The 144179-nt window shown below is 38.2% G+C and overlaps 7 protein-coding genes and 1 long non-coding RNA gene across 8 annotated transcripts; 2 read left to right on the forward strand and 6 right to left on the reverse strand.

Annotated features, from left to right (window-relative positions):
* Window positions 1–16080: 16080 nt before the first annotated feature.
* LOC311296201 (5-hydroxytryptamine receptor 3A-like) lies at window positions 16081–18663 on the reverse strand. The gene is made up of 6 exons (XM_084417879.1): window positions 18539–18663; window positions 17868–17934; window positions 17130–17302; window positions 17012–17056; window positions 16811–16917; window positions 16081–16552 (listed from the first exon to the last, which is right to left on the reverse strand). Exons 1-6 carry the CDS (start codon window positions 18566–18568, stop codon window positions 16369–16371), a joined length of 606 nt encoding a protein of 201 aa, XP_084274005.1. The 5' UTR covers window positions 18569–18663; the 3' UTR covers window positions 16081–16368.
* An 8359-nt stretch (window positions 18664–27022) lies between these two features.
* LOC311295658 (5-hydroxytryptamine receptor 3C) lies at window positions 27023–35004 on the reverse strand (the record flags this gene model as incomplete). The annotated part of the gene is made up of 9 exons (XM_084417123.1): window positions 27023–27983; window positions 30209–30400; window positions 30672–30882; window positions 31271–31437; window positions 31535–31704; window positions 31947–32053; window positions 32272–32316; window positions 34427–34599; window positions 34914–35004. 9 exons carry the CDS (start codon window positions 35002–35004, stop codon window positions 27685–27687), a joined length of 1455 nt encoding a protein of 484 aa, XP_084273249.1. The 3' UTR covers window positions 27023–27684.
* Window positions 35005–39586: 4582 nt separating this feature from the next.
* On the reverse strand, window positions 39587–41821 carry LOC311296071 (receptor-transporting protein 3-like). The gene is made up of 2 exons (XM_084417726.1): window positions 41349–41821; window positions 39587–40590 (listed from the first exon to the last, which is right to left on the reverse strand). The coding sequence occupies exons 1-2, from the start codon at window positions 41492–41494 to the stop codon at window positions 40248–40250; spliced, it is 489 nt and encodes a 162-aa protein (XP_084273852.1). The 5' UTR covers window positions 41495–41821; the 3' UTR covers window positions 39587–40247.
* Window positions 41822–60001: 18180 nt separating this feature from the next.
* Window positions 60002–67153, reverse strand: LOC311294880 (uncharacterized protein). Its single transcript, XM_084415945.1, has 5 exons — window positions 66959–67153; window positions 64536–64856; window positions 64202–64372; window positions 62932–62975; window positions 60002–62816 (listed from the first exon to the last, which is right to left on the reverse strand). The coding sequence occupies exons 1-5, from the start codon at window positions 67020–67022 to the stop codon at window positions 62601–62603; spliced, it is 816 nt and encodes a 271-aa protein (XP_084272071.1). The 5' UTR covers window positions 67023–67153; the 3' UTR covers window positions 60002–62600.
* A 2733-nt stretch (window positions 67154–69886) lies between these two features.
* Window positions 69887–75167, forward strand: dynlt2b (dynein light chain Tctex-type 2B; the record flags this gene model as incomplete). The annotated part of the gene is given in 6 exon segments (XM_084417900.1): window positions 69887–69962; window positions 69965–70037; window positions 70218–70351; window positions 74226–74295; window positions 74798–74861; window positions 74943–75167. Coding segments are annotated over 6 exon segments (465 nt in total). The 3' UTR covers window positions 74991–75167.
* An 8346-nt stretch (window positions 75168–83513) lies between these two features.
* nmur1a (neuromedin U receptor 1a) lies at window positions 83514–86450 on the reverse strand (the record flags this gene model as incomplete). Its single annotated transcript, XM_084417124.1, has 2 exons — window positions 83514–83893; window positions 85553–86450. 2 exons carry the CDS (start codon window positions 86448–86450, stop codon window positions 83514–83516), a joined length of 1278 nt encoding a protein of 425 aa, XP_084273250.1.
* A 19898-nt stretch (window positions 86451–106348) lies between these two features.
* Window positions 106349–107666, reverse strand: LOC311294581. The gene is made up of 3 exons (XR_014628080.1): window positions 107264–107666; window positions 106753–106912; window positions 106349–106568 (listed from the first exon to the last, which is right to left on the reverse strand). It is a non-coding gene; the product is annotated as an uncharacterized lncRNA (long non-coding RNA).
* A 9730-nt stretch (window positions 107667–117396) lies between these two features.
* hykk.2 (hydroxylysine kinase, tandem duplicate 2) lies at window positions 117397–122898 on the forward strand. Its single transcript, XM_084415681.1, has 5 exons — window positions 117397–117626; window positions 118176–118481; window positions 119452–119594; window positions 121990–122170; window positions 122248–122898. Exons 2-5 carry the CDS (start codon window positions 118178–118180, stop codon window positions 122685–122687), a joined length of 1068 nt encoding a protein of 355 aa, XP_084271807.1. The 5' UTR covers window positions 117397–117626; window positions 118176–118177; the 3' UTR covers window positions 122688–122898.
* Window positions 122899–144179: the final 21281 nt, after the last annotated feature.

Consider the following 144179-nt stretch of genomic DNA (forward strand, 5'->3'; position numbering starts at 1 on the left):
GCTCACTGGCATATATGTTCAAAGCCCTTTTTTGCTCTTGCATCCTGACCAGTGTGCAGGGTGGAATTCCATTGGGTTGGCACAGCCTGAATGCAGGTAGTTCAAGCTCCTGACGAATCACTGCTAAACGCTGTTTGGCTAGTAATGAATGATTAAAATGGGTAGCACAGCTTCTCAGCATTGACAGAATATTTTGGACAGCTCTTTGTGAGTTGAGGCCGTCTTTGACAACAAGCTGTAATATGTAGGCACTGCAGCTCATGTCAGGCAGTTCAGAAATTCTCATACCTTTAACAATGTTAGCACCACTGTCCCTGGGTTAGGGATTCAGTTGTACCAGACCAGCAGTCTGTGGTAAAAGCCAAGTTATAACCTATTATCAGGCTTTAGCCGTGCTTTAACCTTCTGCTTTAATACTGTTGTGAATACTGGGAAACACCTCTGTAGAACTTCTCACTCTTTAGTGTGTATCTTGGTTTGGCAGTTGCTTTGAGTCTCTGGAAGCCTTTATTTTCAACCATGGTGAAAGGTTGATTGTCTGTAGTTATCATTTCTGTAATCATCCTGTCCTGTGTTTTTGAGCGGATATCGGACGTCTTCCACTTTGTCTGCTTTTTAAACATCATAGGAAGTGAAGCTTGAATTTGGCTTGATGTCTTCTCCTCTTCAGCATCTCTTTTTTTTTTTTTTTTTGCCTCTTCAAAGATAGTTGAGTGATGTATCTTTAGCTGGGTCCACAGGTTGGGTTAGGTTAGGGTTAGGGTTAGTATTTTTTGTTGTTTTAGATTTTGACCCCATGCTCACATTCATTTGGTATTCTTTGCAAACTGGCCACCCCTGCCATTGACTGAGTGAAATAAGTCCATTCTTCACATAGGTTTTTCCTCCTTTCAGTCATCTTAAAAACAAAATAAAGTGTTGAAAGTTAGCAGTCTTTCATGTTAAATTTAATCTTCATATTACAACAATAAAAAACATTTTTAGATATAAAAAGCATCAGCAGCAACATTTATTTTTAACAATAGGCAAAAAAAAAATTCATATGGAGAAAATTAATAAACGACAGGGGAGTCATATCAACTTTGCAGAAATGCAATTATTAATTTAAAAAAGTTTTAGAAAGTTTATGTGCTGTTTAATAGGCTAAAGAATAAGGAATAATTTGCTAGGTAATATTAATTCACTAAGTAATATCGGTTGGAATAATACATAGTTGTCACATGTATGTTCAGTTTAGTTCAGTTTCTGTCTTGTCTGTATTAGTTCTCGTTAATCACTACGGTTTCTAATTAGTTTAGTCTTGTCCGCTGTAACCGTTTAGTGTCCTCTCATTTACTGTGTATTTATACTCCCTCTTCTGTTCTGTCCATTGTCGGTTATTGTTGGTGTTTGTGTGAACATGGCCGTGTACCCTCTGAGTTTGTCATTTAATTAAAAGAAGTTGTATCTCTATCACTATCTCCTTTGTCGTGCGCCTTTCTATAGCCACCAGACGCGTTACAATAGTCATGAAAGTAAACAAAACAGCATATACATCATTGCATTTCTCAACTGGTATGTTATCAGAATTATTAATAATGTTTTTGTCGGTCTAGATTATGAAATGCCAGCTGACAATGCTCTGTTTATCTATGCATTTAAACTGAACTATACTCAAACTGCGATCGCTCACGGAGATAATAAATAATTCATTTCCACAGAGCTGTATTTATTTAGATGTTTATTAGTGAAATAACGGTTATGTAGTAAATGTTAATATAATTTAGGGTGTTTTAAACAAGCGAATCTTGATCTTAATCTAAAAGTTACATGCGGTGGCCATGCTTGAGCATTCCTGATCATCAACCTGGTGAGTGAACAGCAATATGAATGCGATTTTACGAGACTAATGATGAGCAAAGACAACAGAGAGACAATTAAGTTCAGCTCTTTTATTTCCAACATGCACTCATTCATGGCGGTTTTATTTAATTAATGTAAAGGTATGTCTGTATTGGGAAAGGACATGACAGATTAGGCTACGTAACTCTGTGAGTTCGTCTCTATTTCTTAGAGCCAAGCTGCGTAAATAAATGACATATCAGGCATTTATGTAACAAATCTCATTTGTGCATTAATGTCTGTTATGTTAAATAAAGTTTATTAATTAATGCAAAGCAAGTAACTATACTTTACCTGTGCACGCGGTTGTTGTTGTTGTCTCGTCTCTCCTCAGACGCTGTGCTGCAATGGCGGTTCTGAGCACAATTCTCATGTGAATCCGATATTACAAAACCAAAACCTGATTATGGGAAAATGCTTAAATATCGGGGAAATATTGGTAAACCAATGTTAACTTCAAAGCAGATCTTCGCGCAAGTGTGCCCAGGGGACTGGTTCTTATTGGTGGATCTGAAAGACGCTTACTTTCATATTCAGATAGCCCCGCATCACAGACCGTTCTTAAGATTAGCGTTCAAGGGGGTGGCTTATCAGTATATAGTCCTGCTAGTGTTGGCCAGGTCAAAGCACAAACTTCTCACTCACATGGAGCACCTTGGGCTCGAAATCAATTTGGCCAAAAGCTCTCTGTCTCCCAGCCAGCGGGTCACTTCCTGGGGACATTTATCGACTCGGCCTAGATGCTGACTATTGCTGGTAGCATCATTCACTTTGGGGGCTTCTCTTCCCCTCAAATCATTCCAGAGGATGCTCAGCCTGATCGCCTCCTCTGTGATTCCGCTTCTAATGTTGGCTCAAGGCCCGTGTTCCATCCCAGGCTTAGCGCCTGGGATGCTTTTGTCTCAAGGTGAACCACCATTGTATCAGAGTTGTGGCCCCTTGGAAGGCCCTTCGCCTGAACCAAACAGGTGTCCAATGGGGACTGACCTCCAGAAGGAAGGTAGTCTCCAACTCAGGTTGTGGAGCTCTGTGCGAGGGCAGATCAGCGTTCGGCTCCTGGTCCAGCCTGGAGAAGCACCTGCATATCAAATGCCTCGAAATGATAGCGGTTTTTCTTGCCCTAAAAACCTTTCTGCCGGCCCTGAGGGGGCACCACATCCTCGTCCTATCGGACAACATGACGGTGGTGGCCTTCATAAATCACTAAGGTTTTAGGTCTTAGTCTTAGTCCCTCTACAGAATGGCAAGACCTGCGCTCACTTTGGGCAGTTCACGTGCCGGCAGGCTGAACCAAGGAGCGGACATGTTGTCCCAGGTGGTTCAGGTATTTTGGAGCGTCTTTGAGAGGTCAGAGGTGGACCTCTTCGCCTCAGGAGACAACTCTTCCAGCCAAACATTTTTCACCCACGACTGGCCCAGCGCTCGCCTGTATGCCTTCCCTTCGATTTCTCTGCTCCCTCAGGTCATCAGACGAGTCAGGGAAGTTGGATGCTCGGTCCTCCTGGTGGCCCCACTCTGACGGAACCAGACAATGGTTCCCTAGTTGATACAGATGCTGTCGGCAGCCCCTTGGACGATCCTGTTGAGGAAGGACCTCCTCTCGCAAGCGGGAGGGACGATTTGGCATCCCCAGCCCGACCTGTGGAGCCTTCACGTTTGGCCACTCAACAGGAGTCTTTACAGCTCTCCGCGAGGGTAACTAACTCCATTTTGGAGGCTAGAGCCCCATCTATGAGGCGCCTCTCCGCCCTTAAATGTGCTTTGTCACTTTTGTCAGACCCTCTTCATGCTCAAACAGCAAAATTATATACTAAAGAAAGTTGTGTAATGTAAAAAAAACACACATAATAGACCCTCTTTAATGTTGTATTTTGGAACTCACACTTCATTGATGACAATATCAGGCCTCCAGAGTTTTTTTCTTGGCAGTGTGATTCTGTCTGTTCCACATTCATCAGGATCCCAGCGCAAACCTTCAATATTCCAGTCCTTCAAAATGCAAATATCATTATTAATTTTTAATTTATATAATATAAACACTTTTTTAAACTATCAAAATATTATATTTAATATATTTAAGATTTTAGGAATTTAAGTCCAAGAATAAATGGCAAGGTGGCAGCTCAAAATAGATCCTTAGAGCTCTTACAAACCACAGCCAGATAAATGTATCCAAGATTTGAGCTTTTTCATCCTAAAAGGGAAACATTTGCAGATTATTAATGTAATGTGACTGCATACAATGATTGTTATATTTGGATATTTACTTACCACATCCAAAATGGCATATAAAATAAAACCCAAACTAATCTTTGTAGGTGTTTTTGGATTAATAACTGGCCGCATTTGGGTTTTGTTGAAGACACTCTCTCTGAGTGATTGTAGAAGGGACTCTGCGGTTGGCTGAGAGCAGTTTAAGGTGTCTGCAGATCTCATGAGTGCAGCTGCCAGAAGGGTTCGGCCCCAAAGAGAGAAAACAGTACAAAGATGAAGGAAACAAGCTATATGCATACTAAACCAAAAAGATGTATTACAGTCATAGAGGCCATGAACAACAGGCTCTTTTTATGAATTCCAATTGCTCAGGTTTTGGACTTCATTATTGAAAATCATTTCAATATCTTGAATATCTTACATTGAATAATGAAGCAGGTGAAGATGAAATGAGTTGTGGAAGTTTGGCAGTTCATTGTCTAGCCTGCAATGGCAAATTATAAACATTTGTTTCTGTATTCATGAAACAATCAAATATATAAAAAAAACAACAAAAAAATCAATAAGCAGGTTACTTGAGAACAGCTGGATCTCTTGGCTTTGGAAAATAGTTCAAAATTATCTAACAACAATTTTACCAGACCAGTCCTAGATAAATGTTTCTTTCACTGTAACATCTACAAAAGGCCATTCAAATTTAGACCTTGAATTTGACCAGTTTACTTATGATATGTCTGCAGAACATAAGGGTTCAATTAAAATATTAAGACAGAGGTTACTACAAAATTAGACATGAAATGCCCTTTGTGTGAAACAAATAATTTTTTTGTCACACTTTATATTAGGTGTCGTTACTACTATGGTGTTTATGTTGAATTGCAATAAACTTTTGCTACTATTGAGGTGGGATATGGGTAAGGTTAGATACAGATATGGATAGGTTTAAAGGTGGGGTAAGGGGTACTTTTTTTTTTTTTAAACATACGTACAATTTAAAAACATGTATGTACACAACAAATGCAATGTATCAAATTATTAATTTAAATGTTAGTACATAGTAGTTAAAGACACTTAATATAAAGTGGGACATCATTTTTGTTAATTTATACTAAGACTAACTTTATTGAAAGGCTACAAAGTAAAAAGTTTGTTTCCAGGTTTAAATTTGATTTTGAATCTCATATTTAGTGTTCTGAGACTTTTTGGTCTTCACTTTATATATATATATATATATATATATACACACACACACACACACACACACACACTTTATGTATAGAAGACAGCTGTAAAGTGCATTAGCTTGTAGTTTCTGGTAAATAACATAACTAGTGGAACAAGGTATGGTTTACCTCTGATACACTGATGTCTTTTTTATTAATTATGTTACATTATATTTTAACTCTTGTTTATGTAATTGTATTTTTATTTCTGACAACAAAAAATCAACATGGCTGATTAAAGTATTGAAGGACTAATCACCAAGTTTATGAAAAACATTTTTTTCAAAGTATATAGAAATTGTAAGATATTTTTTAAATTTAACATTCATGCATCGAAAAGGTTAAAAAGGACAATTTGCATTATATTGCAACCATTCCTTCTCTGCTTAAGTGTAAATTCAAAATTTTAAAACAAAACCATTAACTATCCTAATTATTGTCAGTTGAAACCCAGCCTTCTACTTAATTGCTGAATCTTACCTGAATCTTGACAAAAGTTATATATCCATTAAGTTCTTGATCAGTGATGAGACTATCAGTGACCCATAGATTTTAATTTCAGAATCATTTATCAGTTTGACAGGTAATGTGTTAGACTGGTGGATATGTACCCTAAATACAAATAACTGATTTGCTTAGGCAAATATGTATTAGTCATCCAGCTTGTAATGGCTTAACTCAACATTTTATTTCTTAACCTTCTGGAAATACAGTATTAGACATTGTAGACATAAGCCCAACATGCAAAATATCTAGCGTGTGTCTAAAATAAATGTGGTAACTGGGGTCTCTGTGGCGGAATGTACTTTTGCATACTGAGGGTAAGAAACGTGCCATTGTCTAAAACTGTCGTGTGAATATGATATCAATATTGCATATTGTGACACCAATGTGAAAGTCTCACTTTCTCATGTCACATTTCTATTTGATGTTTAACAATAAACACCAGTTACCGTACACTATCAATATATAACGAATATAGAAACAATTGCATATTAACATATATCAAATAGTCTTCAAACATTTTTTTCAAAAACTCTTCTACAATAATATGTGGGCAGCATGTGTGTAAAAGTTTGGACCTTTGAGAAAATGACATTTATGCCTGGTTAGTGATTTAAATAAATAAATAAAAGAAATCACTGAAATAAGGCCATAAACCCATACTGAATATTTGTTCAAAAGACCTGAGAACTGGATCTTGTATCCTAATGTTTTTGCTTGAAAATGAAGTGAAAATTATCCTGCCCACTCATTCACATAAAACAATATATTGATTTAAAGTTGTTAAGACATGTTTTGTTTTAGAAAGGCTGTATGTGAGGAGGCAATGATGATTGAATGATCAATTATGTGTTTTACACCTGGGAATACAATGATCCCTCCCCTAATAGGCCTAGAAGTAGAATGGGACTGTGAAGGAACTAGAAGAAAGAATGTGAGAAAATGAAAAGAATGGCTTTTTTGATTGATTGTATTTTATTTACAACACAACATAATCCAAATATACACAATGAATGTCAAAGGCACATTATTGAGCATACTGATCTAAACACAGAGGGCCCTATTTTAACGATCTGAAATGCAAGTATCCAACGCAAAACGCAAGTAACTTTGTGGGCGGATCTCGAGTGCTGTTGCTATTATAAATGCGGGATAAATGACTCTTGCACCCAACGCAAATCTAAAATGGGTTGGTCTGAAATAGCTATATTACACATAGGTGTGGTTTGGGCGTAACGTGCAACAAACCAAACAGAGCTTCATCTCACATTCCCTTTAAAAGCAGGCGCGCTTGTTCCATGGCGGATTGCTATTATAACGGCGGATTTGCCAAGCGCACGCCAGGAGCGGTTCACAGCCGAGGAGACCGACGTTCTCGTCAGGGCCGAAAAAAACAGAGAAGTGACATTGTATGGGGATGGGAGAAACCCACCCAAATTAGCTTCGGTTAAACAGGCGTGGGAGGAAATTGCCACAATTGTTTCCTCGGCTGGCATCCCCAGGACATCACACCAGTGCCGCAAGCGCTACAACGATGTCAGAAGACGGGGGACGTCCAAGCTTACTGGCAACAATCGGACACGCCGTATAACTGGAGGTGGATCTGCCTCTACTCAGGACCTGACACCAGCAGAGGACATCGCTACATCCACCCTCAACGCTGAAAACGTTGAGGGATTTGGGGGCTTTGAGAAATCAGCACCCAACCCGATACACTAGCTGTCCAACCCCAAGGTACACTTACAAATCAAGTTCATACATAGAAATTTCTCATGAAAATCTTTTTAATCATTATTGACATGAAATAAATGTAACACAGCCATACAATAAATCAAAACAATGTAACGCAGCTTTGAAGGAAGAAGACCCTGGCCTCGCGATCAGTGTGCACGGGCCATCTGAGGAGGGAGCAGCGCAACCACCAAGGTGCAGAGGATCCAGACACACTACACGCCGTGGCAGCATCGTCAAACCGGAGGACCACCCGTTCCTGCAGCTCCAGCAAACCGGGTTTGACATACTGGAGCGGGAGCTGTCTGGGATGCGGCAAAGTATAAATGCTTGACCAGGTGGCGATGTTGCTTCAGCCTCTCGGGCGCATCCCCTCAAGTCTGGAGAGGATTGTTGCAGCCATGGAGCGTGGGCCTCCAAATGCACCACCTGCTCCTGTTGTGCCCCTTCCTCCTCCTGTTGTAACCGTTCCTCCTCCTGATGTGCCCCTTCCTCCTCCCACCACTCCATCTCCGTCCACCCGCTCTACCAGGAGCACATCACGCATTGCCCCTCCCAGACCCTCAAGTGTCCAATCCCGCTGTGGCGCGCATCGCATGCCTATCAGAGGGAAAAAGAATTATAGTTCTTCTGTTTAAATCTTTTCAACTTTTCATTTTCCATTTGTATTATTATTATTTTTTCAGTTACAGTTTGCTATTGATTTTTCTTTTTGACAAAATGTAAATAAAGAAATGTCACAAAGACATACTTTCCGATGTTTTGGGCTCACTCTCACTGAATCACAAGGTTATGAATGCATGGTAATATTTTTCCTTGTAATTATGTATGGTTTGCAATAATGGGAACTGCCGTGTCTTTGTAGATGAGAGAAGCAAAGTGTATGCACGTTGTGCACACGCTCAATTATGGCCAAGTATTTGTCCTTAAAATAGCATCTGAATAACGTGCCACTGACTTTAGACTAGGTTTTCCCTGGTCTGTGGCGGAAGTGTTTTCTGAAACTGCAAAATAGCACCAGGGAACGTTTGCGCTGGAACATGCCTCCTCTTTTCGCTGAACCGCCCCCGGGAGTGCAAGTTCATTACCTAATTTACCGACATGCGTCTGTGGAGGGAAAAGCCCGCTGTGCGTCGGGTGCAAAATAGGAATGATACATGTGTCGGTGTACAAAGTCAATTGCGCTTGGTGCAAGATAGGGCCCGAGACTTGAACAGTCCAGCAGGCGTGCTTAAGTAGGGTATTTTTTGAGTACATCCTCCACAGACATTCCTGCCATTATTTCTCGACGTCTCCAGGAGAATGTTCGTGCTATGCGGTCTTTCACAGTCAAGGTGTCTGGATGATTTTTTGCCAATACTCGCTTTGTAACACGTTCACCTGGGCCTCAACAGTCCTCAGCTTTCAGGTTTCAGCTTTCGCACTTTACTAACGTCTACCAGGAACAATGCGGTGTGAGACGCTGCAAAAGACGTGATACTTGTTGGCCTAATGCGTTTGCATATAAAAACGGGAAAAGAAATGCATTGAAAAAGAAAAACGTGTTCTGTGTGAAGATGCACATGCATCAATATGATGTTATAAAATACATAGTGTAAATGAGATAAATCCCTGTTAAAAGTTTTCCCTGTTAAAAGTCACCTCAAAGAAAATTTGAGAAAAAGTTTCGGCTTGTTTAGACATGCATATAAATCAATATGATCTTATAAAATACATATTGTGAATAGTTAAATAAAGTTGTTATTTTTTGCGCACAAAAAGTATTCTTGTCGCTTGATAAACTTATGGTTGAGCCACTGTAGTCACTTGAACTATTTTAAATATTGTCTTTACTAACTTTCTGTGCCGGAAATTTTCAATAACATGGAAGCCTATGGAGGAGTGAGACAGCTCTCAGATTTCATCAAACATATCCTAATTTGTGTTCCGAAGATGAACGAAAGTCTTACGGGGTTGGAACAACTTGAGGGTGAATAATTACTGACAGAATTTTCTTTTTTGTGTGAACTAACCCTTTAAGTGTTCTTTTTAAATTATTTATGTGTTAATAATAATGAACCACAAGCATTCGTTCTTAAACGCGATTCCTGCTAGCCACATACCCTTAAAAGAGGCTTCTGTTGGGAGTTCTTGCGTGGTGCCAGACAGATGAGACCTATCTGCTTTTCATGAGTGGTCCTAGGAACCTTAGCAGAAGCACCATTTGAGACCTTGGAGTCTGTCTTTGAGAAAATGCTGACTCTTAAGATAGCTTTACCATTAAGCTTCAGGCCCTGTCAATAGCCTCCTTCTGCTTGGATTTTGCTCCAGGTGATGTCAAAGCTATACTGCACCCTAGACCTGACTACATCGCTAAGGTACCCCCTGCGGCTGGTCAGCAAGTTGTCTACCGCTCAGGCCAGTAGCGTAGATCCTCTCCGATTTTGGTCTGTTTTGGTGGCCACAACAGAGGTAATGCGGTCACCAAACAGCTTTTTTCGCATTGGATCACAGACGCCATCACCCTCTCCAATGAGGCTCTCCGGAATGGCTTCACCTTTAGGGGTCAGGGCCCCCTCCACTAGGTGTGTCTCGTCTTCTAATGCTCTTGCCAGGGGTGCATCCTTACACGATGTATGTGCTGTGGCAGGATGGTCCCCAGGTTTTACTGTCTGGATGCAAATTCAACCCCAGGATTGCGAGTCCTTCAAGGTTGATCCAGGTTTAGTCTGCACTCAACAATTGTCTGGGCAGATCACACTGCCTTGTGGGGCAGACTCTTCCCATAGCGTGGTGGCATTGGTATTAAATTTCCCATAGAGTCAATGCCATGACACAGCGTTAAAGTTCCACTTTGAAGGGGAACATCTGGGGTTATGTATGTAACCCCACTGCATCAAGGCATTGAATACCAAAGCAATTAGTTTTTTAGACTGGGAGGAAATTATAATGGTAACTGAAAAGCTAAAATGAAATGACAATTTTCACTGTATGCGCAGTATGAATGTATTTTTTGTGAATAAATGTAACTAATCAAGATACAGTATAGTGACACCCTTGTAAATGCGACGCACCACACAATACAAGAACTATAATGAAAAGTTATCGACTAGACTGAATATATATACTGTGTATTAGCTACACACACATAGCTAAAATTATATATATATATATATTTACTAAAATGTTTGCTTAAATTTTCGACTCTTATTCTTGCATATGCATATAGTAAATTCAATAACCTAATACTGGTAAAAAACAACATTCCACCAGCATAATTCACATTCTATAATGGGGTGACCATATTTAACATACTAATGTTTTTGCAAAGTCTTAAATGTAAATATGTAAAGGATGTACTTGTACTGAACTGTAAAGAGAAGGTTAATATTCATGGTGTAACAATTCATGTTCTGTGTTAACCTACTTGGAATCCTTGAATCTTTGAAAAGGTCATGATCAAGTCTTGGTTGGCCTTTTTTTCTATAGTTTTTTTTTTTTTTTATGATGAAGGCAGGTCTTTCAAATATTGCACATAAAAAGTTGCACATTTCAAAAATCATACATATTTGTTGATTCATTTATTATTATTTGTTTCACTTATTTCAAACAGAAATCATACATATTTGTTGATTTTTTTATATATTTTTTTTACTGATTTCAAACAACAGTAAGAAGGATTTGTTGTTATATTTCGACCATTTACCAACCAACCAGTGATTTCTCAAAAGACCAAAAACAGAAATTATAACTGTATCTATATATAAACTCCCATTAAAATACAGTTATCTAAAACTGCATAGCCATTTGTAATATTAACACATACGAATGTTTTTCATGCTTTACTTTTCAAAACATTTTCCACTGCTATACTGACCCTCTGTCAGAAACTCATCAGAGTTTCTTGAAGCAGTCATTCTATCATAACTTACTACAATTATTACCTAGGTAGTTTTGAAAATAAACATCCTACAACATGCATTTATACTGATTAATCAGTTGGATTACAAAAACCAATAAAAACAAATACAGAACTTAACATTGGCAGAAAATCTTCATTACAGACCATTTCATTTAATAAAGGGCAACATTTTTACAGGTTCAGTGATCATATACACTTAACAGCACAAATTTTCATGTAGTTCATTTATACCACTGATGTATTTTTGCCGTACCAGGACAGCCAAATTACAAAAATGGTGATGAAACTCACTAAGAGAAAGATAATATAAATCCCAAAAAGGAAGCGGTCAATGACTTCACCCAAATGTATCCACTCCTCTGCGCTCTCATCAGTTTTGAAATGTTTATCGACCTGCTGACGGATGAATAGTAACTCGTGGCTTATCTTCCTCAGTTCCTGAAGAGTAGGAGTTGTGTTATGGACCGCTTCGCTCTGAGGGGTGTCAACTACAGGGTCACAGCATTTGGTCTCAGTTCTGTGCTCTACAGGTACAAGAGAAGTTGTTGAAATAAATACATTTTTATACATGAATGGAATACTCTTATGGCTCGTTTCCACCGAGTGGTACGGTACGGTACAGTACAGTACAGTACGATTCGGGACGGTAAACCCTGATCCGGCTTGCGTTTCCACCACCAACAGTACCCTTACTTGATAGGCGTGATGTAGCCTATGCCGGAATGAAGCGATCAACGTCATTTTCGCGGAGAAGAAGAAATCGATATAGTACACAACAGTGGATGACATACAGTAGATATGAAAGCTTTAGCATAAGTTCTGCTGGGAAGACTCAATTACTACATCACCTATTGCCTTCACTTCTATCCAATCATATTCTTATGCTCACTGTATAAAGCTCGGTACTTACACATGTTTGAGTTTGCAGATACTGAAGCGACGATTACCCCCATCCTCCCCACCACCACCAGGATGGTCCTGTCCATACCTCCCGGGGGGGTCGGCTGCACCCCTGCCTTCGTCATCAGGCAGGAATTGCAGATCCGATACCCTCGGATTATGCACTACGGACGGGGTCTACGCCAAATGACTTTGTATATTATCAGCTTGCTGAGCTGTCAATAAATGTACGATTTGTTGAAATAATTCTCCCGAGTCTTTCTCGTAGAACTTGTTCTTGCTTCTCGGCATGTGGCTGTTTGTCACAAGAAGACAAGCGCAGACATTAGGCGTTTCTCAATCCCAAGTACGCAAAGTTCGGACTTGCCAAGTCCGACTCAGGAGAATGACTCCCGAGGACGCGACTCTGGTAATTCTGCAAATGGAACAGCTTCCTGAAAGCGTCATTCAGCTCGCTCTGCTATTCCGGTTATCTATGTATGTATATTTTACGCAACAATAAAACGAAATATGTTATAAAACACAAATGTGGTTCAGGCAACACGTATTGATTATATTCACTCCATGCATAACGTTAGCCTATTTATAACAAAACAAAATATAAAACACAACCCTGCCTCTTTTCGTTTAAATTTTAAAAATATTAAACATCTTAATATGGTCCAGGCAATATGTGCATTTGTACTAAACAAAAAATGTTGCAGTAAACAACCTAACAGTAATCATCTTCACTGTCATAAAATTAAGAATGACAAAACTCAACCCTGTCTCTTTTTGTTAAATTTCATTTTTTATCAATAATAGTCATTATAAAAGTATAAGTAAAAGGTACAAGAAGCTATACAATAAGAAATAAAGCAAACAATTCAGTCAAACATACAAAGTCAGCGCTCTAGTCTAACGTTACAACAGTAAAGTTCAATAGCCTAAAAATATAAAGTTATGAAACTTCACTTAGCCCTCAGCCAAAACGATTGACCAGGGAACAAATTATAGATTCACGAGACCAAATATCGCCCGTTAGGTCTACACAAGATGAATTATATCTCATGTTTAACCACTACAGAGACTTCAGAGTCAGCGGCAAACATCAGAACGACTAGCCGAGGAAAGGCTGTCCCAGGCGGGGTACATGAGCGCCACCCTTTAGGTACCGTACCACTGTGCTAGGTACCCCAACGGAAGGGTACCGGAAAAGAAGTACGGTACGGTTCAGCATTTTGGTACCATTCACAACTTTTGACAGTGGAAACGGAAATAATTGCGTACTGCTCGGTGGAAACGAGCCATTAATGATATTTGGAAATTATTAGTTCAAAACAATTGAATAAAACTTTAGCTTGTGGTGTCACCATAGCAGATCATCCGTACATTTATCTGGCAGGTTTTAATTTGATAAACAACACTAGACAGACATTTAATTTTGCATGTAAGACTCACCTACAGGACCACAGTTTTGGTCACTGGGTTTCTTGCTTAAAAAAACAAGTTTAGCAAGGTAGTTGAGGAAAAGCACCTTGGCCCATCGAGGTAACGGTCCATAGTTACTGGAGCCACACTGAATATTTATGATAATAATTGTCTCCAGAAGACTTGCCACCATCAGTGCCAAGCAGAGAGAGAAAAACACATCTGGAAAGAGATTGAATATAAAAGAGAGGAAATGTAATGTTACAAAAATAAGCTAAAGCTGTACAATATTAATGCCGGTTGGCAGGCCCGGGGTGGGTAATCGGGAGAATCAGGAGAATTCCCAGTGGGCCGCTTCACTTTTGGGTTTTTTTTTCTTTTTTTTCCCACATTTGTCACATTAGTTACATTAAGCTATACATGTTCCGCATTCTGACACCGCAGCGCGCAACCTCTGCATGGGTTGTACCAAGTGAGGGAGCTCTCCCCTCCCCTCTCATAGAGTTGGTTGGGTCCATAGCCCGTCTTTTCCAAAACGTTTTCTCAGGTAGGCTACCGCGGTACCGCGGTACCGCCTACCGATAGCTAGCTTTTTTTTAGCTTCTGAGCAGCAGATAAGCCAGTCCCCCCTCTGAAAATGAGGAGGCCATGATGACTACAGGGACAGGTAGAGAGGATACCAGAGTAAACAATATGAATTAAAGTTATTTAACCCTCAGGTTGTGTTCAAAACCCTATAACACCGTCACCTTTTGTGTTCCCCGGTCAAAAATGAATAAATCAATTGTGGAATAGTGGAATATTTTTTGTTAACTTATCAGCTTAAGTGAATTATTATTTAACCTTTACATTATTTGTTGAACCATGGTATTAATAAAAACTACATAATAGTAAGAGCTGAACTATTGGAAAATAGTTCCTATTTTTCCACCATGGAAAAAGTGGGCCGGTCTTGGGCCTGAAACTCCCGGGCTGAAAAGTGGCCCCACTCCGGCCCTGCCGGTTGGCAAGAGAGGAAAATATGCTTTGAAACTGTCATAACCAGCAATGACTGTAACAAGTGACAAGACATTTTTGGGCCAGATTAATAAAATAGGGCAAATTTGTGTGAGACTGCGATCCCATAAAAGCACAGATGGGAGTGTAAAGTTTGGCCGGCGATCTACTGACAATGTGCAAATTAAAGATGCAGCCAGCTCGTTTCCATAATGACCATTACAATCTACCAACAGCAGCGCAAGTGTAGGGTCGCAGCGAATTTAAAATAACGTGGCTTGGTAATCGATATGCTCAATTAACGTCTTCCTCTGGCATTCCAAATAAATTAACACAAGTATAGAAAATTCTTGCAAGCAGTAATTAGGGGGCCACAATTCAAATGGATAAATCTTGCTACACACTGGATTTGATCCAACAAACTTTAAACATGAAAATGACAATGCAATTGTAACGCAGGCCAGCTAGTAGTCGCTGTGCGAGTAAACCTCACTCCTCTGATCTCAACAGGCGCTCTAGCGACAGATGCTAGGGGCTGCAGCCTGTAGCCTCCTTGCTAGAGTGCCTGACTCTCATGTTGGAGACCCGGGTTGGAGACCCGCACGGAGCGGGGTGTGAAGGACCTGGTGAGAGGGGTTACATTGGTGCCGTGACCCGGATGGGAGTGAGGTTTAGGGGGGTGAGTGTAACGGAGGCCAGCTAGTAGTCGCTGTGCGAGTAAACCTCACTCCTCTGATCTCAATAGGCGCTCTAGCGACAGATGCTAGGGGCTGCAGCCTTTAGCCTCCTTGCTAGAGTGCCTGACTCTCATGTTGGAGACCCGGGTTCGAGACCCGCACGGAGTGGGGTGTGAAGGACCCGGTGAGAGGGGTTACACAATTACAAATTAACCCCAAACTTATCTTGAGCATTTTTCTTTCAGTGCAGCCAGAATAAGCACTTGACTCTGGAAGCTTGTCACATGCCTGGTTATGAAAAAGTGTAACGCTACAATAAAAAGCTCCTATACAAACTTATGAGAGGTAAGGTGTTTCCTGTGACGGGCAGCAGGTCGTTCATTAGCAGCAGGAACACAGTGTAACCCAAGATGAGGGTCATTTTGAAGGAAGATCGATCCACATTCTGAGGTGGCAGAAGAAAGCTGAATAGATCTACAGCAATGAGGAAACAGCTGGGAATCAGGAGGTTCACCACGTACATGGTGGGTCGACGCCTGAGAACGATCTGAATCATAAAATATAAAATCTGTAATACATGTTCCAATAAAAATTAATTTGATTAAAATATGTATAAAGGAATTTTTTTTTTTTCCTAATTTATCCTTATCCAAGTTATAGAAATGTAACTTTTGTGTGTTCATACATAGTAAATGAGTGCATCAAAATGATTGTTTAGCTCTTCAGGAAGTAATACAGGTTTTTCAGCTAATATGGTGACTAGCTCCCACTCTCCTTTAGTTTTCATTGCATTTAGGGAATTTTCAAGTGTTTTCTCCACTGGTTCAGAAAAAGACAATTGAACATCCGACGCTGTAGAGAAGACCAAACAATGAGAGAGAGATGACGGGGTCACAAATGTTGTAGTTATTACTGAAAATCTACCCTCCAGTCAAGCCAACGTACCAAAGAGCTGGTATGAATTAAAAGTAAATGTACATTTCTGAGTATCGAATGGAAAGGTGTAGATGTCCATGTTGCAGGAACTGATCACATGAATTGGAAGATCATCCATTACCTCACCAGTATGTTGGACATAAAGGTAATATGTGTCTGGGACTTTATTTTCATCCATGCTTTAGAGTAAAAACAAACAAAAAACAGCAGCATTAGGAAAGGGTAGTATGCAGGGTATGTTACAGGGCAATCCTTCGATTATCCATCACATTTATTAAAGCTTTTGAGTATGCTTTTTAGTCAAATGTAACAAAGTGCAAAAAGTCTTGTAACATTTCATGATATGCAGGAGAAAGATTTCAGATTTACTTGCAATAATCAGCACTGACATACTGTACAGTAAATCAAATATAATAGCTTGATACTTCTGAACTCACAATTCATTGATGACAACATCAGGCCTCCACAGTTGTTTTCTTGGAAGTGAGATTCTGTCTGTTCCACATTCAACAGGATCCCAACTCAAACCTTCAATATTCCACATCTACAAAACAAAATATCATTATAGTAAAGGCTGCACGAAACACTGAGGGATCTCACTTCTTTAAATGCCTAAAAAAGGCTGCAGAAGGTCTTACCAAATACGTCCAAATGTACGAGTCAAATAATTGAGCTTTTTCATCCTGAAAGAAAAAACAATAAGAATGTACATAATTTCTCACACATTTGATTGCCAGTGATATTAAATAAACTTACCACATCTAAAATTCCATACAGAGTGAAGCTCACACTGATGTTTGTGGGAGTTTTCGGGTAAATAACTGGCCTCACTTCAGTTTTGCCAAAGATGCTATCCTTCAGGGCTGTTAAAAGAGCATCTGTAGTCGGTTCGGAGCAGTTAATAGTCCCTGCAGGTTTCATTAATAGTGCTGTAAGAATAAATTAATATATTAAACAAATTAACAAGAGGTAGTCATGAAAAACAAGTGTTTTCAGATCAGTGAAATAAGTAAAATATCAATTGAACATCTTTTTGTCTGAATCTGAGACGGAAACTTGGACAACAGTTTACAATACATTTTTAGAATAGCATTACACAAACATCATTTTATTTAATGTTTCATATAATGCTTGGCAGATTATCAACTGATCACTTAAATTTCTCACTTAACATTTATTATTTATTCACCCAAAATAAAAGAAAAATTCTGTCATCAAAATGAGCCGAGGGTTAGCAAATGACAGAAAAAAAAAATAAAAATTTTTTAACAAGTTTTGTTTTGTATGACCAATTCCTTTACCTTTACATATGATTCATGTATTTTCATACATATAGTATTACAATCTACACAAGCAACAACAGTGTGTAACCATCAAGCTTTACATAACTTTGTTAATTACTTTGTTGATTAAAGCTTTTTTAACTAAAGTGATGTGAAAATGATTTGGTGTGTGTGCAACTGTATTATTTTTAATGAAAATATAATTTCTTACACTGCATTAGGAGACTGTAGATAATGATGAGCCGGAATTGTGGAAGACTAGCTGTGTATTCAGCAGCCTGTAATGATGGTAAAGTTATTTGTTGGATTAGCAAGTGCTTTTTACCACATCTAAAAAAAACAAAAATGGCAACGTGTGATATATATATATATATATATATATATATATATATATATATATATATATATATATATATAAGGTTTTTATTTTTATTTTTATTTTTTACCTGAAATGTCACTGTACATTTGCCATTATAATGTTGCTTTTATAAAATGTGATGAGAATTTTCATACAGAATTTTTGAAGATTTGTGAATATTTGATGTCTAGTAATAGACATTTGAACTCAATGAGTAGCATTTTACACTACAGTGTACATATTACATGTGATGTGTAACATGTTCAAATATCATAATAAACATCTAAATGTGTAAACTGCCTCTGGAAATGATTACATATTATATACATTAAACATATTCATCACATATGTAATGGCACCACAATACAGAAGATGAACCACAGTATAGTATTAATCACTATTGAATACATTTTTTAAAATCTCATAAACCTGACATTTACACAGTTTTATGTTTTAAAAAAAACATTCAGAAAAATATCAGAAATTTTTATTAATACATTAAGATTTTTAAGACAATGTCTTACCCATGATCTCGAGAGCAAAGATACTGCCATCACCTTCTCAAGAATGTGAAAACAGTTGGCAATGAGTAGGCTATGCTATAAAATTAAATGTATTATTAAACTTACAGTTTTATGTCTGTGAGTCTGTGATTTAAATACAGTGTCAAACTATATACCAACACTGATTTGCCTAGATATTTGTGTACATCCCATGAGTCTGAGAAGCCAAAAATATGCAAAGCAAAACATATGTCGTGTAAATCCCACTTTACAAATATGGTGGTTTCTGTGGTGCTTCCATATGAAGGCAAAGGGAATAACTGATAATAAGGATGTATTTACACATTTTATTAAAACAATAAAGAACGAATCAGTAATAAGTTTTCTCCTATACAGCAACTGAGAATAGATCCATAAAATACACCAAAACACAACATAAATTCACAAAAGACACATTTTATTCATGTCGATGTACATAAAAAATTGGGAAATGTGCGCCTTCAGGTGGGAAGCAGGATTAACATTTTCATGGATTAATAACTTCAATTCTGCTCTGTACCTCATACAAAATTATTATATACCACCAGAGAGGACTGCGACTGCAACGCATCGTCATTTTTTTGACATTTTCGCAACAAATAAATTATTGATTACACTTGTCTGTCAGGGCTCAGGTTTGATCTGTCTCTTTTCTTCTGCATGTGTCTTTGTTTTTGTTTTCGGTTGCACGTGCCGGCCCCACTTAACTAATGTTGTGCACGACCTCGCAGCTGTTTGTTTTCTTTTCTTTTCTTTTCTTTTCTTTTCGTTCGAGCGTGCCAGATCACGTTTAGCAATCTGCGCGGTTGTGCTCGCATTTGCAGCTGTTTGTTGATTTCTTATCTATTCTCTCCTTATTTAAACCTTATGTTTTCACTTTTTCTTTGCCATTGTGTTTTGTCGTTCACGCTTTACACAGGTCTCTTGTTTTGTTTCATCAGTTATCGGTCTTGTTGTGTTTTTTTTCTTCTTTTTTTCTGTCCAGTCATTGCCTTTGATGCCTTTGAGGACTGTCTATGCTCCCTGACCAGTGGCTTGTTCATCAGGATTTTGGACTCTTGCTCTGGATTGTTATTTATATCCCTGGATCCTTCTAAGTTTGATTGGTTGAGCTATCATCTTTAATGACCCTCGCCTGTCTCTGACTATTGCAGCCGCTTGCCTGGTATCTGACCACTGCCTGGACTTTGACCTTTCCTTCAATTGTGCCCTTGAATTGCTGATCTAGAATTTGTCAGCTCGCCATCTATTTGTCACTGAATAAAACTTTTTGATTGTGCTTCTAACTTCATTTGGGTCCTTCATTTCAGTGAATCCTGACATAACACACTGGCCAGTATGGACCCAGCAGAAGAGGCTCAGCTCCGAGCTGCTGTTGATCTCCAGGGAGTGATGTTGAATCGTCAGGCTGAGGAACTTTCTCATGCTCGTCATACCGTGGATGCTCTGGTTGCGTGGGTCACTGAACTCTCTGACCAGTTACGCCACCTCCAGCCCGTCAATCTCAATGCCACGCCTCCAGCACCCCAACAGTCCACTGGTCACAAGCCACATATTATTAATCCACCTATTTATGCGAAGGAACCAACTAATTGTCGTTCGTTTCTTATTCAGTGTGAAGTAGTGTTTTCACTCCAATCCCAGACTCACGCGTCAGATGGAGTGGCTTACGTCATTTCTCTTCTGTCTGGATGGGCAGACTGGGGCACTGACATCTGCGACTCTTGTTCTTCGTGCGATGAGGATTTTAAATTATTCAAAGCTGAAATGATTAAAGTATTTGACAGACCTGGGTTTGGCAAGGAGGCTTCCCGGCAATTGGCTGTGCTACGTCAAGGCAACAAATCAGTTGCTGATTATGCTATCGAATTTAAGACTCTTGCAGCCACAAGTGAGTGGAACCAGCTCCGAGCATTTTTTGGATGGATTGGTGGCGGACGTTAATGATGAAATCTATGCTTGCGACCCCCTTGGAGCTGCTGGATGACATTATTGATCTCGCCATTCGTTTGGATTCCCACATGGAATTGAGGCGTAAAGTTCTTTCGGAAATGCTTTCCGAGTCCCCGAATCATCTGACCCTGAACCTATGCAATTGGGGAGAATGCATCTTACTACCAAAGAGAAGCAACGTCGACTTTTAAAGGGGCTTTTTGTGGCGGTCATAGTCACATTGCGGCTGTTTGTCCAGTAAAAGCCAATGCCCACCACAAGATAGGAGAGTTCTGGCGGGCTACACTTCAATCTCTCCATCACTGGGCTCTCGTACTCTCCTTCCTGCTTCAGTGTTACTGAATGGCTCGGTCATTAAATGCTCTGTGCTCATTGACTCGGGAGCAGAGGGGAATTTCGTTGATGTCGATTGAGCTCATCAATATGGTCTTCCTATTTATTCTCTCCCTTCATGGACAACAGCTCATGGCAGTTACTCAGATCACTGGTCCGGTGAGTTTGGGACCTCTGGTAACCACTGGGAGGAACTAGAGTTTTATTTATTTAATTCACCTTCTGTTCCCATTGTGTTGGGTCACCCTTAGCTTTCCCTTCATAATCCTCATATTAACTGGGCAGATAAAAATGTTTTCTCGTTCATTCCAAGTGCATGTCCAGCACGTCAGGCAAGTGCTTCAGCAGTTGCTGGAGAATCAGTTGTTTGTGTAGGCAGAGAAGTGTACTTTTCATGCCCAGTCGGTTTTGTTCTTGGGGTCTATTATCTCGGTGGAGGGGATTCACCCCTGGGGATGGACCCTGCGATGGATGGAGTTTCACTGTCATCAGTCTCCCTCGACCAGGGGTACGGGATCTGTCTGACTCTGGGTGCTTGCTTCATCGCTGCCGGAGTGTGAGGCTTTCTGAATGTGACTGCGTGCTCGGGAATGTCCGCCCGCTTAGTCGGGCTTCACAAAAGACTGGTCCGTGCTTGATTTGCATGGCACTGGTCAACACCAGATCAGTCACGAGTAAGACTTTTATCCTTAGTGACTTTTTTATGACTAATGCTCTTGACTTTTTTCTCCTGACAGAGACCTGGCTGAAACCAGGGGAGAGTGGTGCTTTCACGGAGCTCCTCCCCCCCGGCTGCTCTTTTTTCAATACCCCGCAAGCTTCAGGTCGAGGTGGTGGTTTGGCTTCTCTCTTTAAGGACGATTATAGATGCAGATTACTACCTGCTTACTGTTATGCTAGTTTTGAGCTTCAATTGTTTGTGGCTGACCTGAATTCACCTGTGTTATTTGCTGTCATTTATCGTCCACCAAAACCCAACAAAGATTTTATCTGTGAGTTTTCTGAGTTTTTGGCTGACGTTGTTCCGAAATTTGATAAGCTCCTGATCTGTGGGGATTTCAACATTCATGTTTGTTGCCCCTTAAATCTATTTGCTAATGATTTTAAAAATCTGTTAAACTCTTTTGGCCTTAATCAATGTGTAAATGGGCCAACACATAATCTTGGCCATACTTTGGATCTCATTATTTCTCTTGGTCTTTCAGTATCAGTCACAGAAATATTAGAATCAGGTATTTCGGATCACTTCCCCATTAAATTTGTGATCAGTGTTCCACAACCTCCTAAACCTGTACCTTCAGTCTCTAGGCGTCGCTGTTTCACACCCTCTTCAGCTGGAGAGTTTGCTTCGATGTTCTTGGGCTCTCAGTTTTATGCCAAGAATGGTATGGTTCTTCCATCTTCCCCAGATAACATTCTCTCTGCATTCTATTCTACAAGTGCTGAAATCCTAGACTCTGTTGCCCCTTATCAATTTAAGTTTATTAAACCTAAAGTGGACCCCTGGTTAAACGACAACACAAGGACCATAAGGCAACACGGCAGACAAGCTGAAAGGAGGTGGAAGAAGGACAAATTGCAGGTTTCTCTGGGAATGTTAAGGGATAGTCTTGTAGAGTATCAGAGGGCAGTAAAGGTGGTGTAGCGCTATGGCGTTGCGAGGGTAAGAGAATTGAGAAAGGTTTACCACACTTTTAACAGAAATGGCAATATATGATCGACTACGCCACCCCGGAAAACCAGGGAAATAGCCCTAAGGGCACACAGGTTCGTTTTGAGTGGATGGGTGAGAGGACATGAGACATAGAAAAATAGAAAAGTTTATTTTGCTCGTCAATGTTGAATGATAAATAGCTAGATATTTCAACGTTAAAAACTCACATTTGGCATTAATATAAATGAATACCATCAATTTGCATCTACTCATACATACACTTTAAATAAACTCAATTTGTAGAAACAATTTGTAGAGCAGAGGTATCTGGAGGTCCGGGCTGGCTGCCAAATTGGAAAACAAACCCGCCCAAATAATCCACTACAAATACCCACACACACGTGAAGGGTTAAATGCCAGAAGACACACAGCACTAGGTGTGAACACACCACACAAATGGCAGCGTCGCCTTCACCCTCCAGAAACCCCCAGCTCCTGCAACAAAGACAAAAAATGAGAAACAAAACATGAATACAATCCAAAAGAATAAAACAAGTCAAATAATTCAAAGGTCTAAACCACTTGACATAATTAGGACTCAGTACCACATAAAAACGAGTTGACATTGAAATAAACCAAATAAATCAAACAAACAACCATACATTACCCACAGTTAAACATACATACAAGATGCTTCAAACCAATGGAACTCAATAGACGGTGGCCAGAGGGGACAACCAACCAGCTCGCACAGTCAGAGGAATACACAGTACTCAATAGCAACGTGCGACAAAGTCACAGCAGTTAATAGTTGCTATTGTGATGAACGTCGAGGCAAAACAGCGACGCAGTCGCAATTATACGCGATCACAGTTCAGCATTGATACTCGATTCTCATGAATAGCCCAAGAGACCGTCAGTTACGCAGGGGGGCCTGCCGAGCAGAAAGATAATGTTAAAAACAGAAGCAAATCATTAACACACAAGACTAAAATCTTACATACCGCAGAATAATCCCGGCGCACAAACCGCTTCGCAGTCGCGCACCATATCAGCAGCTCAGTCAGGAACGCATGCTCTCAATGACATGCTATCAATGCCACCGAAAACAAAGTGTAAATAATCAGCCGCGGTCAATTTCTTCTTGTTATATAAAAACGGCTACTCATACCTGTGAGGTGTGGGCGGGCAGCCAGCACACAGCAGACAAGGAAGCCAGCTTATAGTCCAAGCCTGCGGCAACCATGGATGACGTCACAAGGCCGATACCAAGACGCATGCCATGTGGCAAACACACATCCCTTATATCAAACAAGGTGCGGGGCTTAAATTAAGCACAGGTGAATGAAATCCTCATTAGTGGATTCAGTCACCCTGCTACAGTGGCAAAGATGGACTATCTCTCATCTGTCATAGTTAACAGCTGTCATGAACCTAAGATGTTATTCAACACTATTAACTCTGTTTTGAATCCACACACTTTTGCTTTGACAGAGGCTTCAACCAGATTGTGTGAGAAGTTTTTATGTTACTTTGTCGATAAAGTAGCTTTAGTTAGGCAAAATGCCAGTGTTGATCTTAGTGTGTTTGTACCTGCTGATCATTTGTATTCAGTTGTTTTTGGGGAATTCAAACCTATCTCTCTGTCGATGCTCTCTCAGGTTGTATGCCACATGAAACCTACCAACTGTATTTTAGATATTGTCCCTGCCTGGATGCTCAAGGTTTTTTTTAGCACTCTTGGGTCGAGTTTGCTTATGTTTTTAAATGTTTGTCTTAGTTCTGGCTCTGTCCCGGATGCTTTTAAACATGCCGTGGTTAGACCCCTGCTTAAAAAACCCAATCTTGATCCTAATGTGTTCACATCTGCCCTTTCTTTCGAAGGTGTTGGAAAAAGTTGTTTTTAATTCAGTTACAAGCTTTTCTACAACAGAACTCAGTGTTTGAGAAATTTCAATCTTGTTTTAGACCACGTCATAGCACTGAGTCGGCACTGTTAAGGGTTCACAATGATATAGCCTTGTCTGTAGATTCAGGGGGATCCTACTGTATTAATGCTTCTGGATTTAACAGCAGCATTTGATACAGTGAACCATTCAACCCTTCTCGCACGCCTTGAGCATTGTGTAGGCATTCAAGGATCCGCACTTAAATGGTTTAGCTCCTATTTGACAAATAGGAGTTTCTCTGTCACAATGGGTGATTTCTCCTCATCGTCTGCTCCTCTCTATTGTGGTGTGCCCCAGGGTTCAGTTCTTGGCCCCACCCTGTTTTATGATAAACGAGCATAATCTGTCATTTCATTGTTATGCAGATGATTTGCAAATTTATCTGCCTATGAAATCAAATGACAGTATTGCATTAAACCGTTTGCAAAATTGCATTGATCATATTAAGTTGTGGCTTTCTCTGAACTTCCTTAAGTTGAACGAAGATAAAACTGAATGCATTATCTTCAATACAAAATGCATGTCAGTTAATCCAGCTTTAAGTTTGGGAGCTTTGACTTCGTGCGCCAAGCAAACTGTCAGAAAATTGGGAGTGACTTTCGATTGCGGCATGAAATTTGATAAACAGATTAGCAATGTGGTTAAAATGAGCTTTTTCCAACTTCGTCTTTTGACTAAAGTTAAGCCTTTTCTTAAAAGGCACGATTTAGAAAAGGCTTTACATGCCTTTATTAGTTCAAGGCTTGATTATTGCAATGCTCTTTATGTTGGTCTGAGTCAAATATCCCTTTCCCGTCTTCAACTTGTACAAAACGCTGCTGCTCGTTTTTTTAACAAGTACACCTAGAAGCGCACACATCACTCCAGTTCTAGGTACTCTACACTGGCTTGGTTGCGGTCTTCTGATCAACAGACTTTACAGGTCCCAAAGTCGAGGTATAAACTGTGGGGTGATAGGGCTTTGCTGTTGCTGGCCCTAAACTCTGGAACAAGCTCCCCCCTGACATTCGTACTGTAACAGTACTGTTATTTATATCCCTGGATCCTTCTTAGTTTGATTGGTTGAGCTATCATCTTTAATGACCCTGACTATTGCAGCCGCTTGCCTGGTATCTGACCACTGCCTGGACTTTGACCTTTCTTTCCATTGTGCCCTTGGATTGCTGATCAAGAATTTGTCAGCTCGCCATCTATTTGTCACTGAATAAAACCTTTTGATTGTGCTTCTAACTGCATTTGGGTCCTTCATTTCAGTGAATCCTGACACTTGTCTGTCTGTTATGTTTTTCTTCATAACTGTATGCAGTTTTAAGAAATGGTTATGGGTATGTTTAGGGCTAGGAGTAGGATTAGCGGCTCATAATATGTTTTTAATGATATATTGTTACTAAAATTTGAATTTTCCTACACATACATTTTATTCTTTTTATATTCTGTTTAATATGGGAATGTTTAGATTTGGGAGTAGGGTTAAGGGATCTTACATTTATCTATAAAATGGTAAAAGGGAAATATACAGATATATTCATGATATGAAAGATTCATTAATGTAAAAATGCTACGTTTAAATGTTGCCGATACGTCCATATTATATGTTTCAGAATCTATCCAAACATACAAAAAAGTATGTTTTGTGTCTTTGAAAGTTACGTATTAATACCTACGTATTAACAATGAGATCATGCTGGATCATTACATATTTCCCATTACATTCATAAACGTATTCACACTGATTATTTTGAGGTCTTTGTTGAGTGACTCAAAAAGTCCATTTTTAATTTGCAAGTCATAAGAAACAAAACTGAAACTGGCAGGCACATACAGTATCTGTTTCTTTCCAAAGGTCAACACTGCATGCTTTACCAGTCAAAGTAACAGAGATAGTGGACTATAGCATTTACATTTACATTTATCTGACGCTTTTATCCAAAGCGATTTACAATTGCTATATATGTCAGAGGTCGCACGCCTCTGGAGCAACTAGGGGTTAAGTGTCTTGCTCAGGGACACATTGGTGTCTCATAGTGGATTCGAACCCGGGTCTCTCACACCAAAGGCATTTGTCTTATCCATTGCGCCACACCACCCCATAGCAGAATAAAAACTTACGAATGGTGATACAATTTGTATTATCAATGTGATTTTTACATGTAAGCAGTGGTTTGATATGAGGTTTGAGCTTGCTAATGTCTCATTCAGTCTTGGCTGATTGAAATTGCATGGAAACTGTCCAAAGACATATAATATATATCACTGCAGCTGTCACAACTGATCCAGTTTGTGACAGCACAAATCACAGAAATGCAACTGAAAGTTATTTTTTCACCCTCACCTACTGGACAACAGAAGTACAGATAATGTCAACATGAAATGTAATACTGTACATTGGTAATTATTGTTCCTAATCTTATTGTTCATGATTATATAAAGTATAAATTGTTAAATAATTAAAAAATTTGAAATTGTGTCCATATATTTTGCTCCTCTGAAGCAAGTTTCCTAAAGTGTCCAAAAATCCTACCTATTAACATCATATTAACAGATAAAAGATAAAGATAACTTCCTTATATATGATATCAGAAGATTTTTCAAGAGGGGAAAAAGAAAATGGACGGAGCGTTTTAGAAGAAACAACATGGTAACATCCATCCATCCTTGTCATATGTAGGGTAGTGGGTAGACAGCGACAGTTAAATTATACAGTATTTTAATTCCAAAACCATGTTTTATTCTATTTAACTCATAATATATCATAAGATATCAGTAACCTAAAAGGTATTTAAACATTACAGAAATACATTTGTGATGTGCATTCATTTCCAACAGCTCAGTATATATGTGCATGAACCCTTAGACCTATAATAGGACTACAAATTTATGATAACAAATATAAAAGTACAGAACTTTTGCAGATAATATGCACTTTTAGCCATACAGCATTATTACATACCATTAGACTTAATGGTTGCACTTTATTTTACAGTATGTGTACTTACAGTGTAGTTACCTTAGAAAGTACTGGTATAAAGTAATGGGTTAATGTTAGGTTTTGTGGTAGGTTCAGGGTTAATACCTAGATATTTCCCAGTTATTAAGGTACTTAAAATAAGTTCATAGTATGTACATGGGAAACAGGACTGTAAAATAAAGTGCTACCGATATAATAAATGGCAATATGTTACAGGTTCAGTGATCATGTACACTCAACACTTATTCCTACATAGTTTCAGTTGGTTTATTTATATCAAAGATGCAGTTTTGTTGTACCAGTACTGCCAAAAGACAAATATAGTGATGAAACTCACTGAGAGGAAGATAATATACATCCCAAAAAGCAAGCGGTCAATAACTTGACCCAAATGTATCCACTCCTCTGCGCTCTCATCAGTTTTAAAATGTTTATCGACCTGCTGACGGATGGATAGTAACTCGTGGCTTATCTTCCTCAGTTCCTGAAGAGTAGGAGTTGTGTTATGGACCGCTTTGCTCGAAGGGGTGTCAACTACAGGATCACAGCGTTGGGTCTCAGTTCTGTGCTCTACAGGTACAAGAGAATAATAATGTAACAGTTTGATGCATGGCAGATGGTATTAACACTAAGTGAATATAGCAGTATTTTCTTTGCTCTAAGTGTAAATAGTTGTTAGATGCTATTTATACTTAGTGCAAATAGTGGCCGATAGCTTACTGTTTGCACCCTAAGTGCATTGTTGTACATTATAAAACAGTATGCAATTATAACAACATATTCAGTGTATACAATTATATTTATTAAAATCCTAAATGGATGCCGTCTTATTGGGAGAGTACTTGTCCTTGCCCCTAAAGCCCTCCGTTCACCTACCCCTATACGGTAACTATTATGCAAAATTCACTTTTACATGGTGTTTGAGCATAAATGTGTCGGCAGTGTGTACACAACCACCTTATAATGGTAAAAAAAAAAATATATATATATATATATTTTTAAAAATCATATATAGTGTCTCAAAATGAGTCGTTCACATTTTTGCCCAATGTGACGTCACAATGTAACAGGACGGGACACAGTCCGCCATGTTTATCTCCTCGCTAGAGCAGCTAGTGGAAACACAAGAATGTTAATCATGTAGCTGAGACAATCTAAGTGTTATGTTGTTGGCTTTATCAATAAACACAGAACGTGATTTCCATTCCACTGCACTACTTTTCCAATTGCTTTTCAATGTAAATGTGCTAGACGGATGTATTTGACCATTGCGCTTGCGTCTTGCATCTCTTACAGCGGATCACGTTGGAATTGGCACTCTAAAAACACAGCGCTCAAATTAATAGAAGTTTAACTTTTAAAAAACACATCTCACACCTTGCATTTTCTGCTGCCCGCACCTCGCGTTTTTAGACGAAAAGACACTTTGTGTGAGAATGGCCCCGATTGGGAGAAAAAAACCAAGGTCCGTCTAGCGTGTGTTTGCATAGAAAATAATGGAAACGCATCGCAGTGGAAGGCAAAAACCCGTTCTGTGGAAATGGTCTCATGCTGTTTCTTCCTTTTTGTTGTTGTCTGGAGTATCTGAGGCATTAGATGCAAAGGCTCCGCCCTCTTCTAGAAAGGGGGAGGGGAGCAGCAGCTCATTTGCATTTAAAGATACACACACAGAAACAGCGTTTTTTTGCTTCCACCCAAAAAGGGGCATGGTATAGTAAATGATCTGTGGGGTGTTTTGAGTTGAAACGTCACAGACACATTCTGGGGAGACCTGAGACTTATATTACATCTTGTAAAAAGGGGCATTCAAACACTTTATTCACACTATTCTATACAAAAGACTTTAGATATAAAGTGCACTTACTTGTGTACTTATATTATTTATGAATGGGAGAAAATGCAACCGCAAGATGGCGGAATACGTCCCGAATGTTAAATAAAAGAGCCAATAGCTGATTGGTTTAGTCATCATGCCACTGCAGCTGCCGTTAGAAGCTCTGGTTGCTACAGTGTTCTGGGACTGCCATTTAGGACTGCTTTTTTAATTTTGAGCATAAGAGACAACATTTATGAGACAGTTCATGTAAGAGTTTGTTGCTGATTGGAAATATGTTATTTAAATGTGAGTTGGGCGAGCACTTTTTGAGATTTCAGGATGCCCCCATTCACATAGATAGGACTTGGTCTTGTATTCCCGAAATGGCTGCCCGAAGGCGTTGCAAATATGGCCACCGAGTGAACAGACTTTCCACTTTATTTTCACAATTTTTACTTAAAGTAGACACCTCTCTGAGTCGACATGCGATGGGAAAAGGGAGAAGAATGAGTTTGGTAAAAGGCGAATTCGAACTCGGGTCGGTCGCCTTACTCTCCGGACCACTGATCCTGTTTTCAGATGGGTTTCTTCTATAATTTTGTGTGGCTCAATCAGACAATGGTGGACAGAGTTAGTGTAAATAGCATCTACTGTCCCAACAAAGTGGGCTGTTTGTACTTGGTGTAAATAGACACTCCGGAAACTATATACGCTTGTTGAACATAATTATTACATAGCTCACTGAATACTTGATTCTGATTGGCCAATCGTGACATTCAGTCATTTATGGCCATGCTGATCAGGCTGCTCATTTTTTATAGAAACGCAACTAGTAAAAGCTTGAGTCTTTGTTGCAGTATTAAATTTTTCACATCCAGGATAATATATATTCAGCGATTCATTATCGCAAAGTATAATAGGTGAATCAGGACCCCAATAGGAGTGAAAATATTGCATAGTCTTGTATTGTAAGACTCACCTTCAAGATCACAGTTTTGGTCACTGGGTTTCTTGCTTAAAAAAACAAGTTTAGCAAGGTAGTTGAGGAAAAGCACCTTGGCCCATCGAGGTAACGGTCCATAGTTACTGGAGCCACACTGAATATTTATGATAAGAATTGTCTCCAGAAGACTGACCACCATCAGTGCCAAGCAGAGAGAGAAAAATGCATCTGGAAAGAGATTGATTATTAAAGAGAGATAATGCAATGTCTTAAAAATCCGCTAAAATTTGACAATATTAATGCCGGTTGGCAAGAGAGGAAAAAGGTGCTTTAAAACTGTCATAACCAGCAGTGACTCTGAAGAATGACAAGACATTTTGTCTCTTAACTTGAGTATTGTTCTTTCAGAGCAGTCAGAATAAGTACTTGACTCTGGAAGCTTGTCACATGCCTGGTTATGAAAAAGTGTAACGCTACAATAAAAATCTCCTATACAAACTTATGAGAGGTAAGGTGTTTCCTGTGACGGGCAGCAGGTCGTTCATTAGCAGCAGGAACACAGTGTAACCCAAGATGAGGGTCATTTTGAAGGAAGATCGATCCACATTCTGAGGTGGCAGAAGAAAGCTGAATAGATCTACAGCAATGAGGAAACAGCTGGGAATCAGGAGGTTCACCACGTATAGCGTTGCCCGACGCCTGAGGACAATCTAATGAAGGACAAAAGTAATTTATCCAATTTCATTTAGAATGCAGATTCATTCAATTAAAATACCAACAAAGGATACTAATTTGGATATCCTATTTTGGTGACGTAGTTACATTGCACTTAGTCAAATAAGTGCTGATTAATATTACTTAACTACATGCACTTACTATAGAGTTACGGTTAGTTGTAATTATACATAATTTACTGTTATTACTAAGTACATGTAGTAAAGTGTAACTGTCACCTTAAAATAAAGTGTTACCCCTATTTAAGCTTATTATGATTATTATTCAACTTGCCATGAGAGTATGTTGGTTTTGATAAACTTTATTTTCTGGTTTATAGCTAAGTTTTTTTATTTGATTTTAATTGTGATAGAATTGTAATACATAGTAAGTAATTGTGTCCCGTGAGATATTCATTTCCTGGGGAGGTATGGTCTGCTTTTGAGCAAGCATGTCGACCAGCTCCCACTCTCCTTTAGTTGTCATCACTCCAAGAGAAAATTCTAATGATTTCTCCACCGGTGTACCAATGGACAACTGAACATCCAGAACTGCAGAGAAGACCAAACAAATGAGAGTTAATGGGGTCACACAAAGTTAGTAGTTACTGTAAAAATGATAATTTACTCTTCAGTCAAGCCAACTTACTGGTGTGTTGGTATGAATTAAAGGTGAATGAGCAGTTCTGAATATCGAATGGAAAGGTGTAGATGTCCAGGTTACAAGAACTGATGACATGAATTGGAAAATCATCCATTACCATACCATTATTTTCGATGTAGAGGTAATATGTGTCTGGGACTTTATTTTCATCAATGCTTCAAAGTAAAAAGAGGTATATATTAGTATATGTTGTTTATTATACATTCAAAGCTTTGATAACAATAAAAAATAAAAATAAAATCAGTCTCAAGCCACAAAAAATCTAGCACCTAGAGGGCTGACATCATTTTATGAGATGTGTGATATAGACTGCAGCATTATATGCAATATATTCATTAAAAGTGGAAAATGGTCAGCTGATCACAGAATTCAGAAATACAGATACTTCTGAACTCACAATTCATTGATGACAATATCAGGCCTCCACAGTTGTTTTCTTGGAAGTGAGATTCTGTCTGTTCCACATTCAACAGGATCCCAACTCAAACCTTCAATATTCCACAACTACAAAACACAAAGTATCAGTATTATGCAGTTTGGATGAAAATAATAATAATAATTTTTTTTTTTTTTTTTAACTAACCAGCCTTAAATTTTTCTGATTGTATTGCTCTTATTTGTAAGTTGTTATGGATAGAAGCATCTGCTAAATTACTTAGTTTGATTTGTTTTAAAGGTAATATAGTAAATCAGACTTATTAAAAGAGGCCAATAAAACTTACCAAATTCAACCAGAGGAATGCGTTAAGTTTCTGTGCTTTTTCATCCTGAAAGAGAAAAAAAGAAGATTTTTTTCATGATTACCAATAAGCAATTGCTATTCATAAACAGGGATGTGTTTCCCAAAAGCATCGTTAGCCAAATGTTCGCAAGTTACGTCGTTATCAGCACAGGTCATAAACTATCTTCACGTAATAACCTAGAATACTGTCTAACACTCGATGGCTGCTCTGTTAAGTCTTCGTCGTCGGTTAGGAACCTGGGTGTGCTCTTTGGAACCTGGGTGTGCTCTTTGATACCAATCTTTCATTTGAAAGTCACGTGTCTAGTATCTGTAAAACCGCATTTTTCCATCTTAAAAATATATCTAAATTACGTCATATGCTCTCATTGACAAATGCGGAACAATTAGTTCATGCGTTCATGACATCAAGGCTAGATTATTGTAATGCTCTACTGGGTGGTTGCCCTGCACGCTTAATAAACAAACTACAGCTAGTTCAAAACGCAGCAGCTCGAGTTCTTACCAGAACCAGGAAGTATGACCATATTAGCCCGGTTCTGTCAAAACTGCACTGGCTCCCTATTAAACATCGCATCAATTTTAAAATATTGCTGATTACTTACAAAGCACTAAATGGTTTAGGTCCGCAGTACTTGAGCGAGCTCTTAACGCATTATACTCCTTCACGTCTATTGCGATCTCAAAATTCCGGCCAGTTGATAATACCTAGAATATCAAAATCAACTGCTGGTGGTAGATCCTTTTCCTATTTAGCACCAAAACTTTGGAACAGCCTTCCTACCATTGTCCGGGAAGCAGACACACTCTGTCAGTTCAAATCTAGATTAAAGACACATCTCTTTGACATAGCGTTCACATAATACATTATAGACTTATATAATTCAATATTAGGCTGCATAGATTAGGTCAGCTGGAACCGGGAACACTTCCCATAAATCCTGATGTACTTGTTACATCATGAGAAGAATGGCATCTACGCTAATTTTAGTGTCTTTGTTTATCCCAAGGTTTTCCCGCAGCCTGCCGGATCCAGGCCGTTTCCAGATCGGATGAAGGACCTTCGCCTGGACCCGATGTCAACGCAGTGCTGAAGTGCCAACTAGTCTCTCCCTATGGAGGATCCCTTTCCCACTCTACAGATAAAGCGTCGTCGGGAAAACTCAATTTGCGTATCTACCCCGAATTGATAAAATAAAATTCTGAATCAAAACTATAAGGAAACACCAGTAATTTGTTTAGGCTTGGTTTGTAGGGAATTCCAAACCTGCACACATATATTCAAACGCACATAACTATAGAACCCGTTCTTAATGCGCATCTAAACGCCATCAGCGTTTCTCACAGGTTCGCGTTTAAAGTCTGTGTAGAGAGAATGGTGTCGTCTTGGCGGCCCTAATTTAAAAACAAATGATCGTTGCGACGGAAGCGAATCAATCAAAACTAACTTTAGCTGGAAAATAAATTTATTAAAGAACCGCTATAAAGCCAAAACAATCTTACGTTCAATTATACATTTATCTCTGTAAAGCTGCTTTGAGACAATCTACATTGTCAAAGGCGCTATATAAATGAAGATGACTTGACTTGACTTGACAGTTCAACGAGTCTGTGTTTCCCGAAAACATAGTTCCAACGAACATTCGCAAACAGCATCGCAAAGTTGTGTGGTTGGAGCGACAGCTCTCGAGCTGTGGTTAGAAGCAGAGTTTCTTGTTTTTATGGACTTCTCTGAGCAAAATAAGCAAGCTGACATTCAGTACAATCTATATATTTTATTTAGATTACATAATGTCATTTACGTCTTTTACGTCATTTACGTTTGTCAAGAGATTTAAATCACCGTTTTTGAGTGCGCATGTGCGAACGAGCTCTAGTACATAAGAATGAGCCTATGATTGAATCTGGAGCAAAATAACTGAGAAAAATGAGAAATAGTCCTCAGATGCCATGCCATGCCATGTGAATTATTAAATTAAAGACCCTGTACAGATGTGTCTGGAGTGCTGGAAATGTTCATGTCAGAACAACGCTGCTAGCATCTTGGTTGCAAATGGTTGAGCACCGTTTCTAATATAATGAATAGTGATTTTGAGTGGCCATAATTGAGAATGGCTGTAATCATCAGAACTTACCACATCAAAAATTCCATACAGCGTGAAGGACATGCTGATGTTTGTGGGAGTTTTCAAGTTAATAACTGGCCTAATTTCAGTTTTGTCAAAGATGTTCTTCTTCAAGGCTGTTAGGAGAGCATCTGAGGTGGGTTCGGAGCAGTTAATAGTCTCTGCAGATTTTATTAGTAGAGCTGGAAGAAAACAATTGCAAATAAAATATTAAAAGGCTTGTCTGTTGTATGGTCAGGTTCTGTTTAAAGGGAACCCCGCACATGACATAAAGGGGAAAAAAAGCATGTATATTGTGACCACGAATTACCAATCTGTTCCCACGACTTACTAATTGTCGCCATAATTTGACGATGAGACCCTGTAGTCGTTGTTCTGGATCGGGGCGAACTTTCACCTTCCCGTTGACCTCCCAGACACCACTGATCTGAACTGGAAGGAAGCCATCATCCAGTGTCTGGAGAGCATCCGTCCCCGATCCAGGACCCAGCCAGACCCAGAGCCGAAGTTACCACCTTCGACCGTGGAGAACGCGCGAGAGACCCCCGCAGACACTGAGGGACCACCCGCCGTGCAGAGTTCACCATCGCGCCAGAAGTAGAGCCCCTGAGCGAGTGAATGTGGGAACGTGAACCAAGGACTGGCTGATAAACTTCAGTGAGGAACTGTCAACTCCCACCCTTACCCATCCAGTATTTGAAGATTCATCGCTGTTTAAAGACAGCAAAATAACCTAAATTGATTGTAATATGTTATTTTCTTTGATCTGTGTGGAAGTTACCCTACTCACCATCGTTATGTCTCCTTTCACTTCCATCACCCCAGAGCTCAACCAGTCCTCCAGCCCCGCCGCTACTGGCAGTTTGCTGTCCTGCTATGTCCCTGAAGATGGCCTGCCAGGACGTCGAGCAGCAGGTCGAGCAACCATCAGCAGCGCCGGTAGTCGAGGATCCTGCAGCTCCGCCTCCGGCCTCGGACGCCCTCGTTCCATCTCAGCATGTCGACCTGTCGGCTCCGACCTTTGGCTTCTCCAGAAACCCTCGTCCATGTGACTCCACTGGGTTCCCTCAACCCACCGGCTCCCCCTTGGTCGGTCGTTGCTCTGCCTACACTACGGACTTGCGGATCTTCTTGCAGCATCTTCAGCGTCGCCCCTGTCCTCGGTCTCACCAGCGTCGCCCCTGTCCTCAGTCTCACCAGCGTCGCCCCTGTCCTCGGTCTCACCAGCGTCGCCCCTGTCCTCGGTCTCACCAGCGTCGCCCCTGTCCTCGGTCTCACCAGCGTCGCCCCTGTCCTCGGTCTCACCAGCCACGCCCCTGTCCTCGGTCTCACCAGCGTCGCCCCTGTCCTCGGTCTCACCAGCGTCGCCCCTGTCCTCGGTCTCACCAGCGTCGCCCCTGTCCTCGGTCTCACCAGCGTCGCCCCTGTCCTCGGTCTCACCAGCCACACCCCTGTCCTCGGTCTCACCAGCCACGACCCTGTCCTCGGTCTCACCAGCGTCGCCCCTGTCCTCTGTCTCACCAGCGTCGCCCCTGTCCTCGGTCTCACCAGCCACGCCCTTGTCCTCGGTCTCACCAGCCACACCCCTGTCCTCGGTCTCACCAGCGTCGCCCCTGTCCTCGGTCTCACCAGCGTCGCCCCTGTCCTCGGTCTCACCAGCGTCGCCGCTGTCCTCGGTCTCACCAGCGTCGCCCCTGTCCTCGGTCTCACCAGCCACGCCCCTGTCCTCGGTCTCACCAGCGTCGCCCCTGTCCTCGGTCTCACCAGCGTCGCCCCTGTCCTCGGTCTCACCAGCGTCGCCCCTGTCCTCGGTCTCACCAGCGTCGCCGCTGTCCTCGGTCTCACCAGCGTCGCCCCTGTCCTCGGTCTCACCAGCGTCGCCCCTGTCCTCGGTCTCACCAGCGTCGCCCCTGTCCTCGGTCTCACCAGCGTCGCCCCTGTCCTCGGTCTCACCAGCCATGCCCCTGTCCTCGGTCTCACCAGCCATGCCCCTGTCCTCGGTCTCACCAGCCATGCCCCTGTCCTCGGTCTCACCAGCGTCGCCCCATTCCTCGGATTCTCTGGCTCCACCTGTGATGCTCGTCGCCGAGACATCGCCTGGGTGTCCTTCACCAGCGATGTCTCTCGGCTCCTGCGGTCCTCCGTCTGCGCCTGTGGATCCATCAGCCTCGTCTCCCCCAGCTCCTCAAACTGTCGTCAGCCACTACACCACCTTGGCTCTTCCTTCCCTCGACTCCGCCGTGGGCTGTCGGCAATGGGGAGCTCTGGGTCTGAGCCATCAGGCTGCTCCTTTTCATATTGTTTTCGCCTTTGTCACCATTGGCTTTTGGCTTGCTTAGTTGGGGACATTTAATTTAATATTCAACAATATTATTGATCTGCCTGCATTGACACCATTATATGAGAACTGAACTGAGCTGGACGATGACATCGCGGTTTTCTACAGAGTGGCTGTATATATGCATGAACTAAATTAATAACTTTTTTACAACAAAAATGAAACATCACTGAGCTTACTTAAGCTGGACTTCTTCTGGAAACAAACTTTGTTGCATTATTTTCCTGTTATCTTTGTTAAGCTACTTTGAAACAATCTGTATTGTAAAAAGTGCTATATAAGTAAAGGTGACTTGACTCGACTTGACTCCCATCTTCGCCGCAGGGATCTCGTCGTCCCATCATCACCATCCCATCACCTGGTCGTCCTGTCATCACCAGCTCTTCGCCCCCCACCACGTTGTAATAATTTGTTCCCTTGTTTTAGTTCAATCAAATTTAGGGAACAAATTAGTTCAACGTGGCTATGATTTACTAAAACGAGGAAACAAATTCATAAATTGTGGGAACGAATTCTTAATTTGTGTCTACGATTTACTAAATCGAGATAATTAATTCTTTTGTCTGCATGTCATGTGCAGGGCTTTGTATTATTTAACAATTTAAAATATTCATAACATTATTATCACAAATAAAACAAAAGAGGGTTACACTTTATTTTAAGGTGTCACTGTTACAGTGTAATTATATATTTAAGTACTGAGTAATAATAATTAACTGCATGTACTTACTATAGGATCAGGGTTAGGAATAGGGTTGGTTCAGGGTTAGTTGCATGCAATGATGCATCATTTATAGTTATTACTACAGTAACTACATGTAACACGTGTTAACACTGTAAAATAAAGTGTTGCCCAAAAGAGTCATGAGTCAAATTACAATATACTACTGTAAAACTGAACATATACACACAAAAGATTGTTAGTTGTTGATTGTTGGTTTTACATAGAGTCTATGAGCTTTGTATTGAAATTTGTACTGAAAATCTATTTTCTTCTTACACAGCATGATGAGACAGCAGATAATGAGCTGTAACTGTAGAGGACTGGCTGTGAATCCAGCAGCCTGAAATGATAGTATTAACAGACACTGCAATGTACACTTTAATAAACATGTAAATCACTACAACAACCCTAAACAATGCTATAAACTTTACCTCACATCTATTGCATTACTGTTTCATGACTGTCTTACCTGTGTTCTTGCCATCAGCTGAAGAATGAGAAGGCAGATTACAGAAAGAATGTAATAAAATATATTTAAGCTTTTACCTCACAGTTCACGATCACTGCGAGGATTGAAATGGACCATCAGACAAAACTATATACTCCAAAAAATATTTGTTTAGGTAAACTAAAACCAACATAGACTCTTTTACCACAATATTTTATTTTATTTTATAATCCCAGGATACAAAAGCAAGAACATGCAAAGCGCAACATGTGTGCTGTAAAACCCACAGTAAAAACATATTGTGGTTTGGTTTCTGTGGTTGCACGCCTTTTTTACATCGGCCTACAAGGGCGGCAATGAATTTGTATAGTCAGGGAATAGTAAAGATTAAGGACTTTGTAAAGACTATTCCATCAATATGAACAAAATTCAACAGTTATGAATAAATCATCTTAATTTTGCTGCAGTAACAGGTGTGTACTTGAATGTGAAAAATGGCTCCACTAAATGGCAAACAACATAATAAACACACCAAGCCTTTATAATGGAAAATATCTATTTATACTGTACACTCTAAAAAATGCTGGGTTGTCAAATATGGACTAACTCAACGTTGGGTTAAAAAATGCAGTTTAAAAATGGACAAATTGCATTTTGGACAAAATCAAAAATGGACAAAAATGCAATTAAAAAATGGACAAATTCCATTGGTTACATTAAAAATGTAACCCAACGGCTGGGTTTGTCCATTTTTAAATTGCATTTTAACCCAACGTTGGGTTAGTCCATATTTGACCCAACATTGGGTTAAAACAACCCAGCATTTTTTAGAGTGTATAAATATAAATATGTACATTTACATGACAGTTATTATTGCCCACCCAGGCATTAGGCAATAATAAGTCTTATGTAAATACATATTTATACAGTTCTATATACAGTACTGCAAATCTGTACGTATGCCTTCTGGCTAACATCTAAATGTATATTACTTTTTTTGTTGTTTTATTCCACATATTTAAGTCTTTCTCTCTGTTCTATTGTGTTATATATGTATGTAAGTGCCTAGAGCTCATGGAAACCATATCAAAGTACTTGAGCACACTTGGTGAATAAAGCACATTCTGATTCTGATATTTCTCTAATTTGTACTAAATGATTTATGGCCTATGGGATGCATGGCATGGCATTGATGTTCAGAAGTCTTGACCAATCAATTAATATTGAGTAACTTGCATGTTAAAACACACTATTTAGCTTACTTAGTTTCAAACAAAGCCACAACAGCAACACACAGATGATTTTTCTGCCCTGAATGAACCGTCTTTTTAAACAAATCGGGTGAGTGAATAATTCAGTGACTCTGCAGTGAACCTGCAGAAAGAATCATTGAAAAATCCATAACTCTAATGAGCAAACTGGTGGCTTTATCACAAATACTATGATATCAATGGCTCAGTGTTTATTGCATACAATATTACAAATATTTTAAATAATATATAAAATAAAATATCACCTCAAGAGTTATTTTCTCAAGATTTATTTGTGTCCACATTAGGGGTTGCATGACTACAGATTTCTCCTAATCAGTTACTTGTCTAAAACTTGAGAACTTGTGGGTTTATGTTACCATTAAAAAAAAGAAAAGAAAAAAAAAGCTATTGTCAACAAGTGTTTATTAATTGACAGCCCAATGTTTGCAACAATTACTGTATACGTCTCTTACATGTATTGTCAAAAGATTTAAATATTACGTTTAATTTTGTATTTAACATAGGCAAAGTAGCATTGACAGCAACATTATGACCTTAAAATCCATGTCTTTGACGATGAACAATAATACATACTGTAATTTTAATAAAAATGTATTATTCAACATTCCAATCAACCAATCAGATTTGATTGAATCAAGTTTAGGCTTACAACCAGGCTTCTACATCAGTGTTATACTCATTTCCCATTTCTCATTTCAATTTTTTGGACAGGAATGTTGTTCCAGAGGTCGCTTAACTCTGCAAAATTAGGACATGCTGTAGTCTGTTCTCTGTCATCGGCCTCCTGCCACTCTCTTTGGTCGTGCTCATGGCTCGCTGAGGGTTGCTTGCTGATTCACGTTGGTGTGAAGTTATGGTTATTGCGCGCTCAAGTACTCAATGGCTTCCGACAGCGCTGACTTGTGGTTGAAGTAGTCGACTAGCCTACTCTCTGACCAGTCTATGCAAGCCCCAGTCCACACTGGATTTTCATCATTATTTTCTGAAACAATTTATGAAAATAAATAAATATTAACCATTTATTAGTTCTGAGCAGATCAATGAAATCAGTTGGCCTGACTACAGACGCCAAGCCGACAGGCTTCACAATGAGCGCTTTCATGCGGCCCGTTCACTCTGCCATTGAACACTGAGGGTCTGTTCTTTTCACCCAGGTCTTCTTTGTAGCATCTCATGCGGATCTTTTCAACCAGTCTCTCAATCAGCACATCAATGTTTTCCACTGGAAAGTTCGGATCCTCCATTTGAGCTTCATTGCACCTCCTGCACTTCTGTTTGAAGCGTCGCAGTTTAATGGTTCCCTGTTCCTTTGCTGTGTCCAGGTGGAAGTGAAACACCACCTGCACTCTTTTAGACATCCAGCTTCTTTTACAAAGAGAACAAGTGAACCTACGTATTGAAATGGAGAAAAGATCAGTTTTTTTTTTCTACATTCATTACTAATGTGTATATATATATATATATATACACATCCATATATTAGTATATATAATATATACATGCCGTTTGATTCATGCTTTTGATTCTGATTCAAACCACTGTTTATGTAAAAATAGACCAGTGAACTTTGAGCAGAGAACCAAAAACTACATAACATTAGAATGGAAAATAAAACATTGGTAACACTTTACTTAAAGCCTTTATGTATAATTCATTCTAAAAGTATTTTGAATGCATTAATATTGACTTTTAATGCATTGTATGGTCTCATGAATAATTGTAACCACAGTTATAATACACAATACTAGACAATTACTAGACTTTAGAAAGTATAATGCATTAAAACACACAACAAACAGCCAGTTTTAGATGAAACAAGGAATATGCCTTTATAAGGCATTATACATAAATATTATTAAAACTTGTTTAACTCATCATTACCAATCTGTGTGAACCTCGTAATGTGTGTGTTTGTAAGACAGACCATTATGTGTATATGTGCAATTGTAATTAGAACTGATAACAGGGTTTGAGTGTGCATTTTTATACTGCATTATTAATACAAAATAAACATGACATGCTAGATTCTTTCAATATCATGAAGAGTTTTAATAAAATGACTCATCAAAATATCTCCATACACCATAAAGCCTAATATAAAACACATATGCTTGGAATATTTTATTGTGATAAAGATGAGTTCTTACCGTGCAAAGGAGCCAGAGATGTACTGGAACCAATCACGAGCTTGTTTGTCAGGCTCGATAGAGTCAGTAAGTGTAATGTGCCATGTGTCCCCGTGAAGCTCGCTCGCCTTCTCCTGTAAAGAACTTTCCCACAACTGTAATGCCATGTCTTCTTTCTTACAGTGCTGTTGCAGAAATGATCTTACCTTGTTATTACCCACTGAATATATACTGTACAGCTAATCTCTCAATTCACAAGAAACGAAACTGAAACTATCAAGCAAGTATCTGTTTTCTGTAACACAAAAGTGAACATTGCTTTACAATGCTTACAAGGTGTGTTGAGCTTGCCATAACATTACATAGCGGTATTAGAATTCAAAACCTAAACCTAAAATAATGGATAAATGTAACTATAGTAATAACATCATATCAAAAGACTTCAGATACCAGACAGTAGTCAAAGCTTTTACCACTTTGATACTTGATTTTTCAAGTTCTTTGTGAAATAGCATAAAAATAGTTGAAAACGAATTGTCTGATTAATGTGAACCGCTAAGTAACTGTTTGAAGAACGTTACAGAAAGAAATGGTTGTTAATGTTTTACCTCCACCTACTGGACAACATGGTCGCCTACACATGGTGTGTGTTTGTTCTTCCCTGTTGATTTTTGCATTTTCTCATTTAAATGTGTGAAATCTGACAGCAAGTATTCGATTCTAGAAGTCTCAAATCTCATTATGTAAGGAATAATGCACAGTCAGCTAGTCATTATTTCAAAAAGATAAAACAAAACAACAACAACAACTAGGGTGATCAGGGGCCTGTGCCATGATGGTAGTTGAACAAACTCTGGGTTACAGGATTAGTTTTGAGTTGATAAAACCATGCTGATGCTGATCATCAACTTTCTCTGAAGCATCGCGATTCACTTCTCTCTTCTGCAGAATATTACGAGATTGAAAAATATTGAAGTAAAATTTACACAGCAAGAAGAAAATAGCTGTCTATGAAAGAGGACAACTAAAAGAAAAAGTCTTGCTATATCAGTGCAAGTAAACATTTTGAAGTTGTACGTGATCGATTAATAATTACATAAATAATATCTAAATCATACAAAAAGAGCGTAAGTTACTATAGCAATGAACATGGGTTTTAGGCACCATGAAAGTGGTTTGGCTTTTAGCAGTGTTCATCACCATAACGCTCCACGGCTAACCTGGTCCGGGGCAGGTGATGTTCCAGGTAAGAGGTTGCAAAACGAACTTAGACCAATCAGCTGTGAGCAAAGTGACACATGTCTGATGTGATAAAGTCACTTCACCTGTTTCTTCTCCAAATTAAAGGTCACTACATAGCAAATGATTTTTAAAGACAAAATAGTCTGGCTTTTAGTAACGTTTTTTTAGAATAATAATTTTGTATGATTTAGATATTATTTATGTAATTATTAAAGCAACACCATGTCGTTTTTCAACCTTCATAATATATTTCCAAGACCCTTGTGATGGTACATCGACTTACAATAGGTTGAATGACACGTCTGCCATAGCCTGACGGGGTCTGTATCGCTTTTACTGGCACTACGGAACTTCAGTAAAAGCGATACCTGATATTTTGTTCGTCACCTTTGTTACCTGTAGTGGAAGAGCCTCTCCTCAATATTATTAACTCGTCTTTATCTTTAGGTCATGTTCCAAGAACATTTAAACTGGCAGTTATAAAACCTCTCATTAAGAAACCACAATTAGATCATAATAACCTAGCAAATTATAGACCCATTTCAAATCTTCCATTTATGTCTAAAATATTAGAGAAAGTGGTGTCCGCTCAACTGGGCTCTTTCTTGCAAGAAAATGACATCTATGAAAAGTTTCAGTCTGGATTCAGACCGCATCATAGCACTGAAACTGCGCTCGTTAAAATCACAAATGATTTACTTTTAGCTTCTGACCAAGGCTGTATCTCAATATTAGTTTTACTTGATCTTAGTGCTGCGTTCGATACTATAGATCACACAATACTCTTAGATCGACTACAAAATTATACTGGTGTTCAAGGACAAGCATTAAGCTGGTTTAGATCATACTTATCTGACCGCTACCATTTTGTCTATTTAAATGGAGAAAAATCGATCATAACTCCAGTAAACTATGGAGTGCCGCAGGGATCTGTGTTGGGCCCTCTATTATTCTCAATATATATGATGCCACTTGGAAATATTATAAGGAAACATGGAATTAGTTTCCATTGTTATGCTGATGACACTCAAATATATATTTCATCACGGCCGGATTAAAACGCTAAATTATCCAAATTGACAGAGTGCGTTAAAGATATAAAAGATTGGATGATGCGTAATTTTCTTTTATTAAATCCAGACAAGACAGAGGTACTACTTATTGGTTCAAAAAACCGCCCGCAAAACCTCTCACAATACAACTTTAACATAGTAGGATGTCCTGTTACTTTATCCTCTACAGTAAAAGACCTGTGTGTTATACTCGATTGCAACCTGTCTTTTGAAAATCATATTTCATATGTTACAAAAACAGCCTTTTTCCACCTTAGAAACATTGCTAAGCTACGTAATATGCTATCAGTTTCCTATAAAGTTCCGTATTAATTACAAGGTATTGCTACTGACTTATAAAGCCCTAAACGGCCTAGCTCCAGTCTATTTAACGGATCTTCTATCGCCCTATAATCCATCGCGCTCTTTAAGATCATTAAATTCAAGGCTTTTGGTCATACCTAGGATATCCAGATCCACCAAAGGAGGGTGAGCATTTTCACATTTAGCTCCAAAACTCTGGAATAGCCTTCCTGATAGTGTTCGTTGCTCAGACTCGCTCTCCCAGTTTAAAACTAGATTAAAGACGCATCTCTTCAGCCAGGCATTCATATAATATTTTTAATCTTACAGTTAAATCCTGTCTCTAGTTCATAAACGCCAGAGGAGAACTGGCCCCCGACTGAGCCTGGGTTCTCCCAAGGTTTTTTTTCTCCATTAGGTCACATGATGGAGTTTTTTCGGTTCCTTGCCACTGTTGCCTTTGGCTTGCTCAGTTGGGGATATTTTGGGGATATTTAATTTTATCAATCAATAAATTCCACTAGAAACAAACCTTGTTGTATTATTTTAATTTAATACTGTGAAGCTGCTTTGATATAATCTGAATTGTGAAAAGCGCTATACAAATATACTTGACTTGACTTGACTTGACTACGGAACTTCGGGGTTCGGGTAGTAACCCGAGCACAAAAAGAACTACAAAATTCGACTGCTTTACGGCATACGTCACTTCCCCCACCACCCCCACCCCCTCAAATTCGGACGTGAGAGCCCAACTAGCGTTTGTTTGCCGGCTGGTACAGCGTGTGTAAGTTGTTGTCATGGCCGAAGCAGCAACGAAACCGAAGAAGGCAAAGGTTTTGTCGGAGGAGACAAGGAAGAGAAAAAGGGAGAGTGACAAAATCAAAGGCCGAACGAGGATCAATATTGGTCCAGCGTGAGCTCGCTGGCGTGAGCTAAAGCAGGAGGAGGGGTGCCCGACCGAAGCTGACTTGGCCGTCATGCTGTTCATGGCCGTTAGTTTGGTTTGAAATGTGCGCATTCGGAAGTGGATTTTCAGAAGTGCTGGGTACAATGACACATTCATTTTTTTTCTCTTTCGCGCAGATCATATTTTGAAAGACGATGTCCTGCTTACTAATGTAAATAAATAAAAATGTATTCAAAAATGTGATGATGTCCGACTCGTTTTATGAAGAAGAAAGTCGTAAGTTTTCAAAAAGCATTAGACATATGACCCACTATTCTGCTTCATAAGTACCATGTTAACAATATGACATGACGTGGTTTAATGTACCTAAACAATGATTACCAAATTTTTCTCTCATATTGCTCCTCATAACCACTGAAAACGGTCAAAAAAATGGAACCAAAAGTCAAATTATTATGGACGTTATCTGACATTAAGCGTTTCTGCTTCATATTTTCAATAAGGCAGTGGAGCGGCTGTGGGTTGACTCCACATGGTTCTCATGGGCTTTATATATAAGTCCTAATGTGAAAAAGCTTTATGTGGTTTAATGTACCTAAACAACGATCACCAAATTTCTCTCTCATAACCACTGAAAACGGTCAAATTATTATGTACGTTATCTGACATTAAGCGTTTCTGCTTCATTGAGGCTATTGTAGGAAAAAGCTTAATGGTTTAATGTACCTAAACAACGATCAGTGATCACCAAATTTCTGACTTTTTGACAGTTTTAAGTGGTTATGATGAACAATATGACAGAAAAATTTGGTGATTCATATGACATGCTGAAATATATGCCACTGTATATATGCCAATATATGCCTGGGATGAAGACATTTCACACACAAGTTCTGCCCAAGGCGTGAGAACTCCTTCTGCAGAGTTCGGGGGTATCGGCTTGTCAACAAATGCACGTGTATCCCCTGGTGTAACCATGACAGATTTTACGACAGTAGTAGAAGACAATACTGTTTCCCAACTGTAGGGGGACCCCGAGAGCAAAAGTTACTTGGTGTTGCTTTAATCGCTCACACATGTACAATTTTAGTATATCAATTATTATTACGCACAGTTTAAAGGAATAAATGTATAAAAGGTAATATAAATACGCTTTAGAATCAATAGATAAAGCTATAAAATGACTATGTGAGTTCAATTCTCTCAATAACTTTATCAACTGTATAAACCAACTTCACAATTTTTACTTGCACTGATATAGCAAGACTTTTTCTTTTAGTTGTCCTCTTTCGCAGACAGCTATTTTCTTTTTGCCGTGTAAATTTGTTTAAATTCTTAATATTTTTCAATCTCGTAATATTCTGCAGAAGAGAGAAGTGAATCTCAGTTTCACTCTTTCTCAGTATGTGATTGGCTGTTCGCTACTGATGTCACACCTAAACTCCTAAACTCAGGATCAAAGCCTGAGTTGACAGAGAAAGTTGATGATCAGCATCATGGTACCAACAAAGCCTGGTTGGATTGGTTTGGTTTTGTCAACTCGAAACTAATCCTGTAACCCTGAGTTTGTTCAACTACCATCATGGTACAGGCCCCAGGTCTGTAAGTCTGCAAGTCTGCTAAATAAATGAACACAAGCAATAATAGTTTCTGTTGAAATTATTTTATTATTTGAAAAAAGAGAGTTCTGAGTAATACGAGAGATGCATTACACTATAACGCATCTGGAAATCAGATGCCTGACAACAGTAAAATATATACAGTAGCGTCAGTATACAAATAATATTTACAATCACCAGGGACGGATTATGACTTGTAAAGGCCCTGGGGCCAGTTATCCCCAAAGCCCTTTTTTCAGGCTATATGCAGGGGCGTTTCTAGGTTTTAAAAACGTCAGGGGCTGGGGTTATAAGATAACATGATTAAATCAGCCCTGGCACTGTAGCCACACCAGGCCCACGAAGTTGGTTTCAGCAACTTTTTTCTTTCTTGAGTTAATCAATGTTTTTGGCACTAATCAAAGAAGAAAACCAACTTTTTCTAACTTCTAACTTTTAAAAAGAAAAAAGTTGCTGAAACCAATCTTTAATGCTAATATATAAATTGCTCATTTGCCTCTGGACACAAAACGATTGCACTGGTGTTTGACTGAAATGTAACATCTATGCAAAATAATCCTTGAAAGATTTCTCATTTAAGGCCATTCCTGTTTGGAAGATGTGATTGTGTATTGTCAACAATAAGCAGAAACATTCTGCATTTCCATTTTGTACTGTGGATCATTCATTACAACATTTATCCTCATTCTCATGGTTACAAATCTATTATCTGCTTGACAAATAATTTATGCTACTGCCCACTGACATGCTTTTAAAGCTATTGTTATCCAAATTTTATTGGCCTTCAAACACCTTAAAATGCACATATGTAGGTCCGAGAAATCCACATTTTAGAACCCCCCCCCCAATACCTCACATTTCAATGCGTGTGTTTGTGTGGTAATGTGGGCTGGTGTGGCTACAGTGCCAGGGCTAAATTTTCAAACCAGTCTGCCCCCTGCATATAGGCCTACAATATTATTCTCTGTATCGAATCATGTTATCTTATAACCCCAGACCCCGCCGTTTCCGGCTCAGCCCCTGATGGTTTTAAAACCTAGAAACGCCCCTGCTTTTGATATGAAACATAGTCTCAGCTTTCAAATTATGTCAATTTTATAACAACATTCAAACAATAAAGACCGTTTTGGCGGGTCAAAGCTCTTCTTTAGTTAGTAAATAAATTCGAATGAACTATGTTGGAAGATACAGTAGCCTACAACTTGCTGAAATGTATCATGTCTCATGTAATCACTCAATCAGTGCTTCAACCACGGAAATAGGTCAATAAAACAACTGGAGAACAATATGTAACGTAACATTTACCTCAGAAAAGCCATGACCACAGCATATAGCTAGAAAAATTAACTTGGCCTATAGAGAGGAGTATTTTTGCTAAATATATGCACTATATTACATATAATAATTTTACTCATATCATTAAAAATATTAAAACGTTATTATTATTATAAAAACCATGTTATATTTGAGTACATTTCAACCTTTAATAATAATATCAACTCCCTGTATGTTTACAGCATTAGTGAGAGATTTTTCCTTGAGAAAAATTTACATGTAGCTATATATGGTACCTGATATTTATCCAAATTAATTAATGTTACATTGTTACATGTTGTTACTAAACTTAATGAAATTCTGTTTGGTCAGCAAATGGTTTGAGAATAACAATACACTTGTGATGCAAGTTTGATTTATATTCATAGGCTGCCTGCTGAACATGGGTTTGAGCTCTTATAGCCCATACACAAAAGAATTGTATTTGAAATATATTTTCTGGATATGTTTTGGAATATATGCAAATATTTGAAATTGGCCCAATAAATATATTTCATACTTATATTTCATATATTTTTGTTATATTTCAGAATATATTTCAATGTATTTGGAATATATGCCACATATATTTTTGACACTTTTGGGGACCCGTACAGAAAAAAATACATTGAAATATATTCTGAAATATAACAAAAATATATGAAATATAAGTATGAAATATATTTATTGGGCCAATTTCAATTATGTGCATATATTCCAAAACATATCCAGAAAATATATTTCTTTTGTGTATGGGAGTTCTGAACTCTCAAAGTTCAGATTAATGTATTAAAATGTAGAAAATATCGTGCCCCCAAATCTAGAAGAACTGAGGTCCACCCTTCATAAGGCGCGTTTCCATTAAAGATTCGCGCAAAACTTTTGCGATTTTTTCTAAATATCGGTAAAAAAACAATTGCGAAATGACGGCGTTTCCATTAACCGATGTTATGCGACTAAAACGTCATTTTTTCCTCTCGCGATAAAGTCATTCCAAAAATCATGGCAACGGACATTGGTAGGTTTATATAGGCTATATCACACCCACGTACCGCACTAGACATTATTATTATTAATGGAAGGAAACGTAGGCGTGTTATCCAAGCATTAATGGCAAGTAAAGACCTTTACACTGTGTCTGTGAGCGGCACATATGAGGTGTTTCTGGGTTTTTCTCACTCATTTCCGAGGTCTTGATTGTGGCATTTCTTTGAGGTTTAGAATCCAGTATTTCTGTCATTCTTTTGTCTTTTATGAATTCAATGAAGAACTACGTCTCGTATTCTGTCCAAACACACCGCCTCATCTACGTCAGGTGACCTGTAAATGCGCAAAAACTGTTTCCATCGCAGTTTTGCGAAATATTTCTTTTTCGAATTGCCTGAAAAACCACCTCATGCGAGCGTAAAAACTTTTTTTGCGATAAATGGGAGCGTATTTTCAATTCGCAATTTCAATTTGCGCAATTTGAAGGGTAATGGAAACGCGGCTAGTCTCATAAAATCCTGTGGATTGTTTTGACGTCACTAGTCTAGTTGTGATAGGTATTACAATCTGATTGGACCAGTCGTTTCGAGTGCTGTGGCTACTAAAATTTGGTTTGACCTGTAAAAGAAGCTGTAATTTCCAATATAGGCCTACACTCTGCTTTATTGCCTATTTTATTTGAAGGTGCATCTTTTACAGTCGTTCAAACAACTGTAGAGTGAAGGGTGTACGCTTTTACTTTTTACAGTTAAATAATAGCTATGCTAAAACATACTCTATTGCTCTCTCTAGGCCCATTTTGTTGGATCATTTATAATTAGGCAACAAACTAAAATATGCAAATGAGGCAAATAAAAAATTAGGCAATGTTTAAAAATTTAGTCTCACTTCAACTTAGGGAAAATGGGCAGTTATGCTGTAATAATAAATAGTTATTTTTTCCAATACCTTTCACACACAAAAATAAGCTCAAAGAGTGGTTCTAATAAATGTAATTTTAAACAGGATGGGACAATAGTTCTGTAAGATGTTTTGGGGCTGTAGGAAACTCAGAAGCGAAGACCAGGAGACTTGGTTGTATCTTCAGTAGGACTCTTCATTGAGAACACGAGCTGTCGGTAGCTGCAGTAGGCGGCGAGCTACATAGGCCTACCGTGCACCCCCCCCACCTCCCAACAAAACCATACTTTTTTGAAAGGTCTGGATGTGTAGAATATGAATCTGAATGTTAACATTGAAAATTTTGGGTTGCACTACCTGTTTTAGCCCTGTGAAAAGGGAAACCCTAAAAAACGATTTTAAGCGATTTTAACACATCGAGATTGTCCTAGTCAATCAGAACAGCTTTTAGGTGACCCAATACACACTCAAACTTAACATATGATGACTTAGGTCAAATACCTACCATGCTGCTTATTGGTAGGTGTCTAAAATTAACATAGGTAAGGCTTTATGTTGATATAATGAGCCCATTTCATGTATAGGCCACGACCTAGATTCGCCTATCATGCACCCCAACCCACTCCCCTGAAAAAAATCATGCTTTTCTGAAAGGTCTGGATGTGTAGAATATGAATCTGAATGTTAACATTATTGGGATACACTACCTGTTTTAGCCCTGTGAATAGGGAAACCCTAAAAAACGATTTTAAGAGATTTTAACACATTGAGATTGGCCTAGTCAATCAGAGCAGCTTTTAGGTGACCCAATACTCTTACTACACTAAATTGATAATTACTTTAAATAGTTGTTTTTAATTATTTTTTATTTAATATAGTTAAGGCCTTTTATGGATATAATCTATCAAGGACCATTTCCATAGCATCAGTTAATATGCTAACGTGCTAACATTCCAACATGTCAAAGCTGACTACGAAATTATTCACAGCTCCTCCTCACCCTCCCCATCTTTATTTAATATAATTGACCCCTCTTACTACATTGATAGTTACTTTAAATAGTTGTTTTTAATTATTTTTAATTTAATATAGTTAAGGCATTGTATGGATATAATATAATATCCTTTATAAAATATATTATTATGGATATAATGCAAGATTAGCCAGAATGAAAGAAATACGTGACAAGAGATTAACTGAACCACTGGAATCTGCTCACAGAATGAATGTAACCTGTGAACTTAAACCAGACACCATTACAGAAGGTGATGGATATCACAGAGAATGCTACCAAAGATTTGAAACAGAAGCTAAATACAGTGGGGCAAAAAAGAATTTAGTCAGCCACCAATTGTGCAAGTTCTCCCACTTAAAAAGATGAGAGAGGCCTGTAATTTTCATCATAGATAGACTTCAACTATGAGAGACAAAATGAGAAAAAAAAAAAAAAAAATCCAGAAAATCACATTGTAGGATTTCTAAGAATTTATTTGCAAATTATGGTGGAAAATAAGTATTTGGTCAATAACAAAAGTTCATCTCAATACTTTGTTATATACCCTTTGTTGGCAATGAGGTCAAACAAAGGGTAAGTCTTCACAAGGTTTTCACACACTGTTGCTGGTATTTTGGCCCATTTCTCCATACAGATCTCCTCTAGAGCAGTGATGTTTTGGGACTGTCTCTGGGCAACACGGATTTTCAACTCCCTCCAAAGATTTTTTTTATGGGGTTGAGATCTGGAGACTGGCTAGGCCACTCCAGGACCTTGAAATGCTTCTTACGAAACCACTCCTTCGTTGCCCGGGCGGTGTGTTTGGGATCATTGTCTTGCTGAAAGACCCAGCCACGTTTCATCTTCAATGCCCTTGCTGATGGAAGGAGGTTTTCACTCAAAATCTCACGATACATGACCCCATTCATTCTTTCCTTTACACGGATCAGTCGTCCTGGTACCTTTGCAGAAAAACAGCCCCAAAGCATGATGTTTCCACCCCCATGCTTCACAGTAGGTATGGTGTTCTTTCTCCTCCAAACATGACTTGTTGAGTTTTTACCAAAAAGTTCTATTTTGGTTTCATCTTACCATATGACATTCTCCCAATCCTCTTCTGGATCATCCAAATGCTCTCTAGCAAACTTCAGATGGGCCTGGACATACACTGGCTTAAGCAGGGGGACACGTCTGGCACTGCAGGATTTGAGTACCTGGCTGCGTAGTGTGTTACTGATGGTAGCCTTTGTTACTTTGGCCCTCTCTGCAGGTCATTCACTAGGTCCCCCTGTGTGGTTCTGGGATTTTTGCTCACCGTTCTTATGATCATTTTGACCCCACGGGGTGAGATCTTGCGTGGAGTCCTAGATCGAGGGAGATTATCAGTGGTCTTGTATGTCTTCCATTTTCTAATAATTGCTCCCACAGTTGATTTCTTCACACCAAGCTGCTTACCTATTGCAGATTCAGTCTTCCCAGCCTGGTGCAGGTCTACAATTTTGTTTCTGGTGTCCTTTGACAGCTCTTTGGTCTTGGCCATAGTGGAGTTTGGAGTGTGACTATTTGAGGTTGTGGACAGGTGTCTTTTATACTTATAACGAGTTCAAACAGGTGCCATTAATACAGGTAACGAGTGGAGGACAGAGGAGCCTCTTAAAGAAGAAGTTACAGGTCTGTGAGAACCAGAAATCTTGTTTGTGTGTAGGTGACCAAATACTTACAGTATTTTACAGAGGAATTTACCAATTAATTAATTAAAGATCCTACTATGTGATTTTCTGAATTTTTTTTCTCATTTTGTCTCTCATAGTTGAAGTGTACCTATGATGAAAATTACAGGCCTCTCTCATCTTTTTAAGTGGGAGAACTTGGACAATTGGTGGCTGACTAAATACTTTTTTGCCCCACTGTACCACAAATCCTGTACAGTCCAATATACACAAAATGTAGAAAAATTGAGAAGTGCAAGCACAGAAAACAAGGCCAAACAAATCCAAATAGTAGAAGCTCACGGTGAGACATTTGGTGCTGTATCTCGAGTAATTGACAAGGAAATCATCGGCAGCAACAAAATGATGAAATTGACTGATCTGACCAAAATCTACATAGCTAATCTAGGATGCACAAACTTGCCTCAGCACCAAATGCCTCACCGTGAGCTTCTACTAGTTGGATTTGTTTGGCCTTGTTTTCTGTGCTTGCACTTCTCCATTTTTCTAAATTTTGTGTATATTGGACTCTACAGGATTTGTGGTATTTAGCTTCTGTAGCAAATAGATCCTTTCCTCTAATTCTGCGAAGCAAATTTTCATCAAATTTTTGTTCTGCAACTTTGAGGACTGTTCTCCACCCATCACACTCAAACTCTCTTAACCCCTCATTTGTCCATATCCCTTTATTTTTGACCTTCTTCCGTGTAATTGAGTTGCAGAATATACAGTCAGGTGTGAAGAGCACCTTGTCACCAGTTGAGGCCCTCTGACTTTGCCTTGAACTTGCTCCTAATAGTTCAGGCTTCTGGTCGAGTCTTTTGAGATTCATGGTGAATCTTTGGTAGCATTCTCTGTGATATCCATTACCTTCTGTAATAGTGTCTGGTATAAGTTCACAGGTTACAGTCACTCTGTGAGCAGATTCCAGTGGTTCAGCTAATCTCTTGTCACGTATTTCTTTCATTCTGGCTAATCTTGCATCAGAATCTGCGTTTGCCCATAATTGCACGAGTGGTCCATATACAAGACCAGGGACATGCACAATGCATCTGGACTTTGGTTTTGTCCCATGACATCCCCTATGCCTTGAAGGACCTGCAGTCACTTGGCCCACTGGCTCATGTCTTGACTCAGACATAACTGAGCAGTTCAACTGTGTTGAAGAAACCAACTACATAACCGACTAGATGATCTATGTGTGTGAGATATGTGTGTGTGTGTGTGTGTGTGTGTGTGTGTATAAGCTACTGGATGTCTAAAATTTCCCTTTGGGATGAATAAAGTATATATCTATCAATCTATCAAATGTAATCTAAAATAATTAAAAACAAATATTTAAAGTAAGCATCAATGTAGTGTAGTAAGAGGGGTCAATAAAAAATATCAAACATCGAGCAATTCAGTGAAACAAATTTCTTGCTGTATAGGCAGAGGATGCAGACTTGGAGGATCTGTCTGTGTGAGTAAGAACAGTCTTTCAGGACAGTCTGCCTAACACAGAGGAAACTGTTAATGAAAATTCAAAAAATATCTTATTTTGTCATTGGATGAACAACCCAGACAGGTTTCTGATTTGTCAATGAAATTACTTCGATGGAAAGGGTAATGAGGGTTAAAATGTTAGCACGTTAGCATATTAACTGATGCTATGGAAATGGTCCTTGATCGATTATATCCATACAAGGCCTTAACTATATTAAATAAAAAATAATTAAAAACAACTATTTAAAGTAATTATCAATTTAGTGTAGTAAGAGTATTGGGTCACCTAAAAGCTGCTCTGATTGACTAGGCCAATCTCAATGTGTTAAAATCTCTTAAAATCGTTTTTTAGGGTTTCCCTATTCACAGGGCTAAAACACGTAGTGTATCCCAATAATGTTAACATTCAGATTCATATTCTACACATCCAGACCTTTCAGAAAAGCATGATTTTTTTCAGGGGAGTGGGTTGGGGTGCATGATAGGCGAATCTAGGTCGTGGCCTATACATGAAATGGGCTCATTATATCAACATAAAGCCTTACCTATGTTAATTTTAGACACCTACCAATAAGCAGCATGGTAGGTATTTGACCTAAGTCATCATATGTTAAGTTTGAGTGTGTATTGGGTCACCTAAAAGCTGTTCTGATTGACTAGGACAATCTCGATGTGTTAAAATCGCTTAAAATCGTTTTTTAGGGTTTCCCTTTTCACAGGGCTAAAACAGGTAGTGCAACCCAAAATTTTCAATGTTAACATTCAGATTCATATTCTACACATCCAGACCTTTCAAAAAAGTATGGTTTTGTTGGGAGGTGGGGGGGGGGGGTGCACGGTAGGCCTATGTAGCTCGCCGCCTACAGTCATCAAGTCTTACTAAGGCAGTGTACGTTATAGTTTATATGAGGCAGTGCTTAGAAATGGAGACAAAGCACCTGGGTGACGACCTAAACAAAGCATGCAAATGAAGTATCCATGTTTAGGAGTTTAGAGTGTTACCAATCCTAATCCAATCAGCATAACTATTCAAAGACTGGGACAGGGGCTCCAAGATCTATTAAAGACAGAGGGTGAGAGTCTCATAATCTGACTCATTTAACTTACAATAGAGAGAACAGGACTGGCAGGAATCTCTTGCTGGAAACTTTGATTAACAGCTGATATCATCATCATAACCTTAAATGCTAAATTCAATGTGCTCTACCTTAGTTTTTCATGTTATGTTATGTTATGTAAGGACATAAGATCAGCAGATCTTATACAGATTCTTAAATTTGTAACTCCACAGGGCCTTCATATTCACATAGGGCCCAACAGTAAGTTCCAGGGAGTCCTCATAGTCCAAGAGCCTTGTTTAAGAGGCCTTGTGTAGGCTATGGGACACATATATTACAGCATTAATAAACATTTGTTTTCATTGTTAATGGGTTTTCTGAACCAAACTGGACTGCGTGGCCTTAAACCCCAGGGCCCCCCGGGCTTCTGGTAGTCAAGGGCCTCTGGGCACTGGCCCCATAGGCCCGGTCAGTAATCCATCCCTGACAATCACTACAATCATAAGAAAGATCCGGGAAGCTGTGATTATTTTGATTATATATTTCCTGTCAATACAGCATTAAAGTCGTGTTACATCTCAGGATCTGAGGTGCGTTTCCGACTTGTGAAAAGCGCTCACTCTTGTAGAATTTGTAATTACTACTCAGTCCCTTCAGGATTTCACGGGCCAAAACTGCATTTCTTATGTTGTTTTCCAGTGAAAATATAACACAGACATTATTCTACTAACATTTTGATTACTTTTCTGACCTCTGTAATGAATATAAGGAGAATACTGAGAGAGAGAAAAGTGAAACTTAAGTGTTTTCCTCTTAACCCTATAAAGACTACTGTAACACATTTAATACATTTCTAAGGACTCTGGTCCAGGCCCTGGTCATTTCTAGGCTTGACTACTGCAATGCTCTTCTGGCCGGACTTCCAGCATGTGCAACCAAACCTCTACAGATGATCCAGAATGCTGCAGCTCGTCTTGTCTTCAACGAGCCCAAGAGGGCCCACGTCACTCCTCTGTTCATCTCTCTGCACGGGCTACCTCTCGCTGCTCGCATCAAGTTCAAGGCATTGACGCTTGCTTACAGATCTATCACAGGCTCAGCTCCCTCCTACTTTCACTCACTCCTACGAGCCTACATCCCTACCAGACGCCTACGATCGATCAACGAGCGACGTCTCGTGGTTCCATCACAGAAAGCCACAAAATCACTTTCCAGAACATTCTCATTCACAGTTCCATGCTGGTGGAACACTCTCCCCACCCTCATCCGGAATGCAGAATCCCTGACAACATAAAAAAAAACAGCTGAAAACCCATCTCTTCCGTGAGCACTTAACTTCATAAAAAAAAAAAGATTAAAAAAAAAAAAAAAACTTTCCCTTTAAAACCTCACTTATCGGGCTTATGCTACTCTGAATAATGCCTGAACTTTGTATTCTGAGCACTTCTTGCGTTGTTGTTGTTTTAGCCTCTTCATGATGACTCGCTTAATTTAGTCCTAATTTGTAAGTCGCTTTGGATAAAAGCGTCTGCTAAATGACTAAATGTAAATGTAAATGACTCTAGATTATCAATGTGAACACAACTTTGCTGAAAAATGTTGTTGAGCTGTTTTAACTGAAAGCAACTTGCACTGGCATATATCTCTCAATCATCATTGTGCTTTGCTATGCGGCAGAATAAACCTAATAAACTTAGTTATTAGAGGAAAGTAAAGAGGTTTAAATGTGTTTTTTGTTTTTTATTCTCTTTTTTGATTTGTGCAGATGTAATGTGTATAGAAAGTGTTGTGGGGAAAAGAAAATAATATATATATATATGTTATGTAAAGCATAAATCTCATAAAGGAGTTATATGGTTAAATACCGCCTCCTAGTGGGGAGTAGGACGTACACACAGCATTTAAAAAGACAATCGCCTTACTGCATAGTTCATTATAAATGTGCGGTTATGAATTATACAGACGGGTTTTTTTCGGGTTTAAAATGTATAACGACATAACTCTTGTCTCTTTGAATATTATCACAGACATTATTGGAAACTTTAGCCACATTAACTGTGGAAATTGCACATTTGTAAAGGCGATTTTCAATAATTTACAAAATATAAAGTGTGATACTTGCGTCTTCAGGGTGTGAAGCTGGATCACGAACAGTTGGTACGGCTCCATCCTTGAGTAACAACTTTTTAGCTAAACCTGCTTTGTATTGACCCTCGTTCACAAATCAGTCTGGTGTTGAATGATTAGCGCAGACATAAACAATTTTAGGTAACTTGAGGGGCACATTCACATCAACATAAACAAGTGACCACTAGTGATCCTCCAGCGAGAAAATGTAAAATTAATTTAAATATATTCCTATAATTCATTAACTTTATTATTAATGCATTGGATTAAAAAATAACATGCTAAAATACAAAATAAATTATTAATTAATAAAAAAAATTCGTCTGAAACCAGAAAATGCAACGTGCACAACAAAGCTCTCAGTCAGGAGTTTCGCCTCAAACATAATGGACAAATTTGAATTCCAAACAACAGACTCAAGCTCTTAACAAATTCTTCAGTCAGTGACAGTAACGGTACAGATCCACTTTTGCGTCACGACCATAGACAGTAAAAGAAATGGACACAGCGCCCCCATTGGATTCAACGGAGACAAGTGAAGTCAATAAGAAGCACTCACTTCCTGATGGCTGAGCATACTGCGCAGACTCAAACTGAGCTTGACGACGTAGATGTGACGTGAGCAACCTGTCTGACAGTTGTAAGTCTTCTAGTGGCTGTGCCAAGAGAAATCTGAATCATTCCCTTCCGAAACTTGCAGAGACGGAGAGTGTGAGTAGGAGCCGTCCATGAGCTAGGAGCAGGAGCAACTTTTGCTAAGTATTCTGATTAATAATTTTGTCATTTTGCCTCCACGTCCTCCCGATTGCCCGTGAGCTTCTCCTCCTGTCCATACGGTAATTTCTCTACTGTGCGACAGAGAGTCGCGTGATTATGATGCAGTCGTTAGCCTATTTTTACAAAAACTGCTTCTACGGGGCCATAACGTAAGATACAAGATAATGGAGCCTTTTATACATTTTCGTGTTTCTTTAGAAATGTCAAAGTGACACTAAAATGAATGGGAGTCAATGGAATGCTAACAGCAGGTGGGGGTCCGCTAATCAATGGCGGCGCCCGGGGAAGCTTCAGTTTTTTCTGAAACATTAGCCCCCTGGTCGCGACGCCTCCCCACATTTGTACGTTGATGGGCGATCCTTAGTTTACTGCTATGGGCGTGGCTTTGACGGAGCGGGAAATGTTGCGTATTTAAAACCTGCGAGAGACTTCCCCCCGTCTCCATGCTCTCCTACTTCTATTGGATAGGCGCGTCACGTTCAACGGAATTCATTTGCATAAAGATGGGCATCGGCCAGCTTTTTGACGCGCAGCATTTTTCCAAATGAAGCGCCGCCTTCCCGGAATGCTTTGCGGGCGCGTCAAAGTCGCTTGACGTCACCCATAGGAATATAGTGGAGTGCGGCGCGACAGAAGTGTCGCACGGACAAGTGGATCTGCACCGTAATAGGATGAAGCCAAAACAGTGGACTGGCAAAGTGTTGGCAATATGCAACGCTATCTCACAGCCAATTTGTACGTATTTTACGAGGTGGCTAATTCTAATTGATTTGTCTCAACCCGAGTGACGAGTACGTTTAGGGGCGGTACCTCACACAGACGTGCACTTAAAATGTCAAAAACTCTTAGCCTTTTATGTTCAAACCAGAGTCAGACAAAGATGGAGAGACTCAAGAAGAAGCGACAACATGTACTGTAGACAACATTTCTGAATGGTTAGTTGATGAATTTATGTAGCTTATGTGTAGTTATCTTCTAGTCATTGATTAGCATATTCTGTCTTGATAATCTATAAATCGTGTTCTGGGGCAGGAATGTTGTGTAGTCCCTACTAGCCGTTTGTTGTGGTCCTTAGCAATTTCTTAAAAGCAAATATCTCCCTTTGCTTTGAACTTTGAGCGTCGTAACTTTGCAGATGTTGTTCATGCTCAAACAGCAACATTACACACTAACTAAAGCTAGAAAAGTGAAATCATAATCAACCCACCCTTTAATAAAAAAGGTGGAAAAACAAACTTTTCTCATAGCAGCAGAAGGATAGTATACCAGCATTTAGGGGGGCCTTTGAGCGTTGATCTAGAGAAGGAGGGGGCCTTGGAGTAAAAAGGTTGAGAACCACTGCTTTAAGGGACTTTGGTCTCGTTTCTAAGGCTCGTTTCTCATATTTGTCAGCCACGTACATCATTGAGGCTGCCTCATTTCAGAAAAGTAACCATTACATTCCAGAGAAAGAAAGAAATTTCAATAATCTACACCACAGAAGGAATAACGGTCAATTTTATAACTGGAGACACAGGTTTCTCTTGCATCCTAAGGGGATGGAGCTAAGAAGCGAGGAAAGGAAATGAATATGCACAAATAAGAAATGAGTAGCACCCAGTATATGACTCTATAAAAGGTAAAAAAAAAGACCTACCTGAATGACTCGATAAGCACAATCAATGGAAAATGAGATACAGGGGTTCCTCATGAGTAGGCTATGATAAATGCTTAACCAGCACTACTGTGGTTATCTTGATGATTAAAAGGAAAACATTTCACTGTAAACTTAAAGTAAGTGAAACTTGCATTGGCCCACAGTTTTTTAATAGGCCGCTTCTCATTAGATATTCAGGACAAGCCCTGTGTGGGTGCTGGAAACTGTTCGACACGCAGGTTAGAGTCATACTTCTCAAGGTGTTTGCATGTTTTGCGGTTTGAAATGGTAGGTTTGGCTGTTCGCAGAAATTTCAGAGAGAAAGAAAGTCTTCTTTTTCTCCAGCTCTCGGTTTAAAACGCAGTTTATGACTCCATCAACACACCTACTCACAACTGCCAACACACACAGCCACATCTGATGTTATCTTCATGGCCATGCTTATGTGAACCTTCCGACAGAAGTAAACAAAAGCAAATGCTCTGAGGCGTTCAGGACTGCGTGTGTAAAGAGCAGTTGCATTTTTTTCTTTTGTTCTTAAATCAGGATTCAGAAATGACAGACTGTGTAAATATGTCTTTATTTTGAACTCCTTCAGCATTTTTACAAATCTTATGAGAATACTTTGTGGCTATACATTCATATGTAGTACAGAAATCATTCAAGTACAATATTTACAGTACAAACATAGTGCAATAATCAGCATGTAAAATTTACATAACAGTACACTAAATACAGTCACTTATATTTTTAACATGAATAGTGTTAGGATATACAGAAGCATTTTAGTAGCGCATAGGGAAATAACAGCAGGAGTATAACAAAACCATAACTCATTTTCACTTTTTCTGGTGAAAATGTGAGTGATGTTTGTCAATGCAAAAAGTGGCACCACACTCTCAAGTCACTATGATTTTCGAGTCTCGATATGACTATCGGGGATTTTTTGGCCAGTTTTATCAAATTAAATCTCTAATAAATGTAATAGCACATAAACCTCTCTTCATAAGCCCCACAGTTTGAGTTACCATTCCTGTGAGCAAGTACCACATACGGTGCAAGTATGAGCAATAATATGCTTGTGGTTGCAACATAGCCTCCTTGTAAAAACGTGCCTCTACCTACATTTTTGCAAAACTTTAAAACCGTACCAATACAGACAATTCACTGCAGTTTCCAGCTGAAATGAACACTAGTGGCAGTAAAACACCACAAACTCAAACAGACAACTTCTATTCCAGTTGACACAAATAATGATTATGGGGCAGATTATTGATTCATATTTTCTACTAATAATACTTTGTATGTTATGACTTCAAAACTATTTCACCATAGTGTATGAACAAATATATTTTGATGTTTGCATCACATAACCAGCTCCATATGGCTTTTCTGATGTAGCCCAGCTAACAAAGAGATGTTATTTTTGCTAATGTGCCCATTAAGTTATGAAAACATTATTTCTGAATGCCCAAAACATTTAAAAGTGTTTTAAAACCATTTTCCCTTGGTAACGCAAACTTTAAAGTGACATTTAATTTAATAATTTTGCAAACATTATGGGAACGTTAGTTTTGAATGTGAACATTCTGAGATAAACATGAACATTCTAAAACAAGTAGTAACATTTAAAAAATAAATGTTAGGCGAACATCCAACTAAAGAAAAATCAGTAAACAAACTATGTATAAATATTGTTTTTGTGCTGACGTTTGGAGAACATTATTAAAGACCAGAAAACTTTGAGCAAACGTTCTATTAAAGTTACTTATTTGGCAGAAAGGCCAGGGGAGTGAGGTTTACTAGCACAGATCTTTACTAGCACTCACCCCCTAAACCTCACTCCCATCCGGGTCACGGCACCATTGTAACCGATGGTTTACTCGCACAGCTCTTATTAGCTGGCCTCAGTTACACTCACCCAACTAAACGTCACTCCCATCCGGGTCACGGCACCAATGTAACCGCTGGTTTACTCGCACTGCTCTTATTAGCTGGCCTCAGTTACACTCACCCCCCTAAACGTCACTCCCATCCGGGTCACGGCACCAATGTAACCGCTGGTTTACTCGCACTGCTCTTATTAGCTGGCCTCAGTTACACTCACCCCCCTAAACGTCACTCCCATCCGGGTCACGGCACCAATGTAACCGCTGGTTTACTCGCACTGCTCTTATTAGCTGGCCTCAGTTACACTCACCCCCCTAAACGTCACTCCCATCCGGGTCACGGCACCAATGTAACCGCTGGTTTACTCGCACTGCTCTTATTAGCTGGCCTCAGTTACACCCACCCCCCTAAACGTCACTCCCATCCGGGTCACGGCACCAATGTAACCCCTCCGTTTCTACTCGCACAGCTTCAAGCGGGATTTGAACCGTCGTTTCTGGCATTGGAGGTGGGCGCACTAACTTTAGGACTCTAAAGACGTCAGTCTGTAACGTCAGTCGCAAGTGTGACTCTTGATGTCAGGCGAGTGAAAATGACCTGCACAGCTGTTACTAGCTGGCCTTTGTTACATTTGCTGAACACAAGCTGAAATGGCATGGTTGCTTCAGCAAATGCACTTTTTTCTCATGCCAACAGTATTGGTAAGGTCTAAGGTATAGGATTTAGTGTAGGTGGTACATTATTTTCAAACGGGATAGCACCACTCACTGGATATTTTATTTAAAAACTGCCGCGATATGTACAACAACCAGCGTAATAAACCATTGCCAGGTTCACGTTCTGTTTCAGATAAAACTGAACGGTTTCAATGACAGTTCATCTTGAAAGTGTGACAAAATGTGCAAGAAGCTACATAATATCATTTTGCAGAAATGTCACCACAGGCACGTTTTTTTCCAGTGAGCTTGTGTAGCAAAATACAAAACAAATATATTCAAGTACCTCGGGTTTCTTCATGGGGGCTTCTGTGGTTAGCACCTCACTATGACTCAGTGTTAAACTCTGTGGCACATTTACAGTATCAGTTTGAACTAGTTAACATGAGAGGATGTGGCAGTTTGTGATCACAATTATTATCAAAAATCATAACAGTCCTAAACTGTTCATGCTTTTCTCCCAAATAGTATACATTAGGTTTACATGAGCAAATGTTAAAATAGGCTAACTTTAGTGGACAATGCGTGATATGATTATGATTTTACTCTGACTATCACTCAATGGCATGTACTTGCTGTTTATTTCTCATCCGCCCACCCGGCGTATGTTTTTGCTGAGGGAAAATGATGGCAGCATATTCCACTCCGTCCTGGGCCTTTGATGTCGCCTCGGCAGGTTTTACTCTGTCATCACCAGGTCTATTTTGAAAGTCTAACTCTCCATACTCCACACAGCTGACGACCACAGCACCGGATCGCCCACACTGCCCCTGCAAACAAGCCCAAAGCCATAAAACACCAAAAGTGACGAAAACAGAGCTGAAATGGAATTAGTGTCCAAATGTTATTGAGTAGCTTAGAGAAATAAAGAGGTCATGCTCGTACCTGTTGTGTTGTTCTGTTGTTCTGAACTGCTGGGTTTTCTGCGTCTGAGAAGCCATGCATTTACAATTAGCAAACGGTTAGCACTGATATGCTAACAAGATTTCAAGAAGCAAACTACCTAACTGCATGATCTTATAATGGGCTACAAAATGGCCATTACTTAATAGCTAATGTCAATACAGAGCATTTCCTAAACATAAAAAAGCTGAATGACTTTTATGACCGTTTCTTTGTCATAGGATGAGAATGTTTTAGCATTTCCCCAGCCCAGTGTTATAAATCTCTCGCTAATATAGTAAATCTGTAAATTTACTTATTTTAATTTAATAATTTCCTTTTAATTTGTCTTATTTTTTTTCTCTATTTTAGATTTTAGTTGAAAAAATGTTTTAAAATACTTGAAGCTGTGTCCCCATTGATCTGTTACTATATTTATTTTCCCTCTTAAAGTAATGAACTATTCCATATATAAATGAAAAAGTTCCGGGATAAGTTCCGGTATATTTGACAGTTATGGATGATTGTAAAATGTCAACCCTGTTACTGTGGTTTTTAAAGCAAATAAAACATTTAAAAAGCATTTAGTTTAACGACCTTGAGCACAAGACTTGTAAATGTCGATCTGTAAAACCTCAACCCTGTTATCATCAATGCTTTTATTAGCTGAAAGCACAATTATGTCCCAACATACCATTCAAAAGTCTGGGTCCATAAGATTTTATAAAATGTTTTGCATTTATTTGATCAAAAACAGTAAAAATACAGTAAAAATAATTATTTTATTTTAAAATAACTGATTTCTATCTGAATATATTGTAAAATGTAATTTATTCCTGTGATCAAAGCTGAATCGCTCCAGCCTTCAGTATCACATGATCCTTCAGAAATCAATCTAATATGATGATTTGATGCTTAAGAAATATTTCTGATCATGTTTTCTGGATTCTTTGATAAATAGAAAGTACAAAAGAACAGCATTTATTTGAAATAGAAATCTTGTGTAACATTAAAACTATCTTTACTGTTGCTTTTGATCAATTTAATGTATCCATGTGCAATGAAATAATTAATTTCTTTCTAAAACAGACCCCAATCTTTTAAAAAGTGCACACCAGAAGTTATGAATTCAGCATGAGATGGCACAATGCATTTAAAACAATATTTGTCTGATGTTCCAACATTTAATTGTTAAAATCACCCTATCCAACTCTTAAAGCAGCTGTTTTATAGAAATCAGTTTGTATCAAATAATGATACTAGCATGCATTACCTGGTTTTCTTGGATAGGTCCTGTAGAACCAGAACAATATGCCCACAAAGAGACATATACATATTATGACTGATGTAGAGAAGAAAATTATGAATGATTTTTTTTGTTCCGATGTCTCCAGTTTAGGAGGATTCGTCTCTACGTCTTCATGCGGAGGTGTGAATATATTTTCTGAAAGAAAAAGCACATCTTTATTAACGGCTAATTATTATCAATAAAAACTTTCATTACAATTATCTAAAAATGCAGACCCAATGGCAACAGCACATCATGTTATATGAGTATTTCACTGAACAAAAACAACACACAATTGAGGTTTTAAGAGGAAACCCACCTGTTGTTTTATTCCATAATTTGACTTTAATATAGATTTTGTTGCTCTCTATAAAAGGGGTTTTACCATCAGCAAGTACCACAAGATGATACAGTCCTTGATCTTCCCGAGAGAGATTTGTGATGTGTAGTGTGACAGAACTGTTTTCCACATCACTGAGTACAAATCTTCCCGAGCAAGAAACAGAACTTTGTTTGCAACTTCCTTTCTTTACATCATTTTTGTACAGACTGGGAGAATTGTTGACAAAATAATCTTGAAAAGTGAATTTAACGGTGATGTTTTCTTCCGACGTACCGTTGACTTCATGCATTGATTCCACTGCAATAAAAAAAAAATCACACTGTCACTTTAAAAGATTTAACTGTTTAATGGCAGGTTCTCATTGGCACAACTTACCCCAATCATCTCTTTTTTTTTTTTTTTTTTTGAGCCAAAATTTAAATTTTGGTAAAACTTTATAATAAGGTTTCATTCATTACTTATCATGATCTAACAATGACAAATACTTCAAACATAGGGCTGTGCAATTAATCATAACCGATCAATTTCAATTATAGCTTCCAACGATTATGAAATTAATAAAGTTCTGCTGCCGAAAGAGACAGCAACATAGTGCCGGCCCAGATCCGGCCCACATCTGGTACTCATGGTTTCCACACGGCCCAGATGTGGGCCGGATCTGGACCGACGCTATGTTGCTGTCTGGGCCGGGTGCTCTTTCGTTCCTACCTAAAAGCCTGAACTTTTTTAAACATCCAAATCAGCCAAATAAGTGAGTGTTGTGAAATGCAGTCTACTGTTGCTAAACCTCTATATTAGACGTGTTATAAAAAGCACATTAAGCCACAAAAGAGGCATTAGTATGCGTGGCCTTCGGATACACGCCGAAGCGGTCGAACAGCATACACACAAAAAGTCAAAGTGCCGTTTTGGCAAGTATTCTCGTAAACACGGTCGGTTTTGTCTTAAGTGTCTTTTGTGTAGCAGTATATTGCATCCGTGCATTCGGTCTTAAAGTGACAGAAACCTAATAAACCTGCTGATAATCAAACAACAAAAGACAAAGGAAAATCATTCACTAATCTTGACTAAATAAATTAAGTATAGCTTTAATAAGGCTTAATCAATGTTTGAGTAAGAAAATGCAGTGCTATTTTATAGTGCATCTTCCTGAACAAAATAAAACACTTTCATGTATTTTTGTTCAGGTCAATTTATTTTGTCTGTTTCGTTTGTAATTAGTTTCTTTGTTCGTACTGTATTGCTGACTGTTGACCTGTCTTCGGTTTTGAGGACCTTTTACGCTCAGTTAGCCTGTAAAAGTACCGATAACTGAAATTTCACTGATATTTATCATTTTTCATATCGTGCACCAATAATCATGTGAAAATAATCGCGTTTTCAATATTGTATTCAAGATTATGATTTTTGCCATAATCAAGCATCCCTGGTTCAACAGCATTCATTAATCTTGATCTCAACATTTCCTAATACATTTTTAAGATCAAAAGTTGTATCAGTTAACATTAGTTAATACACTGTGTACTAACATGTGAGCTAACTTGTTAACTAACATTAACAAAGGCTGTAAAAAATATTGTTAGTTCATGTAAGTTAATGCATAAAAGGTATCACCTTAACTTTTGTGTGTATAAAGCAACCTAAACTGAAAAATATTCACTTAAATGACAAATCTGACAACTTCAGTGAACCCTACATCATAGTAAAAAACAGTCTGTGTCATGATGTTTCTTTTTCGTGATAAATAAAGCTCCTCAGAGTTATCTCATTATCAACATGACGGTGTGATAAAGGTCTGAAACTCTTCAAAAGGTTGTTTTGCAGATCTCTGGTTTCTCACATTTTCCATGAGTCAAAGGAAATGTTTCAATACTTCAGTTGGCTCTCTTGTTTTTGTACAATACTTCAAAACCTTTCAATAAAAATATATTTATGTGTAATAACAGTGGTCAAAAAAGTACATTATTTGAACTCTTAAACGGACGTATAATGTGAAATTTCAAATAAAAAAATGCACAAGCAAGCTTATATATCAAATGTACTGTTCGACTATATATATATATATATGCATTAACTGGCATGCATTTACTTAAATGACCAAACTATATTTTTTACAGCAATTAACCTGTGTTAATGTTAATGCAAATCTTCCCATTCATGTTAGTTATTCATATATATGATAATAGATATCATATAATAAATAATATATAATAGATTTACAGTGTTTTCACCAACTTGAGTGTGCAAAAATGTTCAAATTTCTTTGGTTTTATATAGTGCCTTAGTGTAAGAAACACGTTTGCAAAGCTGAAGTGGAAATGCCGTACAAGTCAGCGAACTCAACAGACAGGAAAAACAAAAGCAAAAAAAAAAAGACGATCGTGACCTCTTTTACTCACCGTTAAGAATCAAGTACAACATGAATGGTAAAAGTAAGAGTTTCTTCTCGAGGTCACACTTCATGCTGCAGATGGAAGAGAGCAAATGAACGCAGGCAGCCAGAGATGCAAACGCCTTCCCGTTTCTGCTGATTTATGCTTTGCACTAACATTCTGTTTATAAGAAAACCTCCGTCTTTCAGTGGGAGGTACAGACAGGAACTGTCATCGCATTCAGGCTTTTTTTTTTTTTCCTCTACCATTTGTTCACTTTCAATTCTCTATAAACCAATAGCATGAGGCTAGGGATTCTAAAATCTAAAGAAATAAACAGTTTTAACAGTTTAAATGCGGTCTGTTACATATATGTGGTGTGATTTTGGATACAGTTTTGTCAAATCATTTCATCTCACATGTGTTCACACATTCTCACCACAAGACCACCGAGAGACCACCCTGAGTTTCGCTATCCACAGAGGAAGTGTGTGTGTGTGTCATGCAAAAACTTTCAGAAAACTTATAGACTTAGCTTATAGACTGCATTCATTTATACATTTTAAAACTTATATTTAAACAACCCAAACCTAAAGTTGATGGAAAACTTTGACAGCAGAGTTTAATTATTTAATTATATATATATTTTTTAGGTTCATTTCCTAAAAAGTAGCATTTTTGGAGATGCAAGGTTTCCGCTCAACAGCGACAATTTGTTTTAAATAAATAAGTAATATACAACATGTGCTAAAGAAATATATACATGTGATTAAAATAAATACATAAATAAATACCATAATATAAGCTGAATATTATTTTCAAAATATTATGGCACTTTATATAGATATTTATATATATATTATATATTTTTTTCCACAGTATTATTGTCTTTATACATTAATATATATATATATATATATATATATATATATATATATATATATATACAGTGCTATGCATAAGTTTAGACACCCATGCTAAAGTTGACTAAAAAGAGGAATAAAAAATCATCTTTTGGAAATTGAACTTAATGCCTTAATTTAAAAAATTAGGAAAAATCCAACCTTTAAGGACACCAATTTTCTTTGTGAATGAATAATGTATCGTAAATAAATAAATGTTCGTCCTTAAAATACAGGGTGCATAAGTTTGGACACCTCTATGTTAAATTCCCATAGAGGCAGGCAGATTTTTATTTTTAAGTATTTTTTTTTATTTTTTGTTTAGGATACTATGCATCCTGATAAAGTTCCCTTGGCCTTTGGAATTAAAATAGCCCCGCATCATCACATAGCCTTCACCATACCTAGAGATTGGCATGGGGTACTTTCCATAAGATCATCTCTCAATGCAAATCAAACTAGCTATTAGGCTAACTGAAATAAAACCATGCCAATCTCTAGGTATGGTGAAGGCTATGTGATGATGTGGGGCTATTTTAATTCCAAAGGCCAAGGGAACTTTATCAGGATGCATAGTATCCTGGATCCATGAAGTAACTGGCCTTTAAAAATAAAAATCTGCCTGCCTCTATGGGAATTTAACATAGGGGTGTCCAAACTTATGCACCCTGTATTTTAAGGAAGAACATTTATTTATTTACAATACATTATTCATTCACAAAGAAAATTGGTGTCCTTAAAGGTTGGATTTTTCCTAATTTTTTAAATTAAGGCATTAAGTTCAGTTTCCAAAAGATGATTTTTTATTCCTCTTTTTAGTCAACTTTAGTATGGGTGTCTAAACTTATGCATAGCACTGTATATATATATATATATATATATATATATATATAGCTGCCTTGTAAATTTTAGGATGAGGGTCCATGGCATCCAAAATGTGACCCTTCCTAATTTATTGTGTTTAACTGATGTATTATGTCTTCCACACTCAATATGAATTCATTTAGGATAGATATGTTTTTCCAGAAATCATACTTAAAGGAGAAGTTCACTTTTGAAAAAACTTTTGCTGATAATTTACTCACCCCCATGTCATCCAAGATGTCCATGTATTTCTTTCTTCAGTCGAAAAGAAATTAAGGTTTTTGATGAAAACATTCCAGGATTTTTCCACATATTATGGATTCCATTGGGACCCAAACGGTTCAAGGTCCAAATGACAGTTTCATTGCCGCTTCAAAGGGCTTTAAACGATACCAGACGATGAATAAGGGTCTTATCTAGCGAAACGATCGGTCATTTCAAAAATAAATAAAAAAGTTTAAGTTTTATAAGCACAAATGTTCGCCTTGCTCTGTTCTGTGATGCGCGTTCGTGACGTCACGTAATACGCAATTACGTTGAAAAGGTCAAGTTTGATGTGTTTACAAATGTGCGGAAGGAGGACCATATAAACATTTTCAAATGTATTTGTGTCAGTTTATCGTTAGAAATGCCCATTTCGTGTGCGCATCCTGAGTGTTTTAATATTAAAAAGCCAAAAAGAACATTTTCTTCAATTTTTCAAGCGTGACCTTTTCAACGTAATTGCGTATTACTTGACGTCACGAACGCGCATCACAGAACAGAGCAAGGCGAACATTTGTGCTTATAAAATGTAAACTTTTATTTTTATTTTTGAAATGACCGATCGTTTCGCTAGATAAGACCCTTATTCATCGTCTGGTATCGTTTAAAGCCCTTTGAAGCTGCAATGAAACTGTCATTTGGACCTTGAACCGTTTGGGTCCCAATGGAATCCATAATATGTGAAAAAATCCTGGAATGTTTTCATCAAAAACCTTAATTTCTTTTCGACTGAAGAAAGAAAGACATGGACATCTTGGATGACATGGGGGTGAGTAAATAATCAGCAAAAGTTTTTTTAAAAGTGAACTTCTCCTTTAAGGCAACGCGAATGTATGCCTCTGTCGAACACGCTGAGCACGGTTTAGGTTTAGACCGAACGCACCCGTTCATGTGCGTGACGTCATGACGTCAGACCGTTCCCCGGATGACACCGAGTTGTTATGACAACGACGGTAAAGCAGTAAAGCGAAAGTACGGTTGCACACCAAGCGTATGTAACACGGTGTAGCTCGAAGTTTTTCACTCATGGATGCCGGAGCTAACACGTATCTCATTAGACCGAATTATAAAGACAAGTAAGATGAACTGCTGTTCCTTTTCAACGCTTAAAACTAAACGGTAGCCGGTTAAAATGGCAGCTAGCTAAGCTTAACATTAACTATCACAGGACACGCGCAGCTCTAAAATGCATTTATGGAGAATTAACTTGCTAAACTTGATCCAAATACCCTTTTCGTTCGTTTTTCCTGTCGTAGGTTCAAGGTAGGGGTGGCAAAAGAGTGCATCAGAGAAATCCTCAGGGAACAGCTGTATGGAGTGCAGTATAATCCAGACGAGGTTCCCACTTTATCAAAATCTTTAGCAGACTCGATTAAAAACAAGCTGAAAGGTAAGAGGCGCCGATACTGGTCGGTTTCTTGCTGACAGGGATTTTAATACTAGAGTAACTTTACTTCATTGCAGTACTTGAGTAGCCTAATTTTAATGGCTAAAATGTACATTACTCATGTACGAAATCATTTTAACAGGGGAAAATGCCGTTTATTGTGTTTAAAAACGGGTTGACGGCATATTTTTTCTTCGCGAATTAAATGAATCTGTATAAGTTAGGCCTATACCCACTTCCCAGTTAACAAAACTATGTTCAATGAACGTTTTCGCTAACGTTCAAGTAATTTAAAGTTATTTAGCTTATTTGGTTCCCCCAAACATAACCAAACGGGAACGTTCTGTGTTAACTGGGAAGTTAGATTTCTGGATACTGAACGTTCAAAACGTAACAAATAAAATTAAATAAAACGATAAATTTTATAATTTTACAAACATTTTGGGAACGTTACTTTTGAATGTTCTCTGATCATTGTTAAACAAATAGAAACATTTAAAAAAATTTAAACACATTAAACCCAGGGCCGTAGCTAGAGGATTCGGGGTCCCCTGAACAAAATGTTATTTATGTGGGCCCCCACCACCCTTCACCAATATCATAGCCTGTGCAATAGATGAGCGTGGAGGCCCACATATAACTGAAGATGGTGATGTTGTTGTAAAACCTTTATTTTAAAAGGTAAATTTATATAAAAATTACAACTAATAAAAAGAAATTGTTAAACCAATTTTTAAAAAGTAACAGCAAAATAATGTTTTTTCCCCCCATCAGTCTGTTATAATTCATAAATCAAAAAGTAAACATTTATAAATCGACAAGAATGCAGTCAAAAAAAGAAAAAAAAGAAGTCATTTAATGTCTTATTTTTTAATAAAAATAATATTATTAAATAAAGCTAAAAATGTAGTCATTCAAGTGTAGTGTGTATTCGTGTTTTATTGATGTAATAAATACATCATCAGCCGGCAGGTCAGGTGCATAATGCAATGCGTCATGACTCATGTCAACTTTTTAACTCTATTTACAATAGTGTAAAATACATGGATTGACAGAACCGGCAGGCTGTAGACGGTAGTTTTCTTATTCCCAGCGAAATAACAATACAACCTGTCTTGATCGACTGGGATACAACAACTCTCCTGGCCTCCCTCTCCTTCTGTTCATGGCGTTTCTGGTGCCCTGATTTATGTTTTCTTTTCACCGACATTTTGTCAGTCAATCTCCTGCTCTTCCACCAAGTTCGTCGTTAACTTCAGGCACTGCCGACTCAACTCTGATTGGTTCTGTTCACGAGCTGGGGTGGGACTTACAATTTGATTGGGTCCATCTGATGTTTGTCACTGACTGAATAATTAATAAATACTTTAGATCGGACTAAATCATTTATAGGGAGGTAAGAGAATATTTGAAAAAAAATATTTTACCAAATTGCATGTTTTTGTGGTTTTCATTTAAATCTCAGGCATACAACTATTATAAATATTAGAATTATTCATACAATAGGGGCCTATATAGTAAATAGTATGGATATAGCCTATATAGTATGGATTTTGTGTATATCGTGACGTCATTACTTGGCGTGGCGGCCATGTTGATGGCCTCGCGAATGTAAACATACAGCAAGTCGAACGAGGAGAAGCAGAGTTGGGAGAAAGAAAAGAAAGAAAAAAGATGTTAAAGTCCCGAAAAGGTTGTGGAATTTACCGGGATACGTTAAATAGGGAAGCCAGGGACCGGTATGTGGACAAAATCGGCAAAAAAGTGTAGTTAGTAGCTGTCAACCCTCCCGTTTTTTCCGGGTTTCTCACGTATTTGAGCTCTTTTCCCGCTGTCTTCCCGTTTTAGTATTTTCCTATAAAATATCCCGAAAATGAAAATTTCAACATTCATCTTTCTGTTGCTATCCCTCTGCTGACAGCAAAAATTCGTACTACAAAACTGCTGCATTAACTAAGCGAGTTGTGAAGCTAGGTCTAACGTGACTTATATTACTTATTTCGGGTTCCCTATTTAGGCTTCCCTATTTAACGTATCCCGGTAAATCCTTTTCAGGATTTTAACATCTTTTTTCTTTCTTTTCTTTCTCCCAACTCTGCTTCTCCTCGTTCGATTTGCTGTACGTTTACATTCGTGAGGCCATCAACATGGCCGCCACGTCCCAGAATGCAACGCGGCGTCCAAGCCCTGTCACCACCTTTCACCCCACTTGCGACGGCCCTGATTCAACCTAAACGTTTTCAATTAACAATATATAAATAATGTTTCTGTGCTAACGTCTTGTGAACATTATTAAATACCAGATCGCTCTGAACAAACATTCTACTAACGTTAATGGAATAATGTTTGTTCATAACTTTGAGAAAACTTTGCCAAAATGTTAGTCAAACTTCTTGAGACTGTTCCCTATGGAAACTTGTTTCCGGCACAGAATAAAACATTTTAAGAGATAATTGTGACTTTTTATCTCACAATTGCGAGTTTACATCTCGCAATTCTGACTTTATTTCTCAGAATTTTTAGTTATAAAGTCCGAATTGTGTGAAATAAAGTCGCAATTGCGTCTTATAAAGTCAGAATTCTGACTTTTTTTCTCACAATTGCGACTTTACATCACGCAATTCTGACTTTATAATACGCAATTGGGAGATATAAAGTCAGAATTGCATGATATAAAGTCGCAATTGCGTGTTATAAAGTCAGAATTGTGAGATAAACTATTCTGAGGTAAAAAAAAAAAAAAAATGTCCGGACTTTATATCTCACAATTGTGAGTTTATATCTAACAATTCTGAGAAAATATGTCAGAATTGCGAGATATAAACTCGCAATTGCGTGTTATAGTCAGAATTGCGTGATATAAAGTCGCAATTGCGAGAAAAAAAGTCAGAATTCTGACTTTATAACACGCAATTGCGACTTTATATCTCGCAATTCTGACTTTATAACACGCAATTCTGACTTTATTTCACGCAATACTGACTTTATATCTCGCAATTCTGACTTTATAACACGCAATTGCGACTTTATTTCACGCAATTCTGACTTTGTATCTCGCAATTCTGACTTTATAACACGCAATTGCGACTTTATTTCACGCAATTCTGACTTTATATCTCGCAATTCTGACTTTATAACACGCAATTGCGACTTTATTTCACGCAATTCTGACTTTATATCTCGCAATTCTGACTTTATAACACGCAATTGCGACTTTATTTCACGCAATTCTGACTTTGTATCTCGCAATTCTGAGAAATAAAGTCAGAATTGCGAGATGTAAACTCACAATTGTGAGATAAAAAGTCGCAATTATCACTTAATTTTTTTTATTTTGTGGCGGAAACAAGCTTCCATAGTTCCCTGTTAGCTGGGTTTTGTTTAAAAGATTAATTGAATTCATTTCAATTTTCACAATACCTGTTTTCCAGAGTTTTATTGGCACCAGTATTTGTTGTTTTTTTGTAAAAAAAAAAACAGAAAAAAAAAAAAAAACAATATTGAGTTAGCTTAGTGACAGCAACATTCAAAATATTGAGCGCAAGACCAGTGCTTCTATCCTGAAAAATAGCCTTGCTTTCATTTGTGAAAAATGAAATATGGTACTCTGATTAAAGCCGGGTTCACGCTGTACGATTTTAGCCACGATTAGCCTAAAAGATTCCTCTAATATGGTCTGATTGCTAGTTTGACATGTTCGCCGACAGCCGATTAATGGCCATTGCCATCAGGTATGAAATTCTGGCAGCTGCAGAAGATTTGTATGTTGTATTTGTATGTTACAGTATGTTTTCGACTAGAAATGTTGAATTTGTTTGATACTTTGAGTATAGAGTATATTATTAGCATAGAGTGATGATATTTGTGCTCTTTTCAGATGTGGGCTTTGACAAATACAAGCTCATCGTGCAGGTGGTTATTGGAGAGCAGCGTGGAGAGGGAGTCAAGTAAGTGTAATACTTCTTAGGAAAACGGATGAATTGTGAAAACAGGATGGTCTTTAGCAAACCCGAGCACTCGTTCTGCGTTCTTCGTACGGTATATAGACCCACTACCACACACATTATCACATGCAAGACATGTCCTCAGATGTTTAGCTGTGACCTTTGGGTTGTTTGCCGCTTAGATGAGGTTTCTACTGAGGATACTGATCTTTCTAGGACACCCACATCGAGTAAGGTATAATCTGACTCACTGTGGTCTCGTGTTATGAAACCAATATCGCAGGGCATCTGAATGTATTTGCAGGTCTAACTTGTCAAAAGGCCTTATCCCAGATGTTTTCATACTGTACTTTAAAGATCACCCATTACCATCGACGGAAAAAGTGCAGTGTTGTCAGTTACATATGCAAAAATAATAATTATTATAGTCAGATACAATTTTTGAGATACAATTCGAGTGTTTGTAGCATAAGGTCAATCTTTTTCACCAATTATGTTTTGATAGGATGGTTGCACGCTGCTTATGGGATGCGGACACTGACAGCTGTGCTCAAGATATATATATGAACGTAAGTGAGGAATTACTTTTACTGACTTTGCATTAATATGACTTTGAAATGTGACTTTGTTTATCTTTCTTTTTCTAACAGGACAGCTTGTTCTGTGTGGCCGCTGCATTTGGTGTGTATCATTACTGAAGACACAGAAGATGTGCTGAGGACCGAATATTTTGTAGAGGGATTATTTTTGTGATATTTATTTAAATCATCACATTCAGTTTTTAATATCAATCGCATTCATGTTTGTTGGTCTGAATACCTCTTTGTATTATATTACTGTGTGAATGCCGAAAATATTAAAGGGTTAGTTCACCCAAAAATGAAAATTGTGTCAGTAATTACTCACCCTAATGTTGTTCCAACCCCGTAAGACTTTCGTTCATCTTCGGAACACAAATTAAGATATTTTTGATTAAATCTGAGAGCTGGATCACTCCTCCACAGGCTTATGGACACTATAACTTGGCCCAGAAAATGTATTAAAGACATCGTTAATATAGTCCAAGTGACTCCAGTGGCTCAATCTTAAGTTTATAAAGCGACGAGAATACTTTTTGTGCGCAAAAACAAACAAAAATACCGACTTTATTCCACTTTTCATTTCCTTCTCTCTGGGCCTCGAGTCTTTTCGCGTAGTGTTTATGCGTAGCGCGTCTGTGTTGCACGTCACCACGTAGGCTCACTATTGGGCGACGCTGGTCATGTGTGTGATGCGTGGTGACGTGCAACACAGACGCGCAACGCATAAACACTACGCGAAAAGACTCGAGGCCCAGAGAGAAGGAAATGAAAAGTGGAATAAAGTCGGTATTTTTGTTTGTTTTTGCGCACAAAAAGTATTCTCGTCGCTTTATAAACTTAAGATTGAGTCACTTGGACTATATTAACGATGTCTTTAATATATTTTCTGGGCCAGCAAGTTATAGTGTCCATAAGCCTGTGGAGGAGTGAGACAACTCTCAGATTTCATCATCAAAAAATATCTTAATTTGTGTTCCGAAGATGAATGAAAGTCTTACGGGGTTGGAACAACATTAGAGTGAGTAATTACTGACAGAATTTTCATTTTTGGGTGAACTAACCCTTTAATCTTCATATTATATTATTATCATCTTACAAAATATTACAGCAATTATTAATATTAATAAACAATATTAATATTAATACAGCAATTAAAATATGTTGACATGCAATGCTGTCTGTTTCTTATGGCTCAAAGACACATAAGTCCATTCCTGAATGCCGTCTTAATGACAAATAAGAACAACCTCTCTTGGTAGCTAGAGATCGCTTTGTGGAAAGGATTCCTAAATGGCCTCTGACTTGGCTAGGATTACTGTTTTATTATGTGGTTTTGCGTGTCAAGAAAGCTACTGTACGTTTTTCAGGCAACCCATTTGGAAAATTGGAAATGCATCCTTTCCTTAGCATTCTCTAAAAATTGGGATGTCAGTTCTCTATTTCAGCCTCATGCTGATGAGATGTAAGTGTGTGATGAGAGACGGGTGTGCTTTTCCCTGCCTATTGCTCATTAGTCTTTTGTTTTGCCGCTGTGTGTGTGGTTGAAAATCAGTCAGTGTGATTGTCGGACTGACAGTGATGGACTAGCAGAGAAAGCCCACGGGTGTGAAAATAACAAACACAGATACAAACAGATCATACTACAACATAAACACACTAAAAAAGGCCAGCATTTCTGCCAGTGGATGTTTAAGGACGCCTTGTGTTTTTTTTTTAAAGATGTTTTCTCATTGAAGGATTCTTAATTCTTTTACATATTGGCAAATTTTTAATAGTTCAATTCATAGTTATTATTGACAATGAGTTACGAATATTGAAAATTGTATGTGATAACAAGTAGTTATTTATTTATTGTATACTAATATACATATTATTGACAGTAATGTTAAATATGTATAATTATTAATTATCAATTTAAAAATTGACAATACATTAATTATTAATTATGAAAGCCATGTAGTCAGTAAAAATCACTTGATGTAAAATACAAAAATGGACAAAGCAAAACATAACAAAAGAAAACAGAAAAAAACAGTATAGAACAAAACAAAGCAAAACATAACAAACGAAAATTGAAACAAAACAAAGCAAAACATAACATATCAGAAAAAACAAAACAAAGAAAAACATAAAAAGCAAAACAACAAAAGAAAACAGAAAAAACAGCAAAGCAAAACAGAGCAAACAAATACAGAACAAAACAAACCAAAACATAAAAGAACAAAACAAAACACAAAAAAACAAAACAACAGTACAATAAAAGCTAAACATAGAACAGACAAAAACTAAACAAAACAGAGCAAAACATAACATAACATAACATAAAACAAAAGAAAACAGAACAAAAAAAGAAAACAGAACAGACCGAACAAAAAACATTGTTAGCTGTTGACAAATAAAGGTAAAACCGCTGAAGACACACTGCATCTACAACCGCATACTGTAGAGGCACTACATTTGGTTTGAAACTTACTTCGCGACTGTTAGAAATGATGTATGTGATAACAAGTAGCTATTTATTTATTTATTGTATACTAATATACATATTATTGACAGTAATGTTAAGTATAATGTATAATTATTGATTATCAATTTAAAAATTGACAATACATTATAATTATTAATTATGAAAGCCATGTAGTCAGTAAAAATCACTTGATGTAAAGTACAAAAAGGGACGAAGCAAAACAACAAAAAGCAAAACAACAGAACAGAACAAAAGAAAACAGAAAAAGCAAAACAGAGCAAACAAATACAGAACAAAACAAACCAAAACAGAAAAAAGCAAAACATAGAACAGACAAAAACTAAACGAAACAGAACAAAGGAAAGCATAACATAACATAACATAACATAACATAACATAACATAACATAACATAACATAACATAACATAACAACATAACATAACATAACAAAACAAAAGAACAACAAAATGAGAAAACAGAAAAATAAAACAGAACAGAACAAAAGAAAACATAAAAAACAGTACAGAACAAAGTAAAGCAAAACATAACACATCAGAAAACAGAACAAAAGAAAAGAAAACAGAAAAAAACAAAGCAGAACAAAACAAAACATAAAAGAACAAAACAAAAGAAAACACAAAAAAAAACATAGAACAGACAAAAACTAAACGAAACAGAACAAAGCAAAGCAAACATAACATAACATAACAAAAGAAAACAGAAAAAAACTAAGAAAAGCAAACATAACATAACAAAAGAAAACAGAAAAAAATGAGAAAACAGAAAAATAAAACAGAACAGACCGAACAAAAAACATTGTTAGCTGTTGACAAATAAAGGTAAAACCGCTGAAGACACACTGCATCTACAACCGCATACTGTAGAGGCACTACATTTGGTTTGAAACTTACTTCGCGACTGTTAGAAATGATGTTGCATATAGTATATCACTGTACAGTGTCCATCGGATGCACACTTCACAATCTTGCAGAAGTAAGTAGGTCACCCAGGAACTTTTCGCCTTCTGTTTAATGAATACTGTGAATTCAGAACATACTACATACTGTATAGTGTACTGTATACTTCGCCTATTATACAGTATAAAATTAGGCATATTCGGATGTAGTGAAGGACTCGAGTATGATACAGTTGGTAAGAGAGGAAACTGACAGACAACAAATCGCGGTTACCATAGTTACCCATTAGTGTGTGGAAAACAAAAATACCTTTCCTATAGATTTGGCTTATTTTTTTAAGAAAACATGCTGAGATGTTGTTGCGTTGTATTTGCCCCACAATAAATCATGAGTCACCGACTGCATCTATGACTGGAAACAATATACTTTTAATAATAAATTTCCTCAGAGGCTTTGATATTACTACAGATCAGACCCCATGTGCCTCATTATGATTGAGGAGACTCTGAGTTATGAATAAACCTTCTGAAGCACAGTTATTATTCAGGTGGGAGGACAGGATATTGCTTTGTGGCTTTTAGCATCTCCTCAATAAAATTCTCTGGGATGAAATGACCCATGTAATTGGCTTCACAGACTTCATTTACTTCCCCTGGAGTGACCTGTGCCATTATCCATCTCCCATTTATCCTGATTTTACCAAGGATTTTCCTATAGAAGGAAGCTGGACGCATTCATTCTACCGTGGATGTGTTTGTCTTACTGTATATCAGCAAACTGTATGAAGACATTCTGCTGTGGTTTGAAGACCAATACTTTTTATTTTCAAAGCTTGTCACAAGAAGAGATTCGCTGTATACAATTCATTTTATATTCTTTTATTTTAGAGATATCACACAACATAAAATACAAAACATTTCATCATAAAATATGTTCTAATGAACCTTCATGTGCACAATAATGTGCACTGATGAATCATCAACAATAAGACCAGGAATGTGATTTAAGAATTTAAATACGGCCACTTTTGATAGCTTAAAAAATGATGATAAAACAGTGGCAAATGCTTTAATTATCAATTGCATGACAAAAACTGAATGTTACATTTCGTCAAGGTTTTGCCTTGAATCTCTTTATTTAGTAGATGAATGTATTACATGTAAATGTATAAATGTGAATTTCACAATTAGCATACACAGTACAAATTAAATGACCTATGGTTTGAATGGGTATTTTCCATAATTGCGTGTGCATGGTTCAGGGCTGCAGAATGTGCACTTCACCTTATGAATTAGCTTTCTGTCTTATTCCTCTTACTTTAGCCTGTAAAAGAATGTTAATTGTTCTCAGTGTCTGTCAAATGTCATATTTTAGGTCATGCAACTGCACAGCGAACATGCCGAATGAATTATGTATGCGGCTTGTGCAATAAAGGCAGAAATATAAAGCTAGCCTAATATTCATCTGCGAAATCACAAACATTGCGCCACTTTAGACTTTTTCACTAACACTATCAGCAAGCTCACTGAATTTTTTTTACAATTTTTTTGGTCAGATATTTTGTATATCTGAATTTCAACAACAGCTAGTTAGTTAGTTTCTGCAGGTTACATAATACACCAGTAGGTGGCGGCAAGTGACTGTCTTTTGAGTGAGTTATTCGTTCATTCAACCAATTTGCTCAAAAACGCTGATTCGTACTGGAACAAAACAATTGACCTGTGTTGAGGGTAATGCATTACAAGTAACGTGAGTTATGTAATAAGATTACTTTTCTCAAGTAACGAGTAAAGTTACGCATTACTTTTAATTTTTTCAAATAAAGCCGGGTGCACACTGTCCGATTTTGGCCGCGATTTGGCCGTCTGAGACAAATTTTGCTAATCCTCAAAGAATCCTCTAATCATAAGCTAAAATCTGAAGTCTTTCATCGTTAGTTTGACATGTTCACCGACAGCCGATTAATGACCGTTGCAATCAAATTTGACCTTAGACGAAATTCTGGCTGTGTTAGAAGATTTGACTCTCAGTCCTGCAGTGTGACTTCTCCAACGACGACCGTCAAATTGTCTTTGTTTTTCAAGACAAGCCGTGACCTAAATTAACGTTAGAGATTTCTTTGTGGCCACCATTTCAATCCCGCGTGTGTAACGGAGGCCAGCTAGTTGCTGTGCGAGTAAACCTCACTCCTCTGATCTCAATTGGCGCTCTAGCGACAGACGCTAGAGGCTGCAGCCTTTAGCCTCCTTGCTAGAGTGCCCGACTCTCATGCCGGAGACCACTTTTGGAAACGCCACTTTTATGTTTGACCGTATTTTCGTTTTCGGTCAAATTGCCTTGTGAATGGGAGTGCTTGGGGCACGCCTATGATGGCATAAAAAATCACTATTTTTAAAACACTAAGAAGGCTCGACACAACATGAAACTGTGCTGGAAGTCTCACCAGGGGCTCTACACATGAACTCCAGCATTGAGAACATTGTTTGTGTACACAGAGTTTACTAAAGAGAAAGATTTTGAACGACTCACTGTCTCTGTGCATTTTGACAGTCAAAAATAGTCGATCTCCGAATGCGAATGAACCGACTCTGAATTTTAGTATTGCTTCTTATATGAGGATCCTTTTTCAAATACAAGGTCAATATTGATTTTCACTAATGACAAAACAACAAATTATCCGTGAATTTATATGGAACTAAGCTTTAGGAGCTTTTCCATCTTTACTCTCCTTCATGTTACGTTGCATTCGGAGATCGATTATTTTTGACTGTCAAAATGCCGGCCGACACAGCTACTGTGAGTTGTTCAAAATCTTTCTCTTTAGTAAACTCTGTGTACACAAACACTGTTCTCAATGCTGGAGTTCATGTGTAGAGCCCCTGGTGATACTTCCAGGAAAGTTTCACGTTGTGTCGAGCCTTCTTAGTGTTTTAAAAATAGCGATTTTGATGCCATTATAGTCGTGCCCCAAGCACTCCCATTCACAAGGCAATTTGACCGAAAACGAAAATACGGTCAAACTTAAAAGTGGCGTTTCCTTTCTAATTATGCTTTTAAACTAAAGTTTGCCTCGGGCAGATTCACAAAAAGACCCTAGGTTGCACTTTGGCGATAGTTATCCTTTAAGCTACGCAAGTTACTTTGTTTTCCCGTTTAATGACTGACAGCTCTCCTGTCCCCATGTTGAGAGATATTTTGTTGGGTACTGTTGTTCTAGACAGTGTAAGGATGCATTTACTCATCTCTTTTGCGCAGGTTCAGTATTCCTCAGAATGAATAAAAACACTGAAACACAACAAACCTGCAATTATTAAATATGTTAAATATGATAAACATACTTAATGCATTTAATCTCACTTTTTTAACCAATGTCTTTGCTGCTGAACTTTGATGATTCATTTCACCCATACTAATAAGAAAAAATGACTTAAGATAAACATCACATTTGTGTTTCTTTTTTTATTTACTTTTTATTACTTTCTTCTCCTGTGTCATTTCACTTTTGGTGCGAAAAGGGCTTTTACATAGAAACATAACTTTTTTTTTTTATTATTTTTCAAACAAGCAAGTCCAGCCCAGGTGAGAAAAAGTAATGCAAAAGTAACATAACCCATTACTTGCCATAAAAAGTAACTAAGTAACACAACTGGTTGCTTTTTTAGGGAGTCGTGCAAAATTGTAATGCACTACTTTTAACTTTCCCCAACTCTGCAAGTATTTATGTGTGATTCATTGAATCTTTGTTCAAAAACACGTATTCATTCTGTAACCAACACAGCGACTGTAGCCGTTTCCATCCAGCAACATGGTTTCCATCCCAAGTATTCAAGAGAACAAAATGGTCACTTCCTGGGAAATTGGTGCAAAATATCTGTAGAAAGGGAAGTTGCTGCAATCGGGGAAGCCATTGTGGCTCGTTTTTGTACATCATAAATGACTTGCACCTTTGAGTAAGCAGACGAAACTCAATATTCTGGTGTTTGGGAATGCACTCGTGTGAGACAGTTGAATTTTAGTTAGTTAGATATTGGCAGACAGTAGGCGCGTTTCCATTACACTTTTGCGATTTTTTCTAAATGTCGACAAAAAACGATTGCGAAATGACGGCGTTTCCATTAACCGATGTTATGCGACTAAAATTTTTTTTTTCCTCTCACGATAAGTCATTCCAAAAACCATGGCAACGGACATTGGTAGGTTTATGTACTATATCCCAGCCACTGCACTGGCCATTATTATTAATCAAAGGAGATGTATGTGTGTTTTCCAAGCATTAATGGTAAGAAACGACCCTTAAGGCCCTTGCACGAAATTCGCGTCGAAAATTTTCGCACATTAAAAAATAAATACGACCTCACATTATGTCAATCACACTTGCACACTGCCTCCAAAACTTTCGCCCGTCAAAAAAAAATTTGGATCGGGTTTGATTTTCTGCGTTTTTCGCATCCGTAACAAGCATTTTAATGGTGTTTTGACCATTTAGAGCCACAGAATGACGGATATGAAAAAACGCATGCGAAAATTTCGGATTCAGTGTGCAAGGACCTTTATACTTATGAGCGGCACATATGAGGAGTTTCTGGGTGTTTCTCCCTCATATCTGCTTCGAGGTCTTGATTGTGGCATTTATTTTAGGTTTAGAATCCATTATTCCTGTAATTATTTTGTCCTTTATGAATTTAATAAAGAACTCTCGTATTCTGTCCGTCATCTACGTCAGGTGACGCGTAAATGCGTAAAAACTGTTTCCATTGCAGTTTTGCGAAATATTTCTTTTTCGAATTGCCTGAAAAACCTCCTCATGCGAGCGTGTAAACTTTTTTGCGATAAATGGGAGGTTTTGCGTTTCCATTAAGCGTATTTTCAATTCGCAATTTCAATTTGCGCAATTTGAAGGGTAATGGAAACGCGGCTAGTGAAGAGACCTGAATGGCGGTATAATGCGACAATTTTCAGAGGGTAAAAACAAGCCAATCTGCATAATTTGGTATGTACTTAATGGCAAATGTGCTGGTAATCTAGTAAAGAAAAGAGTTCCAGTCTGGCTATGAATACATGGGAGGGAATCACAGAATCTTTGTTTTGTTAGAAAATCACCAAACCATGTATTTTTGCCCAGTGTTGCCTAAACATTTGTATACCTACGTATAATTTATGTTTAAATTGATGATTACTGAACTTTTTGTAAAGTTGCAGCATTCATTTCAACTTCAAGCCATATAGTACAAAATGTACAAGTTGAAGTTTGTTTCTCAGGAAAAGTTGGTCTTATTCTCCTGGCATCCATCCGTATCATAATCTTCTCCTTCAGTAGTATTGGTGCCGTTGCAGGGTGGGACATCACTCACAGTGCTGCGCACGGTAACCCTCGTCATGCTCAGAGAGTATTTCCTTGGGGCGGGATGCCATTTGTGGTGGCACATCACCTCTTTAAACATCTCCCTGAAGCGGGTGGACATAAGGTTGTAGAGAATTGGATTAATGGCTGAGCTCAGATAGAAGAAGACCCCGGAGATGACATGGACATACTCATAGACCTGGAAAATCTTCATGTGCGGGTCCATGAAACTCCACATGAGACGATCGGTGTGGAATGGAGCCCAACAGATGCCAAACATGACCACGAGTACAACTGAGGAGAAAATACTGTGTTACAGATAAAATCATTTTTTCTACATTTATTGTTATTGTAAAAACTTGACAACTGACTTTGTATGGGCTTTTTCAGAATAGCAAAAAAAAAAAAAAATCCTATAATTATGTGTATACATTAAGAGCAAAACAAGTTAAATATTATTGAGCATTTCAGCCTGTATGTTTTGACTTGTACTTATGTGTTCCTGATTACATGGATAAATAAGGGGAAAACAACTATGAATTGTCACTCACTTTGAAGAGTGATGACATCCAATTTAATGTTAATAACAGACAAAAAAAGATATGATTAAGAGTGCTTGAAGGAAGCACACACCCAAATCAAATTGTATCTCAAATGCAATGTTACTCTACTGCTTGCCTACATTTCCAGCAGTTTTAATTTTTCCTGCTTTATATGACTTAAATTTAAGTAATCTTATGGCTGCGGAAGACTTTTAATTCATTTAATATTTTAATATAGTGGACAAGATGTTCTGAACATTATGTTTATTTTCCTTTGAATTTAACACCCAGTATTATGGGATCATGTTTCTGCCACGGAATAATAAAAGTCTCACAATTCTGACCCCCCACAAATATATTTTAAAATAATTTTGCAATGAACAAATTGTGATTCCACTTGTCTGTCTGTTATGTTTTTCTTAATAACTACATATTTTTCAGAGGTAGAAGTGGGATTAGCTGCTTAAAATATCATATTAATGCTATATCGTTACTAACATTGTCATTTTCCTACACATTTCTGTCCATTAGTTCTATGTATCCTTTTTATATTCTCTATAAAATGGTTATGTTTAGGTTTGGGGTAGGGTTTAGGAATCTAAAATTCATCTATAAAAGGGCAATTATACAACATAATAATAATGTTTACGTTTAAATGTCGCCAAAACTAGGGTGACCATACGTCCTGTTTAACCAGGACATATCTGGCCAGGATTTCGAGATTGCCCAAAATGCCCGGGATTCGTCTTTTGCTTTCTACAGTCAACATTCATTATGTTTACATTATTACGTTATTTGACACTGACACGTACGTGCCAGCTTTGCAGGTCATGCATTCTGATTCACACGGATCCCGATCGAGACGAAAACACAGGAATTTTCTTAGCAATGCTTACATGCACATCAACCGATCACTTGTTTAGCGTTCATGTAAACACTACATTCAGATTAACCAATCGGAATTAATTCAGTACTACTGAATCAAAAGGTGTACATGTAAACAAAATGAATGGCGACGAGAAAGCAAAAGCCGAATCGCGGATATTTTGGGCGATCTTGAAATCCCGGCAGGACATGACCTGGAATATGGTCACCCTACCAAAACGTCCATTTTGTACATTTCAGCATCTACCCAAATGTACAAGAAGTAAATGTCATACCCTTAAATGTCATGTATTAATGCCTCTGATTAACAATGACTATTATTTAAATGGTTATATGTCAACAATGATTTGGGGGTGATTTTATGCTGCAGTCTATTCAGTGCATAAAACCCAAGATGTGTTTCAAAACGACTCAAAGTAACGGAGCACATCACATATGTTAAGAATATGTTCGAAGTGTAATATGATTCAAAACAGCCATGGCTACATCCAAAAGAATGCAATTATTGGCCGGCTGGCCTACTCACACAGCATTTTAGTGACCTGCTGGCGACGTCTTTTCTGCTGCTGACTGCGCGCATTAGAGGAGCTGTCTTGTCCCAGACTGGCTTTTGCCTCCAGGACCTGCAACATCTTCTCTCGCTTCAGCCGCATGCCGATGAGCAAATACAGCACACTGATGGTCAACATGGGCAGGAGGAAAAACAGCACAGTGGTGATTTGGATGATCAGGTTGTACATCCAGCGTGGCTTGACCAGCATGCAGGTGGCGGATGTGAGCATGGCTCCTGCCCCTTTCCCTTTGGGAAGAGGGAGGGTAAAGATGCCATGGAGGCTGGTGTTGGGAATGGCGCACAACACAGACACGCTCCACACGGTCAAGATCACGCGCTTGGAGTGAGTGCGCGTCACTACGTATTTGGCCCTGAGCGGATGGACCACGGCTATGTAGCGCTCCACGCTCAGCGCCGTCACATTGAGGATGGAGGCGAAACACACAGTCTCAAAGAGGAAGGTTTTGAAGTAGCAGCCGCCCTTGCCCAAAAGGAACGGATAGTTACTCCACATTTCATAGAGCTCCAAAGGCATTCCCAGGAGGAGCACCAGCAAGTCCGACACCGCCAGACTGAACAGGTAGAAGTTGGTGGGTGTCCTCATGACCTTGTTGCGAGCGATAACAATGCACGTGAGAATGTTTCCCACCGCTCCCACCAAGAAGATGAGCAGGTAGGTGATGCAAACCGGCAGGAACATCGGGGAACGTCTAGGTCCCAGATATTTCTCCAGATACTCGTCTTGGTTGAGGCAAAAGTCTTCCATCTCCACGTCAGTGAAGTTCAACACAACACTGGTGTTGCACAGCAGATCTTGGACGCATCTTGAAGCAGAGGAATCCGTCGAAGAACAGTTGGGTTGGGCAATCATTCTGAACCTAGTGAATGAAAGGGGTTGGAGACGTCAAATGATGAACACATTTCTTGGCAAGTGGACAGATTGAGGATATTTTGATGGGGGACAGATTGAGAGTTTTTTAGGCAGTTGAGAGTGAGGCAGAAGGAAACAGGGAAAGATAATATGGGACAGTGGGAGATTTTATATTAAAACGTACGTTTTTTTATTTTTTTATTCTAATAATGGGAAGTGGATTCATACAGTACACTAAGCACATGAGGAAAGCTGTAGGCGGTAATGGTCAATGTTATTATAGCAGAATTGACGCCCCGAGGTAAATTTGATTGTGTCTTCCAGAAGCAATGCAAAACTCATGCAAGCAGGCAAATTAGACCATTTTTTAAAGGCTGCAATTTGCCCATAATTAATTAAATTCACTTGGAAAGAAAAGAGGAGCTATATGTAACATAATATGGTATAGAATACGGTCTTGTAATGAAGTGTGGCTGTAATGAGCGCACGGCGATTAGAGAAAATAAAATAAACACTTCATTCTTTAATAATAAATCCAAAGTAACACTTAGGAGTATCTTATATAAATATATTTTATATAAAATATAAAACAACCATGTAAACTGAAACGACATGGAACAATGAACAGAGGAAACTAATTTTTAAGGACCGTTTAAACGATACCGTTTTCAACTAAAAGCGTTTTATGCATTTTGACTGTTCATTTACAAGACAACGGCTTGAAAACGTGTTTCAAAGTGCAACGTTTTTAAAATGATACCGTTATCGTCAGTGTAAACTACAAAAAAGCAAATTTGTGAAAATGGTGACCTCATGCGCATATGTACAGTATTCCATGTTCAGTTCTACTGGCCTGGCATGAATAATGCAGCGTTTTAGTCGTTTTCGTGGATCCGTGTGAACGGGGATCGTTTTGACAACATTACGCGAAAAACTGTTCTGTTTCTAGTACATCGTTGTCGTGTAAATGCGCCCTTAGGGTATGAGTACAAAAAGGTAACAAGGAGACTAATGATCAACAGGTGAACATAGTCCAATCATAAACCAACTAATTAGCAAACACAACTCAGGAAAGGCAGCGCAGGGAACAGAATAAAAACTAAACAGGACGAGACCGTTACAGGTCTAGTATGTTGTGGCATTTCAATTCAATACATTTTAATTTGCGACATTCGTCCAAATTCGTAATACACTGAAAAGTGTTTGTCAAAGCTAACGGTAGGTCTATTTCTAGTGGTTTTCAAAGATACGTCATATATAACCCATTTATAGAAACTTTGTAGCAGTGGAATTGGAAGTAATGGGGCAAAACTGAATCAAGGGGAAAAAAAAAAAGAAGGGAAAAAAGGAAGCAAAGGAAGCTATATCCCAATGTGACCTCTAATACGGCAGTAAAGCCCCCAATGGATGTAGGTGGAAGTGAATGGGAAAGAGTGAAGCGCTGCAAGTGCTCGGAAATCGCTTAAATTTGAGAAGGACTGCTGATTCCCCAGCAGGATCTGATCTCATGGTTGAGCAGCCATGCCATTAGTAGAAGAGGCAGGGATGGTCTTTGGCGAGTTGGAGGAATGAGACACCTTTTGTTTCAGCTTGCAGGATAATATTAGTATATTCCTTTCCAAGCCAATGTGATGGTTATACGAAGATGAAAGCATAATATTTCACAGAAAGTTGATGATGTAATGTTTCCACACACTTAACCATAAATGTATTATAGTTTAAACTTAGATCAAATGCAATTAGTTGAACTTAATAGTGCTTTAAGTAGGACATGAGTACATCTTTAGATGTAATTTCTATTGTCTTTGAAATATGGTTAACGTGTACTGCCAAATGTACTGGCAAACATTTATAGTAAACTAAAATATACTTTCTATTGAAACTTGTATGTCATGTATTTATATATGTAATTACACATTTATAATGATAAAGTACACTTAAAATATATATTAACCAACACTCTACAGTTAAAATTATAATCAAGTCCTTTACATGTGCTTTAGTATGTTAGTCAACATATCAAAATAAATGTACTTCCTATAAATCGTATAAAAGTTCAACATTTGAAATACGCCACAAATGCACATTCAATTTAATTATTTTGTACTACATGTATGCGTTACGCAGCAGACTCACACAATCATGAATTCAATCCTTGCAACAGGCTGACGTATATGCAAGTAAATACAATCAAATGACATTTATTAATGTTCTGTCGTTTGTTTTCCCCAATAACTGGTAACACCAAAAGCTTAATTAGCCAAGTGCTTGCATTGAATCAAAAAATACTATAAACTTTGTATTTTTCAGCATAATTATTCTGAGGCATCAACAACTGTGCCAGACATTTTAAAAGACAATATAAATAAAATAAGCTTTTTTACTTTGTGCCACTTAGATCTGATTTCATTGAGTCTGAGACCTAATTTACACATTCCCTGGAACATTCAATTAAGAGGAAACCACTCAAAGCAATTGTCATTCCATTGTGCCTCCAGTATCTGATAAGACACATATAAAGCAATAATAAATAAATAAAAAGTTGTTTTTTTTTGTATATACCAACATTAATAAAAAGCTTACCTTTTGCAATGCACAATCCAGTAAGCTATTACACCAGTTGACGGTTGAATTAAAACTGACGGTTCGGGAGGTTCTCATCAGAAGCCCATTGCTGCTAGTCAACCGCTATTCTAGTTTTAAAGATTATGGGAGTGTTTCCTTGGTTATACAGAGAAACACAGTTATGCTCTCTCTCTCTCTCTATCTCTCTCTCTCTCTGCCCCTATTCTGTGTGTCATCACAAGTCTGGCTTAACCCTATACAAGCACTGAGCATTTTTTTTTTTTTTTTTTTTTCATCTTTCAGGCTGCCCACTTCATGCTGTCCGCATACGTCCATTCATACTCAAACATAGTGATTTTGCACGAGGGACTAAGAATCTTTAATTTATGCTATTGTACAATCAGCAGATCTATGTTTAGTTAAGCTGGATAACTAAACTGAATTTAGCTAGATAATTAGATTGAGGTCCCTCTTTACAATGAAGCATACTTCGGGTTTCCCTGATGATAATGGTTCTTAAAAGATAATGAGCCTGATGCCATTGTCTCCTTCATTCTTGTCTGTCTGTGATGTTATCAATTTCAATGGCATTTTGAAACTCAGAAAAAAACAAATGTGGAAATTTGATCCTTCCTAATTATTCCAATTATCTGATTCAGCCATAAAACAAAAGCTTGTACTTAAAGAGATAGTTCAACTAAAAATAGTTATTTTGTTCTGTGTGACATAAAATAAGATTTTTAGGAATGTCTCAGCTGTTTTTGCCCATATTATGCGGTCAGTGAGGTCCCTTCCTGGCTCATGTTCTAGGCCTGTTCACACCGGGACGAATTTCGCGCGCGATATTCGCCGACGTTTAACGCCTCGTGACTAAACAAAGTGACTAAACTCACGCCAATGTGAGTGTGCACACCGACGCGAAAAACGCCACGCGTAAAAGCGTCATTTTTAAAAAAACGCCTCGGGTTCGTTTTTTTGGTTTGACGCGCCGCGTCAAAAACTATCTGACCAATGAGATTGGCGCTTTTGCTCACGTGTCTGGAGCTTCTGAAGTTACAGTAAAACACAACTTGGGGGCGCACAAAAACACAAAACGGTCTTGCCGAGCACACATACGTAACGGCGAAGAAGATATACGCCAAGCAGCGTCTACACTGCTGAGAAGAAATAAGACGAGGAAGATGCAAGGCAAGATGAAAGTAGAGCTGCTGGTCTCGTCGGTGTCGGAACATAAAGAACTATATGACAAACGCGACAGCGGAGTATTTCTGTTTTACATTAAGCGCCATCTAATGTCAGAGAATGAATTTGCATGTTCACTCGGCTCATCCTCAGCGAAAATCGTTTGGGTGTGAACACAAAAAACGCGTTGAAAAACGCTGGCGAATAACGCGCGCCGATATTCGTCCCGGTGTGTACGGCCCTTAAGGTTGTTGTTTTTTTGTTGTTTATTTCACTGCCCTGCGTCTCATGCTTTTAAAATGCAAAAAAAACATATTATTAACCCTTAAACACATATGGACTTATAACCGTATAATAGTGTAAGTGTGTTTTTTTTCTGCGCAATAATTGAATCTCCGTTGACTCATGTCACGTTTTGGTTTTGTTTTATGTTCTTGTTTCATGTCTGTCATGTGATCCCCTGTTATAGTCATGTGTCACATAGTCCCCATGTGAATGTGTCATGTTGTCATGGGTTGATTGTCTTGATTATGTTCACAGGTGTCCCTTGTCTTGTGTATTTAAGCCCTCATGTTTGCCATGTGTCTTTGTCAAGTAAAGTTTCACGTTCACGTTTTGAGTTTGCCTTTGTTTTATGTTTGATCTTGTTTTTGGATATTAAATAAATACTGCACTTGAGTTCTTCAAACTTGCCATCAGTGGACTTACTTACAACTCATAAGTGCAATTCACCTTTATTCTTCAAGGTTGCAATGTCTTTTACACAATGATGTTGTTTCTCTCATAATCACCACAGGCAGAAAACAAAAGAATTCACACAAATAACTACAGCAAAACTTGAAATGGCTCAGTGATTTACTGCACAGGAAGTACTGAACGCAATCAAATATTAGTGTCACTGTCACTTGATGGTGAATCTGATGTGAGAATATGGTTGAGATGGCGATTATGGGGAAGATGCTGAATGTACTGGGGAAATTAGCTCTGACAAAGATTCTGCTCAAATGTAACCCTTCAAAGTTCAGACAGATGAATGGAGGAGGAGGCTCAGGTGGAGGACGAGAGTCCGGAACTGTGATCCATGGCGGCGGCGCTGGAGGGAGGAGGCATGGTGGAGGGAGTCCCGACACCACCTTGGGGATGAGCGGAGGTGATGGTGACGTTGGTGAAGGGGATGGACGCGGGGATCTGGAGGGCAGAGGTAGAGCTGGAGCGACTGAGGGCAGAGGCAAAGCCTGAGGAAGGGCGGAGCTTGACGGAGCCGTAGGGGTGGAGGGCCCGGAGAGCAGTGGATGGCCCGCAGGTCCATGGCGAAGGTGGTGCAATGTCTGACCCAGGTGGAGCCGACGATGGTCACTCCTGGAATCGAGGGAGGAAGGAGTGTAGTTGCAGGAGTCAGGGCGACGGGTCTAATTGGGACGGATCGCTCTGAGGCCGGACAGGGAGCCACGAGCTCCTCGCGCCCAGCAGTCCTGAGGTGTAGCCACACCACTAAGAGGAGGCTAAGGTGGAACTGAGGGGATGATGGGAGACAGTGATGACTGGGTTGCAGGAATAGGTGAGGACTAGAGAGGAGACTGAAGAGAAACACAGGGACTGAAAGAACATTAAATTCATTGTAACAATTCAGAGAGCAGGTGGGAGAGGGAGGCTGGGAGGGGCCAACGGGTCTGATGAAGACGATTCGGATTCAGGGGGAATCAAATGATGTAGGGAATCCTCGTCTCCAAACACAAAACAAAAGTTCATTAAGTCTAGTAGTTACTCACTCTCAGTAGCGGGAGGGTTGGGGCGCTCACTTCCACCCTCGTATTGCATGAGGACTCCCACGGTGATGGATGGTGCAGTCGGCTCGCACACCTTGTCAGACATGCACAGCTCTGGCTCCGAGGTGATGTTCAGCTCGGTCACTCCAGTTGGCACTGGCTCACACACCGTGGTGAAGGTGGACGCGTTGTCTGCGGTGGGCTCGTACTGCAGCTCCTCACGGTGGGATAGTATCTGGCTGAGCACTGGATTGGAAGTTCATCCATTCATCGTCAGCTGGTCTGATGATCAGCGATGAACCACAGAAGCATCCACTCCACATAGTCGATGAAGCTCCTTTGAGGACCCTCAAATATATAATATTATACACAACTGAAAACAATGATGATTAAACACACACACCAGAACTGAGTGATGAAATTAAATCTGTAACCATGAAAACAAACAAGGCAGGGAGAAATGGTGCAAACGAAAAAAGTCCAAACTGAGGTGTCTTGTAACAGCTTTATAGGTACAGAGTTTTTTTTTTTTTAAAGGGGTGGGTGATTATGATGTCACTTTTCTAACTTTAGTTAGTGTGTAATGTTGCTGTTTGAGCATAAACAACATCTGCAAAGTTACAACGCTCAAAGTTCAAAGCAAAGGGAGATATTTTATTTTAAAGAATTCACTTTTTAAGGACTACGACAAACTAGAGACTACACGACATTCCTCCCGGTTAGTGACATCATTTTAGTGACATCATCACCCTAGAATTTACATAAACCCCACCCCCTGAACAAGATTTATATATTATCAAGACAGAATATGCTAATCAATGACTAGAAGATAACTACACATAAGCTACATGAATTCATCAACTAACCATTCAGAAACGTCCTGTTGCTTCTACATGTTGTCACTTCTTCTTGAGTCTCTCCATCATTGACTCCGTTGACATCATCTGACTCCGGTTTGAACATAAAAGGCTAAATGTTTTTGAAATCCCCTGTGCCGGGAGCAGCAGCTCATTTGCATTTAAAGGAACAGACACAAAACAGTGCGTTTTTGCTCACCCTCAAAAAGTGACAATTTTAACTTGCTATATAAAAATATCTGTGGGGTATTTTGAGCCAAAACTTCACATACACACTCTGGGGACATCAAAGACATATTTTACATCTTGTGAAAAGGGCATTATACCACCCCTTTAAATGTTGAAATAGGTTTTACTTATGTTTTTAACGTGAGATTCTCCAAAAGATTCGAGACCCGAGCACAACGGTCAAACACTGTCTCGTCTAGCACATAAAAAAAGCAACACAGTGTAATACAAAAATGTTCTGTGTGAACAGTCCCTTACTGACACAATTACAGTGTTCTCTGCCCTCTCACTTGGAGATAATGCAAAGGAGTGAGAATCTAAAAGTGCCCCTAATAGCCCCTGTTAATCTTTTAGAGTAGTCAAGCATTTGCAATAATTAAAGGATATTGAAATCTCCTGAACTATAATTGTTTCATGATCAGCACTGCACATTCATCAAATAGTTCACTGCTTTGCCTTGGTGGTTTCAACAAGATTTGAGGCAGAGTTGACCTTGCCCTCCGCCCATGTCTCTGAATCATGTCCATTGAAATGACAGGATGTTGAGGGCTGCCATCCTCCTCTTGTGCCAAAGACATGAAATTCATAGATTATGACAGAAGAAAATACATGGTTTTTACTCAAAAATCTAACTGCAATAGCTGTGAAGGACAACTGTGTAAAAATTTGAACTGCCAGAAACCATTTAATATTTTACAAAGCATCAAGGATTGAGGAATTAATAGTAATAATAGATATTTGTTAGAGAATCCAAAAAAAAAAAAACACGAGAAGTCCACCTAGATTAGCAGAAGTTTAATTCATTGACTTGCATTGTATTCCATTCATTTGCATATGATTGCGGGACAGCTGGAAACACCAAATTTAGGTGTGCTAATATTTCTTTTAAGCAGTATACATTTTATTAGTTCATACATTCCCTGGGAATAAAACCCAAATAGACCCTTAAAAGTGTGACATTTATTTATTTGTTGTGATTGTTCTACTTGGCAGAAGACCTGAAAGCCCATGATTCATCGTGAGCAAAGATTGCAGATTTTCAAGAACTTTCATGTCATGTTGCCTATAATTGTTGTGGTCTTTGAGGTAATTTCTCATGCTCAAAACCTTGTGTGATCAAACCCAAAGTGTTGAAAAGTATTTGTTATCCAAGTATTTAGATAATTAGAAACAGATATGCACGTTGTTATGGAAACCAATGACTTAGGAGGTGCACGTGAAAAATGCAGGGTGTGAAATGACACCTTCATATGCATGAATGACGTTCAAAGCAGCTTCCCTATTGATCCGCAAATTGCATGTCTAATTGACTGTGACCCGTGTTAATTATTATCCCTGGAATTTTTGTTCTTTCTGATCAGAGCGAGCGGAAACGCCTCATGTACTGACCCGAATGTTCACTGTACATAGAAATTCTTTAAAGGTTTAAATTGAATAGACCACTTTTATTATTGTTTTGGGGTTGATAAAACAGCTACATTTGCAGACATGCATATATATTCCTGCGAACACATGGTTATGTAAAAACTGATTAGATCCAGGAGAAATTATCACCTGTCGGTCTCCATCTTGCAGCAAAATAATTTGTTAGATTGTTTTTTTTTTGTAATATTAGCAATGAATTGTAGATTTATTTTTTTATTTTATTTTTTATTTGTACCAACACTGACTTATCTCATTCATTGTCATTTAAGTTGAACTTTGATTTCTAAAGGCATTCACTAAGAAGATTTTTTTTTACCATTGTAATTACTCAATTAAAAAGACGAGTAACCGCAAAATACCGGAAATCCACGGACGAGAATCCATGAGCCGCATTATTAAACCATTTTCTAAGGCTACACAATATATTTTAAACCACTTAAAATCATAATATAGCATAGTGCTATTGTGAAATCACAAAGGCTGTGATTCAGTTAAATAAATATATGCACTGTTTTTTGCCCACAGAGAAGCAGGACAACGCTTTAATTAGGCTATTTACATGCATGCATGTTATATGTTAAAAGTACCTCAGCTCCGTTCACAGTAAACGGTGCTCCACACAAACTCAGTCTCTGATGTTTGTTTAGGTTTTCAATAACATGCATTAGGGAATGCAAAAAGTCGGACGTGGTTTGTGTTTCATAGTTGCACTTATCATTTATATATACGTGGAGTGCGTCTCCGGTTTCTCAAACTGCATCTCTGCATGCTTTGAGTTTGGATTGCTTATAACGTTCATCTGGGAACGCAGCTGTGCGCCATTTCACAAGATTTGTAACGTAACTCATTTGAAAACCAAGCCAATACAGGAGAATACATAAATATGTTTCTAAATATGCAAAATGTTGTTCATCGGGATTTCAAAATAAAAGTTTAAACCCTCGCACTGAGTTTGCATGTTTTGATGTGCACATGTTCTTGTTCAAGTAATTACAGCGGCTGTTGCATTTCAATCGTACAGAAGTGACCAAATATTAAAGATTAAGTGGACATTTGAATTAAATGTTGTTTGGCCAATATTAAACAAGGATTTGATCATGCCGTTGTGTAACAACAACTATCACCTCTGCAGGCATTTGTTATAATACGTATATAAATATAATATTTTATTCTCTGAAAAGGTCAGTGAGTTAAAAAAAAAAAAAAAAACTTAAAAAGTGACAGCAAGAAGTAGAACTTTGAGCTGTCAGTATAGTAGTGGTATGAAAATCCATTTCCCTGAATGAGATGTGTAAATGAAGAAGACAAGGGGACCAAATATCGAACCTTGAGGCACACAATTGGTTGGTTCATGTGACAGAAGGGTCTTCACCAAGATGTTGTGTATATGAAGAAGATGAGGGGGCCAAATACCGATCCTTGAGGTGCATCATTGAGAGAAGGGTCTTTTCCAAGATGTTGTGTACTGTATATTAAGAAGATGATGGGGGCAAATACCGATCCTTGACATAGATCATTGGCTGGTTCATATGAACAAGATACCCTGAAGGATCTACCTGTAAGTACTCAAGCCTGTAAAGAAGTAGTTCCTATGATTCAAGAAGTGTGTCCTGTGATGGGACAAAATAAATAAATAGATATAAATTAAACAAATATTTAAATACAAAACCATATTTTTTAAGGATTTAGAGTTATTTTCATGTAAATATGCGTGTCATGTCTAAAGACAGCAACACAAATTATATGATTCATTTTATTTATCCTCATGCATTCATTAGGTTAACGTCCATTTCTAAAATGGAATAATATCTTATTTTTTTAATTTATTTTTTAATCAGATATTGAAGTTGTTTGCTAGTGACATAAATTTTCATAGCTTTTGCTTACTTGTAGCTAACAAGCAAGTTAGGTTCTGTAGCTTAGCTATCTAACATGCAAGAGGTAAGCAAAGTTAATTAATGAATAATAAGACTATATTATACGCAGTATAGCCCTAATGAGGCATTGATGATGGGAACACCTGCTTCAACAGAAAGAAAAGTGAAATTATAGCTTCTTGTTTTTTTTTAAAGTGCATTCAATTAATAAAGTTGGACACTACATGGTGTGTGGACAACCTCTTTTAATTAACAAGTATGTAAGTAACAGGCCAATGAGTTGTGCAATGATACTGATAATGAAGCAAAGTAAAATGTCACTGATCAACAAAAGGTTGTATACTAATGGGGGTTGAGGAATTAATAAGAGCCATAAATGTTATGGAAATGTTGTTTGAAAGCTATTTGCTGTTAATTTGCATAAGTCAATATGTAAACAGCTAATTTGGTTTGATGGATTGTATAATCCTTGAAGCAAATCCTTCAAACAGCATGTGACAAAGGATTTAGAAATTCAGCATTGTTTAAGGTTACAGTTCATTTATGGGATTTACAGCAGTGAACTAAGTATACAGCTTATTTGAATTACTTTTCATACTGATCCACAATTTTGATCCCAGGTCATTTTGTTTAGCATGATATTTAATTTTCATTATCAAATATCATAAGCATTAGCAAATGATCTGTAAAGGAGCAGAACGCCCAAAAGCCTGAAACTAGAAGTCTAATCCTTTGTTGTTTCCACCCATTACATTTTTAAAATGATAGCTTTGTATATAATCATCAATCTCTGTAATCACCATTTTATCCTTAGAAATCACAAATAAAATGTCCATTTAATAGCTTAGTTGCTTTTCCCTTCTGATAGTAACAGATCTGAAGCAAATTATTGGACACATTTTTAAAAAGCACAATATTTGCGACTCAAAATAAATCAATGATAAATTAGTAATGTCTGAACTTTTAAACAATCTATCCCCAGTCATTTACAGTTGTATGTTTTATGGGCTTGGTGTCTGTAAATGTCTCTCAGACAGCAATTCTTATGTCTGATGTTTGGAAAAGGTTGGCCTCCATATGATAAGACTATAATGATTTTATTGTTCACTGACGAATCACGTAGGTCATAACAGATGGAAATGCATAATTAATAGGCATTGGCTTAATGCATAAATGAATCTGTGTCGGTTTTCGTGTCATGACACCTACAGAGACTTTCACAATCCATTGAATTATGAATAAAGAAAAAACAAAAAAAAAACATGTCAAAATGAATCCATCAACCTAAACTGCAACCAAAAGGTGAGTCAGAAGCATACATATTAATAAACATACTGTTATTGTCTATTTAGCACAGTGTTTCAGAAAAGAACTAGTAGTTCTAGCAGGGACAAAACAGTGAACGTGATTTCACCAAGTACAACATGTTCATGGATAAATATCTTTGTTGATTCTGGAACAACATTACAATCAACTAACACTGTCAAACAAGTATTCACTATTATTATTTTTTTTCTTATTAAAGGGATGGTTCGGAGTAAAATCAACCTAGGGTTCTTTGCACCATGACCTCGAGCCAAACACCCCCCCAGAAGCCTTTTTTCCCCTTGGTCGAACATTATTAAAGTTTGAGCTTATTTAGAGATATCAGCCGAATGGCTTATTGCAGGCGCTAATGGATCCAAGGCTGTATCTCGTAAATTACCCCACTAATAATGCCCAGAATGGCACCAAACTTCTACAGTAGTACAAATAGGTTCTGTACTCATAAAACGAGGCATTGGAAAGTTTGTAAGTACATCAGGAGTTTATTTAAATAACACTTGCCTGACGGCTAATGCTACCGCTAACCCGGACACCGACGTCACTTCATTGAGTTGAGAAAAGCACGTAAAAGTCCTGGCAGAAAGTGATGCATAAGGATGTAGTGTAACGACGAATTATTATTTTTTCCGAAGTGTTGACAACTTAGTGTTAACTAATATTTGTTATAATATATTGGAGCCATTAGCGCCTGCACTAAGCCATTCGGCTGATATCTCTAAATAAGCTCTAACTTTAATAATGTTCGACCAAGGGAAAAAAGGCTTCTGAGGGGGTGTTTGGCTCGATGTCATGGTGCACAGGGCCCTAGGTTGATTTTACTCCGAACCATCCCTTTAAAGGTCTCGAGGGTTGCTTTTGTGGATACAGCATAAAAATATCTAATATGCATTTTCCATTCCTTGAAGAAAGGGCATTGTGCACATACCAATTCTTTGTAACATTTACATCACTTTCAGCATGTTTAAAGCCCTCAGGCAAACTAAAAGCTTCTATTTTTAGATACTCAAGATGCTTATACTGATTCAATATGAATAGAGAGTTCTGCATAAGAATATCATGAAAATAAGGGTGAAAAAAACATATCTACTTATCTATGTGTTTTTCTGTTCTACTGATAGACCGAACTCAGTGTCCGCTAGGTAATGGAGGACATTAGGACTTCAAAGAACAGCCTCTGATTCACAAAATGTGCTGTACAACACAGAGATAAGGTGCAGTTTGCCTCGCTGTTTAGTGCTTATATGCTTTAAATTCATTTGTTTCTATTAGCTAAAAAATATGTGGAAGACTGAATCGATGCGTATGCTAGCTAATGGAGGTCTTTTGGTTTGAAGGACTTCAAAGAACAGCCTCTGATTCACAAAATGTGCTGTACAACGCCGAGATAAGGTGCAGTTTGCTTTGCTGTTTCAGTGCTAAATTCATTTGTTTCTGTTAGCTAAAAATAGGTGGAAGACTGAATCGATGCAGGACTTACAGACCTAATAGCGAATACCGTAAATGCGTTAATAATGTAGGCTATGTTCTCGCTTCGATAATTCAAAATGAAATAGGATATGATGACATTGCAGTAATTATTACAGTGAAAGCTAAAGTAAAGTTTTAATATACATAATAAAAGTTATTTTATTTGGGGGTTAGTTTTTGCCACATGAAACACAAACAGTTGTAAAGCCCGGGACACACCAAACCGACGGCAAAGAATAGCGCTGATGAAAGCCGACTGTGTTGTCGCCTCGCGTCGCCTGCGTCGGGGGAAAAAGCTGCACTTGAACCATAGACTGTAAAAAAATATGGACGACGCCCCTTCGCTCTCTTCCATTGATGAGAACTGAAGCCGCCAGAGTCCCGATATGGCGCTGACATATTGGAACTTGAGTCTGCGCAGTAGCGATCTCGGGACCAGACCTGCGCAGTCGTGAGCAGGAAGTAAAGCCAAGAAAATCAACGCTCCGCCCTCACTCTCGAAGAATGCGCTCAGGGAGAGTGGATTCTGCACACTTTTTTACAAATTGATTGCAGTTAGACAAGAGGCTTGTTAAAATATAGTAAATACAATCTCCTCAGTCCTCCGAAGATCCCGAAAAAATGTCCGTTGGTGCTTCAGTGACTACTTCGCTCAGAGGACCTGTCAATCACAGCTGTCAATCATGACGTTACACCACCGCATCACGTAACTAACTAAAAGCCAACTTATTTTTGAAACGGACACTTGAACTTACATCAGCGTGATAAAAATGACAGCAAATGAAATAAACCACCTTTGGAAAAAAGATATTTGAAGTGTAATTTAATTGTTTAGTTGGTCTCACGTCCCGTTGAATAACACGGGGAGGCGGAACTTATGACCTATACTAGGACCAGTCACCGGGGGGGCGATCGAGACGTTTTGGCTTCACTTGTGAGGGCTTGTGCGGCACGCTTGACTTGAACACACCGGGAGAACTACAGCCGACTGTCAGCTAGCATGCGCGTACGTGCCTGCGTGTAAATGAGACAACTGTCTATTTCTGAAGATATATTCTATATTCGTCATTCAAAAAGGGAAACCGACGCTGCCGGCTGCAGATACACAAGCCATAAACAAAGCAGTGTGCTTACCGTTTTGAATATCAATCCTGCTAAACACTTTCTTGTAATATTCGCCAAGGAACACTCAGGTGAGATGACTTAACATTAGAACAGCCTTCTATCTGTACCGTTTTGACTTCTTTGCTCGCTGTTTTGCTATTATTCTCGTGCACTGACTCGTTCACTAAGCTGAACAGCCAATCAGAGTTCTCTCTCTCACCGACGGCCCGGCGCCGATTCAACATGTCAAATCGGACAAAAAAAATGCAGATGAGGACCAATTTCAGTCAGTTCAATTCAATCCGACGCACAAAAACTGCCCGACTGCCGACCTGGAAGATGCAGAGCCGTCTGGACTGTGAAACTACTCCCCAAGAAAACAAAGGACATTTCAGGAAATAAAATATTTGAACTCTCTCTTGCAAAATTACCATCCCCACCCAAGACGCAATGCAATCCCCTCAGTATTGTCTTAATTTACAATTCTTTTCATTTGCCCCCTCTTCCCCCATGTCTTCTATCCACATGCTGAAATTCACCCAAAAAATCTAAATGGTTTAATGTGAACAATTATCACACAACACTATACCTGTTTGGTATCATTTGAAATGTCTCAGTGCGACTGGTACAAATGTTTCATTCCCACAGAAGTAAACCAAAAAAGGTAATAAAGGATTTAAGAGTTTAGAGATATTTTGCTTTCTGTGGAGGGTGGATCCTCTGCCAATTGGTCTTTCATGCAAATTGTCTTCTGTCCTCAGTAAGGTATAAACAACCCAGGTCTGGAGACTTGAGAAATGCAAATTCCCATTGTTAGCTCATGTTTCAGTTTGAAAGAGGTTTATGTCTTGGTCTGAGTATTTAGAGAGATGTTGCAGGAGGCTCAGCGTGATTTGTAATCAGATCAGCCCGTAATGCTGAATGTCCTCAGAAACTCAGCATTATGTATCCTTTTTTTGTCCTGCGGTCAGGTATGCATCTTTTACTCTTTACTTCAGAGCATTTAATGTTATATATTGACTATCTTTGGATTGATTATGCAATTGGCAATGATACATTTACCTGACTAATTATAAATTGTTACATTTTAATTTATTTTGACTTACTCTGAAATTATTAACTCTAGTAGATTACGTTATCCATAAGACCACAAATCTATATGCTCAGGTTAGTAACGGACTAAAACTCATCTTAGGTGGAGCATTGGGGCACGCCGACTGATGTTTTAGAGCTCAGACTAACACATTGGCATTTATCAATGTATACTTAGACTGTAGAGGCTAATCTTTTTATTTTATTTTTATGTTTAGAGCAATAGAGTGTTGTTAGACCAATCTAAATAGGATGAGCCTCAACCTCTGATTATTGCAATATTATTCTAACTAAGTGTATGTGTAAGTTGGTCAGATTGGTTCTAATGGATATGACCTTTGGTTAGATATAGTCTTACCTTAATTGTGTTCAGATCTATGGGGACTAAATAATATATTCTAGAATGAGCAAGTGGAGTACGGCCGTCTAGACTAGTCAATCGCCTCTGTCTAATGACCAAGACTGATGAGTTTGTGATTATGAGATCGTATACCCGGCCGGTGCGAGACTCAAAGTGTTATAGGAATCCGGATAAACGGGTGTAATTTCAATAAAGAGTTAAACAGAATAATCTAAACTATTATACAAATGACCAATAATCAATTGGCATTCCAACCTAAATTCGAGGTCGTGATAAAATGAAGTCAGATAACTCACAACATTCAAAACTGTTTTGTGGAGTTTATGTCTACTGAAGATTTTTTTCCGGAAAGATGTTTAGTCACTGAACAATTGGTATGTTGTTAAAGAACAGTGCAATCCACTGAATGCAGTGTACTTCTATCCCTCACAGCCTCGTTTTCCTGTCAAAAAAAATAAATATGGCGCTGCCGCTACCCTTTCTAAGATGGTCTATAGTTGCTTTCATTATGGTTATTAAAAACACACACACTTATTCACCTTTTTAGGGTTGCACCAGTCATTTGTCAAGCTCTTAAATTGGAACGTAAAGTCCTCATATTCAGTGGTTTAGTTAGTTTAACAAATATATTTCCTTTATACAGTTATTTTCATGCTTAATTATGCCTGTTAAAATGTATTGTACAAGCTTCTATTACTTTCACTGTTCATTATATTGCTCTATCATATTTTATCTTTCATATAATTGCACAGCACATATTAAGAGCTGCTTCAGCAGGGCTCAGTGCTAAGGATTTTTTTTTTTTACTGGCCTGGTTGGGTCAATGGTTCAAGTGTTTAGATACCAGTAAAATATAACAATTCTCAATTACAATTTTGATACTACAGCAAAAATGGTACAGCATTTGAATAACATAATCAAATATATTTAACTTATACAGTGAAACCTATGCTGTTATTTTACACTTGATTACGCTGAATCAATGTTGAAACGTTGATGAATCTTTATTAAAGTTGCAAAAGTTGTTTTTGTCAAGAGCAGTGAGTGATTTCTTTGTCCTTTATTGCTTGATTAACATTAAAGGGATACTCCACTTTTTTTGGAAATAGGCTCATTTTACAACTCCCCCAGAGTTAAACAGTTGAGTTTTATCGGTTTCGAATCCATTCAGCCGATCTCCGGGTCTGGCGGTACCACTTTTAGCATAGCTTAGCATAGATCATTGAATCGGACAAGACCATTAGCATCTCTCTCAAAAAAATGGAAACTTTGCTGCCGTACCATGGGTCCAGCAGGCGTAATGATATGACGCAGCGCCTGAAAATAGTCCCCAGCTCGGTATAGGATCGACTATTTTCAGGCGCTGCGTCATATCATTACGCCTGCTGGACCCATGGTACGGCAGCAAAGTTTCTTGATTATTACGCAGGAATGAGAGTATAGTTCCTAGCCATATCAGCCTAGAAAATCGCAAACTTTTCATTTTCCGTCGGTCTTAGTACACGATGTAACTACAGAAGAGTCAAGTTTTAAATAGGAAAAATATCGAAACTCTTTGGTCATTTTTTTGAGAGAGATGCTAATGGTCTTGTCCGATTCAATGATCTATGCTAAGCTATGTTAAAAGCGGTACCGCCCGGAGATCAGCTGAATGGATTCGAAAACGGTAAAACTCAACTGTTTAACTCTGGGGGAGTTGTAAAATTAGCCTATTTCCAAAAAAAAGTGGAGTATCCCTTTAAAAACACATCAGTAGGTTTATTAGACTGCTGTCACTTTAAGAGTGAATGCATGGATCCAATATACAGTTACACATGTGTTTTATTTCTCAACTAATAAAATAAAAATTTCTAGTAATGTTTCCGGAAAAGGGATGTACGCTCGACAAGCTCGCGCCGTGTGGTATCGGTTGTTGGTATCAGAGCATTTTAATGAGTACAAGTACGAGTACACGAGCGCAGATTCGGGCCAGATACAGATACTTGTATCAGTATCAGTGCATCCCCAGTAAAACATTTTCCATTAAATACTACTCAAAAATGAATATATAATGGGTATTTTTACATATAAATAAAATTTAGAAACTATGGTCCATAATGTTTGAAATGAATAAGGATCAATACATAAATAAATACTGATACAATTTTTTTTTTTGTCATGCACAACATGGAACGATGCACACAGAGGTGCGTTATTTAGGAAGGGTTTGTGTTGAAGAGCGGCTATCAAAGTAATTCATTCACATAATGTTTGCTCTCTTAAAATGTAAGCAAGTGTAAATGTCAGCATTATCATACAGTATATGTCTAAAGTATTGAATTCTGTCGGGTAAAACGTCTCGGTTATTGTTGTAACCTCTGTTCCCTGATGGAAGGAGCGAGATGTGGTGTTGATTGACTGAAAATAGGGGTCACCCTTGGGAGCCCCAAACACCTCTGAGACTTTGAGAAAAGGCCAAGGAGAATTGGAGAGTGAAATCTGCATGCCGCTCCCCCGACATACGGGTATAAGAGGGAGCCGGCGTGCATCACTCATTCAGATTCGTGCTGAGGAGCCGAGACTGTCCCGGGCATTTCAGCGGTCACTTATTGTGGCAGGGGTGACACCACGTCTTGTTCCCTCCATCAGGGAACGGATGTCACAACAGTTACCGAGACATTCTCAATCTGTCAGTCACTTTGATGTGGTGTGGATTGACTGATACTAGGGGTCTCTTACGGAACAGACATAAACGGGAGTATACTGCAAAATATAATGCGATATATTCCATATACATTTCCATTTATGGGAAACTAGTGCTTACATTTTTCAATATACTGCAATATATGCATTGGCCATGTATATGGCTATCAATACATATAAAATATTTATAAATGAAGACAAAAATAGCATTACATATTCACAAAGTTTTATCCTTTATTGTGTACATATATTGCACATACATGTTCCCATATAAATGTGAATGTACTGTATGTTCACACACATATATACACACACACACACACACACACACACACACACACACACACACACACACACACACACACACACATTCACGGAATGAGTTGCAACATATTTCTAGTTCCCAGCATGCTTTGTTTCTGACTGTTAAAGGAGAGCAAATGTTAAAATTAAGTGCTATTTAATGTTTTGCTCAATATTAATATAGGGGGAGATCTGTTAGTGTTTGATGCTCTATTATTTTGGAATTTAAAAGGTTTCCTGGTATGTGTGAATTTTTGGGGTCACCATTGTGCTTAAGAGTAGAGCCTGTTGATGATTGGCTGAATCACCATAAAACTGTAAATATTATATTTCAAAAGTAGTGACTGTGCACTCCTCAGCACAGTGATAGCCTCTTGGCTAAATACTTTATAGTACATGCAGGTGTGCTTGTGCTTTAGTCAATTAGAAACATTTAAAATGTAAATAATTCAAATATATGAGAAACATTTTACATTATATATTTCTCTATATATGTGTGTGTTTATGCTGCATGAGTAAATATATCTGCAATATATTACACATGCAGTAGGCTACCAAATCTGATCACATATATATCTAGGCCTATATATTAAGAAGTGTATTACTGAATATACAATTACATACATTATGATAAATTAGTAAATATATTGTCACATAATTTTCAATACATGAAAAGCGGCAAGTCCTTATATTGTAAAATATTAACACAATATATTATTCTGTATATTTTCAAATATACAGTTAAACCATTTAATATATTGATCATTTATATATAGGTAAATATATTTTCTTTTCATAAGGGAGTCCCCCGGGGAGAACGGCATAGCAGCTGAACCGTGTTACGAGGCAGTGCAGATGTTGGCAAGCCCTCACGTGCCAGGTAGCAATACTCGCAATATTATAACCTACCCAACGCCCCACGCAAGCAGTGTAGTCCTTCGTACCACGCGGGGACAGAGAGTACAGTACTTACACTGTTAAAAAATACCTGTACATTTTACAGTAAAATTGAATACTGGCAGCAGGGTTGCCAGCCAATTACTGTATTTTTACAGTAGCGTTTCTGTAATTTAATTTACAGAATTTTCCTGTATTTTCTGCACTGTAAAAAAATTCTAACCTCCCTAACTCAAAATTTTCTAGTGACTGATAACATCAAAATTTTTCAATTGGCCCAAGTGAAATTCTGTAAATTATAAAATAAAATTTACAGATTTTCACTTGGGCCAATTGAAATTTACAGAATTTCACTTGGCCCAATTGAAAAATTTAGATGTTATCAGTCACTAGAAAATTTTGAGTTAGGGAGGTTAGAAATTTTTTACAGTGTGATTACAGTAAATATTGTTGTATTTTTTACAGTAAACTACATGAATCTCTGTATTTGCTATATTGCTATATATATTTATATGTAAAATGCAGTATATATTTTCCTGATTTCTGAATATTAATGACTGGCAGCTGAATTTTAAATGTAAATTATTTATCAACTGCATAAGCTTTAAAAAAATACATACAGTGTTGTATAATGCACAACTAAATTCCCCTATTACTTGAAGAAACAACAACAACAAAAATATTCGACATCCTAATCCTTCAAATCTGCATGAAAAAGTCATAAAACAGGGTATTTTATATTATTTTCATTTCATTTTGATTTACAATTTTTTTTTTTTTTTTTACATGAAATTGAATATTTTAATTAAATATTTTTCAATTACTTGAAACATAAATTAGCTGTCATGGCCCTGAATTTTCAACACTTCATTACCAGACAAACATGTCCAAACAAAAAGGCCCCAAGTGAGTCCAACAAACTTCTGATCAAAAATGGAGAACAATTCAGCTCCAGATGCTGTTCCATCACAGGATGCAAAGAGTGGCTAGAGATATTGAAAAGAACAAAGAGGACAATATATTAGGTATATTACAAAACATAATGATGCAGTCAGAGACAGATAGAGGGATGACAGATACAGTTAGAGACAGATTGAGAATATTAAAAGGTTACAATTGAAGGAAGAATAGATCTTAGTGTGTGTGTGTGTGTGTGTGTGTACTTCTTACATTTCAGAAATCCCACTGATAATCCATCACTTTGCTGAGAAGAGTGGCAACATGTGGGTTCACTGCAACCTTTTTCTTCTGTATTTGCCCTGTCGTTTAAGATGGCAATTTTCCTCTCGACTTCTTTGTTCTTCTCTCCGAATTAATACATAAAAAGCACCTAAAGGGTCAGGAAACAGACAATATGTAATTAAGATTGGTTTTAGCTTTTGAGGCTTGTAATCATGTTTTTGAAATTGGATATGTTAGAGCAGTGTTTCTCAACTCCAGTCCCGAGGACCTCCCAGGAAGTTTTATATGTCCATTTATTAAAACGCCTGATTTAACTTATTAGCTTGCTAGTGTTAAAGAGGGAGACATCTAAATCATTCGCCCTAAAAATTCTATCTCTTCTCGAGTTGAGAAACATTGTGTTAAAGGCCTCAACAGATATAAACACATATCTATAAAAGGCAAGTTCTGTGAATGTGTAAAATGCAGTTACTGAGGTTGTAAAGAATTCAATCATTACCTTTGAATGAACTCCAAGGTACGCTGCCTCCTCCAGGTACTCAAGATTAATATGTAATATGCTGTGAACAGTATAGCAAGGTCAGACATGAAGCTGGGCCGAATGCCCTCCTCACACACACAACCTGGCCTTCCAGTGCCCACTTTTGTCAAAGTGTCTCGTAACAATACCACATGTGACAATAGTTATTTTTAACTATACCATTTTTTATTTTTCAGCTTTTTACATTTAAACTATATTTTAGTATGGAAGAGTGCATGAACTCTTTCTATTAAATAAAGTTAACTAAAGGCATTACTAACAAACAATCAGCAAATTACACACACAGAGTATAGCACCCATACACAAAAGAATTGTATTTGAAATATATTTTCTGGATATGTTTTGGAATATATGCAAATATTTGAAATTGGCCCAATAAATATATTTCATACTTATATTTCATATATTTTTGTTATATTTCAGAATATATTTCAATGTATTTGGAATATATGCCACATATATTTTTGACACTTTTGGGGACCCGTACAGAAAAAAATACATTGAAATATATTCTGAAATATAACAAAAATATATGAAATATAAGTATGAAATATATTTATTGGGCCAATTTCAAATATGTGCATATATTCCAAAACATATCCAGAAAATATATTTCTTTTGTGTATGGGCATATTCGTAAAATATATTCGTACTGAAATGTAAGCCAACAAGGGATTTTTAATCCGGCATATAAGCGTGCGACAAATATTAACCCTTACGAAAAAGAAGTTTATTCAAGTGTGCTATTAGTATACTTCTTTTAAACTAAAAAATAAGAAAGTATACTTTCAGTCTACTTTTTATATACTTCTCAGAAATATACTTTATGTACTTCTCAGAAATATACTTCCAATTCCACTTAAGTATACTTGACTTATACTGACAGAAAAGTCTAAGTATATTTGGCCTCTACTTGTTGATCGAGATATACTTAAAAGTATAATTAAGTATTCTAAGTATTCTTGGCTTGTACTTGTGTTTACTATTTTGATTGAGTAGCTTATTAAATACTTTTTTAAAAACATAGTATTACACACTGTCGTATAAACTAACATGTTCAGCTTTATATAGTAACAAACTTTCAGGTGGAATAGCTTATAGAGTAAATAAAATAAGCATGGAAAATAAGTTTACTCAAGTGTTCTATTAGTATACTTCTTTTCAACTAAAAAGAAGAAAGCATACTTTCAGTCTACATTTTATATACTTCTCAAAAATATACTTAATTACACTTAAGTGTACTTGACTTGACTTGACTTGTATATTTGGCCTATACTTGTACTCAATCTTTTGATCGAGATATACTCAAAAGTATACTTGGCTTGTAGTTGTGTTAACTCTTTTGATCGAGTAGCCTATTAAATATACTTTTTTTACATCCTTTTTCATATACAGTCTTATGAAACTTTGTTTGAAAATATTGATTAAAATATTGATATAAAACAGATGTTTCTAATTCTGCGTATCTGAATTTTTGTGTAGGCTAGTCCACTGGTGTACATAGGAATTTACTTTAATTCAACTTTTCCCCACCATTGACTGAATTTTCCAGCTATCCATGTTTTCTCAGTTATACGGTAGGGGGCGCTATGACACATCTTCTAGTACAGAATCTCCGGATCAAAACACAGAAGAAGAAGCTGAAACAAGTGATAGAAGATTGCTCACTCAAATGTAAAATAATGTGATCATCAAATATTAAACAGCGTGTAAATCAAAACTGCTTAATGTTTCCAAATGAAGCGTAACCCATTAAGAGAAAACGACTGAAGCTGTGGGGGTGTCGGACTCGATTTACTCCATCTGTGTTTGATCATCGTTCTGAATCTGATCAAGGCGTAGTCTTTGACAAAAATGGGATTTTGTTTAAAATGTTGCCTTTCTTTATGAAACTTACAGACATTCAAGTGTTGATAAAAAAGGATGCATGAAGCTAATAAAAGGTTTTTAAAATTAAAGTAGAGTTAAAGGTATTTTTCAAGTATAAAAAATAACATTTGAACATAGTAGTATAGGCCTACTGCAAGTGCAAAAACTTGTAGTATAAAACTACTAAACTAGTAGTTTACTGAGAGTATACTTCAAAGTTGCTACAAGTATTAAAATAGTAAACTACTAGTATACCCATAAGTTCACTTGCAGTACAAATGAGAAACATAATTATGAACTAGTTGTGCACTTAAAGTTTACTACTGTTACACTTATAGTTTACTACTGTTACACTTATAGTACACTTAAACATATACTTTTATATACTTCAAGTGGGCCAATTTAGTCCCAAGCGGTATTAAAATAGTACACTTACAAATTTACTACTAGTCCAAGTCTCCTTCACGCCCCGTGGTAGGAGGATGTGTGATCCGGGGTTACCAATATGAAGTCTACGAGTTACCAAACATGAAAAATAAGAAACTGAAATAATAAGTCACTTACCACAGAGTTGTGAAGCTTGCGCTACCCGAAAGTCAAACCGCAGCGCGATCCCAGAATGCATTGCAGTTTACAGCAAAATTGCTGTATCAGGGTTCTCAAGTTTGATCAAAAGCTTGGAGTGAGATCACATGCGGTTAGGGGAGGAGCCCTAATGGAGCCCCGCCCCCCAAAACGGAGCCCCGCCCCCGATTTTACCCATTGTTCATTATTGTTGTGAGATTGTCTTTTGTCCATGTTAAACTACCGTAGTTTGGGTATGCTAACCACTAGGGGACTCTGTATTATTATTATTATTGATGGAGTCCAATGCATGGTTTACGTTACTCCGTACTGTAGCTAAATAAACTCTCTTTATACGACTCACGACTCGTGTCTTGCCTCATATTATGACAATAATTAACCAGCACAAATTGAAATTATAACAATTGGTAGATCTGATAAATGACAGAGCAATTCATCACATCAAATATACTCTTTAATGTTATATTTCAAAATTACAAATATACAAAAATATAACAAATTGCTCCAAACAGTTTGGAAAAAAAAATCTTGGTGTCTTCTCCACCGTCTCTGCCACCACCTCTTCCACTGTCTCCTCCTCTAATCTGGCAACCTTTTTAGGGGGCTTACCCTTTGGTGCCCAGAATGATAAAATAATCTTTTTGCTTTTTCCCTGACATCTTTGAAAAATACAAATGCAATGGCAATGATTAATGTACTAGGCTATATGTTTTGATAGGATATAATATATTACCCAGAACACTCTACTTTAATACATGTAGCCTCAATGTAACGAGAAAGACAGCTATTAATACAGTATAATATATAATTTAAAATAAAATGAAGAAATACATCTTTATTCCTTCCCATACCCACTAACATTTCCCCTAGTTTCAGATAACGTAAGCTAGCCAAACTGAGCCAAAGCTTCTGGCCTGGTTGTAAAGTAGTTGTAGAGTTTTTGACTGCATCAATAATAATGTATACGATGGGTTATATATTAAATGTTCTAGCATAAAAATGTTAGACGAGCTTTCTTCCAACTTACCTTCTCCATCACGACGTGTGTTTGCGCGATGTTGTTGGTTACCTAGTAACGAATGTACGGTGGCCGAGAGTGTTCCGTCAATTTCCGTGTGTTCGCGCATCTATGTTGCCTTGTAACGAACGCAATCTGGCCGAGATAACGCGCTGGCGGCAGGAAACTTGTGCCTGCGCCTCGTTTACAATGTTATATATAAAGCTTGCAGGACAACTTGGTTGGCATTGCCTTTTCAGCGTGAGAAATGCACGGTGTGGCGTGTGAGCGTGTGAACTGGCTGAATTGCGTGTGTCTCACGGCCAATGCGTGAGACTTGAGAACCCTGGCTGTATTATTAGAAAACAGCCAGCTGCTGTAAAATAATGCTGTAATTTTTACAGCAATTCATTACAGTGTATCATGTGAATAGGTCATTTCAGCTGGGCTTTTGACCTTTTATATTTCTTATGTTTCAATAAAACTCTTAGCTGTGCAGATCAGAATTAGCACTGGGGAAACACTCTGTCTGCTAGATAGTAAAGACAACACTATGGATACCACATCCTAATTTAAGGGTAGGTTAATATGTGGAGAAAACATTACAAAGACTTCCCAGCTGGGAAGTACCACACGTGGAAAGAGGTCTCTAAGGTAGGTCCAAACTAAAGAGGAAGGGACTACTACAAAAACAGTGATTGGTGGCAGAGAAGGAGCTCTGCCTAGAGGAAGAGACAGGTTTACCTTTAGTGAAACCATATCATGGACAATACATCATATGGGATTACCATATACCTCATTGACTCTTTTAATCTTGTGCAGTCTGTGTTTGGCCCCACATGAACACGGACACACACTCAATCTTGTTTTATCCTTTGGTTTGCCTGTTCTTAATCTAGAGATCTGTGACACAGTGTTTTCTGACCATATTGATTTCCATCTGATTTCAAATACTAAGGGACTGCTGGCGTCATTATCAGAAAACTGTGAAAGATGCTAAAAGAAAACACATCTCTGAAATTATTCTGTCAAACTGTAACAAGCCTCGTGTTTTGTTTAAAACTACTGATTCAGTTCTTAATGCCTCGCAAATTATCTGTGTTGATGCCTCCCCTGCTGTCTGTGAAAACTTTCTTCACTTTTTTATTGATACGGTCACTTCCACCAGGGCTCTGATCTCACCTTCTGCTTACGACCCCTCAGTCTCTGTCCCCTGCTCTGCTGTCTTTGACCAAATGTAGCCTGTGACTTTATCTGTGTTACAGGAGGTTGTTGGGCATTTGAAGTCCTCAGGTTCACCACATTATGCTGTCCCTCCTCGGCTTTTTAAGGAGGTTTTCCCCACTGTAGGGTCATCTGTTCTTGCAGTTGTCAAAAGCAGTCTCTCCTCAGGTGTGGTCCCTGCAAATTTGAAACACGCGGTAGTGCAACCTCTGATTAAAAACCTGGTCTGGATCCTGCAGACCTCTTTAATCTTAGGCCTTTCTCCAAACTACCCTTCCTTTCAAAAATTCTTGAAAAGATAGTCTGCAGTCAATTAAGTGGCCTTTTTTAAAGACCAAAATATTCTCAAAGTTTTCAAGTCCGGTTTTAAAACTCCACACAGCACAGAATCTGCTCTTTTAAAAGTTTTTAATGATATCTTTTTAGCTACTGACTCTGTGTTATTCTTGTGCTTTTTTTATTTAACTGCTGCGTTTGACACTGTGGACCATGAAATCCTGATCACTCGTTTAGAGCGGTGGGTGGGCATAGCACTGGAATGGCTCAGGTCCTACTTGAAATGTCGGTCCTTCTGTGTCAGCTGTGGTGACTCTGAGTCCTCCTCTGCTCCTCTCTCTCTTGTGGGGTCCCTCAGGGTTCAGTTTTAGGCCCTCTTCTCTTCTCTCTTTATTTGCTCCCGCTTGGTTCAATAATGGGAAAGCATGGCATGTCATTCCACTGTTACGTGGACGATAGCCAGATTTATGTGCCTCTTAAAAAGACACTGTCCTGACACTGTTAGACCGCTACTCGAGTGTGTTGAAGATATAAAAGCCTGGGTGGCTCTTAACTTTTTAAGTTTCAATGCACAAAAGACAGAAGTGATGGTTTTTGGTGGCACTAATGGGACCCCTCCTGTTGATGTGGGTGCCTTGGCCCAGTACACCAAGCCAACCATCACTAACCTAGGGGTTAAAATTGACTCTGACCTTAAGCTCGACAGTCAGATCAGGGCAGTCGTTAAATCAAGCTTTTTTCAATTGTGGCAGCTGGCCACAATAAAGCCATATCTTCAGAGGCAACATTTTGAGACAGTAATCCACGCCTTTGTTACCACTTGGCTGGATTACTGTAATGCACTGTATGTGGGGGTTAGTGGCTCTTCTATAGCCCGTCTACAGATGGTACAAAACGCTGCGGCGTGGCTTTTAACTGGAACACGTATACACAAGCACACTTCATTCGACTGCTGCAGAACGCCTAGGGAAAATTCACGTCCAGGGTTCGCCAATCCAGGGAACTCTCTTAAACAAAAAAGCACACATTCAGGGAGGGGAAAAAGTGTTGTGTGCAAGCGGTACACCCAGCCCGTTGTCTGTAACTGTTCATACCCAATGGCACATGGGATGAAACTGGCTCACAGAGATTATAAAATCCCACAAAGGTATTGGATGTCGCCCAGCCTGCTGCTCTACAGATGTCTGTTAGAGAGGTGGCATTGGCTAGAGCCTAGGAGGATGCAACACTTCTCCTGGTGTTTGCACACACTCCTAAATGGCACGGTATGCCAAGGCGATGGCATCCACAATCCAATGAGCCATCCTGTTTGGAGACAGCCTTCCCCTTCTGCTGTCCCCCAAAACAGCCAAAGAGCTCCTCAGAGCTTCTGAAGCTCTGTGTGTGGTCCAAGTAAACATGTAGGGGGCGTACTGGACACACCAACGACGAGGCTGGGTTTGCTTCATCCCAAGGCAGTGCTTGCAAGCTCACCACTTGGTCCTTAAAAGGGATAGTGGAAACTTTCACATCTCGTGAAACACGTGAGAGTATGCCGGACCGAACTCACAGAAAATAGCTTACTCCACATTGCTACATAAGGTGAATAAATGAACTCAAATGAAAATTGTTTTAAAATTGTACAACACTCAATCAGCACCTGACACTGTGTCCTAACCAGACGCGATAAGATTCCAGCGACAAGCAGTTTATCCGTCTACAAAAAAGAGTAGGTTCAGGTATTTGTGCTTAGGCAATAAGCACTGTGATTGACATGACAATGCAGTCAGTGGTTCTCAAACTTTTTTTGATCATGCTCTAGAAAATCTAGACCCCCCCCAAACCCCACCTCACCTCTCCTCTCACTACCAAATAAATTCACTAAAAATGATAAAGACAGAAAGATTTTTTTAATTGAACACTTGCAATGAAAAACGCATCCACACCAGATAAAAAGCTAGTACAAGATGCGACAAAATCAATCAAAAATCACACCCAATCAGGAGAGGATGTGGACGGAGTCTCTCTCTGCAAAGAGATGGAAACGCCAAGATTCCATTCAAGATCATTGTCATACTTTGTATGTTGTTGTTCCAGCAGCGACAAAGCAGACATAGAGAGTTTCTAAAATTAGTCGTGTCTCGCCGTCACGGCTGGTTAAAAAATAATTTAACGCATGTCGCTTCGCGTTTGGTTAGGACACGGGCCACGGCCATTCTCACGACTAAATAAATAATTGCAGTCCTGATCTAAAGAATAGCCTGGGACACTATATCTGCCAGAAATGATTTGTTAGCATTAGCAAAGGTCCCTACAGTGTTTCTCCTATTGTGAGCTTGGAGGTTCAAGGTCAACATTTTTAGGCAAATTGTATTTTTAGGGAAGATTTCGAAGGTAAACTGAAGGTTTCGACAGTTTCGAGTGTAAACTGAAGCACTGAGCTAATCTGGTATTTAATTATGATTTAAATACCGATTTCAGTGCTATTAATTAAATGTGTTAAATTAAAACATGATTTCTCAGATGGTTGCATCATCAAATTTAAAAGTGTCCAGATGATTAAAAATCCCTAGGGATTGTGGTCCATCACTTTATTTCTTACAGTGAGCGCTACTGCAGAAGAGCATTATGGGATATATTGTCTCTGTGGAGAAATATTTAAAATGAACAAGGAAAATGAATTACAGCTTACACATTCAGGAATAAATTAAATAATTAATCTAATTAATCTTGTTGTATGATCTTAGTAATGTAAAGCTGTTGACACGTTAACACTGCATTACAGATACATTTTCCAAATTCCCAATTTCACCCATGTGTTATGTACGAATGTGCAGTTTTGTTCTGCTCCTAATTATAATTTGTGTTACACAGCACTTCTAATGATGGCGGTAAAAAGTGTTACACCCATTGATCTTTTTGTTTGAGGTTTTGCTAACAGGAAATGACATGGGCAAGGCTGAGAGATGGAAAGCCACTTTGACTCAAGTCTCCAAGGTTAGCAAAAAAAGCGTAACGCTGCAGTTTGCAAGGAAGGAGACCAGAGGCCGATCTTTTGAACAGATGTCAATGGAGGAGAGGCTTCACTACGCTGAATCAACTGCTTTTGTGGAAAAAAAAAACAAACAGCTTATCATTTATTGAATCTTCAGCATGTTTGCTCTTAAAAATTTATTTTGGATTATCTATTTTAAGAGCTTATGGTGGAATAAATGCTGATTAATAGGAAAAGCCACAATTTTGTGCTTTTTGTGACTCAGTTTACAGCACTTCTCATTCATTTCCATGGTTTTCGCAAACAGTGAACGGAACTGTGAATGAAATTCAGTGACTTCAAGGCTGTGAAGTGATTGGTTATCAAGGCACACATGACCGTAGTAGAGCCATGTAAAACTGCAACATGAATCGGTGTATTGATCAACACGACATGGCGCTAAAACTTAAAACTACTTACCTTAAGCTGCATTTGCAAAACTGTGCCATGCCAGGTTGTGACGCTTTTCCCTAACCATGACCGCGTCTCCTCTTTCGCTTCCTCCTCTTTTTTTTTCAGTGCACATTAAAAACCACAATTGCCAAAGTGCGATTCATCTTGCTCTATTTGTTCACCACTAGCACACGCTGATGAGGTTTTATTCTTCTGTTCTAACTTGCGTCGTAACCTCTGATTTGACTCGTGTCATCGTCATAGTCTACATACATGTCGTACCCAAGTTTATTAGATCCATGTCGTACCGTGTGATTTGTAGTGATCTTGCTGAAATCGCTTATAGCAGGCATTAAAGTGTAAGTTTGCCAATTTTCAACCTGCTTTGTATTGTTACAATATAGTGTATGCAAATGAACAATGTTTACTCTTTCTCTGTGCAACCTGGACTGAGAAATTCCTGTTTACTTGTCAACAAAAGTGACAGCTCTTTTCAAAGCAACAGGGCTTTTGTAAAAAACTACAGATTTTAAGTCTTTAAGACACCATGAGGAACCGTTGTCCACCATAAAGAACCTTTTGTGGAATGGAAAGGTTAAATGGACGTTAAAGTTTCTTCACAGAACCGTTGAAGCCAGAAAATAACCTCTATTTTTCAGCGTGTACAAGATAAACTGACAACAAGGCGCACGAAAAACATTCATGCAGCGTTCATTTCACCTTTGGTGAGACTTGAGCATGCGAGCCTCACAGGCTGTATCAGCGCAATCACAGGATGCTGAGCCTCACGCGCTTCTGAAGACGATAACGTTTCCCTTTGACATGTACGTAGTTGCTGTTTCGCTTCAGGCGTGCGTCTGCATGCGATTCTTCCTCTGTATATTCAGAAGTCGAGCCCGCCTGCCGCCAACTCATTTTCCTTCATGAGCCTGCGAGACCTGCTCTGACCTCCTCATCTCTGCACGCTGGAAAAAAAGAAAAAGAAAAAGAAAAATAGACAGTTTTAATAGTAATAGTAGTTAGTTAGCAGTTTAATAATAGATTTTTGTGTGTTCTTCTTTAGTGAATTTCAGTTCTTAGCCATTAGACATGTCAATAATTCATTAACTCAGTTAATTCATTACATCAGGTAGCCATCTCTGTGGTTTTCTGTTTACACTACAAACAACACCCTTATGATCAAACTGAAAAAAAAAAAAAAATCGAATTCTGGTATAAAACCATAACCTTGTAACCTCAAAAATGTGCCTCAAAACCACAATAATGCAGTCAGCAGATCTAAGAAAGCTAAAGAAAACTTACATTGTTTAATCAGCATTGCTCTGACTTTCTTTAAGATTATGTATTGTTTTTATGCACTTATTTATTTAGTTGAGGTCAAAAGAATATGACTAAAATGATCAAACATTAAGAAAATAATGCCACCACCACCACCAAATGACACTGCTGCAGCCTGGAGGAAAATACCCGCTAGCATTGTCATCAGTCATTCGGGTGGTGGAGCACCAGCTATTCTATTTCAAATCCGTTGTCTTTTGTTCATGGTTCTCAAGAGACCAAGGTTTGGCTGGTTAGCATGGTCATGTTGACCCCTGCTGGTGGGTTCTGTAACTACACCAAAATTGAGAGTTATCCAATGGATCTGTGTATTTTCTTGATAAAGATCAAGTTATAATCAAATAAAATAACAATAATAAAAAACCTGCACTAAAAAAAATAATAATAATAATAATTGTATATATGGCTTTTTTTTTTATAAATATTTTACGGCTGCAACAAACTGAACTGTTACACGTGAAATTAAATAAATAATGTGCGCCTACCTTAGAACCGCCTAAAAGAGCCAGGGTCACGACAGAAGACTCGCAGACGTAATGACGTCTCGTGACGTAATGACGTGCGGTGCCACACGTTGTTACTAGCTTCAAACCTCCACTGACCAGACCAGCAACATTCCTCAGCAGGTACTACTGTATCTTGTGCTTTCTTGTCAATCCGTTATTCGGTGTTAATACTGTTTAATATAAATCTCTTTGCATGCAATTGCCGTTCGGCTCGCGCATGTTCAATCAGAAGCGCGAGACTTTCAATGAGTGACTCAACACTGGAGTTTGATAATTTGACCATTTACGCTGCTCATATATAGACCAGACGACAGCAGGAATAGAAATGACAAAATTACGAATTACAAACTGTAAAACCCTGCGACATAATGCATGATTTAGTTGTGATAAAAAAACAAAAAAAGTTTTAGCCTAGGTGATTTATTTTAGTTCATTCTGTCCAGCAGTATTTTTTTTTTTAATTGTATACTATGTGTGCAAACAACACTTGTTAAATAAATAGTTAACCCAAAATAAAATTTCTGTCATTGTTTAATCATAGTACATGTCTTTATCTGTATGTTTTTATTGGACATTTTAGGTGAACAATTCCTTTTATCCTCTTAGTGTCATTGCTCTTGTATTGCTCTTGATTTGCCAATAACTAGGCTATTTCCCCCCCATCCTCAGCAATGTCAACAAAGGATTCAAAGCCGAATCTCAGCGATTCCCAGGTGACAGAGATTATCAAACGTCTCTATGGCTTGACCGTGTCCGTCATTCGACCGTTGCCCAGTTATGATGATCAGAACTTTTACGTGGCCCCCAGTGAGGGTGGAGAATATGTATTAAAGGTTATGAACTCTGCAGACAGTCACAACATCACTCTTGTTGAGTTACAAACACACTCTATGAACTTCTTACACCAAAGAGGCCTTCCTGCCCAGACCGCTTTTCCCACTCAGACTGGCCAACTCATGAGCTTGGAGGAGTTTGGTAAGAGTACCTGTCAGTTATTAATTTCATTAAATATTAAGTCATAAAAGACACTAAGGCCTGTTGTTAGTACCGGTAGTTTTAAATGCCTGTTAAAGGTGAGCAAACTTTTTTTCTTTTTTTTTTTTTTTCAGAAAGGTGTATGTATTTATATTGTAAATCAAATGCTAACAAATGTTTAATTTTTTTTAGTGATGCTCCGATTGATCGGCCGCCGATCATGATCGGCCGATATTGGCAAAAAATAGCTTGATCGGTAACCCCCAAAAGCGCCGATCAAAAAAGCCGATCACGTGACGTAAATAACTCGCGCAACTTTTCCGCATGCGCAGCAACACAACAGCAGAGCAGAGCTTGCTTAACAGTGGCAAAATGAGTTCTCCTATGACGGCAATTCAATGGCAATTAAAAACGAGCGCACAACTGATGCTGGCAAGCGCGGTAAATGACATTCGTGAGAGGATAACAGATGTACGCGCGAGGGTACAAGCTCATTCAAACCCTGCGCGGGCGCATGACATCTCTGCCCTCGCGCGCGCGCATGATCATTCCCCACACTCTCGCGCTTGATCTCCTCTCGCCTGCTGATTTTGCTCGCTCGAACACTTTTATATTTGGCAGTCGAGGGGCGGGACTTACTGTTTTAATAACCTCAAATGTCATTGTCATTATTTTATTTTTTGGATCTGATGTAGTTCCTCAACTACATCCATTGTAGTCTGCCTGACCCCTCTTTGTTTAGAAAAATTATACTGTGCCTTATTTGGAAAAGGTGGCCTACAGTAGCCTTATGTTATCTTGTTTTCTAACTACAATTAAATAAATATTGGTGGTTCTTCAAGATTTTCTTGACTCTAGCATATTTCCATTCTGTGATCGGCAGTGATCGGCAATCGGCAGATCATGATTTTGGTGATCGGCCCCAAAAATGCTGATCGGAGCATCACTAATTTTTTTTCTCCTATCACAGATTGTGGTTTTGGCATGCAGAAATATTTAGTGCGCTTACTTGCCTACCTGCCTGGCACTACCATAGCCAAAATTACCTGCAGTCCTCAGATCTTGTACAACGTTGGAAAAATGGCCGCCACGATGGATACAGTTTTACTCCAAGTAAGTAAAATCTTTCATTCCATTCCATTCCATTGTTAAAGGAAAACTGCTCTCATTATTTACACATTAAGTTATTTTGTTCACGGGCTGCGTTTCCTACTGTAGTACCTACTGGTATCAGAACTAAATGGTAACCTACAATTATTACTTTAAAGAGCTAGTTCTATTAGATTAAACCCATGTAAAGTAGGTTTAGTGGTATAAATTAATGTATTTAGGTTGAATCAGTGATATTAAGTAATTTTTTTTGACAGTGATGTATTTAAAACAGGAAAGGTTTTACTTCGCATTTTTCGCATAAAGACAACAGCATTGATAAAATGATCCCCGCTCACACGGATCCGTGAAAACGACTAAAACGCTGTATTATTCATGCCAGGCCAGTAGGTGGCAATGCCACTTTGTAAAGAAACGCTACGCGCCAATAGACTGAACGCTTAATACACATGCGCATGACGTCACCGTTTTCTCAAAATCAAGATTTTGTACTTTACACAGAGACGATAACAGAAAACTTGCACTTTGAAACCCGTTTTTTAAAAGTTTGTGTTTTCAAGGCCCCCATAGTCGTGTAAATGAACGGGCAAAACACGTCACATTTTTTCAACTAAAAACTGAAAACTTTTTTTGTGTTAACAGTAGGGCTGGACCCGAATATTCGAATAATCGTTCGGTGCGTTGGTATTCGATTTGAAAATTTGACATTCGAATATTCTTTTTTTTTTTTTTTTGCACACCTGGGATCCCTCGCGAAACGGTTCTCATTCGCGCTTGAATAAGGCTGGCGACTCACTGGCTGCGTGGCGTGTCCGTTTTTATTTCGGCTCCCATGTTAACAGGTTGGAGTTTGCACACTGCCTGCGTGAAACACGGGTCTCAGGCGCGGCTCGAGCCACGCGGAAAACGCGTGCATGCTAGAAATAGAACTGACGCTCCAGCAACGGGAGTGTTCTCTGGCTAGAGCGCAGAACAGCGGAGTTTGTGTGGACAGAAGTGTGTGCCTGAGCTTGTGGTTTGGGTTAAGCTGCGTTGCTTTGACATTGTGGAAAATAGAATAATAGAAACAAAATGTATTAGCCTTTCTACCCATTATTATCAATCTAAATTAATCTCGTTTTTATTTTAACTTAATTTCGTTTTTTTTTTATTTAAATTGTTTTTTCTTTATTTAAATTTCGTTTTATTTATTTATTTAAATCTACCCTTTACTGTATCAGTAATTTGTTAGTCAGAAAAATATTAGACTACCTTAAAAGTATTGCTTAATTTAACAGACCTGTGTGTGTGCGTTTTATATCACTAGTGCAGTGTCCGTTTTCGGAGCATAAGCCCTGCCCGCGTGAGGTGCGCCGCTTCCCCTTGCGCTGTTCTAGTTTACTAAAAGTTTAAATTCTGAGTGTCTCGCGTGTCCATCTATATTGCACCAAATGCGACACTGCACTCCCGTGTGAAGTCGATTGGATGAACGGTTCTTGAAATAATAATAATGCAAACGGACAGACAGACACATAGAGATTCCTGCCTTTATTAGAGAGAAGAATATGTTCAGCCCCCTCGCTCCGAAGCTTCGAATATTCGATGTTCATTACTACCGAAGCTTCGAAGCTCAAAAAATGGTATTCGGACCAGCCCTAGTTAACAGCTCTTTAGTTGTTACCAAATTTTTTTTGTGCCGTTTTTGCCTTTAATTAGAAGAGGACACTAGCCAGACAGGAAGTGAGGTGGGAGAGAGGGGGACGGGATCGGGAAAGGTCCACGAGCCGGGACTCGAACTCGGGTCGGCTGAAGCACAACAGCGCTACATGTCGGAATCATCTTAGAGTTACGAGCTGTTGATTATTATTAGTGCGCTGCTGCAGTTATGTTTTCAGAGTGCGTGCTTCAAAGCTAGACGTATTCTGATTGGCGGTCAATGTTTTCAGCTGGAAGAAAATTGTTCGAACAGCGATTTCAACAATATCGTTCCTCTGTGGCGGTATAGTTATAGCTGTGATGTTGACTCTGCTATTTTTATAGAGTCACATTTACCGATGCTCTGCAAAATTTTACTGCCGAAATCCAGTTATTCCAGTAGGAATCTGCGCAATCGGGAGTTTTGCGTGATTTCCCCACGCAGCTTTTGCTCATTTTCAAGATGGTCACGTTATTTCGCAACATTGACTAACAGAAAGCGAACTTGAAAGTGACTTCCATGTGAGTTATGCTTCAAACATCACTACACTTGACAACAAACCTTTTTTGCTAATTTTGCTAATGTGACTGTTTTTAAAACCTTATGGTTATATATTCTTAGTGTGAAAGGGCTTTTTTTTTGTCCTTGATTTTTTTTCATAAGGTTTCTCGTTTTATTTCCTGAATTCAGGCATTTGTTTTTGTTTCTTTTTTTCTTGTGTAGATGGAGCATCCAAACATCAGTTCCCTTCAGAGAGAGAACTTTATATGGAATCTCGCCAGCGTTCCTCTCTTAAATCAGTATCTCCATGTGATGGATGGGGACCCTGTACAAAAGGTTGTTAAAGCCGTTATTGAGCAGTACCAGATCCAAGTCATGCCAAAACTACCATTGTTTCGCAAGTGTAAGACATTTATTTGAATTTAAAGTATTTCACTCCGAAGTCAACGCAGTCCTTATAACATTTTTATTGCATTGCAGGCATTAACCATGGAGACTTCAACGACCACAATCTCTTGGTGAAACCTGATGGACCTTCAAAGTACAAGATCTCCGGGATTCTTGATTTTGGAGACATGAGCAGTGGGTATTTCATATTTGAGCTGGCCATAACTATCATGTACATGATGATTGAGAATCCCAATCCGGCCGATGTCGGAGGACCAGTGGTGGCGGGATGGGAAAGCGTTTTTCCTCTCAATGAGGCAGAAAGAGATTCGCTGTATTTGCTGGTTCTGTGTCGGTTTTGCCAGTCCCTGGTTCTGGCCCGGCACGCTGTGATCCAGCAGCCAGAGAATGAGGAGTACTTGATGATCACGGCCAGGACAGGTGTGCAGTTGCTCAGTCGTCTTTGGGAGCTGGGTAAAGAGGAGGTGGAAAGAGTTTGGTTCCAGAGTGCAGCACAATTCAGCCAACCCTGACTGAGCACTGAAGCATGACAGCTTGCTCCAAAAATATATGCAATATAAACCCAAATCCATCAACTTTCTTACATGGGAGACTAACTGTGAAATTTGAAATAAAGTCAATGAGGACTGGGACTGTCAAGCCCCAAAATGCCCAAAACATCACCATAAAAGTGGTCCAAAAGTGTTTACTTGCAATCAATGATGATGTCAAATGGTGATTTTGTTGGAAGGGAGGATGATATGAAACTTTTCAGTTGCTGTCGGGTGGAAACCTTGTATCTTCAAACACATTACTTTCTAGGGAAATGTAAAAAAGATCGTATTTGTTTTTATAATTAAAGATGGTCAAAACTGTGCGAGGAACTTCATTCACCATAGAATGAGGTTTGAGGATCCAATGGAGTTACGAGGTTTTGTCACTCTTTTTTTTTTTTTTAATTGGTCAAATATATGCAAAACCCACAGAAAGACGTAACCAATAGTAATGATTCTATTGATGAAAAAATAAATGAAATCATGAAATATGGAGATGCGAGGTTTCCACCTGACGATATGGAAAAGAGCAGTGGATAAAAGTAAGTGTCATGGTTTGGAGCAAAAAAAAAAAAAGCATGAGTGAACGATAACACCATTTTAAATTTGAGACAAGCTAACACTTTAATGTACACACAGTTTTTTCTTTGATGTCAAAAATTTGTATTATTAATATAATGAAAACCTTAAACATTAGATGAAATGTCTACTGCACAGGATAACTCCAGGTTTATTGTAGGACTACTCATATGATCCTTCAGTTTTTGAGAGAACACTCATGATGCACAAAATTAATTATTAACTAATATAAAAAATACCATGCATGCCATAATTTCTTTAATAAAGCAGCAGATGTTTAGTTTTTAATGGTGGATCAATACATTTTTTTGTCAAGGTTAAGATGGACACATTTATGTTTAAAGAGAAATCAAAATACTTTTGTATTAGTTTAATTGTTTGTTCCATTTGTCTTATTCAGTGCCTTTACTTCATCCAAGAATAAATAACCCAACTGAAAGTATTTTCTACAAAACAGGACATTATTAACACTGCACAATTCATAGAGTGTGATCGCTCAAGTATTATGTATGTACTGCATATCAGTATGACGGATTGTGACAAAAGGTCCTATGAACCTTAATGAACTGCTTTGTCTAATCTTACTGCCCAAGGTATGAATAAACAAACTGCTGACTGCAGCATTTTATCTGATTGGTCAAAGGTCTTTTTTTACGGCACATGTGAAGTATTTTTGAAAGGTCATGGTTTAAATCATACTGAAAAGTGCATTTTAAAGCAAAACTAAGCAAAAAGAACAACAACAAAGTTTGGAACGCCAGTTGATCAATAAAATTAGAGGATTTAAAATAACTGTGATAATGAACAATCTTCTTGTTGATGGCTGATTGATCCAGAACTTATGAAAACACATAAGCGTAAAGGTCTTACAGCCTTCAAAGGCATTTCAGTTGGTTTAATGGGTTACCAGGGAACACCTAGTGAGAAAATGTACCACATTGAAACTTGCTTTGGATAAAAATCAAATGGAATTAGATACACTGACCAACCAAGCATACCAATTAAACTCCATGTGATTGTGTTGGTCTGTGTAAAAAAATAAAAAAATAAAAAAAAACCTTGTGAAGATCTCAAGGAAATACCTACAACCTTAACTGACCCCATTACTTTGGAACCGGTTTCAGACCAAGTGCTGAGAAAAACAACAACAAACAACCTAATTTCATGCTGCTCAGATGCCATTAAAAGCTTTACGAGCTTCAACAACAATCCTTCAGTAATACAGTAATACATTCTCTCTACTCTCCATAAATGTCTTGTAGTTTTCACATCCTGTGGCCTTGATTTCTATTGTGTGGTAAGTGCATCTATAGTCATTCAATGTCTTGTGTGGTTCCAAAGCATCTGTTCATCATTGATGATGTCTACAGCATGTGATCCTGTTGTTTGCTTGCTTTGGAACTGAAAAGTGAGCAGATGACATAGAGGAAACCAGTATTGCCATATCACATAATAACAGATTATGCATATGAGTGGTAAATGGACAGAACTGGGCTTAAATTTCACTGATGGTGTTTCTTTTGATGTGCTGAGCTACTGTTCTTTACATTAGCACATTTACATCCAAGTTAAAAACCTACCAATATGAAATAAAGTCACATTGCACAGTCAGATATACACATGATTTACAGGGCCGTCCTTAGGGTGGTGCAACTGGTGCGACCGCATCGGGACCCGCGACGAACGGGCTTGAGCTTTGTGACATGCGCGTTATTCAGCTGGAAGAAGCAATCAGAAGATGATACACTGTGGTCATAAAGGGATGAACATGGTCAGCAACAATACTCAGGTCGGCTGTGGAGTATGACGCTCAATTGCTACTAAGAGGCCCAAAGTGTGCCAAGAAAATATCCTCACACCATTACACCAGTAGCAGCCTGAAACACTGATACAAGGCAGGATGGATCCATGCTTTCATGTTTATGCCAAATTCTGACCCGACCATCTGAATGTCGCAGCAGAAATCGAGACTGATCAGATCAGGCAATGTTTTTCCAATCTTCCATTGACCAGTTTTATTGAGCCCATGTGAATTGTATCCTCAGTTTGCTGTTCTCAGCTGACAGGAGTGTCCTTCTGCTGCTGAAGCTCTTCTGCTTCAAGGTTTGACGTGTTGAGCGTTCAGAGATGCTCTCCAGCTTCAAGGTTTGACGTGTTGTGTGTTCAGAGATGCTCTCCAGCTTCAAGGTTTGACGTGTTGTGTGTTCAGAGATGCTCTCCAGCTTCAAGGTTTGACGTGTTGTGTGTTCAGAGATGCTCTCCAGCTTCAAGGTTTGATGTGTTGTGTGTTCAGAGATGCTCTTCTGCTTCAAGGTTTGACGTGTTGAGCGTTCAGAGATGCTCTCCAGCTTCAAGGTTTGACGTGTTGTGTGTTCAGAGATGCTCTCCAGCTTCAAGGTTTGATGTGTTGTGTGTTCAGAGATGCTCTTCTGCTTCAAGGTTGGACGTGTTGAGCGTTCAGAGATGCTCTTCTGCTTTGGTTGTAACGAGTGGTTATTTGAGTTTCTGTTGCCTTTCTATCAGCTCAAACCAGTCTGGTCATTCTCCTCTGGCATCAACAAGGCATTTTCTCCCACAGAACTTCAGATCATCTGAATACCCTAGAGATGGTTGTGTGTGAAAATCCCAGTAGATCAGCAGTTTCTGAAATACTTAGACCAGCCCGTCTGACACCAACACCCATGTCACATTCAAAGTCACTTAAATCACCTTTCTTCTCCATTCTGATGCTCAGTTTGAACTTCAGCAAATCTTGATCATGTCTACATGCCCAAATGCATTGAGTTGCTGCCATGTGATTGGCTGATTAAATATCTGCATTAATGAGCAGCTGAACAGGTGTACCTAATAAAGTGTGGCTAGTGAATGTATATATTGAAAGAAACGTGGGTCTGGGTCTTTCTTAAAAACCAACTCTGCTGAAATTGCTTTGAAAAATGTATTAGAGTATCAGCTTTTGCCAGTATAGCGGTTTTATTTTGTGTTATTCATGAAAAAAAAAAGAAAGAACTTAAAAGCCGGGCTCGTAGCAACAAATGATAATTAAAACCCAAATTGGGATGAAAATAAATGTTTCTGTCTAAAGACAAAATAGTGTATAATTATCCTGTATCATTATGACAAGGGTTGCATCAGAATGTATATGTACATTTCAGTTTCCAGTGTGAGTTATACAAGCACTGCAACAAAGTCAAGACAATCTTAATATGATAAGTAGTAACAACAATTTTAGTAATGGTGATAGTCATAATGCAGTAATTGCTCACACTAAAATAAAAGGAATTATGAATTGAACAACTGCAGTATGTTGGTTTTACCACTAGATGGCACTGCTACCACACAGAAAGCTCAACATTTATTCATGTCAGTTTCACACACATTCTGCTGGCCACATACTTGAAGATTTTAAGTCCAGTTTTGGGCCCGATTTGCAACCACCAATGTTCACAACCGTGGTGTCATTACAATTATTTTACTGCTCCCGATGGAGTCGGAGCCACCCGATCCCTAATCCCAAATATTGATGTTGCAGATGCCCGTCCTTGTGAGAGAGAGAATGTTAAAGTCACCAAAGTCAAAATGGAAAGTGCTCATTCGTATGACCCTAGTACCATGCACATCATTATTTTTGTAATTTAAATGAAAGTGCTTCGAAAAAAAAAAAAAACTTCCCCTCCCGCTTGCAGTGACATCTATTCTCTGATGATGTGTTTATTGACATGAGGGCGGGGCAACCTGTCAATCACATGAGATCCACCAATAGCAAACCACAACCATCCAATTAATTCCCCACAGACAAAATCAAGCCCCGCCCACATTTGATCTTGTTCCAGAAGCCGTTTCACTCGGATATACGTCACAATAGGGAAGAAAAGACTAGCGCAACTTCCGTTTCATGCCGCCTTTAATTTTTTCGTAAAATCTCTTTAAGTTTTTTCTCACAATTGCGAGTTTAGCTATAAACTCATTATAAGATATAAACTTACGACTGCGATTTATAAAGTCCGAATTGCAAGATATAATCTCACAATTCTGAAATGAGAGAAAGTTGCAATTACCTTTTTATTTCTTTGTGGAAACAAGCTTCCATAACGGGGTGATATTACAAACAGGGGGGAAAAAGACTGTTGGAAAGCTGCTCAAATGTGAGGATGTTCTTCTGGCAGAAGACCTTCGAAAAGTAGGCAAACCAATAATGTCTTAATTTAAGAGAGGAAACAAAACTATGTACCCACCTGCATTGTACATCAGAAGTCATCCCACTTCTGAGAGTACAGAAAGGTGTTTATGCATGTACGTTCCTAATCACGCTGCAGCAGTACTGATGGTTGAATGAATAATTTAGAATCATAATCTTTGATCTTTTGCTTCATGTATGGGCTGCAACAGTTGCTCCATAATCATCTCTAGAGAATGCTAATAAGATATTGAAAGTCTTGATGCATAATCCCCCGTCTATAAATCCTCTTGATATTTGAAACAAGAGTTTCGACAAAATGTTCAAACACTTTTTGTCTCCATTTTGAATTATTAATCTATTGTTTTTATCATCTCAAACCCAACATAAGTCCATCTTTCTTTTATAATTTAGAACGTTTTGTAAAATCAAGATTTTAAAAAATGAATAAAGTCTTGGTCTTTTCGTGAATAATTCAATGGTGCGCGTTGTTCCAAAGGAATGTTTGTAATCTTTCACCACTAATACAATCAATCCCAGCAAATAAAATCAAGTCCCAGTCTACAGTTTTTTTTTATTGTTGAATATCCTGTTTCACTTAGACAATACATGACATTGGGTTACATTTAATGTGTATTTAAAGTCCCCCTGTAGTCAATAATTTTATCAAAAAACTGACATATTTAAATTTTTGTCCTTAAAACAATGTCTTCATGCCTTAAAATAGCTTGAATGTAACTCTACACCCTTGCCTCATTTATTATATGCGGTTCTATTAATATGCAAATGAAGCCCGCCTCCACTCACTCACAGCAGCTCAGAGATCCACTCGTTGACGATCACACCTGATTGGTTACAAGGTAGTTTTGTGACGTCAGAAACACCAGTGATTTCAAAACCGCGTTTTTGAGACTGTCTTTGGTTCATTGCAGTTTTAAGGAGAAAATACTCAGCAATGGTGTATGCGTGTGACGTGACCGTCGGCCGGAGTGACTGCGGTTACGCCCCCTGAGTGGCAGAAAGACTGAGCGGCAGCATTTGTTTTCAGCGTGAATGCCGCAAGAAACACACCTAAAATGGGAAAGAGCTTTGAGATTGACTAAGGTATTATCTGAGGTATATTTTTACAGACTGCCGAAAGCTACAGAACAGAGAAGCAAATGGATTCTCTGCAATTGAAAGAAACAACTGGACCTCCAGGAAGCAAAAGGTGAATTTGCAGTTTTTTGTCAATGCTGAATTTAGGGGTAAACTCATACCCTATAAATTGCATTGTTATATATTGTATTGACAACTCATCAATTACATATTTACCATTATATATTCTGCATAATTAGGTGATTTTAAATAAACACTGACAAAAACTATACAGGTTTTAGGGCTGGACGATATGATGATATATATATATAACATTGAAATCCAGTCACACAGCAGGTTTTTTGCCACTCAGTCCGGCTGTTCAAGCGGGAAAGTGACGTCAATGCATACCCTCTATTTGCACATGGTTTGTCTTAAAGCATATTAAAAACACTACATAGACATATGAATAATATTAAAAGCTTGATTTTCAACACAGGTTTAAGTGCCCAGATACTTTAGCAATGACTAAGCAACATTGTGGGAAATACTGTGACGGACACAAAGACGCTGAAACTGATCCACTTACCTTAATGACTGGGGCTCATTGAGTCTTATATAAGTCCCTGCTCTTTGCATCTTTTCTTTAGTTTCATTGCTTAAAGTGAAAAAAATGTGAGATGGGAGGAAAAACTCCTTTGAATATTTTCGCGTTTTCTCGCAAATGATTTGTGTTCCCCCAAGAAATTTTGTGTTTACTTTCAAAACTTTTGAGTTCTTTTCAAATGAACGCAAAGTTTCTTGGGGGAACGCAACATTTTGCCAGAGAATGCAATCAAAATGCATTCAAATATATAATTTTTCTCCTATTTCCTTTTTCCCCACATCACCATGTCCCTTTAGTGCCTCCAAAGGGGTCTGATTGTTTAAAGGAAATTGAAAATTGGAAGGGGATGTTTGTTTGTTGTTTTCTTTCTCTTTGGTAATCTGAAAAAGTTTGTATATGGATCAGGGTGATCCAACCCTATTTTGTTTAAAAAATCGACACAAAAGTAAAATGGATTACTTGATCCTGGATAGCAAACATGGGATTTCCAAATGTATTCTTATCCAGAATTAAACTTTTTGTACAACTGGGCCCAGCAGCATCACAGGATACGCCAGTCAGAAGACTCATCCTGCTCTCCATTAAAGCCCATCATCTTATCTGTAGATACTGACTAAAACACTGTGTGAGTTCAAAGATTTTCCACAAGCCTTCTGACTCAAACAGAAACTACAATACAACAACTGTATAAACAGTACATTTGATACAGTCAATTTCAATGGCCAGAATGCTCCTCAATGACCTTATCAAAGAAAACATTGGTTGCACTTTATTTTACAGTATGTGCACTTACATGTATAAGGTAACTACAGGGTTAAGGTAAGGTTTAGTGGTAGGTCCAGGGTTAGTACCTAGTTATTACCCAGTTATTGTAATTACTGTAATAAGTATGTACATGCGGAACAGGGCTGTAAAATAAAGTGCTACCAAAACATTTATTCTACCCTTAGTTTTTAGATGCTGTCATTCAAATATCTTGATGAACAAATGTTACCGCTATGTCTGTTTCTATGTTTGAGTTTTGTTTGAGTTGTTAGCCTGTTAGTTTTGCACTGTTTCCAGTGCAGTTACTTTTCATTTGGTCACTGCCGATGTCTCGTCAGGGCAAGTTGAACCGACGTATTGGAATCTCGCTTGAGAGACCAATCAACTTTCGAGTGTAACTAAACCAGCCAATGCACATTGCATCCGACACTCCGCCCCACAGCGCGGGTATAAATATGGAAGCGGGTGCATCGCATACTTGCCTTTCGCTTCGGAGCTGAGTCCTGCATGTGTTCTGCTCTGCCAAATTCACAGACAAGTGTACTTCTACGAGTCTGCTGCTTTTCCTGGAAGGTGCCTCTCGGTTGGTGTTGGTGTGACGGTGCTCTCAGTGGAGATTGCTACTTCAAAAGAGCATTACTAACAGCTGTTTTCACAGCTCTTCAGAGAGGTTGCGCCTTCAAAGAGTTGTGAGAGTACACAGCTGGCTGCACTATTTCCTGCTTGTGTGCCACGACCATCTCCCCTGTGCGCTTCAGCACCAGAGAGAGCAAATTGCTTAAAGATCAAGCACGAGTGTGATTTTGTGTCTTTTTAAAGATGTCATTCCGCCCGTGTGTTTCTGGATGCAGTAGTCATCTAGCTCTAGCTGTCTAGCAACCACCCCGGGCCAGAGTCCTCCAATGATTGTTTGTAGTAAAGTTGTCAAATTTCTGTCTTTCTTAGTTTCCTATTGGCTGAGCTGGGGAAGTCAGGCTATAAAGCGGAAGGAGGTGGCTCTTGGCCGGAAGCCAGCTTGTTCAACGCCATTTCGTCATGTTTACCTTTTACTCTTAGTTTGTAACTCTAGTTAGGAGCGGGGAGTATCAGCTTGACTTTATTAGTTGGGTTGTCTTTCTTTTTCCTCTGTTGCTGAGTTCCCCGTCTCTCATTTTTGGTTACTTTTGTGGGTTGTTTGTGTTGTAATAAATACTTTATTTGGATCACGCTAGTCATTGTCCATCTCTTATGTTATGTGTCCCTTGAATCCTAGACATTTATATTAGGGACCGTAACAATCACTGTCTCTAGTGTCTGGGTCTTAAGCACTCTGTGGTAGCGTTCGTAGATGTGTCATGTTCTCATGGGAACATGACCATCTCGGTGTTGAGATCGAGACTCGAATACATCTCTTGAAGTCCCTTTGCCTCTTCCCCAATCTAGTTCTGAATCTGGTGGCCACCAGATCCGGTCTACTTCGACTAATATGATGTGGATCTGAGGATAACAGTGAGGGCTTCACCAACGAGACCACCTCCTCTGGCCCCTCACTCCTCTTGCGCACTGCAACCATTGGAGCTTCCATGGGAGTGCGCTGGCCCCTTTTACCTTTGGGGCTCCACCCAATGAAATCATGTTGATCACTGCTTCGGAGGGTTAGCTGGACTCCTCTGGGGATGAAGGTTCGGGTGCGCTACCCCCCTCGGGGACCGTAGCGTTGCCCGAGTCAGACCTAGAGTTAGCCGCTATGCTTTCCCGGATAGCCACGAGTGTCGGCCTCCACCATGTCCCGCACCCTCAAGGCTGGATGATTGTTTTCTTGGGGCGGGCCGTGCTGGTTCTCAGCTCCCCGCCCCAGTGCCTTTCTTTCCGTAAGTGCATGAGGAGGTTATCCGATTGTGGACGGCACCTATAACTTCCTGAAACTGGTTTGGTGCCTCTTCCCCTCACTACTCTCGATGGCAGAGCAGTCAAGGGTTACGTGGAGATCCCCCCAGTGGAGCGGTCGGTAGCGATGCAATTGTGTCTTAAGACCGCTAACACTTGGCGGAGTAATCGGTGCCTCCCTCTCGCAGGCAAGGCTTACAGAGCCTGTGGAGAGGCTGCTTCTGCTCTGCATGCCATGGCGCTCCTACAGGTCTACCAGGCCAAAGCACTCATGGAATTGCACGAGGGTAGTTTCCACCCAGGCGTTATGCAGGAACTGCGCACAGCGACAGACCTCACTCTATCTCCGTCCCGAGATTGGTTTGCAACGATCGATCTGAAGGACATGTACTTTAATTTCTTGATTCTCCCTCGACTCAGACTGTTCGAGGGGCGGCATATCAGTACAAAGTTCTCTCCATCGGGCTGTCCCTGTCGCCTCATGTCTGAAAGCTTCCCCCAGTGAGCCTTCTCGCACAGACACTGTGCAAAGTCAGGGAGGACGAGGAGAAGGTCTTGCTAGTTGCACCGTACTGGCCCAACCGGACCTGGCTCCCAGAACTCATGCTCCTCGTGACAGCCCCTCCCATGGCACATTCCTCTGAGGAAGGATCTACTTTCTCAGAGATTGTGCACCCAATGGCACCCGGAGGTTTTAGGTGACTTCCCCAGTGCTGGTAGACACTATATCCCCTCTACGAGGTGCCTCTATGCGTTGAAATGGAACCTATTCATTGAGTGGTGTTCTTCCCAACGGGAAGACCCCCGGAGAATCCAGATCAGGACTGTGCTTTCCTTCCTGCAGCATGAGTTGGAACACAAAGCTTCAGGACCTCAGACCATCTCTTCGTCTGTTACGGAAGCCAGCAGAAGGGAAAGGCTGTCTCCAAGCAGAGGTTAGCCCACTGCATAGTGGATGCTATTGTCTTGCCGTATAAGTCCCAAGACGTACCTTGCCCTTTCGGGGTGAGAGCCCACTCCACCAGGGGTGTCTCTTCCGGTTTCACTTTATTTCGATAGTCCACTTTAGACATTCTACTAACTATAAGTAACTTTGCAACTACATGTCAACTATCTCTCATTAGAGTATTAGTAGACTGTAGTAGACTGCCAGTAGACTGGTAGGTAATGGTTAGGTGTTGGGGTTCGGGTTAGTAGAATAAGTTGACTTGTAGTTGCCAAGTTACTTATAGTCATTTGAATGTCTGTTCGGGGAACATCACAATAAAGTGTTAGCAGATATTAAGCAGACAGTCTACTAATACTCTAATGAAAGTTAGTTGACATGTAGTTGCAAAGTTACTTATAGTTTGTAGAATGTCTAAAGTGGACTATCAAAATAAAGTGTAACCTCGCTTCCTCCTCCAGGTGCCTCGCTGAAAGATATTTGTAGAGCTGCGGACAGGGCGACACCCAACATGTTGGGTCCGTCCGTCCGTCCGTCCGTCCGTCCGTCCGTCTGTCTGTCTTAACAATGAAAAAGGAAAATTTAAGCTTTAAAAATGAAGACACATAAAAAAAAAAAATCATTTTAAAATGTGAAATGTTTCATTTGAAAATTACATTTTGTATTTATTTATATAAAAAATAAATGACAATATATAAAACACTGAAAAATTACACATTTCAGCTTTAAATATAAAGACAACATGTATAAACGTGAAATGATTTCTTTCTCTTTTTTTATAGACAAATTATAAATAGATATTTAAGTTGAAATGACTTAAATTTAAGGAAGCAACTTTGTAAGGCAGCAAAGTTGTGTTTTAGTGTTTTTATGCTGGTTTGACGAGTTACAGTGATCTGTGGAGTGTGATTTGCGATGTCAGCGGGAAACTTGGCCTTGTGCTTAAAATTATACTACAGGAACCTGACGATTCTGCTTCGTGCCACCCGTAATTAGAGGAAACCGATGAGACCTCAACTGTGCTGTAATCCAGTACAAGGGATTGGACACATTATTTCCAGGTGTTTCAATGTGAGCTGTGAAATACATTATCACCATGGCGAGAGAGCTAAGACAGGGGGAATGGCATTTATTGGGGTGTATGTAGTGGCCTATGACCAGAAACACAGAAACCATCACGCTTCACATCACAAGCGCCTGCCCTTTTCTGTTTTATATCATGTCAATCATAGAAATAATCCTAGTAAAATTGTCTGGTAAAATCCATTGCCTCATGGTATGAAAAAGGATGTTGATTCTTTTATCTTTATACTTTATTCAATATGAATCTTTTTAAAACTGATTGGAATGGATTTGGCTTAACAATAGCTTTCATTTAGATTTTCAAGGTGCAAGTTATTTTTGCATTCACATTTCAAAAGCTAAAAAAGTCAGTTTCAATCATGCTTTTTTATATTAATAAGGTACGGAACTCAATTCTACCACAGAGAACATTATATGCAGTTGTTCCCATTTGTGTAAAATAGTAAAACCAAGAATAAAGGGAGAAAAAGAGTTTGAACCAAAGCCTTTGACATATTTATTTGACTTATGATGTTATTAAAATAACATAGTCTTTAACGACGGTTAGTGTCATTATATTGTTTTAACAATAATGGAGCAACATAAATTGTATACAAATAATTATAGTGTAGTGAAAGAATTTTTTGATTATCTTGTTTTTGTGTGTTCCAAAATCAAGATGTATTGATTTTTAATTTTTATTAAAATATGAAGACTTAGAGGCAAAAATGTGGGGTAAAAGGCCTGGAAGGAAAAGCCTCTGTGTGATAAAATGGCAACATTTGTCCCTATGCTATAAATGCTTGTACTTTAATTTCAAAGACAACAGAAGTACGCTTAAAAAAAATTCTATGATCATTAAGTCATGACAACATGTGTTTTTGCATTGCTTTAACTCATCAAAATAAGTTAAGCAATAGTTATACAAGATTCAACTAATTTTTTAAGTCAGTTTAATGTAATTTAAGTTGAAATGACTTAAACATCCAAGTTGACTATACTTAATTTAAGGCAGCAACATTTTTTACACTAATTATTAGTTACAAATAGTCCTATAATCATGCAATTAAGTGTCCGAAAACACATTCAGTTCACACTAATACATACTATTCTTAAAGGTATGCTAAAGTCCACTTCTTTTTCACAAGGGAGGATATATTCTTCAGGATATTTATTATTAGGCCTACATTTCATCAGTCACATGTTTGGAAATGATTGGATTTCATGTCATTGTCTTCTGGTGTATACGTTTGGGCTCCTCCTCAAGCAGTTTGCAGGGGTTCAGAAAGGGAGACTCGATGATTAGTCATCGTGTCAGTTATTTGTAATAGTTTTATGAGTGAGATGTGGCTGGTGTGAAGCTGCTTCAGACAATAGCCCATTTCTGCGAGCCCTTCACACTCCCTGAGCGTCCGTAGGTGCTAACAGACTGATAGGCAACTATTGTTCTAGTGCTGAATTGGAGGAAGAATCACAATTCTCATGTTTTCTTGTCCCCCTCCACTGTACATCCGTTCCTCCCTTTTTTTCCCCCCTGATTTTACTCTTTCCTTGATTTTATTACAGTCTGCATAGGTTCATTTCTTTGAGACCCATATCTTATTTCCTTATGTCAATTCCAGTTTCCATCTCCAAGTGCTTTTCAACAAAAAATACTTTTGCACATCTTGTTTTTACCCAGTGACAGGCTGGTTGATTTTTATGATGAATTCATATTTTTCAGTTTGTTATAAAAGTTACATTTCAATATGTCAAATTTCCACCTTCATTTCAATAACAGAATGCTATTAAACACAATATCTGATTTACAATGTGGAAATGTTATTTGTGGAAATGTTACCCCTATTATAGAGAATATTTAAAAATAGCAATACAATATAAAGTTTTCATCTTTTTTTGTTTCAGACTCAGTCCACTAAGTGGCAGTGTCACAACATGATTCACATTCAACTATAACTGTACATATATGGACACTAGAGAGTGGATCAGTCATTTTTGCCAACACAAACCACAGGAAGTTAGGAACAATATGTAATAAAATTCATGTCTGACTGAAAGGAAGTGAATCGAATGAAGTGTCTGACAGTAAAACGTGATCTGTCTTAGTATCTTCTACTATACACTATTGTACAAAGTTTGGGGTTGGTAATTTTTGTAATTTTTTTTTAGGTATTAAATATTAAGTCTCTTCTGTTCACCAAGCATGCATTTATTTGATCGGAAATACAGTAAAAACTGTAATATTGTGAAATATTATTGCAATTTAAAATAACTGTTTTCAATATGAATATATTTTAAAATGTAATTTATTCCTGTGATCAAAGCTGAGTTTTCAGCATCGTTACTCCAGTCTTCAGTGTCACATGATCCTTCAGAAATCATTCTGATATGATGATTTGATGATCAATAAACACTCCTCACCTATATTAATTTTTTTAATATAATTTTTTTGTTACATTATAAATGTCTTTACTCTCAGTTCTGATCTATTTAATGCATCGTTGATGAATAAACGTATTAAATTCTATAAAAAACATCTTACTGACGCTTATTGACCCCAGTAGTGTGTGTATGTGTGTATTGCATAAAGACAACTTAAGAATAAGATTAAAACTTTTTTTTAAACTTAACATAAATGTAAATCTACTTATACCTAAATGTAATCATATTATATTAAATTATATTTCTTTGCATTCTGACAAATTTCATAAAAAAAAATAAAAAAAAAATTTGCTTTTAATTTTGGGGTCAAATATGACGTTCTTGACTGGTTTCATGAGATTCTTCATCTCAGTATTTGCTACAGATTCTTAAAAAAAAAAAAATTATGTGTTTGCTAAAATACACATGACATGATAAGGAAAAAAAAAGAAGATTTTAAGGTGATGTTGTTACGCTATAATTACACAAATACATACTAATTAATAATAATCAACTACATGTACTTACTATAGAGTTACGGTTAGGGTTTGGGGTTACACTTTATTTTAAGGTGTCATTGTTACAGTGTAATAATATATTTAAGTTCTGAGTAATATTAAGCAACTACATGCACTTAGGGTAGGATGAGGGTTTGGTTGAGGGTTAACTGCATGTAATTATGCATAATTTACTGTTATTACTATGGTAAGTACATGTAACAAGGACACTGTATAATAAAGTGTCACCATATTTGGTTTAGGGTTAGTTGCATGTAATTATGCACAATTTACTCTTTATTACTATAGTAAATACATGCACCGTGTAACTACTTGTACGTCACGTTAAAAGAAAGTGTTACCAAATTGTTCCCTCATTTAAACTTAGTCAAATCATGGCCACAATTTAACTAAAATGAGGAAATGAATTAGTGCAACTAGTTTTGGGGGTGAATTCTTAATTCATTGGCACAATATCTTTTTCTTTTTCTTTTCCGTATGTCATGCGTGTGGGGCTCCGCACTACAATACTTGCTGGTGAATTATTAATTAGAAATTGTCTGATGAAAAGCTCAGATGACTTAAAAGAGAGAGCGTTGTAAATATCTAGCGTAGTGTGCGTTAGTCTGAGTGTTTGTGTGTGTGTAGATTGGGGTGAGGGGAGAACTTCCAGATGTGCTGTGGGCAAACTGCCTGTTGGGACCAAAACACAGGAACTTCCTCTGACAGCAAAGATTAATCAAAACCCAGGGAATCTTTTCATGAAGCGCATAGAAAGACAGTGAGAAAGCAAAAGTTCCCCTCCCACCTGAAAGAATGCAACGTATGGTAAAGCTCACACTTTTTTAAACCATCGAAATACACATTAACTGCTTTGTGTTGCTCATGCGATTTGTCATGATCTGTCTCAGGCTGACGTGTGAATGATGAATTTGGCCTCTGCTAATTCTTCCTAATGATTTCTTTAAATTCCACATTTTCTTTTCCTGAACTTTATCTCCTGCTTCCCACTGATAAGCCAACAAGCAAGTGTATTCTATTGCCAGGGGAATATTTAAAGTAACAAACAAATATTAAAAGGATTTTTGGTTTGAAGGCCCACAAAAAAACCCCGTAAAAAAAAAAAACACAATCTCCCGCCTTGGAAAGGAAAGGATATATTATGTTACTGCTGTTTTAGTTTTGAAGCATTGGTTTTCCTCAGAATCTATAAAAAAAAAATAAAAAAAAAAATGTTTTACAATCTTTACAATATCTAAGGCATATACATTATTGAAAAAGACATGAAACATTAAGGGACTCATTTAGTGTAAAGGGTCTCCTTTCTAGTTCGATTTTTAAAGTACATTTTTGTACATTTTTAAATATTAATAAATTGTACTGTACCATTTCAAGCTTTTTCCTTTTATACATGTAGTAATATAATTATACGTTTAGTAAGGTAAGAGGTTGGACAGTTACAAGGCTGACGGTTTTACAGTTAAAAAGAAAAATACTTAAAGGTATAGTGGAGGATCTTTCCGAATTTTAGATAAGACCCGCCCTCTCCACTTTTTGAAAAGTTTGATTGATTCACCAGAATGATTGACAAATAGGAGGACCAATAGTATAGGTGATCCACCCGGAAGTAAAAAAAAATCCTCCGCTATACCTTTAACATATAACAAATTATATCTCAAATTAAAATAACAAACTGTAAAACCGCCAACCCTGTCGCTTTTCTGAAGTAATTGCAACTAATATTAAAATGTAATATTTTAGTTAGAAATTGCATAAGCTGAATATGTTGTAATACATGCCTTAGAAAAAGGTATCAGGGTGGACAGTTTTGCACCTCAAACTAAAATATCCAATGTGATCTAACTGTAATAATATAAACCCTGTTACTGATCACCCTGTTATTGTTCTATAGTCACAATTACAGCAAATAGTAGTTTGAAAGTGCACATTTATTTTCATTTGTGATATACAGTATGCCTTTAGAAAGGTAAAGGGGATGACAGTTTTGACAGTTTTGAAGTTAAATATAATTATTCCACCTCAAACTAAAATAACCAGTGCAATTTAACTGTGAAGCTGTCAGCTCTGTTACTGTCCACCCTGTCACCTTTCTGGAGTAATTACAACTAATATTAAAAATGTGTTCATTTAGTTTGAAACTGCACAGTTTGTTGTAACACACACTTTCAGAAAGGTAACAGGGCTGACAATTTTACAGTTTATTTTGACATTTTAAGCCTCATAATTTAATAATCACAACAAGGTGCTTCAAAGAAAGACAATTTAATGCTGGTATTTCTTCATAAATCCACTTTTAAATGATCAGTTGTTTCCTATACAAATCTTGGTAACAGGGTTTGACATTTTAAGATCCTCCTAATGACAAACATTGCAAAACATAAACTTAAGTGAAAAAATGAGTGGAAGTCAACTTGTCCTCGGAGAGATCACTTTCTGAAAGTCATTATGGCGGTGTTTTATGTTTGAGTTGTGGAATAGTTCGTTACTGTAAAGGGGAGTGACGTTGATATGATGATATGAAGTTTTTACCAAGCTCGTATATTTAAGTTCAATAATTTCACTTAAATGGCAATGCAAATGACCTATTAATTGTCATTTAAGTGAAATTACTTACCTTAAATATACAAGCTTTATAAAAATGATCATTCTAGATGAAAATTTCAGATGGCACTTAGAGGCTTTTGCATCTGAACTCTTCATATATAGGTTGACAAAAGTTGGCATCAGCTATACTAACTGTAACTTTGCTATTAACTGTAATATTGTCATATAATAATTACACTTCAAGGGTTAGTCTTCTAAATATTTATTACCAGCTTTTTGGAGAAGTTTCTCAAGTTTGCACTCAAATGCATCCGGTGCATATTTTGAAATGGTAAATGGTAAATTGAGATGAATCACCTTATTTTCTTTTAGAAATCAGTTCTATGACAAAAAAGGTTTTTGTACTTACAGTCAGGGAGTTAATGTGGGTTCATGCATGTAATAAGCTAACATCCGTGAGTAATTTTGCGCTGTAATTAGGGGCCACACAACACAACCGGTGCCAAGGATCAGTTGGCGTTGTTTATTGCTCTGCAAATACAAACATCTGCACTTAAATGCAACAAAACTTTTATATAATCAAAGAAAATCACAATCACATGAAAATGTACAGTACTGTTACACAGAGCAAATCACTTATTCTAACAATTGCAATATAATAGAGGTGTTTTTTTGTTGTTGTTGTGTGCCTCCATTTTTCAAGACGTTATTAGTATTCATATTCTTGAGGTTACTTTAAACAAGGGCATCCAATACAGACCAACTAATATATGATATAAAATTTACATTTTATAATAAATGAGAGCTTATTAGGTTATTTTAATTATGGAGAGGAACCCTGCCCACTTCTTAAATCTCATTCATTTGTGACCTACATCATGACACTGTATTCATCACTAAGCAACTCATTTTAATATTTAAAAGCTATTAATGCTAAAAAATTAAAATGTGTTTTTTTTTATTCAGTTGAATTTGCATTTGACCCCAAAAGTAAAAAAAAAAAAAAAAAAAAGTATATACACTTGAACTAGAATGTTTTTGTTATTACTATAGGGACTTATCATCATATACAACAGAAAGTAATATCTGCTTTATAAGGCACACAACTCAAGACAAACAAACCCAGTTGCTCATGTCATGTACACGTCATTTGGCCAAAACTGGACTGCTTTACTCCCAAAGGACACATCCAGCGCTCCACGGCAAAGAGGCCCAGGTCAGAGGTGATGGACGAGGGATTACTTTAGCACAACTGCTTTGCTAGCATTTGTTTACTTGACTTACGGGTTGTGGTTTTAACGGGCCACTGATTCTTTATGGCATTATGAGGATATTTGGGTCTTAATTGTCATTTTCAGTTCGAATTACAACTTGAATTTCTATTAAGCAGCTTTTTTTACTTGCACCTGATCTGACGGACTGAACAGAAGAAATGAATTTCCATGTCAAAGAAGGCCACACCCACCTATTACATAATCGCCACGGATTAATGGTAGTTCAAAAGTGTCTACCAGCTTAAGCAAACTTTTCCTGAAGGCTTGAAAATTTTAAATTCCCAAAACGAACTCCAAACTTATGTTTTGCCCTGATTTTGTTCGAAATGACACCACACTAGTTCGTTCTTTGATTTCGTTTGAAGTATATCGGGCCATAAGAATCACTCGATACTACATTAATCAGTATACATTTGAAAATTATTTTTCACAATGTTTCCGTTCTCCTTGCACTCTATAGCATTTTCAAGCGTTTTCTAAAAGTTGATTGTCCACACGGAAACGTTTAAATCATCGTACTACGTACAGGTAAAATATAATAAAAGCTCACTCAGATGATACTGAGAGACCAGACGTAATAAAGTTCTCCTTTTATTCCCGGTACACATTGTATGATTTTGGTCTGTCCCAGACGAAAGTTGACGAATCGTGACGATTTCTGTGGTCGTGGATTCTAAACGTTGGTCCTACATCGTACAGTGAGAGAGGTTCAAAGACGGCCGTTGTCGGCCTTGCGACCAAAGATAGCCTGCGATCATTTTATGACAGTGTTAGAGATTTAGCATGATTATCTCACAGTGTGTTTGCTGCTACGACCTACGTCTACTAGCCAATAAAAATGCAACATGAATTGGCGTATTGATCATTGGCGCTAAAATTTAAAACTACTTTCCGCAAGCTCCATTTGCAAGATTAGCATGCCAAATTGGCCTCTTTTCCCTAACCGTGACTGCGTCCATAGTCTCCTCTTTCACTTCCTCCTCTTTTTTTCAGTGCACATTAAAAACCACAATTGCCAAAGTGCGATTCATCTTGCTCTATTCGTTCACCACTAGCACATGCTGATGACGTTTTATTATTCTATACTAAGGCTACGTTTACACGGAAACGATCTGAAGAGAAAACGCAAAAGCGATCACTTTTTATTCTGCGTTTAGACGAGCGTTATGGAGGGGAAATCTGCGTGCATCTGGTGACGCAAAAGTGTGCGAAATTCAATGTAGTATGCACTCCAGGCGGCTAGGTGGCAATGTGAAGCACTGATCGGTGCCTTCACTGTCTAGCAGACTTTTGCGTTTTTACCGTTTAGACGGAAACGCGACGGTGGAGCGTTTTTAAGATTTCCCTTTTTTGCGTTTTTAAGCCCCAAAAACGCCGTCGCCGTCTAAACGAAAGGCACATCTGATAAACTATTTTTACGTTTTCACCCGCGAGCGTTCTCGTGTAAACAGGGCCTAACTTGCGTCGTAGCCTATGATTCAATAGGTGTCATCATCATACAGTCTACATACATGTCATACAGTGCGATCTTATAGGATTGCCGAAATCACACAGTCTGCAGCAGGCATTATTCTTCTGGTGCAAACATTTTATTGCCAAAATATCCCACCACATGGTGCATCCTGGTCGCACTTAGTTGTCAATTGTGTGGTCTAAAACGCAACTCACGTTTTGACGCAGGACAGCAACAGCAATTACAAGTAAATCTGTCATATTTGCAAGAATGTAATATAAAGGTTGTACAAAATAACTATATTTTTATCTTTAGCAACACTGATAAAAGTGAATAGCACATAGCATATGGGAACAACATGCATCATGATTTTCTAATACCTCCATTTTACAACGCGAAAACGCTGTTTCAATTCCATCCATTTGGGATAACGTCTTAATTTTTGGCTCAGTATTTTCAGGACGTAATCCCGTCTCAGTGAGGACAGAAGGCCAAAAGAAAAAGATGCTTTTTCAAAAGTAATCGGGATTAATGTACTATATAGATATAGCCTAAGACTGGGTACGTTTACACGATGCTCATGGAGACACACTTGCTTTTCTTGCCACAGCCATTAAGGTGTGAGGATTTTTATCAGTTCAAACCACTGACTGTCTTCTAGGGTCTCCAGATACTTGTTTGTCGGGCTGTCCATGCTCCGTTCTGGCCTCTTTCCCAACACTGTTCCATTGTGCCTGCTGAGTGCAGGGGTTTAGATTACAGAGAAACTAGAGCTGTGCTAGTGTGCAGCGTTCCTGAACTCACCAGAGGACTACAGCTTCTTGTTGTGATTTCCATCAGGATTCTTTCGGACTGGCAGGATCTCTTCTCTCTGAACATATACCCATCAGCAACTGCTCTGATAACCCTCTGCTTCTTTTCTCTGCTCTTTTATATCTCAATGCTTTCAGCAGCGCTGGTCGCTTTGAGACGCCAATAGAGCAGCTCTGTTCATGTGTAAATTATAAAGCTTTGAGGCTTTGTGATTTAACAGCCAACTCCACACTAAAAAAAAAGTGCTTTGAATATACATGATTTGATCATGCACATCAGTTCCACACCAATCAAGTCAGTTACATCAACATCTTTTTTCCCTCTCGGTTAAGTTCAGTAATTCTTTGTCAGAACATAATTTATTCATGAAAAATTCACCATAATGAATGCAAATATTTTGTAAGCTTCCTAGTCAGTGATAAGTGTCCTAAGCATTATTCATTTTTTCATATATACAAACATTTCTGTGTCAGTTGTGTTTGTTCTTATTTTCGTTTTTTATGGACTTTTAGTTTGTGTTAGTTCATCACATGTTTTCCTTTGTCTGGATTTCCCGCCACTCATCAGTTCCCATGGACACTAATCATCACAGCTGCTCATCATTCAGTTCGTTACCACCATGTATTTGAGGGTATGTTTACACGACAACGATATGCTTCTCCTTCGAGTTTTCCGCGTACATGGCCTCACGAAAACTGGACAATAGAAGATTGGAAAAACATTGCCTGATCTGATGAGCCTCGATTTCTGCAGTGACATTCAGATGGTCGGGTCAGAGGTGTATTGTGTTAAATTTAACTATATATATATATAAAATGAACTAAATTAATAACTTTTTTAAAACAAAAATGAAACTGAACTTAATTAAGTTGAACTGTGATGCCATTTTCTTCTGGAAACAAACTGTTTTTGCATTATTTTCCTGTTATCTCTGTAAAGCTGCTTTGAAACGAATTGTATTGGATTTGTTGTGACTTGACTGGACATGTGACTATTGGATATTTTCCTTAGTACCAATTGAGCATCGTTTAAACACCACAGCCGACCTGAGTATTGTTGCTGACCATCTCCATCCCTTTATGACCACAGTGGGCAACACTTTATTTCGATGGTCCCTTTTGAACATTCTGTTGACTTTAAGTAACTTTGCAACTATATGAATGGTCCTCCAACAGACATTCGACTGACTATAAGTAACTTTACTACTACATGTAAACTTATTCTAACCCTAACCCTACCAGTCTACTAATACTCTATTAATACTCTGAGAGTTAGTAAACATGTAGATGCAACGTTATTTATAGTCAATAGAAAGTGTTAAAGGAACCATCAAAATAAAGTGAAACCCCAAAGTGTATCATCTTCTGAT

This window comes from Rutilus rutilus (assembly GCF_951802725.1).
Source record: "Rutilus rutilus genome assembly, chromosome: 8".
Classification (NCBI taxonomy): domain Eukaryota; kingdom Metazoa; phylum Chordata; class Actinopteri; order Cypriniformes; family Leuciscidae; genus Rutilus; species Rutilus rutilus.

Bases quoted from the DNA above. Each gene is read 5' to 3' on its own strand.
- LOC311296201 (XM_084417879.1), bottom strand. From the start codon at position 18,568: ATGGCAGTATCTTTGCTCTCGAGATCATGG. The intron at 17,935-18,538 runs GTAAGACATTGT...CCATCATTACAG, and splicing joins CTTTGCTCTCGAGATCATGG to GCTGCTGAATACACAGCTAG. The intron at 16,918-17,011 runs GTAAGACCTTCT...TTTGTTTTGTAG, and splicing joins CGTACATTTGGACGTATTTG to ATGTGGAATATTGAAGGTTT.
- LOC311296071 (XM_084417726.1), bottom strand. From the start codon at position 41,494: ATGGCATTACAGTTGTGGGAAAGTTCTTTACAGGAGAAGGCGAGCGAG. The intron at 40,591-41,348 runs GTAAGAACTCAT...TTCAATACGTAG, and splicing joins ATCTCTGGCTCCTTTGCACG to GTTCACTTGTTCTCTTTGTA.
- LOC311294880 (XM_084415945.1), bottom strand. From the start codon at position 67,022: ATGAAGTGTGACCTCGAGAAGAAACTCTTACTTTTACCATTCATGTTG. The intron at 64,373-64,535 runs GTGGGTTTCCTC...TTTTTCTTTCAG, and splicing joins ATTATGGAATAAAACAACAG to AAAATATATTCACACCTCCG. The intron at 62,976-64,201 runs GTAATGCATGCT...ATGGCTTCTCAG, and splicing joins GACCTATCCAAGAAAACCAG to ACGCAGAAAACCCAGCAGTT.
- hykk.2 (XM_084415681.1), top strand. From the start codon at position 118,178: ATGTCAACAAAGGATTCAAAGCCGAATCTCAGCGATTCCCAGGTGACA. The intron at 119,595-121,989 runs GTAAGTAAAATC...TTTCTTGTGTAG, and splicing joins TGGATACAGTTTTACTCCAA to ATGGAGCATCCAAACATCAG. The intron at 122,171-122,247 runs GTAAGACATTTA...ATTGCATTGCAG, and splicing joins ACTACCATTGTTTCGCAAGT to GCATTAACCATGGAGACTTC.